The 106,405-nt window shown below is 45.5% G+C and overlaps 1 protein-coding gene across 5 annotated transcripts; it reads left to right on the forward strand.

The window, feature by feature from the left end:
• Positions 1–46,323: 46,323 nt before the first annotated feature.
• On the forward strand, positions 46,324–99,100 carry trpc6b (transient receptor potential cation channel, subfamily C, member 6b). Of its 5 annotated transcripts, XM_045704167.2 has the most exons (11): positions 46,345–47,085; positions 53,385–53,570; positions 53,793–53,957; positions 54,454–54,670; positions 77,889–78,116; positions 81,773–82,037; positions 82,930–83,125; positions 92,805–93,023; positions 93,450–93,506; positions 93,665–93,740; positions 98,123–99,100. In XM_045704167.2, exons 1-11 carry the CDS (start codon positions 46,345–46,347, stop codon positions 98,272–98,274), a joined length of 2,502 nt encoding a protein of 833 aa, XP_045560123.2. In that variant the 3' UTR covers positions 98,275–99,100. The 5 variants fall into 5 exon arrangements, with proteins under 5 accessions (XP_082822204.1, XP_045560123.2, XP_082822202.1 ...); XM_082966078.1 differs by lacking the exon at positions 93,450–93,506 and having other exon boundaries at positions 46,324–47,085; positions 92,805–93,133; positions 93,658–93,740; XM_082966076.1 differs by lacking the exon at positions 93,450–93,506 and having other exon boundaries at positions 92,805–93,123; positions 93,636–93,740.
• The last annotated feature ends 7,305 nt before the right edge of the window (positions 99,101–106,405 follow it).

Raw genomic sequence — 106,405 nt, forward strand, 5'->3', positions numbered from 1 at the left:
CGGTGTGTCACAGCATCATCGGACTGAGCTTGTTGTCATTGCAGGCAATCTCAACGCTGTGCGTTACAGGGAAGACATTCTCCTCCCTCATGTGGTATCCTTCCTGCAGGCTCATCCTGACATGACCCTCCAGCATGACAACGCCAACAGCCATACTGCTCGTTCTGTGCGTGATTTCCTGCAAGACAGGAATGTCAGTGTTCTGCCATGGCCAGCGAAGAGCCCGGATCTCAATCCCATTGAGCACATCTGGGACCTGTTGGATCAGAGGGTGAGGGCTAGGGCCATTCCCCCCAGAAATGTCTGGGAACTTGCAGGTGCCTTGGTGGAAGAGTGGGGTAACATCTCACAGCAAGAACTGGCAAATTTTGTGAAGTCCATGAGGAGGAGATGCACTACAGTACTTAATGCAGCTGGTGGCCACACCAGATACGGACTGTTACTTTTGATTTTGACCCTGCCTTTGTTCAGGGACACATTATTCCATTTCTGTTAGTCACGTCTGTGGAACTTGTTCACTTTATGTCTCAGTTGTTGAATCTTGTTACGTTCATACAAATATTTACACATGTTAAGTTTGCTGAAAATTAACACAGTTGACAGTGAGAGGACGTTTCTTTTTTGCTGAGTTTAGTAACCAAAAAAGTGTTAAACAACTCAAAATATATTTTAGATTTTTAAAACAGCCACCCTTTGCCTTGATGACAGCTTTGCACACTCTTGGTATTCTCTCACCTGGAATTCTTTTCCAACAGTCTTGAAGGAGTTCCCACATATGCTGAGCACTTGTTGTCTGCTTTTCCTTCACTCTGCAGTCCAACTCACCCGAAACCATGTCAATTGGCTTGAGGTCGGGTGATTGTGGAGGCCAGGTCATCTGATGCAGCACTCCATCACTCTCCATCTTGGTCAAATAGCTCTTAAACCTGGAGGTGTGTTGGGTCATTGTCCTGTTGAAAAACAAATGATAGTGCCACTAAGCTTAAACCAGATGGGATGGCGTATCGCTGCAGAATGCTGTGGTAGCCATGCTGGTTAAGTGTGCCTTGAATTCTAAATAAATCACTGACAGTGTCACCAGCAAAGCACCCCCAAACATCACACCTCCTCCTCCATGTTTCACGGTGGGAACCACACACCTACTCTGCGTCTCACAAAGACACAGCGGTTGAAACCAAAATCTCACATCTTAAACTTCCACCGCTATGATGTCCATTGCTCATGTTTCTTGGCCGAAGCAAGTCTCTTCTTATTATTGGTGTCCTTTAGTAGTGGTTTCTTCTCAACAATTCAACCATCAAGGCCTGATTTACGCAGTCTCCTCTGAACAGTTGATGTTGAGATGTGTCTGTTACTTGAACATTTATTTAGGCTGCAATTTCTGAGGCTGGTAACTCTAATGAACTTATCCTCTGCATCAGAGGTAACTCTGGGTCTTCCTTTCCTGTGGCAGTCCTCATGAGAGCCAGTTAAATCATAGTGTTTGATGGTTTTTGCAATTGCACTTGAAGAAACTTTCAAAGTTCTTGAAATTCTGCGGATTGACTGACCTTCATGTCTTAACTAATGATGGACGTTCATTTCTCTTTGCTTATTTGTGCTGTTTTTGCCATAAAATGGGCTATCTTCTGTATACCAACCCTACCTTGTCACAACTGATTGGCTCAAACGCATTAAGAAGGAAAGACATTTCCACAAATTCACTTTTAACAAGGCACATTCCAGGTGACTACCTCATGAATCTGGTTGAGAGAATGCCAAGATTGTGCAAAAATATATTTTAATTTGTTTAACACTAGAAGGCCAACAACCTGGAGTTGCCTCTTCACTGTTGACGTTGAGACTGGTGTTTTGCTTGTATTATTTAATAAAGCTGCCAGTTGAGGACTTGTGAGGCGTCTGTTTCTCAAACCAGACACTCTAATGTACTTGTCCTCTTGCTCAGTTGTGCACCGGGGCCTCCAACTCCTCTTTCTATTCTGGTTAGAGCCAGTTTGCGCTGTTCTGTGAAGGGAGTAGTACTTAGCGTTGTACGAGATCTTCAGTTTCTTGGCAATGTCTCGCATGGAAAAGCCTTCATTTCTCAGAACAAGAATAGACTGACGAGTTTCAGAAGAAAGTTCTTTGTTTCTGGCCATTTTGAGCCTGTAATCGAAACCACATATGCTGATGCTCCAGATACTCAACTAGTCTAAAGAAGGCCAGTTTTATTGCTTCTTTAAATCAGGACGACAGTTTTCAGCTGTGCTAACATAATTGCAAAAGGGTTTTCTAATGATCAATTAGCCTTTTTAAATGATAAACTTGGATTAGCAAACACAATTTCCCATTGGAACACAGGAGTGGCGGTTGCTGATAATTGGCCTCTCTACGCCTACGTAGATATTCCATAACAAATCAGTCATTTCCAGCTACAATAGTCAATTACAACATTAACAATGTCTTCACTGTATATCTGATCAGTTTGATGTTTGTCTAATGGACAAAAAAAAGAGCTTTTCTTTAAAAAATAAGGACATTCTAAGTGACCCCAAACTTTTAACAGTAGTATACATACATATTTTAGAACTATTTACAATACATACCGAGGTGAAGGAGTTGGAATGCTTACGGCTGTTAATCTGCTTCTGTTCTGTAGGTGGCGCTGTGTGCTCTTTTCAAAGGATGGGTTCCAATCTCTCAAAGACCTGAGGATCCATGTGTATGTACAGAGGTGGTCTTCCAGTGACTGGGATGAAACCCCAATTTGGGATGGGAGGAGGTTTTAGTAGGTGGAATATTGGAGAACAATTGAAGGTTTTCTCAGTCGCAGTGCAAATATCATGGTACAGCTATACAGACAATCATCATGGTATTTTAACCCATAACAATCCAAGATGGGGGGAGGTGGGGGATTCTACTAAGCTATATGGAATGGTTTTAAGAAGGTCATACCAAGGATCAATTTGCTATTTGATTTGGAATTTTAATACCCCTTGAAATATCCCCCCCCCCCAAAAAAAAATATGATACATTATTTAATTGAATTTGGCCTTACTGCTATTAGCCCATACCAACACATTAAATTATAGATTCACTACATGGAACAACAGATCGTCCCAAAAATAAAGTAAAAGGACGTTTTTTCTGTCGTATATCTGTCCTACATTTTTACGTGTAGTTAACTGCTTATTTTTGGAACTAATATAACTAATAATATTTATATATTAATTAATTAATTATTAATATATATATATATATATATATATATATATATATATATATATATATATATTAGTCTCCATACATATATCCATAATTTTTTTCATAGAGCGAAACTACTGGCATGTACACTACATGACCAAAAGTATGTGGACACGTGCTCGTCGGACATCTCTTTTCAAAATCCTGGGCATTAATATGGAGTTGGTTCCCCCCTTTGCTGTTATAACAGCCTCCACTCTTCTGGGAAGGCTTTCCACTAGATGTTGGAACATTGCTGCGGGGACTTGCTTCCATTCAGCCACAAGAGTATTAGTGAGGTCGGACACTGATGTTGGGCAATTAGGCCCTGGCTCACAGTCCGTTCCAATTCATCCCAAAGGTGTTCGATGGGGTTGTGTCAACATGTTGTGACCATGACAGTTTACAATCCAGGGTTAATCAAAGCAGTTTAGTCATCTCAACTTGATCAATTTCCACATTATTTATTACTAGATTTAGATGAGGTTTAGGATTTATTGAATGATTTTTTTCCCAAACACAATACTTTTTAGTTTGAGTTATTCCTCCTCCACCAAACTTTACAGTTGACACTATGCATTCGGTCAGGTAGCGTTCTCCTGGTATCCGTCAAACCCAGATTCTTCCGTCGGACTGCGAGATGGTGAAGCGTGATTCATCACTCCAGAGAACGCGTTTCTACTGCTCAAGAGTCCAATGGCAGCGAGCTTTACACCACTCCAGCCGACGTATGGCATTGATGACGGTGATCTGCTCGGTCGTGGAAACCCATTTCATGAAGCTCCCGAAGAATAGTTATTGTGCTGATGTTGCTTCCAGAGGTAGTTTTGAACTCAGAGACAGATGATTTTTACGCGCTTCAGCACTCGGCAGCCCCATTCTGTCAGTTTGTGTGGCCTACCACTTCGCAGCTGAGCCGTTGTTTCTCCTTGACGTGTCCACTTCAAAATATCAGAATTTACAGTTCTAGCAGGGCAGAAATTTGACGAACTGACTTGTTGGAAAGGTGAAAGGCACTGAGCTCTTCAGTAAGGCCATTCTTCTGCCAATGTTTGTCTATAGAGATCGCATGGCCGTGTGCTCGAATTTTATACACCTGTCAGCAATCGGTGTGGCTGAAATAGCCGAATCCATTCATTTAAAAGGTGTCCACATACTTTTGTATATATAGTGTATGTGTTCATGAGAGTCTCACCTACATCTTTCCATAGAGGGGTCATAATTGTTTTGTAGGCCAAACCGTTCTGACGCTACAGACGATTTTGTGAGAAGACCGATTTTTCTGGTGGGCTGACAAAGATCTCTCTAGCTTGTTCACCTTTCACCGCAGATGCGGAAGTGCATCCGTTGGCGGATGTGGTGGAATGAGATGCATCCAATGCAAAACATATATCTCTAGCTTAAATGGTCCGAGGTAAAGTAGGTTTTATATCAGACATTCAACAGACATTAGCTGTTAAATCTCTTGTTCACAATAACTTTTGCATTGATTGTCATAGAAACATAAAAACAAGCGATAATTATTCCAAAAAAGGTCTGGTCTACTTTTACAACCTTTGATTTGCATAAAAAGTAAAGTGTTGATTTGTTAGAAATAATCAAATCATATAACAATGCTTTTTAATCTCTAGTCAGAACCTAGCAGTTGTTAGGGAGCAGGTTGCCAGGTGCCTTATCACAATGTGGGGTCAGCCAATCAAAGGCAGTCATCTTGGGTTCCAGATCCCCAATTCCTGCCGCCCCCTCTCAGTCTTCTTCAAGCAGTTGCAGAGAGACAAGCTCCTACACCTCTTCCCTGCCCAACACAGCTGGACTCATATCGTGACAAATGGGATGTTGTATAAAGTATGTAGAGGGAGGGACTTTGTAGTTGTGTCTATGACTGCTGGTTGTCCAGTGCAATATTAACTTTAGTTCTATACAGTTCTTTGCCATTTGTTTCTGCTCTATCGTGTAAAGGTTACTGTATGTATCTGTGCCTTCTTGCCCTGGTTTATTCATTTGGTATGTGAATATTCATCACCTCTATTTTCTCCTGTCACAGAACCAATACTGTTCTACCTGCCTGTGAATGTCCATAAAGTATCCCTATGTGTAACTCTGAAGTTGAATCATTCCCCATCTTCTCTGACCTGGGAGGCAGGGCTAGAGGGTCACAGACCAACAAATGGTGTGGAATTACTGATGTACATAATGAGATGATCTAAAGGTCCCCTTGTCTGTCCAGAGCCCTGACTACAGTTTTGTTTTCATGTACTTATAGAGACAACACTCCTTGACCTGTTCTTGAGACACCCCAACTCCGAAGATCTGCTCCTGGCTGACACCCCAACCCTGAAGACCTGCTCCTGGCTGACACCCCAACCCTGAAGACCTGCTCCTGGCTGACACCCCAACCCTGAAGACCTTCTCCTGGCTGACACCTCAACCCTAAAGATCTGCTCCTGGCTGACACCACAACCCTGAAGACCTGCTCCTGGCTGACACCACAACCCTGAAGACCTGCTCCTGGCTGACACCACAACCCTGAAGACCTGCTCCTGGCTGACACCACAACCTGAAGACCTGCTCCTGGCTGACACCACAACCTGAAGACCTGCTCCTGGCTGACACCCCAACCCTGAAGACCTGCTCCTGGCTGACACCCCAACCCTGAAGACCTGCTCCTGGCTGACACCCCAACCTTGAAGACCTGCTCCTGGCTGACACCACAACCCTGAAGACCTGCTCCTGGCTGACACCAGAACCCTGAAGACCTGCACCTGGCTGACACCCCAACCCTGAAGACCTGCACCTGGCTGACACCCCAACCCTAAATACCTGCTCCTGGCTGACACCCCAACCCCCAAGACCTGCTCCTGGCTGACACCCCAACCCTGAAGACCTGCTCCTGGCTGACACCACAACCCTGAAGACCTGCTCCTGGCTGACACCCCAACCCTGAAGACCTGCTCCTGGCTGACACCACAACCCTGAAGACCTGCTCCTGGCTGACACCACAACCCTGAAGACCTGCTCCTGGCTGACACCCCAACCCTGAAGACCTGCTCCTGGCTGACACCCCAACCCTGAAGACCTGCTCCTGGCTGACACCTATAGACCACTATGCTCCTGGCTGGGTACCTATAGACCACAGTACCTATAGACCACGGTACCTATAGACCGGGGTACCTATAGACCGGGGTACCTATAGACCGGGGTACCTATAGACCGGGGTACCTATAGACCAGGGTATTGTCACGGCTCCTCCTCTGCAGTGCAGGGGCGGTTCCCCCTGCAGGTAGAGGAGGGTCGTTAGTGATTGGAGCCACCTGGGCTCAGGGTATTTAACAAACTGCTCCACTAACCTCTGTCTCCTCGCTTGGCTTGCTCTCTCTCTCTCCCTGCTCCTCCAGGTATGATCCGGTTTCGTTTGTTACTTTGTTGGTTTAGTTAGTTTCCATTCAGTCATGTTTACACACACATATTCACGCATCCATGCACCTTACCTACACCTTACATTATGACATTTCCACACCTCATTCCTTTTTCTTTGTTTATAGTTAATAGTTTTGTTTTATAATAAAGAACGTTTTGAATTGGCCTATAACAGTTGTTGATGTTCTATCATTTTTGCCACAGGCTATGAGCTGGCCTGTGACAGTATCTATAGACCGGGGTACCTATAGACCGCGGTATCTATAGACCGGGGTACCTATAGACCGCGGTACCTATAGACCGGGGTACCTATAGACCGCGGTACCTATAGACCGGGGTACCTATAGACCGCGGTACCTATAGACCGGGGTACCTATAGACCGGGGTACCTGTAGACCGCGGTATCTATAGACCGGGGTACCTATAGACCGCGGTATCTATAGACCGCGGTATCTATAGACCGGGGTATCTATAGACCGCGGTATCTATAGACCGGGGTATCTATAGACCGCGGTATCTATAGACCGGGGTATCTATAGACCGCGGTATCTATAGACCGGGGTATCTATAGACCGCGGTATCTATAGACCGGGGTATCTATAGACCGCGGTATCTATAGACCGGGGTATCTATAGACCGGGGTACCTAATGATGTTTTCTTTACTAATGATTCAGATGTGCCGCTTGAACCATGAAATCTGTTAAATCATGTCATGGTTTCATCCTCGCCGGTATGAAGTTTCCCCTTTCCCCTCTGTCTGCCATGGCCCGGTATGTTGCTACTCGCCTTGGGGCAGGGACCATTACAGAATGGAAGACTTGTGGGTCTTTTACAGTTTATGAATTGATGTGCTGATATGAATTACATGTTGATTCTTCTACATAGTGTATATGAATAGCTATTATTGGAAGATGTTTTAAACTGCTATTAGAATGTACACTTTGAGGTGTTGATGTTGTATAGCTAATTGTCCATTTCTCTTCGTGGACTATGGAAGAGGAGACATTTATCTTTTCAAATGGAAGCGTCGTATTCATGCCCTTTAACAACATAGAGTCTAACGGCCCGGGGCTGGGTTTCTACTAAGATAACATCTTAAAATAATTACATTTGGTCATGCCAAGGATCATTTATCCAATAAATATTGAATTTTAGGACCCCTGTAGTAAAGAAAATATTTTTTTAAATGTATTTGATGTAACTTACTGCTATTAATCCCTCATAGAAACACATTGAAAAACAGATAGTCCAAAAATAAGTCCAAAAATTAATCAAAGGGAAGTTTTTTTTAGTGTCTGTCCTCTCTATGTCGAAGTGTCTGTCCTCTCTATGTCCGAAGTGTCTGTCCTCTCTATGTCGAAGTGTCTGTCCTCTCTATGTCCGAAGTGTCTGTCCTCTCTATGTCCGAAGTGTCTGTCCTCTCTATGTCGTAGATCTACACTATACTATATATACAACAGTATGTGGACACTCCTTCAAATGAGTGGATTCGGCTATTTCAGCCACACCCATTGCTGACAGGTGTATAAAAATCGAGCACACAGATGTGGTTATTGTGAAGTGGAACCTTCTAGGAGCAACAACGGCTCAGCCGCAAAGTGGTAGGCCACACAAGCTCACAGAACAGGGCAGCCGAGCGCTGAAGCTCGTAAAAAATAGTCTTTCCTCTGTTGCAACACTCACTACAGAGTTCATGCTTCATGAAATGGGTTTCCATGGCTGAGCAGCCGCACACAAGCCTAAGATCACCATGCCCAATGCCAAGAGTCAGCTGAAGTGGTGTAAAGCGCGCCGCCATTGGACTCTGGAGCAATGGAAACGCGTTCTCTGGAGTGACGAATTCCTTTTCACCATCTTGAAGTCTGAATCTGGGTTTGGCGGATGCCAGGAGATCATTACCTGCCCCAATGCATAGTGACAACTGTAACGTTTGGTGGAGGAGGAATAATGGTATGGGGCAGTTTTTCATGGTTCGGGCTAGGCCCCTTAGTTCCAGTGAAGGGAAATCTTAATGCTACAGCATACAATGACATTCTAGACGATTTTTTGCTTTGAACTTTGTGGCAACAGTTTGTAGCAGTTTGTAGTTTGTAGCCAAAAACATTCGGCATACAGACGTTTTTGTGAAAAGACCGAATTTCCTAATGTCTCCTGGTCTGACAAACACCTCCGTAGCTCTGCCACCTTTCACCGCAGAAGGCCGACATCGGTGGATGCGGTGGATTGAGACAAAAAACCCTGATGTCTCTAGCTTAAACCGACAGATTTTTACAGGGATTTTATTGTCATGCTAATTTGATTCTCACAGGCGCATGCATCAACTATATATTTTCAAATGAAGGGTCGTATTCCGGCCCTATAACAAGGGTCGTATTCCGGCCCTATAACAAGGGTCGTATTCCGGCCCTATAACAAGGGTCGTATTCCGGCCCTATAACAAGGGTCGTATTCCGGCCCTATAACAAAGAGCAATGAAACAGTTTAATGCAATAGCAGGTGTAGACCAACAGTGAAATGCTTACTTAAGGACCCTTCCCAACAATGCAGAGAGAAACATTTAACATTTGTAGAAAAAAAAAGTAAAATGAGGAACAAATACACAATGACTTGGCCTTATACACAGGGTACCAGTACCGAGTCAATGACAACTTGGCTATATAGAATGGGTACCAGTACTGAGTCCATGATAACTTGGCTATATACACAGAGAACTGTCAGGACGTGCCCTGGGGGGAGAATCATAGCCTCTCTATCTCCCCAGTTTATGACAGTCGTAAATACTCTGCTTCTGGATCTGTAGAATTGAGATTGGAATGTGTGACACAGAGAGAGACTTGGCCGAACTCCTAATCCCCAAAATGGGGGAACTAAACAATATTTATACTTTTGAGAATGTGGGAATCGTCCATGGACACTTAAGGGACAGTCATGACGTGTGTGTTTCATTTGGTGATCTCACAAAGGACAGGAAACACAACATAACTGTATCTCTTAAAGTGTACATTTCCCAGCTGTCCGGTTTACATCTAAATATTGTGAAACGTATGTGATTAAACATGAAACTATTTGTGAAAAGATGTAATGTGATTATTAACCTTCTAAATGAGAGTCTGGATTTTTCATATAAAGATTAACTCGTCAGTGGCCACACCACCGTGAGCCCAGACATCACATTAGGCATCATAGAACCGCCCCTTTTTCCACAGAGTATAAAACCCACTTCATACAAAATATACATTAAGTTAGAGAACCCTGGGACAGAGTCCCCATGTTGGAATGGATACAATTTTATAGACCATACAGCTGTAGTTTTGGCTACACAGCTGGAAGTGGTTAAACTCTGAGACTATCGATCACTACAGAATAAGAGCAAATATAAGACGTATAATTACTAGTCTGCAGCTAGAAATTAGGTAAGTCTAATATGAGAATACCGACAACCCGCCGAAGCATCTATTCTATTAAAACATTTCCGAATGGTACTCTGAAGTATCCATTCTAACCACCTACAACCACAAAAGACATTGTGACTTCTGGGAAAGTTAACCAGAGACTGATGATCTCTACAGGACGATCGAGTGTTTTCAACGGAGAGACAACGACATACAGGCGTAAATATGTACATTGCAATATCTTTCAGAATGAGCGGCCGTTCATGTGCAAAGTACTAGCATGTCTGTTAGGTACGCCTCTCGGAAGAGGGAACGCAACACCCTGCTACAACTCAACTCTCCGTGGAGGGATAGAGGTATGGGACTGTAGGTGGAGGTATAGAGCTATGGGACTGTAGGTGGAGGTATAGAGCTATGGGACTGTAGGTGGAGGTATAGAGCTATGGGACTGTAGGTGGAGGTATAGAGGTATGGGACTGTAGGTGGAGGTATAGAGCTATGGGACTGTAGGTGGAGGTATAGAGCTATGGGACTGTAGGTGGAGGTATAGAGCTATGGGACTGTAGGTGGAGGTATAGAGGTATGGGACTGTAGGTGGAGGTATAGAGCTATGGGACTGTAGGTGGAGGTATAGAGCTATGGGACTGTAGGTGGAGGTATAGAGCTATGGGACTGTAGGTGGAGGTATAGAGCTATGGGACTGTAGGTGGAGGTATAGAGCTATGGGACTGTAGGTGGAGGTATAGAGGTATGGGACTGTAGGTGGAGGTATAGAGGTATGGGACTGTAGGTGGAGGTAAAGAGGTATGGGACTGTACGTGGAGGTAAAGGACTGTAGGTGGAGGTATAGAGGTATGGGACTGTAGGTGGAGGTATAGAGGTATGGGACTGTAGGTGGAGGTATAGAGGTATGGGACTGTAGGTGGAGGTAAAGGACTGTAGGTGGAGGTATAGAGGTACGGGACTGTAGGTGGAGGTAAAGAGGTATGGGACTGTAGGTGGAGGTAAAGGACTGTAGATGGAGGTATAGAGGTATGTGACTGTAGGTGGAGGTATAGAGGTATGGGACTGTAGGTGGAGGTATAGAGGTATGGGACTGTAGGTGGAGGTATGGGACTGTAGGTGGAGGTATAGAGGTATGGGACTGTAGGTGGAGGTATAGAGGTATGGGACTGTAGGTGGAGGTATAGAGGTACGGGACTAGGTGGAGGTATGGGACTGTAGGTGTGAGTAAGGATGACAAAAGGCAGAGAATTACTGTTTACGGTAATTTGGGGAAAAGGGGCTGGACGGAACCAAAGCAAAGAAAGTAAATATCAAAGCCCCCTCTCCTACCTTACCTGCCTACCCACTACTTATCTAACTTAGCACCACCTGGTGCACTAACCAAAATACAGGGGATGGTCCGCCCAGGTCTTACCTAGTGTGCATAGACAGTAAACTACTACGGGTATATGTATGCCCGTGGGCCTCTTGCCTAAACACTCCCTAGGTGCCTTCCCCTTCCCCCTGGGAAAAAATGAAACAGAATTACACAAATGTAATTAAACAATTTCAAGAATCAAAAACAGTTATTTTAGCACACACATACCTCAAATCAACAGCTACAAAAATCTCTCTCTGAGCCACAACCAAGACATCAAATTCTCTCTCTCTCTCTCTCTCTCTCTCTCTCTCTCTCTCCTCTCTCTCTCTCTCTCTCTCTCTCTCTCTCTCTCTCTCTCTCTCTCTCTCTCTCTCTCTCTCTCTCTCTCTCTCTCTCTCTCTCTCTCTCTCTCTCTCTCTCTCTCTCTCTCTCTCTCTCTCTCTCTCTCTCTCTCTCTCTCTCTCTCTCTCTCTCTCTCTCTCTCTCTCTCTCTCTCTCTCTCAGCAACAACCACAGAACATAACCATCTCTGTTAGCAACAACCAACATAACAGACCTCAGCCTCCTCTCTCTCAGCAATCATCTCTCTTCTGAGCAACAGAACACTGGCCTATACTGCTTCAGAAGGAGTCTGTAATTGAAGACAGCTGCGTCCTGGCGAGGGGGCGGGGTCAGCTCTCCAATCATCAATGGGGGCCGACCAATCAGCTGCTTGGGGAGAATTTCAGGAAGCCATTTCCTGAAACACACAGTCACAAATACACAAACTACAACACAGAAACTGGGGAACGTAGCAATGTCCATGATTATTAGGGTTCGTGCAGATATCCAAGGGTTTGCGACGTTCAGTAATGAAAACTGATGAGGTAATAATAATACATTCATGAGAATGACTAATCGATGAGATATTAAAATATCTGAAGAGTTATATTCGGAAAATTGTAGTTTAATTAATGTTTTAATGATTAGTTTAATCATGTAATAATTAAACCTAGAGAATTGATTTGATATAAGTCTTCACATTTAATAATGAGTCCAGACACAACAGTACCAGTACTGAGGCGATTATAACTAGGCTGTATATAAATATATACATATATATAAATGGGGTACCAGTACCGAGTCCATGTGCAGGGGTACGAGATCATTGAGGTAGATATGTACAGTCGTGGCCAAAAGTTTTGAGAATGACACAAATATTAATTTTCACAAAGTCTGCTGCCTCAGTTTGTATGATGGTAATTTGCATATACTCCAGAATGTTATGTTAGTGATCAGATGAATTGCAATTTATTGCAAAGTCCCTCTTTGCCATGCAAATTAATCCCCCCAAAAACATTTCCACTGCATTTCAGCCCTGCCACAAAAGGACCAATTGACATCATGTCAGTGATTCTCTCGTTAACACAGGTGTGAGTATTGACGAGGACAAGGCTGGAGATCACTCTGTCATGCTGATTGAGTTCGAATAACAGACTGGAAGCTTCAAAAGGAGGGTGGTGCTTGGAATCATTGTTCTTCCTCTGTCAACCATGGTTACCTGCAAGGAAACACGTGCCGTCATCATTGCTTTGCACAAAAAGGGCATTGGTAGAGTCCAGTGTGTGAGTGTATAGGTAGAGTCCAGTGTGTGAGTGTGTATAGGTAGAGTCCAGTGTGTGAGTGTATTGGTAGAGTCCAGTGTGTGAGTGTATTGGTAGAGTCCAGTGTGTGAGTGTATTGATAGAGTCCAGTGTGTGTGTGTATAGGTAGAGTCCAGTGTGTGAGTGTATTGGTAGAGTCCAGTGTGTGAGTGTATTGGTAGAGTCCAGTGTGTGAGTGTATTGGTAGAGTCCAGTGTGTGTGTATATAGGTAGAGTCCAGTGTGTGAGTGTATTGGTAGAGTCCAGTGTGTGAGTGTATTGGTAGAGTCCAGTGTGTGTGTGTATTGGTAGAGTCCAGTGTGTGAGTGTATTGGTAGAGTCCAGTGTGTGAGTGTATTGGTAGAGTCCAGTGTGTGAGTGTATTGGTAGAGTCCAGTGTGTGTGTGTATAGGTAGAGTCCAGTGTGTGAGTGTATTGGTAGAGTCCAGTGTGTGAGTGTATTGATAGAGTCCAGTGTGTGAGTGTATAGGTAGAGTCCAGTGTGTGAGTGTATAGGTAGAGTCCAGTGTGTGAGTGTATTGGTAGAGTCCAGTGTGTGAGTGTATTGATAGAGTCCAGTGTGTGAGTGTATTGGTAGAGTCCAGTGTGTGAGTGTATTGATAGAGTCCAGTGTGTGTGAGTGTATTGGTAGAGTCCAGTGTGTGAGTGTATTGATAGAGTCCAGTGTGTGAGTGTATTGGTAGAGTCCAGTGTGTGAGTGTATAGGTAGAGTCCAGTGTGTGTGTGTATTGATAGAGTCCAGTGTGTGAGTGTATTGGTAGAGTCCAGTGTGTGAGTGTATAGGTAGAGTCCAGTGTGTGAGTGTATTGATAGAGTCCAGTGTGTGAGTGTATTGGTAGAGTCCAGTGTGTGAGTGTATAGGTAGAGTCCAGAGTGTGTGTGTATAGGTAGAGTCCAGTGTGTGAGTGTATAGGTAGAGTCCAGTGTGTGAGTGTATTGATAGAGTCCAGTGTGTGAGTGTATAGGTAGAGTCCAGTGTGTGAGTGTATAGGTAGAGTCCAGTGTGTGAGTGGATAGGTAGAGTCCAGTGTGTGAGTGTATTGGTAGAGTCCAGTGTGTGAGTGTATTGATAGAGTCCAGTGTGTGAGTGTATTGGTAGAGTCCAGTGTGTGAGTGTATTGATAGAGTCCAGTGTGTGTGAGTGTATTGGTAGAGTCCAGTGTCTGTGTGTATTGGTAGAGTCCAGTGTGTGTGTGTATAGGTAGAGTCCAGTGTGTGTGTGTATTGATAGAGTCCAGTGTGTGAGTGTATTGGTAGAGTCCAGTGTGTGAGTGTATAGGTAGAGTCCAGTGTGTGAGTGTATTGATAGAGTCCAGTGTGTGAGTGTATTGGTAGAGTCCAGTGTGTGAGTGTATAGGTAGAGTCCAGAGTGTGTGTGTATAGGTAGAGTCCAGTGTGTGAGTGTATAGGTAGAGTCCAGTGTGTGAGTGTATTGATAGAGTCCAGTGTGTGAGTGTGTATAGGTAGAGTCCAGTGTGTGTGTGTATAGGTAGAGTCCAGTGTGAGTGTGTATTGGTAGAGTCCAGTGTGTGAGTGTGTTGGTAGAGTCCAGTGTGTGAGTGTATTGGTAGAGTCCAGTGTGTGTGTATATAGGTAGAGTCCAGTGTGTGAGTGTATTGGTAGAGTCCAGTGTGTGAGTGTATTGGTAGAGTCCAGTGTGTGTGTGTATTGGTAGAGTCCAGTGTGTGAGTGTATTGGTAGAGTCCAGTGTGTGAGTGTATTGGTAGAGTCCAGTGTGTGAGTGTATTGGTAGAGTCCAGTGTGTGTGTGTATAGGTAGAGTCCAGTGTGTGAGTGTATTGGTAGAGTCCAGTGTGTGAGTGTATTGATAGAGTCCAGTGTGTGAGTGTATAGGTAGAGTCCAGTGTGTGAGTGTATAGGTAGAGTCCAGTGTGTGAGTGTATTGGTAGAGTCCAGTGTGTGAGTGTATTGATAGAGTCCAGTGTGTGAGTGTATTGGTAGAGTCCAGTGTGTGAGTGTATTGATAGAGTCCAGTGTGTGTGAGTGTATTGGTAGAGTCCAGTGTGTGAGTGTATTGATAGAGTCCAGTGTGTGAGTGTATTGGTAGAGTCCAGTGTGTGAGTGTATAGGTAGAGTCCAGTGTGTGTGTGTATTGATAGAGTCCAGTGTGTGAGTGTATTGGTAGAGTCCAGTGTGTGAGTGTATAGGTAGAGTCCAGTGTGTGAGTGTATTGATAGAGTCCAGTGTGTGAGTGTATTGGTAGAGTCCAGTGTGTGAGTGTATAGGTAGAGTCCAGAGTGTGTGTGTATAGGTAGAGTCCAGTGTGTGAGTGTATAGGTAGAGTCCAGTGTGTGAGTGTATTGATAGAGTCCAGTGTGTGAGTGTATAGGTAGAGTCCAGTGTGTGAGTGTATAGGTAGAGTCCAGTGTGTGAGTGGATAGGTAGAGTCCAGTGTGTGAGTGTATTGGTAGAGTCCAGTGTGTGAGTGTATTGATAGAGTCCAGTGTGTGAGTGTATTGGTAGAGTCCAGTGTGTGAGTGTATTGATAGAGTCCAGTGTGTGTGAGTGTATTGGTAGAGTCCAGTGTCTGTGTGTATTGGTAGAGTCCAGTGTGTGTGTGTATAGGTAGAGTCCAGTGTGTGTGTGTATTGATAGAGTCCAGTGTGTGAGTGTATTGGTAGAGTCCAGTGTGTGAGTGTATAGGTAGAGTCCAGTGTGTGAGTGTATTGATAGAGTCCAGTGTGTGAGTGTATTGGTAGAGTCCAGTGTGTGAGTGTATAGGTAGAGTCCAGAGTGTGTGTGTATAGGTAGAGTCCAGTGTGTGAGTGTATAGGTAGAGTCCAGTGTGTGAGTGTATTGATAGAGTCCAGTGTGTGAGTGTGTATAGGTAGAGTCCAGTGTGTGTGTGTATAGGTAGAGTCCAGTGTGAGTGTGTATTGGTAGAGTCCAGTGTGTGAGTGTGTATAGGTAGAGTCCAGTGTGTGAGTGTATTGATAGAGTCCAGTGTGAGTGTGTATAGGTAGAGTCCAGTGTGTGTGTGTATAGGTAGAGTCCAGTGTGTGTGTGTATAGGTAGAGTCCAGTGTGTGAGTGTATTGATAGAGTCCAGTGTGAGTGTATTGATAGAGTCCAGTTTGTGAGTGTATTGGTAGAGTCCAGTGTGTGTGTGTATAGGTAGAGTCCAGTGTGAGTGTATAGGTAGAGTCCAGTGTGTGAGTGTATTGGTAGAGTCCAGTGTGTGTGTGTATAGGTAGAGTCCAGTGTGTGAGTGTATAGGTAGAGTCCAGTGTGTGAGTGTATTGGTAGAGTCCAGTGTGTGAGTGTATTGGTAGAGTCCAGTGTGTGAGTGTATAGGTAGAGTCCAGTGTGTGAGTGTATTGGTAGAGTCCAGTGTGTGAGTGTATTGGTAGAGTCCAGTGTGTGAGTGTATAGGTAGATTCCAGTGTGTGAGTGTATTGGTAGAGTCCAGTGTGTGAGTGTATAGGTAGAGTCCAGTGTGTGAGTGTATTGGTAGAGTCCAGTGTGTGAGTGTATAGGTAGAGTCCAGTGTGTGAGTGTATTGGTAGAGTCCAGTGTGTGAGTGTATTGGTAGAGTCCAGTGTGTGAGTGTATTGGTAGAGTCCAGTGTGTGAGTGTATAGGTAGAGTCCAGTGTGGGTGTGTATAGGTAGAGTCCAGTGTGTGAGTGTATTGGTAGAGTCCAGTGTGTGAGTGTATTGGTAGATTCCAGTGTGTGAGTGTATAGGTAGAGTCCAGTGTGTGAGTGTATTGGTAGAGTCCAGTGTGGAGTGTATTGGTAGAGTTCAGTGTGTGTGTGTATAGGTAGAGTCCAGTGTGAGTGTATAGGTAGAGTCCAGTGTGAGTGTGTATTGTTAGAGTGCAGTGTGAGTGTGTATTGGTAGAGTCCAGTGTGTGAGTGTATAGGTAGAGTCCAGTGTGGGTGTGTATAGGTAGAGTCCAGTGTGTGAGTGTATAGGTAGAGTCCAGTGTGTGAGTGTATTGATAGAGTCCAGTGTGTGTGTGTATAGGTAGAGTCCAGTGTGTGTGTGTATTGGTAGAGTCCAGTGTGTGAGTGTATTGGTAGAGTCCAGTGTGTGAGTGTATAGGTAGAGTCCAGTGTGTGAGTGTATTGATAGAGTCCAGTGTGTGTGTGTATAGGTAGAGTCCAGTGTGTGTGTGTATTGGTAGAGTCCAGTGTGTGAGTGTATTGGTAGAGTCCAGTGTGTGAGTGTATTGGTAGAGTCCAGTGTGGAGTGTATTGGTAGAGTCCAGTGTGTGTGTGTATTGGTAGAGTCCAGTGTGTGAGTGTATAGGTAGAGTCCAGTGTGAGTGTATAGGTAGAGTCCAGTGTGAGTGTGTATTGGTAGAGTCCAGTGTGAGTGTGTATTGGTAGAGTCCAGTGTGTGAGTGTATAGGTAGAGTCCAGTGTGGGTGGGTATAGGTAGAGTCCAGTGTGTGAGTGTATTGGTAGAGTCCAGTGTGTGAGTGTATAGGTAGAGTCCAGTGTGTGAGTGTATAGGTAGAGTCCAGTGTGTGAGTGTATTGATAGAGTCCAGTGTGTGAGTGTATTGGTAGAGTCCAGTGTGTGAGTGTATTGGTAGAGTCCAGTGTGTGAGTGTGTATTGGTAGAGTCCAGTGTGAGTGTATTGGTAGAGTCCAGTGTGTGAGTGTATTGGTAGAGTCCAGTGTGTGAGTGTATAGGTAGAGTCCAGTGTGAGTGTGTATAGGTAGAGTCCAGTGTGTGAGTGTATTGGTAGAGTCCAGTGTGGAGTCAGAAGGAGTAAAAGGGTGCAGATAGTCCAGGTAGCTGTTTAGCAGTCTTATGGATTGGGGGTAGACGCTGTCCAGGAGGCTTTTGGTGCCAGACTTGGCGCTCCGGTACTGTTTGCCATGCGGTAGCAGAGAGAACGGTCTCTGACTTGGGTGGCTGGAGAGTTAGACAATTTTTAGGGCTTTCCTCTGACACCGCCTGGTATATAGTTACTGGATGGCAGGAAGCTTGGCCCCAGTGAGGTACTGGGCCGTTCACACTACCCTCTGTAAAACCTTGTGGTCGGATGCCGGGCAGTTACCTTACCAAGCGGTGATGCAACCAGTCCAGATGCTCTCAATGGTGCTGCTGTTGAACTTTTTGAGGATATGAGGACCCATGCCAAATCTTTTCAGTCTCCTGAGGGGGAGGAAGCATTGTTGTGCCCTCTTCAAGACTGTCTTGGTGTGTTTGGACCATGAAAGGATCCTTAGTGATGTGGACACCAAGGAACTTGAAGCTCTCGACCCGCTCCAGTACAGCCCCGTCGATGTGAATGGGGGCGTGTTCGGCCAAGATCCTTCACTGGGATTCTAGAGACGGTTGTAGATGCAACATCGACCATTGCTGTGGCCACGTCTTCCAATTCTGCTTGAGTTGGTGGTCTATTGAAAATATTGAAAAATACATTTTGAAATGTTTGAGAAACAGCCCTGTCAGTGGATTATAAGATGAAGTGTTGACATTCAACATTCATCAATTGGAGAAGGGGGTTACATTTCCACAGTCTCATTCCTCAGCTGTATTAGAATGTTCTGGACTGTGATGCACATTATCAAAAGTCACACTGGTGTTCTTTTCCACAAAGCCTAGAAAATGAGCTATGTGACTGTATAGCCGAATGCAGATTTAAGTATTCAGACCCCTTGACTTTTTCCACATTTTGATAAGTTACAGCCTTATTCTAAAATGGAGGAAATTATACAAAATATCAATCTACACACAATACCCCATAATGACAAAGCGAAAACAGATTTTTGCAAAAAAAAACAGAAACACCTTATTTACATAAGTGTTCCGATCCTTTGCTATGAGACTTGAAATTGAGCTCAGGTGCATCCTGTTTCCATTGATCATCCTTGAGATGTTTCTACAGCTTGATTGGAGTCCACCTGTGGTAAATTCAATTGATTGGACATGATTTGGAAAGGCACACAGCTGTCTATATAAGGTCCCACAGTTGACAGTGCATGTCAGAACAAAAACCAAGCCATGAGGTCCAAGAAATTGTCCGTAGAGCTTCGAGACAGGATTGTGTCGAGGCACAGATCTGGAGAAGGGTACCAAACATTTCTGCAGCATTGAAGGCCCCCAAGAACACAGTGGCCTCCATCATTCTTAAATGGAAGAAGTTTGGAACCACCAAGACTCTTCCTAGAGCTGGCCACACGGCCAAACTGAGCAATCGGGGAGGAGGCCTTGGTCTGGGAGGTGACCAAGAAACCGATGGTCACTGACAGAGCTGCAGAGTTCCTCTGTGGAGATGGGAGAACCTTCCAGAGCGGCAACCATCTCTGCAGCACTCCACCAATCAGAGCTTTACGCTAGAGTGGCCAGAAGGAAGCCACTCCTCATTAAAAGGCACATGACAGCACGCTTGGAGTTTGCCAAAAGGCACCTAAAGGACTCTCAGACCATGAGAAACAAGGTTCTCTGGTCTGATGAAACCAAGATTCAACTCTTTGACCTGAATTCCAAGCGTCACGTCTGGAGGAAACCTGACACCATCCCTACAGTGAAGCAGGGTGGTGGCAGCATCATGCTGTGGGGATGTTTTTCAGAGGCAGGGACTGGAAGGCTAGTCAGGATCAAGGGAAAGATGAACGGAGCAAAGTACTGAGAGATCCTTGATGAAAATATGGACCTCAGACGAGGGCAAAGGTTCACCTTCCAACAGGACAATGACCCAAAGTACACAGCCAAGACAACGCAGGAGTGGCTTCGGGACAAGTCTCTGAATATCCTTGAGTGGCTCAGCCAGAGCCCGGAACCTGATCGAACCTGATCGAACATCTCTGGAGAGACCTGAAAATAGCTGTGCAGCGACGCTCCCCATCCAACCTGACAGAGTTTGAGAGGATCTGCAGAGAAGAATGTGAGAAACTCCCCAAATACAGGTGTGCCAAGCTTGTAGCGTCATACACCAAAAAGGTTGAGGCTGTAATCGCTGCCAAAGGTGCATAAACAAAGTACTAAGTAAATGGTCTGAATACTTATGTAAATATGATTTTTTTTGTTTTTAATATTTGCAAAAATGTCTAATAAAGCACCGGAGTGGCTCAACGATCTAAGGTACTGCATCTCAGTGCCCTAGGCGTCACTTCAGACCCTGGTTTGATCCCGGGCTGTATCACAACTGGCCATAATTGGGAGTCCCATAGGGCAGCGCACAATTGGCCCAGCGTCGTCCGGGTTCGGGTTTGGCCGTGGTAGGTCGTCATTGTAAAATAAGAATTTGTTCTTAACTGACTTGCCTAGTTAAATAAACGTTAAATAAAATTTAAAAATATATATAATTTATATATTCATTATGGTAGATACAAATAAAGTTATTCAATACAATGCATCGGAGCCAATGTTTTACGTTATTTGTGATACAATTTTGCACTTTATAGGCTACACCACGTCATTTGTCTGTGTGTATTTAATGCATGGTAATGCTATGCCAACAGTATATGTAGGTATATAGTTTATGCACAGAGTTTCTAAACCCAGAGGCGCAACATCGCAAGACTTCCGGGAACGCTTGCGAAGCAGACCAACCAAAACAGGCCGGGGTTTGGGGTTTGAGAAGTCAATGAGAGAAGTGAAACATTCTTCCTTAGTTCACAAACTAGAATCAGGGCGCACACTCCGACAAGGTCCCACACAGTCCCACACGGTGACATGATATCATAGACGTGACGTGCAAATAAGCCATAGAAAATGTCACCATTCAGATTTTTTTTTGTGCGGCCGCCCCGTGCCGCCCCCAGCAAGATGCCGCCTTGCGCGGCTGCCCATGTCGCCTATACCTGGCATCTTGCCACTCGAACCCAGAATCTCTACTTGCTGCCAGTAGAGATTCTGGGTTCGAGTCCAGGCTCTGTCGTAGCCAGCCGCGACCGGGAGGCACATGGGGCGGCGCACAATTGGCCCAGCGTTGTCCGGGTTAGGGGAGGGTTTGGCCGGCAGGGATGTCCTTCTCTCATTGCGCACTAGCGACTCCTGTGGCGGGCCGGGCGCAGTGCACGCTGACATGGTCGCCAGGTGTACGGTGTTTCCTCCAACACATTGGTGCGGCTGGCTTCCGGGTTGGATGGGCATTGTGTCAAGAAGCAGTGCGACTTGGTTGGGTTCTGTTTCAGAGGACGCATGGCTCTCGACCTTCACCTCTCCCGAGTCCGTATGGGAGTTGCAGCGATGAGACAAGACTGTAACTACTAGAAATTGGGGGGAGAAAAAATAATAATAAATAAATATAAATATATATATATATATATATATATATATATATATATATATATATATATATATACCTAAATCCGCAACTGGACCCCATTGTGGAAAGGGGAGATTCTCTCAAAAATCATGGTGTTCTCCCACAAGAATCATCTGAAGGTAAAAAAAATTAAAGGAAGTATTGAGGTAGTTTTGTTCCTACCAAAAAATGGGGTTAAATATGTGTAAAAAAAAAAAGTATATATTTCCTGAGCTTTCTTATATCTCCAAGATATAGGACAGACACCGATTCATTTTATTACTGTCTTTTTAGCCATTTATGAATGTTATTCAATGCATTTCTATGGGCTATAGTAGTAAAGGCCATATTCAATGTTTTATCAAATCGTTTATTTTTTTGAAATCATTTTTATACCTGAAGGGGTCCTACAATTCAAAATCAAATAGCTAAATGATCCTTGGTATGACCTTAAAACTATTCCATATTCTCCCCCCTCCCCCATTAGTATATTATATTAAAAAGCAGTATTGTCTGGAAATCCATATTGATTAAGATTTTAGGCACAGGTGGGGGGGCTATGCCTTTTACCCATGGGAGTGAAAGCTAAACTTGTTCCCTGAGCCCAATGATTTGTAGACCTATGTGAAGAAAAAAACTACACTTTTTGACAGAATTGGTAAAAAAAACAGGGGGCACTTCAAACTGGACCCCATTAATTCACAACGGTAATGAGTAGATTAACCTACTACTACTACAACACACACCATTATTATGGTCAAAGAACGTCAGCTAGACTGATGAATGGTCAGAGTACAGACGCGCTCATTCTGCGCTCAGCGTCAGTCCATTCCAGTAGTAGTGGATTTAGGAGGTTAGCGGCGTCTGTGTGATTCTGTTGACGATCAGAGGGTTCAGATTGACAAGAAATGACTCACAGAAGACTGTATTTCAATGAAAGTGATTCAACAAAACCATGTTCTACCGAAGGAGATTCTGATAGAAATCAGAAACTGTTGAAGCCAGACTCCTCCGCTAACAGTAGCGTAAACTGCCACGGACACTACAAAAGGTGAGGGTGATATTTTCAGAGTTGTAACAATGATTATTATAAAGACAAATCAACATCGTATTCTGACCGTTACGCGTTGTTGCATGAAGGCTATATCGATGGTTAAACTATGAAAAAGGAAAATACATTCATAATATTGCTATTAAAAAATATATGTTTAGTCTACAGTCCCCAAACGTATTTTTTAGTAGATGTTTGGACAGTATCTGTGACCTCGTGGATGAAGAAAATGAGCGGATGTTAAGTAGCTTTTCTCCGTGTCAAACGGGACCCAATGGAAAATGAAATACATTGGACTCTATAGCCCAAGATGGACTGTTTAGGAGTGCTTAACATTGCCAGTCCATGAAATTGTCTAATTGGACACTAGCTCTTGCTATTCATTTTATGTTATGTCAAGAGGACACTGTCTGTGTCCCCTTCATTTTGTGAAGGAAACCTACACTTAAAGAAAGTATAGCCTGCTGATCTATACTGAAAATAAAAATATAAATGCAACAATTTCAACAATTCTACAGATTTACAGTTCATATAATGAAATCAATCAATTTAAATGAATTCATTAGTTTCTAATCTATGGATTTCACATGACTGGCCAGGGGGCGCAGCCATGGGAGGGCATAGGCCCACCCACTTTGAAGACAGGCCCACCCACTGGGAAGCCAGGCCCAGCCAATCCGAATGAGTTTTTCCCCACAAAAGGGCTTTATTACAGACAGAAATACTCCTCCGTTTCATCAGCTGTCTGGGTGGCTGGTCTGATGAATCCGGATGTGGAGGTCCTGGGCTGTCATGGTTACACGTGATCTGCAGTTGTGAGGCCAATTGGACGTACTGACAAAATTCTCTAAAACAACATTGGAGGTGGTTTATGGTAGAAAAATGAACATTCAATTATCTGGCAACAGCTCTGGTGGACATTCCTGCAGTCAACATGCCAACTGCACGCTCCTTCAAAACTTTAGACATCTATGGCATTGTGCTGTGTGACAAAACTGCACATTTTAGAGTGGCCTTTTATTGTCCCCAGCACAAGGTTCACCTGTGTAAGGATCATGCAGTTTAATCAGCTTCTTGATATGCCACACCTGTCAGGTGGATGGATTATTTTGGCAAAGGAGAAATGCTCACTAACATTGATATAAACACATTTTTGAGAAATAAGCTTTTTTGTGCTAATTGAAAATATATAGGATCTTTTATTTCAATTCATAAAACAAATGGAACCAACACTTTTGCATATTGCGTTTTATATTTTTGTTCAGTGTGATACATTGTAATGGTACAGGCAGGGAGCAGGGTTTGAACCCTCAACCTTCTGGCCTGAAGCCCAGTGCGCCATTGACTGTACCACAAACATACGCTCAAGAGTCAGAGACTATATGTCCGTTATAAACCAGGGTCAATACAGGGCCTTCAGAAAGTATTCACACACCCCTTGACTTTTCCCACATTTTGTTATGTTACATGTTTTCAACGCCCGGCTGCCTTGCTCAGGGCCAGAATGACAGACCTTGTCAGCTCAGGGATTCGATCCAGCAACCATTCGGTTACTAGTCCAACGCTCTAACCACTAGGCTACCTGCCAAAGGGGCCCAAGTATATACAAAGTGGTCTAGTTAACCCAGAAACGAGTAGCAAACTCTCTCATAACTAGCCAGCCCAGCTTTGCCATGGTAGTGGCCCACTCAAAGGGAAGGGGATAGTCTTTCTTCAGAGTAAGAGCTTAACCTTGTTTAGGACGGTCTGATATTTGTTCCTGTAGCAGGTGATAGATTCTCAGAGTCACCCCCTTGCGTGTTAATGGCTTGGTTAGTAATTCTTCAATCGGTTTGGCTATGGGACAGGCCGGCTATGGTACAGGTTGGCTATGGGACAGGATGGCTATGGGACAGGCCGGCTATGGGACAGGTAAGGGAGCTTCCCAGCCATTTTTACAAAGAACTTTGCAATTGGAGATGCCTCCAATATTGATTCTGGGTAAAGCTTAAGAAAAGCTTTGTACGGTTAAATAGAGCCAACAGGCAAGTGATCCCTACATATCCCCACTGTTCCCAGAGGATGGTTTTACCTCCAATTAGGATAGGCTTATTGTGCCACAGAGGGGCCTGAGGTGATTTCTTCTGGTCCCAACGTCCACCTCTGCAATTTACCCCTTCCATCTGGTACCAGCCTGGTTTACCCCCTTCCATCTGGTACCAGCCTGGTTTACTCCCTTCCATCTGGTACCAGCCTGGTTTAGTCCCTCCCTTCCATCTGGTACCAGCCTGGTTTAGTCCCTCCCTTCCATCTGGTACCAGCCTGGTTTACTCCCTTCCATCTGGTACCAGCCTGGTTTACTCCCTTCCATCTGGTACCAGCCTGGTTTACCCCCTTCCATCTGGTACCAGCCTGGTTTACCCCCTTCCATCTGGTACCAGCCTGGTTTACCCCCTCCCATCTGGTACCAGCCTGGTTTAGTCCCTTCCATCTGGTACCAGCCTGATTTACTCCCTTCCATCTGGTACCAGCCTGGTTTACCCCCTTCCATCTGGTACCAGCCTGGTTTACCCCCTTCCATCTGGTACCAGCCTGGTTTACCCCCTTCCATCTGGTACCAGCCTGGTTTACCCCCTTCCATCTGGTACCAGCCTGGTTTACTCCCTTCCATCTGGTACCAGCCTGGTTTACCCCCTTCCATCTGGTACCAGCCTGGTTTACCCCCTTCCATCTGGTACCAGCCTGGTTTACTCCCTTCCATCTGGTACCAGCCTGGTTTACCCCCTTCCATCTGGTACCAGCCTGGTTTAGTCCCTCCCTTCCATCTGGTACCAGCCTGGTTTAGTCCCTCCCTTCCATCTGGTACCAGCCTGGTTTACCCCCTTCCATCTGGTACCAGCCTGGTTTACCCCCTTCCATCTGGTACCAGCCTGGTTTAGTCCCTCCCTTCCATCTGGTACCAGCCTGGTTTACCCCCTTCCATCTGGTACCAGCCTGGTTTACCCCCTTCCATCTGGTACCAGCCTGGTTTAGTCCCTTCCATCTGGTACCAGCCTGGTTTACTCCCTTCCATCTGGTACCAGCCTGGTTTAGTCCCTCCCTTCCATCTGGTACCAGCCTGGTTTACCCCCTTCCATCTGGTACCAGCCTGGTTTACCCCCTTCCATCTGGTACCAGCCTGGTTTAGTCCCTTCCATCTGGTTCCAGCCTGGTTTACTCCCTTCCATCTGGTACCAGCCTGGTTTACCCCCTTCCATCTGGTACCAGCCTGGTTTACTCCCTTCCATCTGGTACCAGCCTGGTTTACTCCCTTCCATCTGGTACCAGCCTGGTTTAGTCCCCTCCATCTGGTACCAGCATGGTTTACTCCCTTCCATCTGGTACCAGCCTGGTTTAGTCCCTCCCTTCCATCTGGTACCAGCCTGGTTTACCCCCTTCCATCTGGTACCAGCCTGGTTTACTCCCTTCCATCTGGTACCAGCCTGGTTTAGCCCCTTCCATCTGGTACCAGCCTGGTTTACCCCCTTCCATCTGGTACCAGCCTGGTTTAGTCCCTTCCATCTGGTACCAGCCTGGTTTAGTCCCTTCCATCTGGTACCAGCCTGGTTTACCCCCTTCCATCTGGTACCAGCCTGGTTTAGTCCCTCCCTTCCATCTGGTACCAGCCTGGTTTAGTCCCTTCCATCTGGTACCAGCCTGGTTTACCCCCTTCCATCTGGTACCAGCCTGGTTTACCCCCTTCCATCTGGTACCAGCCTGGTTTAGTCCCTTCCATCTGGTACCAGCCTGGTTTAGTCCCTTCCATCTGGTACCAGCCTGGTTTACTCCCTTCCATCTGGTACCAGCCTGGTTTAGTCCCTCCCTTCCATCTGGTACCAGCCTGGTTTAGTCCCTCCCTTCCATCTGGTACCAGCCTGGTTTACTCCCTTCCATCTGGTACCAGCCTGGTTTAGTCCCTCCCTTCCATCTGGTACCAGCCTGGTTTATCCCCTCCCTTCCATCTGGTACCAGCCTGGTTTATCCCCTCCCTTCCATCTGGTACCAGCCTGGTTTATCCCCTCCCTTCCATCTGGTACCAGCCTGGTTTAGCCCCTCCCTTCCATCTGGTACCAGCCTGGTTTAGCCCCTTCCATCTGGTACCAGCCTGGTTTACCCCCTTCCATCTGGTACCAGCCTGGTTTAGTCCCTCCCTTCCATCTGGTACCAGCCTGGTTTAGCCCCCTTCCATCTGGTACCAGCCTGGTTTACCCCCTTCCATCTGGTACCAGCCTGGTTTACCCCCTTCCATCTGGTACCAGCCTGGTTTACTCCCTCCCTTCCATCTGGTACCAGCCTGGTTTAGTCCCTCCTTTCCATCTGGTACCAGCCTGGTTTACTCCCTCCCTTCCATCTGGTACCAGCCTGGTTTACTCCCTTCCATCTGGTACCAGCCTGGTTTACTCCCTTCCATCTGGTACCAGCCTGGTTTAGTCCCTTCCATCTGGTACCAGCCTGGTTTACTCCCTCCCTTCCATCTGGTACCAGCCTGGTTTAGTCCCTCCTTTCCATCTGGTACCAGCCTGGTTTACTCCCTCCCTTCCATCTGGTACCAGCCTGGTTTACTCCCTTCCATCTGGTACCAGCCTGGTTTAGTCCCTTCCATCTGGTACCAGCCTGGTTTACTCCCTCCCTTCCATCTGGTACCAGCCTGGTTTAGTCCCTCCTTTCCATCTGGTACCAGCCTGGTTTAGTCCCTCCTTTCCATCTGGTACCAGCCTGGTTTACTCCCTCCCTTCCATCTGGTACCAGCCTGGTTTACTCCCTTCCATCTGGTACCAGCCTGGTTTACCCCGTTCCATCTGGTACCAGCCTGGTTTACTCCCTTCCATCTGGTACCAGCCTGGTTTACTCCCTTCCATCTGGTACCAGCCTGGTTTACTCCCTTCCATCTGGTACCAGCCTGGTTTACCCCCTCCCTTCCATCTGGTACCAGCCTGGTTTACTCCCTTCCATCTGGTACCAGCCTGGTTTAGCCCCTCCCTTCCATCTGGTACCAGCCTGGTTTACTCCCTTCCATCTGGTACCAGCCTGGTTTACCCCCTTCCATCTGGTACCAGCCTGGTTTACCCCCTTCCATCTGGTACCAGCCTGGTTTAGTCCCTTCCATCTGGTACCAGCCTGGTTTACCCCCTTCCATCTGGTACCAGCCTGGTTTACCCCCTTCCATCTGGTACCAGCCTGGTTTATCCCCTCCCTTCCATCTGGTACCAGCCTGGTTTATCCCCTTCCATCTGGTACCAGCCTGGTTTAGTCCTTTCCATCTGGTACCAGCCTGGTTTACCCCCTTCCATCTGGTACCAGCCTGGTTTAGTCCCTTCCATCTGGTACCAGCCTGATTTACCCCCTCCCTTCCATCTGGTACCAGCCTGGTTTACTCCCTCCCTTCCATCTGGTACCAGCCTGGTTTACTCTCTTCCATCTGGTACCAGCCTGGTTTAGTCCCTTCCATCTGGTACCAGCCTGGTTTAGTCCCTCCCTTCCATCTGGTACCAGCCTGGTTTACTCCCTCCCTTCCATCTGGTACCAGCCTGGTTTAGTCCCTCCCTTCCATCTGGTACCAGCCTGGTTTAGTCCCTCCCTTCCATCTGGTACCAGCCTGGTTTACTCCCTTCCATCTGGTACCAGCCTGGTTTACCCCCTTCCATCTGGTACCAGCCTGGTTTAGTCCCTTCCATCTGGTACCAGCCTGGTTTACCCCCTTCCATCTGGTACCAGCCTGGTTTAGTCCCTCCCTTCCATCTGGTACCAGCCTGGTTTACTCCCTTCCATCTGGTACCAGCCTGGTTTAGTCCCTCCCTTCCATCTGGTACCAGCCTGGTTTATCCCCTCCCTTCCATCTGGTACCAGCCTGGTTTAGCCCCTCCCTTCCATCTGGTACCAGCCTGGTTTAGCCCCTTCCATCTGGTACCAGCCTGGTTTAGTCCCTCCTTTCCATCTGGTACCAGCCTGGTTTAGTCCCTCCCTTCCATCTGGTACCAGCCTGGTTTAGTCCCTCCCTTCCATCTGGTACCAGCCTGGTTTACTCCCTTCCATCTGGTACCAGCCTGGTTTACCCCCTTCCATCTGGTACCAGCCTGGTTTAGTCCCTTCCATCTGGTACCAGCCTGGTTTACCCCCTTCCATCTGGTACCAGCCTGGTTTATCCCCTCCCTTCCATCTGGTACCAGCCTGGTTTAGTCCCTCCCTTCCATCTGGTACCAGCCTGGTTTAGTCCCTCCCTTCCATCTGGTACCAGCCTGGTTTAGTCCCTCCCTTCCATCTGGTACCAGCCTGGTTTAGCCCCTTCCATCTGGTACCAGCCTGGTTTACCCCCTTCCATCTGGTACCAGCCTGGTTTACCCCCTTCCATCTGGTACCAGCCTGGTTTAGTCCCTCCTTTCCATCTGGTACCAGCCTGGTTTATCCCCTCCCTTCCATCTGGTACCAGCCTGGTTTACTCCCTTCCATCTGGTACCAGCCTGGTTTACTCCCTTCCATCTGGTACCAGCCTGGTTTACTCCCTTCCATCTGGTACCAGCCTGGTTTACTCCCTTCCATCTGGTACCAGCCTGGTTTAGCCCCTCCCTTCCTTTAGCCCCTCCCTTCCTTTAGCCCCTCCCTTCCTTTAGCCCCTCCCTTCCATCTGTTACCAGCCTGGTTTAGCCCCTCCCTTCCTTTAGCCCCTCCCTTCCTTTAGCCCCTCCCTTCCATCTGTTACCAGCCTGGTTTAGCCCATTCTGTTTCTGGACAGAACGCACTATAGCAGGAAAACGCAGAATGAAGTGGATTTCAGATCAGTTTTGACCTGTTTGAATGCCATCCTCTGGTCTTTACCTCCTTTAAAATAGTCTGAGGAGAGCATCCCAGCCATGTCAACTTTCTTCTCTTTCGCTGCTCTGAGAATTTCCTCCTTCACCTGATAACGTAGCATGTTGACCATGATGGGCCGTGTCCGGCCTCGCTCTTTCTGCTATCTTCTGAGCGGGCCTGTGGGGACTCTGTGTGCCCTCTGGTATCTTAAGTGGCATTCCAGCATATTCAGGATTTCCTTCTGTAGAAACTGTATCATGTCTTTCTCTTCTGCCATCTTAGGAACCCCTAAGATTTGAATACTACAGCGACACCCCCTGTTATCCAAATTATCAACATGGTCCTGTAATTCTTGCAATTCCTTCTGGATTTCGTCTACCTGACCTTTTTGTTGTGAAAACGCCATTCTTTAATGTTGCTTCACTATCGCGGGTGGCTAGCGTATCAATTTTCCCTTCCATTTTCTCCATCCCGGTCTTTGTTTCTGACATGTCTTGTTCAATATTTTGCGTGGACAAACTCCATTTTACAGATTTTTGGAGGCAAGAAAGGTCAGAGTGTGCTTGCAAGTTGCAGTGTCTGGCTTTGCTGGCCCGAAAGGCAGCCTCCATTTTCTTGCTAAGCTTGGACAGTTGTGTCTGCAGTGAATCCTTTGTGCGCTGTGGTTTGCGGCTATCCCGGTTAGACATGTGTAGTGTTTGGTTGTAACAAAAATCTGCCTTTCACTTGTATGAGTATCACTATGCCCCAAAATGGGTAAATATTGTTGCCAAAATCCATTTTTGTGTCGAGTTCGATGAAGCTCCTCATCTACACCCATCCTCGTCGGGAGCAAACTTGGTCACCCTAGTAACAGTTTTGTCTTAAATCAGCTTGAAAATCTACGGCAAGAATTGAAAATGTCTGTCTTGTAATGATCAACAACCAACATAAAACAGAGTTTAAATATTTTTTTGTAAAGAATGTGAAAATATTGTACATTCCATGTGTGCAAATCTTTTAGAGACTTACCCAAAAAGACTCACAGATGTAATCATTGCCAAAAGTGAATCTAACGTGTATTGACTCATCGGGTGTGAATATTTATGTAAATTAGGTATTTATGTATTTAATTCTCAATACATTTGCAAACATTTCTAAAAGCATGTTTTTATTTGGTCATTACGGGGTATAGTGTGGAAATGGGTGAGAGCAAAAAGCAACAATTGAATCCATGTTGAATTCAGGCTGTAACACACAATAAAATGTGGAATAAATCAAGGGGTATGAATACTTTCTGAAGGCACAGTACTTCCAAATGTATTTTTTCATTACACATTAGACAGGCCGGGTGTGCATATGACCAAATATAGTTGGTCTACACTAGGTTTCTTATAGCAGGAATGCTTGTATTATCATGCCAACTCCTTGGCTTATATTGTCATTCCGAATGGAAAACATGTTGGCTTGACAAGGAGCAATGGAGTTAGCAAGAGCACAAAAAGATCCAGGAGCAGGCTAGGGTCTGGGACCAGGCTCAGATCAGGGAGCAGGCTACGGGTCTGGGACCAGGCTCAGATCAGGGAGCAGGCTAGGGTCTGGGACCAGGCTCAGATCAGGGTCCAGGCTAGGGTCTGGGACCAGGCTCAGAACGGGAGCAGGCTAGGGTCTGGGACCAGCCTCAGATCAGGGAGCAGGCTAGGGTCTGGGACCGGGTACAGATCAGGGTCCAGGCTAGGGTCTGGGACCATGCTCAGAACGGGAGCAGGCTAGGGTCTGGGACCAGCCTCAGATCAGGGAGCAGGCTAGGGTCTGGGACCGGGTACAGATCAGGGAGCAGCTAGGGTCTGGGACCAGGCTCAGATCAGGGACCAGGCTAGGGTCTGGGACCAGGCTCAGAACAGGAGCAGGCTAGGGTCTGGGACTAGGCTCAGAACAGGAGCAGGCTAGGGTCTGGGACCAGGCTAGGGTCTGGGACCAGGCTCAGAATGGGAGCAGGCTAGGGTCTGGGACCAGGCTCACATCAGGGAGCAGGCTAGGGTCTGGGACCAGGCTCAGATCAGGGAGCAGGCTAGGGTCTGGGACCAGGCTCAGAACGGGAGCAGACTAGGGTCTGGGACCAGGCTAGGGTCTGGGACCAGCCTCAGATCAGGGTCCAGGCTCAGATCAGGGAGCAGGCTCAGATCAGGGAGCAGGCTAGGGTCTGGGACCAGGCTAGGGTCTGGGACCAGGCTCAGAATGGGAGCAGGCTAGGGTCTGGGACCAGGCTCAGATCAGGGAGCAGGCTAGGGTCTGGGACCAGGCTCAGATCAGGGAGCAGGCTAGGGTCTGGGACCAGGCTCAGAACGGGAGCAGGCTAGGGTCTGGGACCAGGTTCAGAACGGGAGCAGGCTAGGGTCTGGGACCAGGCTCAGATCAGGGAGCAGGCTAGGGTCTGGGACCAGGCTCAGAACGGGAGCAGGCTAGGGTCTGGGACCAGGCTCAGAATGGGAGCAGGCTAGGGTCTGGGACCAGGCTCAGATCAGGGAGAAGGCTAGGGTCTGGGACCAGGCACAGATCAGGGAGCAGGCTAGGGTCTGGGACCAGGCTCAGAACGGGAGCAGGCTAGGGTCTGGGACGAGGCTCAGATCAGGGAGCAGGCTAGGGTCTGGGACCAGGCTCAGATTAGGGAGCAGGCTAGGGTCTGGGACCAGGCTCAGATCAGGGAGCAGGCTAGGGTCTGGGACCAGGCACAGATCAGGGTCCAGGCTAGGGTCTGGGACCAGGCTCAGATCAGGGAGCAGGCTAGGGTCTGGGACCAGGCACAGATCAGGGAGCAGGCTAGGGTCTGGGACCAGGCTCAGATCAGGGAGCAACTAGGGTCTGGGACCAGGCACAGATCAGGGACCAGGCTAGGGTCTGGGACCAGGCACAGATCAGGGACCAGGCTAGGGTCTGGGACCAGGCGAGGGTCTGGGAGCAGGCTAGGGTCTGGGACCAGGCACAGATCAGGGAGCAGGCTTGGGTCTGGGACCAGGCTCAGAACGGGAGCAGGCTAGGGTCTGGGACCAGGCTCAGAACCGGAGCAGGCTAGGGTCTGGGACCAGGCACAGATCAGGGAGCACGCACAGATCAGGGAGCAGGCTAGGTTCTGGGACCAGGCTCACAATGGGAGCAGGCTAGGGTCTGGGACCAGGCTCACATCAGGGAGCAGGCTAGGGTCTGGGACCAGGCTCAGAACGGGAGCAGGCTAGGGTCTGGGAGCAGGCACAGATCAGGGAGCAGACTAGGATCTGGGACCAGGCTCAGATCAGGGAGCAGGCTAGGGTCTGGGACCAGGTACAGATCAGGGAGCAGGCTAGGGTCTGGGACCAGGCTCAGAACGGGAGCAGGCTAGGGTCTGGGACCAGGCTCACATCAGGGAGCAGGCTAGGGTCTGGGACCAGGCTCACATCAGGGAGAAGGCTAGGGTCTGGGACCAGGCTCAGATCAGGGAGCAGGCTAGGGTCTGGGACCAGGCTCACATCAGGGAGCAGGCTAGGGTCTGGGACCAGGCTCAGATCAGGGAGCAGTCTAGGGTCTGGGACCAGGCTCAGATCAGGGAGCAGGCTAGGGTCTGGGACCAGGCTCAGATCAGGGAGCAGGCTAGGGTCTGGGACCAGGCTCAGATCAGGGAGCAGGCTAGGGTCTGGGACCAGGCTCAGATCAGGGAGCAGCCTAGGGTCTGGGACCAGGCTCAGAACGGGAGCAGGCTAGGGTCTGGGACGAGGCTCAGATCAGGGAGCAGCCTAGGGTCTGGGACCAGGCACAGATCAGGGAGCAGGCTAGGGTCTGGGTCCAGAACGGGAGCAGGCTAGGGTCTGGGACCAGGCTCAGATCAAGGAGCAGGCTAGGGTCTGGGACCAGGCTCAGATCAGGGAGCAGGCTAGGGTCTGGGATCAGGCACAGATCAGGGAGCAGGCTAGGGTCTGGGACCAGGCTAGGGTCTGGGACTAGGCACAGATCAGGGAGCAGGCTAGGGTCTGGGACCAGGCTAGGTTCTGGGACCAGGCTCAGAACAGGAGCAGGCTCAGAACGGGAGCAGTCTAGGGTCTGGGACCAGGCACAGATCAGGGAGCACGCACAGATCAGGGAGCAAGCTAGGGTCTGGGACCAGGCTCAGAACGGGAGCAGGCTAGGGTCTGGGACCAGGCTCAGATCAGAGAGCAGGCTAGGGTCTGGGAGCAGGCTAGGGTCTGGGAGCAGGCTAGGGTCTGGGAGCAGGCTCAGATCAGGGAGCAGGCTAGGGTCTGGGACCAGGCTCAGATCAGGGTCCAGGCTAGGGTCTGGGACCAGGCTCAGAACGGGAGCAGGCTAGGGTCTGGGACCAGCCTCAGATCAGGGAGCAGGCTAGGGTCTGGGACTAGGTACAGATCAGGGAGCAGGCACAGATCAGGGAGCAGGCTAGGGTCTGGGACTAGGTACAGATCAGGGAGCAGGCACAGATCAGGGAGCAGGCTAGGGTCTGGGACTAGGTACAGATCAGGGAGCAGGCACAGATCAGGGAGCAGGCTAGGGTCTGGGACTAGGTACAGATCAGGGAGCAGGCACAGATCAGGGAGCAGTCAGCTACCACAGGACTTGACCAATCCCCTATTAGAGTCCTAAACTAATTCCTGGTCAGGTCACTTGATCAGGAAAAACGTAAATCCATAATTATGACGCATGATGAACAAATTGTGTGTTACTGCCTGCTCAAATGGAGAAATCAGCTCAAAATATCCAATAAAAGAAAAGTTAAGCATTAAGTAATACAGGGACTAGACAGTACAGGGCCAGGCTATATCAGTAATACAGGGACTAGACAGTACAGGGCCAGGCTATATCGGTGATACAGGGACTAGACAGTACAGGGTCAGGCTATATCAGTAATACAGGGACTAGACAGTACAGGGACTAGACAGTACAGGGCCAGGCTATATCAGTGATACAGGGACTAGACAGTACAGGGCCAGGCTATATCAGTAATACAGGTACTAGACAGTACAGGGACTAGACAGTACAGGGCCAGGCTATATCAGTAATACAGGGACTAGACAGTACAGGGCCAGGCTATATCAGTAATACAGGGACTAGACAGTACAGGGCCAGGCTATATCAGTAATACAGGGACTAGACAGTACAGGGACTAGACAGTACAGGGCCAGGCTATATCAGTAATACAGGGACTAGACAGTACATGGACTAGACAGTACAGGGCCAGGCTATATCAGTAATACAGGGACTAGACAGTACAGGGCCAGGCTATATCAGTAATACATGGACTAGACAGTACAGGGACTAGACAGTACAGGGCCAGGCTATATCAGTAATACAGGTACTAGACAGTACAGGGACTAGACAGTACAGGGCCAGGCTATATCAGTAATACAGGGACTAGACAGTACAGGGCCAGGCTATATCAGTAATACAGGGACTAGACAGTACAGGGCCAGGCTATATCAGTAATACAGGGACTAGACAGTACAGGGACTAGACAGTACAGGGACTAGACAGTACAGGGCCAGGCTATATCAGTAATACAGGGACTAGACAGTACATGGACTAGACAGTACAGGGCCAGGCTATATCAGTAATACAGGGACTAGACAGTACAGGGCCAGGCTATATCAGTAATACATGGACTAGACAGTACAGGGACTAGACAGTACAGGGCCAGGCTATATCAGTAATACAGGGACTAGACAGTACAGGGCCAGGCTATATCAGTAATACATGGACTAGACAGTACAGGGACTAGACAGTACAAGTCCAGGCTATATCAGATATACAGGGACTAGACAGTACAGGGCCAGGCTATATCAGTGAGTTGCTTTAAATTGAGATAGGTACTTCCACCATCCGCTGCGCTTTGATCATTCTGATATAGGTATACACTATTGCACTTGTTTTGAACAGGTTTCATAGGGCTCTGGCAGTGCGCTATGTAGTTTCATAGGGCTCAGGTCAAACGTAGTATTTTAGCCTGGTCCTATACAACATTAGCAGTGTGGTATTGTTGTTGCCTACACATTTCAAGTCTTAGCCTGGCCCCATACCGCTGAATAGCCAACTTTAAAAAAATAATTTTATCAAATCATATCAAATTGTATTTGTCACATGATTGGTAAACAACAGGTGTAGACTAACGGTGAAATGCTTGCTTATGGGCCCTTCCCAACAACGCAGAGAGGAAACATGTAGAAATAACCACAATAATAACATAAGGAATACATTCACAATGCTATATACACAGGGTACCCGTCCCGAGTCGATGTGCATGGGTACGAGGTAGTTGAGGTAGATATATACAGTACATATAGGTAGGGATAAAGTGACTATGCAACAGGATAGATAATAAAAACTGTAGCAGCAGCGTATGTAATGAATCAAAAGAGTTGGTGCAAAAAGGGTTAATGCAGATAGTTAAATAGTTAACCAATAGCTACCTGGACTAACTATTTATCAGTCTTATGGCTTTGGGGGTAGATGCTGTTCAGGGTCCTGTTGGTTCTAGACTTGGTCCATCGGTACCGCTTGCCGTGCGGTAGCAGAGAGAACAGTCTATGACTGTTCATGGACCTGTTGGTTCTAGACTTGGTCCATCGGTACCGCTTGCCGTGCGGTAGCAGAGAGAACAGTCCATGACTTGGGTGGCTGGAATCTTTGAAAATGTTTAGGGCCTTCCTCTGACAACGCCTGGTATAAAGGTCCTGGATGGCAGGAAGCACGGCATCAGTGATGTACTGCGTTGTTCGCACTACCCTCTGTAGCCTCTTGCGGTCGGATGCCAAGCTGTTGCCGTACCAAGCGGTGATGCAGCCAGTCAAGATGCTTTTAATGGTGCAGCTTTAGAACTTTTTGAGGGTCTGAGGATCCATGCCAAATCTTTTCAGCCTCCCGAGGCGGAAAAGGTGTTGTCATGCCTTCTTCACGACTGTGTTAGTGTGTCGGGAACATGATAATTCCTTAGTGATGTGGAGGAACTTGGATCTCAAGACCCACTCCGCTACAGCCCTGTCGGTGTGGATGAGGGCATATTCGTCCCTCCGTTTCCCGTAGTCCATGATCAGCTCTTTTGTCTTGCTGATCTTAGGGGAGAGGTTGTTGTCCTCACACCACACTCCCAGGTCACTGATCTCCTCCCTATAGGCTGTCTCATTGTCGTCAGTGATCAGGCTAACCACTGCTGTGTCGTCAGCAAACTTAATAATGCTGTTGGAGTCATGTACGGTCACAGAAAGTACAGGAGGGGACTAAGCACACACCCCTGAGGGGCTCCTGTGTTGAAGATCAGCATGGCAGATGTGTTGTTACCTACCCTTACCACCTTGGGGCGACCCGTCAGGAAGTCCAGGATCCAGTTGCAGAGGGAGGTGTTTAGTCCCAGGGTCCTGAGCTTAGTGATGAGCTCGGAGGGCACTATGGTGTTGAATGCTGAGCTGTTGTCAAATCAACAGCATTCTCACATAGGTGTCCCTCTTGTCCATGTGGGAGAGAGCATTGTGGAGTGCAATATAGATTGCTTCATCTGTGGATCTGTTGGGGCACAATGCGAATTGGAGTGGGTCCAGAGTGTCTGGGATGATGGTGTTGATGTGAGCCATGACCAGACAGTCAAAGTATTTCATGGCTACAGATGTGAGTGCTACGAGGCGATAGTAATTTAGACAAGTCACTTTGGCATTCTTGGGCATAGGGACTATGGTCATCTGTTTGAAACATGTAGGTATTACAGACTGTGTCAGGGAGAGGTTGAAAATGTCAGAGAATACACTTGCCGTTTCACCCTGCGGCCTTGTGAATTTTAAGCTGTTTAAAGGTCTTACTCACATCGGCTACGGAGAGCGAGATCACACAGTTGTCCGGAACAACTGGTGCTCTCATGCATGGTTCAGTGTTGCTTGCCTCAAAGTGAGCATAGAAAGTATTTAGCTCGTCTGGTAGGCTCATATTACTGGGCAGCTCATGGCTGTGTTTCCCTATGTAATCCGTGATAGTTTGCAAGCCTTGCCACATCCGATGAGCATCAAAGCCGGCGTAGTCGGAGTCAATCTTAGTCCTGTATTGACATTTTGACTGTTTGATGGCTCGTTGTTGGTCGTAGCGAGATTTCTTGTAAGTGTCTGGATTAGTGTCCCGCTCCTTGAAAGCGGCAGCTCTACCCTTTAGCTCAGTCCGGATGTTGCCTGTAATCCATGGCTTCTGGTTGGGATATGTACGTACTGTCACTGTGGAGACAACGTCGGTGATGCACTTATTAATGAAGCCGGTGACTGACGTGGTAAACTCCACAATTCCATCGTATGAATCCTGGAACATATTCCAGTCTGTGCTAGCGATACAGTCCTGTAGCTTAGCATCCGCTTCATTGGACTACTTCCGTATTTGGGTGCGTCACCGGTACTTCCTGTTTGAGGTTTTGCTTGTGAGCAGGAATCAGGAGGATAGAGTTATGGTCAGATTTGTCAAATGGAGGGTGAGGGAGAGCTTTTCCTACTGGTAGAAATGAGATAAGACCCACATAAAAAAAACAAAAAAACAAACACAGGATATTAAAGTTCTCGAACGGAGCTCTCCGACCTGTTCCGCATGACAATGAACAAACGCAGAGAGCAGTTGCACAAACAGACTGGATCAGACCAGTGAAGTCCTGGGTGTTGAACTCCAATGTATTCTGAGTGGGCGGTAGAACCATCCATCCTGGCCTAACCACCATCCATCCGTCCAGCTGTCTTCCTCCATACGGAAGCAGTAGTCTTACCTCGCTACCTCAAAACACAATTATGTAAATTATGTTATTTCTAAATGCAATTATCTCAGAGAGATGGTACATCTAGTTGGTCTTTAAGTAAATAATTCAGCGTATGTTCCTACTGCTTTTGTGGTGACATACGTACCCTATATCATGGGGATTGAAGATTTGATATACTCATCTTGGAGTTCCTTGACCATTGCAGTAATTACATGTATTTGACCACAGCGTTCCAGGATCCTGGGTCCAGAACTCCTTGGTTTTGAACATTTTCTTTCGAGCATGTTTGGTGTGAGAACAAGAAGAGAAGAGTAAATAGGAGGAGAGGAGAGAGGATAAAAGAAAAAGGAGGAGAGGAGAGAATAGAGAGGAGAGGAGGAGGGGAGAGGAGAGAGACTAGAGGAGTAGAGGAGAGGAGAGAGACTAGAGGAGGGGAGGGGAGGGGAGGGGAGAGGAGAGGAGAGGAGAGGAGAGGAGAGGAGAGGAGAGGAGAGGAGAGGAGAGGAGAGGAGAGGAGAGGAGAGGAGAGGAGAGGAGAGGAGAGAGACTAGGGGAGGGGAGGGGAGAGACTAGAGGAGGGGAGGGGAGAGACTAGAGGAGAGAGACTAGAGGAGGGGAGGGGAGAGACTAGAGGAGAGAGACTAGAGGAGGGGAGGGGATGAGAGAGACTAGAGGAGGGGAGGGGAGAGACTAGAGGAGAGGAGGGGAGAGGAGAGGAGAGAGACTAGAGGAGAGGAGGGGAGGGGAGAGGAGAGGAGAGGAGAGAGACTAGAGGAGAGGAGGGGAGAGGAGAGAGACTAGAGGAGAGGAGGGGAGAGGAGTTAAGAGGAGTAGAGGAGAAAGGAAAAAGGAGAGGAGAGAATAGAGAGGAGTGGAGAAGAGGAAAGAGGAGAGGAGTTAATAGGAGATGAGGAGAAAGGAAAAAGGAGAGGAGAGAATAGAGAGGAGAGGAGAGGAGTTGAGAGGAGTAGTGGATAAAGTAAAAGGAGAGGAGAGAATAGAGAGGAGAGGAGAGGAGTTGAGAGGAGTAGAGGAGAAAGTAAAAAGGAGAGGAGAGAATAGAGAGGAGAGGAGAAGAGGAGAGAAGTTGAGAGGAGTAGAGGGGAGATGAGAAAGGAAAAAGGAGAGGAGATAATAGAGAGGAGAGGAGAGGAGAAAGGATGGGAGGGGAAAGGAGAGGAGGGCAGGTGGAGAGGACAAGAGACTATCGCTCATACACATATTGCTAGTAGTGAATGTGAATACATAACCTACCAATACTGTGGGTGGGGAGTCATGATTCAGTCTCTGATCACCAGCTCTGTCCATCTGCGGTACATAGTCCTCTGGTCTGGACTGGCAGACTTAGTCTGTGTCCCAAATGGCACCCTATTTGTCAAAAGTAGTTCACTATAGGGAATAGGGTGTCACGCCCTGATCTGTTTCACCTGTTCATGTGATTGTCTCCACCTCCTCCAGGTGTGGCTCATTTTCCCCAGTGTATTTATCCCTGTGTTTCCTGTCTCTCTGCCCCAGTGTATTTATCCCTGTGTTTCCTGTCTCTCTGCCCCAGTGTATTTATCCCTGTGTTTCCTGTCTCTCTGTGCCAGTGTATTTATCCCTGTGTTTCCTGTCTCTCTGTGCCAGTGTATTTATCCCTGTGTTTCCTGTCTCTCTGTGCCAGTGTATTTATCCCTGTGTTTCCTGTCTCTCTGTGCCAGTGTATTTATCCCTGTGTTTCCTGTCTCTCTGTGCCAGTGTATTTATCCCTGTGTTTCCTGTCTCTCTGTGCCAGTGTATTTATCCCTGTGTTTCCTGTCTCTCTGTGCCAGTGTATTTATCCCTGTGTTTCCTGTCTCTCTGCCCCAGTGTATTTATCCCTGTGTTTCCTGTCTCTCTGTGCCAGTGTATTTATCCCTGTGTTTCCTGTCTCTCTGTGCCAGTGTATTTATCCCTGTGTTTCCTATCTCTCTGTGCCAGTGTATTTATCCTGAGGTTTCCTGTCTCTCTGTGCCAGTGTATTTATCCCTGTGTTTCATGTCTCTTTGTACCAGTGTATTTATCCCTGTGTTTCCTGTCTCTCTGCCCCAGTGTATTTATCCCTGTGTTTCCTGTCTCTCTGCCCCAGTGTATTTATCCCTGTGTTTCCTGTCTCTCTGCCCCAGTGTATTTATCCCTGTGTTTCCTGTCTCTCTGTGCCAGTGTATTTATCCCTGTGTTTCCTGTCTCTCTGCCCCAGTGTATTTATCCCTGTGTTTCCTGTCTCTCTGTGCCAGTGTATTTATCCCTGTGTTTCCTGTCTCTCTGCCCCAGTGTATTTATCCCTGTGTTTCCTGTCTCTCTGTGCCAGTTAGTCAAGTCAACCAGCGTGTTCTTCCTGTATTCCTTTTACTATTCTCTTTTTGATAGTCTTCCTGGTTTTGACACCTGCCTGACTCTGGACTACTTTCCCACCTGCCTGATCATCCTGCCTGGCTTGACCTTGATTCTGCCTGCCCTTCGGTACCTTTTTGGACTCAGAACTGGTTTTGACCCTTCTGTCTGTCCACGACCATTCTCTTGCCTTACCCTATTGGATTAATACATATTGTAAGACTCCAACCATCTGCCTCCTGTGTCTGCATCTGGGTCTCGCCTTGTGTCATGATATAGGGTGCCATTTCAAATGCATCCTACTGTTGGCCCACCCCAATAAAACCATTAACATGACCGTTTGTTACACAGAGCCTGAGCAGAGAGGCTTGAACATACAGTTACAGTTAGAAGTATACGTTATAAAAATATAGTTACAGTTAGAAGGCTGCAGTATGAGCATACAGTTAGAAGGCTGCAGTATGAACATACAGTTAGAAGGCTGCAGTATGAACATACAGTTACAGTTAGAAGGCTGCAGTATGAACATACAGTTAGGAAGGCTGCAGTATGAACATACAGTTAGAAGGCTGCAGTATGAACATACAGTTACAGTTAGAAGGCTGCAGTATGAACATACAGTTAGAAGGCTGCAGTATGAACATACAGTTAGAAGGCTGCAGTATGAACATACAGTTAGAAGGCTGCAGTATGAACATACAGTTACAGTTAGAAGGCTGCAGTATGAACATACAGTTAGAAGGCTGCAGTATGAAACATACAGTTAGAAGGCTGCAGTATGAACATACAGTTAGAAGGCTGCAGTATGAACATACAGTTACTGTTAGAAGGCTGCAGTATGAACATACAGTTACAGTTAGAAGGCTGCAGTATGAACATACAGTTAGAAGGCTGCAGTATGAACATACAGTTAGAAGGCTGCAGTATGACATACAGTTACAGTTAGAAGGCTGCAGTATGAACATACAGTTAGAAGGCTGCAGTATGAACATACAGTTACAGTTAGAAGGCTGCAGTATGAACATACAGTTACAGTTAGAAGGCTGCAGTATGACAACAGTACAGTTAGAAGGCTGCAGTATGAACATACAGTTACTGTTAGAAGGCTGCAGTATGAACATACAGTTACAGTTAGAAGGCTGCAGTATGAACATACAGTTACAGTTAGAAGGCTGCAGTATGAACATACAGTTACAGTTAGAAGGCTGCAGTATGAACATACAGTTACAGTTAGAAGGCTGCAGTATGAACATACAGTTAAAGTTAGAAGGCTGCAGTATGAACATACAGTTACAGTTAGAAGGCTGCAGTATGAACATACAGTTACAGTTAGAAGGCTGCAGTATGAACATACAGTTAGAAGGCTGCAGTATGAACATACAGTTACAGTTAGAAGGCTGCAGTATGAACATACAGTTACAGTTAGAAGGCTGCAGTATGAACATACAGTTACAGTTAGAAGGCTGCAGTATGAACATACAGTTAGAAGGCTGCAGTATGAGCATACAGTTACAGTTAGAAGGCTGCAGTATGAACATACAGTTACAGTTAGAAGGCTGCAGTATGAACATACAGTTACAGTTAGAAGGCTGCAGTATGAACATACACAGTTAGAAGGCTGCAGTATGAACATACAGTTACAGTTAGAAGGCTGCAGTATGACAGCATACAGTTAGAAGGCTGCAGTATGAACATACAGTTACAGTTAGAAGGCTGCAGTATGAACATACAGTTAGAAGGCTGCAGTATGAACATACAGTTAGAAGGCTGCAGTATGAACATACAGTTACAGTTAGAAGGCTGCAGTATGAACATACAGTTAGAAGGCTGCAGTATGAACATACAGTTACAGTTAGAAGGCTGCAGTATGAACATACAGTTACAGTTAGAAGGCTGCAGTATGAACATACAGTTAGAAGGCTGCAGTATGAACATACAGTTACAGTTAGAAGGCTGCAGTATGAGCATACAGTTAGAAGGCTGCAGTATGAACATACAGTTAGAAGGCTGCAGTATGAACATACAGTTACAGTTAGAAGGCTGCAGTATGAACATACAGTTAGAAGGCTGCAGTATGAGCATACAGTTAGAAGGCTGCAGTATGAACATACAGTTACAGTTAGAAGGCTGCAGTATGAACATACAGTTAGAAGGCTGCAGTATGAACATACAGTTAGAAGGCTGCAGTATGAACATACAGTTACAGTTAGAAGGCTGCAGTATGAACATACAGTTAGAAGGCTGCAGTATGAACATACAGTTACAGTTAGAAGGCTGCAGTATGAACATACAGTTACAGTTAGAAGGCTGCAGTATGAACATACAGTTAGAAGGCTGCAGTATGAACATACAGTTACAGTTAGAAGGCTGCAGTATGATCATACAGTTACAGTTAGAAGGCTGCAGTATGAACATACAGTTAGAAGGCTGCAGTATGAACATACAGTTAGAAGGCTGCAGTATGAGCATACAGTTAGAAGGCTGCAGTATGAACATACAGTTACAGTTAGAAGGCTGCAGTATGAACATACAGTTAGAAGGCTGCAGTATGAACATACAGTTACAGTTAGAAGGCTGCAGTATGAACATACAGTTACAGTTAGAAGGCTGCAGTATGAACATACAGTTAGAAGTGCTGCAGTATGAACATACAGTAAGAAGGCTGCAGTATGAACATACAGTTACAGTTAGAAGGCTGCAGTATGAGCATACAGTTACAGTTAGAAGGCTGCAGTATGAACATACAGTTACAGTTAGAAGGCTGCAGTATGAACATACAGTTACTGTTAGAAGGCTGCAGTATGAACATACAGTTAGAGTTAGAAGGCTGCAGTATGAACATACAGTTAGAAGGCTGCAGTATGAACATACAGTTACAGTTAGAAGGCTGCAGTATGAACATACAGTTACAGTTAGAAGGCTGCAGTATGAACATACAGTTACAGTTAGAAGGCTGCAGTATGAACATACAGTTACAGTTAGAAGGCTGCAGTATGAACATACAGTTAGAAGGCTGCAGTATGAACATACAGTTACAGTTAGAAGGCTGCAGTATGAACATACAGTTACAGTTAGAAGGCTGCAGTATGAACATACAGTTAGAAGGCTGCAGTATGAGCATACAGTTAGAATGCTGCAGTATGAACATAAAGTTAGAAGGCTGCAGTATGAACATACAGTTACAGTTAGAAGGCTGCAGTATGAACATAAAGTTAGAAGGCTGCAGTATGAACATACAGTTAGAAGGCTGCAGTATGAGCATACAGTTACAGTTAGAAGGCTGCAGTATGAGCATACAGTTACAGTTAGAAGGCTGCAGTATGAACATACAGTTACAGTTAGAAGGCTGCAGTATGAGCATACAGTTACAGTTAGAAGGCTGCAGTATGAACATACAGTTACAGTTAGAAGGCTGCAGTATGAACATACAGTTAGAAGGCTGCAGTATGAACATACAGTTACAGTTAGAAGGCTGCAGTATGAACATACAGTTACAGTTAGAACGCTGCAGTATGAACATATAGTTACAGTTAGAAGGCTGCAGAATGAACTTACAGTTACAGTTAGAAGGCTGCAGTATGAACATACAGTTACAGTTAGAAGGCTGCAGTATGAACATACAGTTACAGTTAGAAGGCTGCAGTATGAACATACAGTTACAGTTAGAAGGCTGCAGTATGAACATACAGTTACAGTTAGAAGGCTGCAGTATGAACATACAGTTACAGTTAGAAGGCTGCAGTATGAACATACAGTTAGAAGTGCTGCAGTATGAACATACAGTAAGAAGGCTGCAGTATGAACATACAGTTACAGTTAGAAGGCTGCAGTATGAGCATACAGTTACTGTTAGAAGGCTGCAGTATGAACATACAGTTACAGTTAGAAGGCTGCAGTATGAACATACAGTTACTGTTAGAAGGCTGCAGTATGAACATACAGTTAGAGTTAGAAGGCTGCAGTATGAACATACAGTTACTGTTAGAAGGCTGCAGTATGAGCATACAGTTACTGTTAGAAGGCTGCAGTATGAACATACAGTTACAGTTAGAAGGCTGCAGTATGAACATACAGTTACAGTTAGAAGGCTGCAGTATGAACATACAGTTACAGTTAGAAGGCTGCAGTATGAGCATACAGTTAGAAGGCTGCAGTATGAACATACAGTTACAGTTAGAAGGCTGCAGTATGAACATACAGTTACAGTTAGAAGGCTGCAGTATGAACATACAGTTAGAAGGCTGCAGTATGAGCATACAGTTAGAATGCTGCAGTATGAACATAAAGTTAGAAGGCTGCAGTATGAACATACAGTTACAGTTAGAAGGCTGCAGTATGAACATAAAGTTAGAAGGCTGCAGTATGAACATACAGTTAGAAGGCTGCAGTATGAACATACAGTTACAGTTAGAAGGCTGCAGTATGAACATACAGTTACAGTTAGAAGGCTGCAGTATGAACATACAGTTACAGTTAGAAGGCTGCAGTATGAACATACAGTTACAGTTAGAAGGCTGCAGTATGAACATACAGTTACAGTTAGAAGGCTGCAGTATGAACATACAGTTACAGTTAGAAGGCTGCAGTATGAACATACAGTTAGAAGGCTGCAGTATGAGCATACAGTTACAGTTAGAAGGCTGCAGTATGAACATACAGTTACAGTTAGAAGGCTGCAGTATGAGCATACAGTTAGAAGGCTGCAGTATGAGCATACAGTTACAGTTAGAAGGCTGCAGTATGAACATACAGTTAGAAGGCTGCAGTATGAGCATACAGTTACAGTTAGAAGGCTGCAGTATGAACATACAGTTAGAAGGCTGCAGTATGAACATACAGTTACAGTTAGAAGGCTGCAGTATGAACATACAGTTAGAAGGCTGCAGTATGAACATACAGTTAGAGTTACAGTTAGTTAGGCCATCATTTTAAATAAGAATTTGTTTTACTTGCCTTGTTAAATAAAAATATCTGAGTCCAGATTACCATTAACCAGCCTCTCTAACTCTCTCTGACTTGAGAGTCCAGGCTACCATAAACCATTCTCTCTATCTCTCTGACCTGAGAGTCCAGGCTACCATAAACCAGCCTCTAACTGTCTGACCTGAGAGTCCAGGCTACCATAAACCAGCCTCTCTAACTCTCTGACCTGAGAGTCCAGGCTACTTTAAACCAGCCTCTCTAACTCTCTGACCTGAGAGTCCAGGCTACCATAAACCAGCCTCTAACTCTCTCTTACCTGAGAGTCCAGGCTACCATAAACCAGCCTCTCTAACTCTCTGACCTGAGAGTCCAGGCTACCATAAACCAGCCTCTAACTCTCTGACCTGAGAGTCCAGGCTACCATAAACCAGCCTCTCTAACTCTCTGACCTGACAGTCCAGGCTACTTTAAACCAGCCTCTCTAACTCTCTGACCTGAGAGTCCAGGCTACCATAAACCAGCCTCTCTAACTCTCTGACCTGAGAGTCCAGGCTACCATAAACCAGCCTCTCTATCCCTCTGACCTGAGAGTCCAGGCTACCATAAGCCAGTCTCTCTAACTCTCTCTGGCCTGAGAGTCCAGGCTACTATAAACCAGACTCTAACTGTCTGACCTGAGAGTCCAGGCTACTTTAAACCAGCCTCTAACTCTCTAACCTGAGAGTCCAGGCTACTTTAAACCAGCCTCTCTAACTCTCTGACCTGAGAGTCCAGGCTACCATAAACCAGCCTCTCTAACTCTCTGACCTGAGAGTCCAGGCTACTTTAAACCAGCCTCTAACTCTCTGACCTGAGAGTCCAGGCTACTTTAAACCAGCCTCTAACTCTCTAACCTGAGAGTCCAGGCTACCATAAACCAGTCTCTCTAACTGTCTGACATGAGAGTCCAGGCTACTATAAACCAGCCTCTCTAACTCTCTCTGACCTGAGAGTCCAGGCTACCATAAACCATTCTCTCTAACTCTCTCTGACCTGAGAGTCCAGGCTACCATAAGCCAGCCTCTCTAACTCTCTGGCCTGAGAGTCCAGGCTACTTTTAACCAGCCTCTCTAACTCTCTGACCTGAGAGTCCAGGCTACCATAAACCAGCCTCTAACTCTCTCTGTATGTTTTGTATGTTCAGACGGATCAGTGAGGACCGTCACACCGTCATGCTACGACAGACGCTGGCCAAGACACGGAGGCTGGGCATGCGGGGGCCGGCCTACATGTTCAGCGCACGCTCAGCCAGCCTATCCCTGACCGAGGAGCGCTTCCTGGACGCGGCGGAGTACGGCAACATCCCCGAGGTCCGCAAGATGCTGGAGGAACTTCCTGAACTCAACGTCAACTGTGTGGACTACATGGGCCAGAATGCATTACAGCTGGCGGTGGCCAATGAGCATCTAGAGGTTACGGAGCTGTTACTGAATAAGGATAATCTGGCCAGGATAGGAGATGCTCTACTGTTGGCTATCAGTAAAGGATACGTCAGGATAGTGGAGGCCATACTGAGTCACAGGGCCTTCGCAGACACACAGAGGCTCGTCAACAGTCCTGGCCAAGCAGACACACGAGACGACTTCTTCTCCTATGACGAGGATGGTACACGGTTCTCTCATGACATCACCCCCATCATCCTGGCCTCTCACTGCCATGAGTACGAGGTAGTACACATCCTCCTGAGGAAGGACGCCCGTATCGAGAGGCCACACGACTACCTCTGTAAGTGTGGCACCTGCAGCTACCACCAGAAGCATGACTCGTTCAGCCACTCTCGGTCCCGTATCAACGCCTATAAAGGGCTGGCCAGCCCGGCCTACATGTCTCTCTCGAGCAAAGACCCTGTGATGGCTGCCCTGGAGCTGAGCAACGAGCTGGCTGTCCTGGCTAACATCGAGAAGGAGTTTAAGGTACTGCAATGGGAGCATGACTCGCCCCGTCAAGTAATTCAGTTATACGGCAAAGTTGTGTCCTTGCTAATGTTTATTAACAGACCTTGATTAAAATGACTGCAGAGTCTGGTCATGAGAGGTGGGCAAATGATATACAGCTGGTTTTCCAGACCCAGGTTAAACCTGATCCTAAAACGACACTCTACTGGAAGTGTTTTTTTAATATCTAGGGCTCCACAATCTCTGTTGGGGAAAAACTGGCCCATAAGGTTGTTGTTCTTGTAATCTATTTGCTGTGGTTGCATCCCCTTTTAAACCACACTTTTTCCCCTGAGAGAGACAGAGGAGTGATCATCATGAATCATTTATTTTATTATATTATATTCTGAATAATTTCACAGCTATTTCATGCAACCTTCTATAGCTTTCCTGTATGTCTAGAGTAATATCTCCATGGGAACAGCTTTCCTGTATGTCTAGAGTAATATCTCCATGGGAACAGCTTTCCTGTATGTCTAGAGTAATATCTCCATGGGAACAGCTTTCCTGTATGTCTAGAGTAATATCTCCATGGGAACAGCTTTCCTGTATGTCTAGAGTAATATCTCCATGGGAACAGCTTTCCTGTATGTCTAGAGTAATATCTCCATGGGAACAGCTTTCCTGTATGTCTAGAGTAATATCTCCATGGGAACAGCTTTCCTGTATGTCTAGAGTAATATCTCCATGGGAACAGCTTTCCTGTATGTCTAGAGTAATATCTCCATGGGAACAGCTTTCCTGTATGTCTAGAGTAATATCTCCATGGGAACAGCTTTCCTGTATGTCTAGAGTAATATCTCCATGGGAACAGCTTTCCTGTATGTCTAGAGTAATATCTCAATGGGAACAGCTTTCCTGTATGTCTAGAGTAATATCTCCATGGGAACAGCTTTCCTGTATGTCTAGAGTAATATCTCCATGGGAACAGCTTTCCTGTATGTCTAGAGTAATATCTCCATGGGAACAGCTTTCCTGTATGTCTAGAGTAATATCTCCATGGGAACAGCTTTCCTGTATGTCTAGAGTAATATCTCCATGGGAACAGCTTTCCTGTATGTCTAGAGTAATATCTCCATGGGAACAGCTTTCCTGTATGTCTAGAGTAATATCTCCATGGGAACAGCTTTCCTGTATGTCTAGAGTAATATCTCCATGGGAACAGCTTTCCTGTATGTCTAGAGTAATATCTCCATGGGAACAGCTTTCCTGTATGTCTAGAGTAATATCTCAATGGGAACAGCTTTCCTGTATGTCTAGAGTAATATCTCCATGGGAACAGCTTTCCTGTATGTCTAGAGTAATATCTCCATGGGAACAGCTTTCCTGTATGTCTAGAGTAATATCTCCATGGGAACAGCTTTCCTGTATGTCTAGAGTAATATCTCCATGGGAACAGCTTTCCTGTATGTCTAGAGTAATATCTCCATGGGAACAGCTTTCCTGTATGTCTAGAGTAATATCTCCATGGGAACAACTTTCCTGTATGTCTAGAGTAATACACTACATGACCAAAAGTATATGGACACCTGCCTGTCAAACATCATGGGCATTAATATGGAGTTGGTCCCTCCATTGCTGCTATAACAGCCTCCACTGTTCTGGGATGGCTTTCCACTAGATGTTGGAACACTGCTGTGGGGATTTCTGGCTTGCAGTCGGCATTCCAATTCATCCCAAAGTAGTTTGATGGGGTTGAGGTCAGGGCTCTGTGCAGGCCAGTCAAGTTCTTCCACACCGATCTCGACCGTACATTTCTGTATGGACCTCACTTTGTGCATGATGACATCGTCATGCTGAAACAGGAAAGGGCCTTCCCCAAACTGTTGCCACAAAGTTGGAAGAACAGAATCTTCTACAATGTCATTGTATGCTGTAGCGTTAACATTTCCATTCACTGGAATTAAGGGGCCCAAACCATGAAAAACAGCCCCAGACCATCATTCCTTCTCCTCCAAACTTTACATTTGGCGCTATGACTTTGGGCTGGTAGCGTTCTCCTGGCATCCGACAAACCCAGATTTTTCCGTTGGACTGCCAGATGGTGAAGCGTGATTCATCACTCCAGAGAACACGTTTCCACTGCTCCAGAGTCCTATGGCAGCGAGCTTTACACCACTCCAGCTGACGCTTGGCATTGAGCATGGTGATCTTAGGCTTGTGTGCGGCTGCTCGGCCATGGAAACCCATTTCATGAAGCTCCCGACGAACAGTTCTTGTGCTGACGTTGCTTCCAGAGGCAGATTGGAAGTCGGTAGTGAGTGTTGCAACCGAGGTCCCGTTCTGTGAGCTTGTGTGCCCTACCACTTCGCGGATGAGCCGTTGTTTCTCCTAGACGTTTCTACTTCACAATAACAGCACTTACAGTTGACCGGAGCAGCTCTAGTAGGGCAGACATTTGACGAACTGAGTTGTTGTAAAGGTGGCATCCTATGACGGTGCCACGTTGAAAGTCACTGAGCTCTTCAGTAATGCCTTCCTGTACCTGGAGTGCTAACTGTCAGTATCCGGATAATGTGTGAAATACTTGATAATGTATGTGATATCAACAGAGAAGTATATTTTCTGGGTGATTTAAATATTGACTGGCTTTCATCAGGCTGCCCACTCAAGACAAAGCTTCAAACTGTAACTAGTGCCTGCAACCTGGTTCAGGTTATCAGTCAACCTACCAGCGTAGTTACAAACAGTACAGATAAAAATACATCTTATGGAACAGTGGGGACTGTGAAGCAACACAAACATAGGCACAGACACATGCAGACACACACACACACACACACACACACACACACACACACACACACACACACACACACACACACACACACACACACACACACACACATGATAACATACGCACTATACACACACGTACACATGGATTTTGTGTTGTAGATATGTGGTAGTGGGGTAGGGGCCTGAGGGCACACACTTAATGTGTTATGAAATCTGTTGTGAAATGTGTTGAAATGTTATTAAAACTGTATAACTGACTTAATTTTGCTGGACCCTAAGAAAAGTAGCTGCTGCCTTGGCAGGAACTAATGGGGATCCATAATAAACCCCAGGAAGAGTAGCTGCTGCCTTGACAGGAACTAATGGGGATCCATAATAAACCCCAGGAAGAGTAGCTGCTGCCTTGGCAGGAACTAATGGGGATCCATAATAAACCCCAGGAAGAGTAGCTGCTGTCTTGGCAGGAACTAATGGGGATCCATAATAAACCCCAGGAAGAGTAGCTGCTGTCTTGGCAGGAACTAATGGGGATCCATAATAAACCCCAGGAAGAGTAGCTGCTGCCTTGGCAGGAACTAATGGAGATCCATAATAAACCCCAGGAAGAGTAGCTGCTGCCTTGGCAGGAACTAATGGGGATCCATAATAAATACAAATGATCTGGTAATTCCTGTATATAGCTCCACATTGATCTGGTACTCCCTGTATATAGCTCCACATTGATCTGGTACTCCCTGTATATAGCTCCACATTGATCTGGTACTTCCTGTATATAGCTCCACATTGATCTGATCTATAATAAATACAAATACATTGAATAGAATGGATGGAGAAATCAATCACCCATTATCATTCATGATCCCTTTACTCAGTGTCTTTGCTGAAGGGTGTTGTTTATTTTGATGAGCATGATATTACACAGGGAAAATGCAATGGATGTGGCAGGTAGGCAGAATAAAGGTGACCGGATTGTTGAATGTGTGGTCAGGAAAATGTACTGTAATACGTTAAGCTGTTGCTATAGAAACCTGGAGAGCATCCCGAATGGCACCCTATTTCCTGTATAGTGCACTAATTTTGACCAGGAAGTAGTGTACTATATAGGGAATAAGGTGTCATTTGGGATACATGTCTGCAGTACTGTATGAATAATAATACTTGTATCTGAAACTAAGCTGTGTTTGTACATAATGAATATTTGTGAGGATGTGGGTGTACCTGGTGTGACCTGTGTTTACCATGTCTGTGGCCTCTGACTATACGTAGGTGTACAGTACTTGTTCCAGATACAGTGCATTCGAAAAGTTGTCAGACCCCTTGAGTTTTTCCACATTTTGTTACGTTTCAGCCTTATTCTAAAATTGATTAAAAAAAAATGTTTCCCCCCCTCATCAATCTACACACAATACCCCATGACAAAGAAAAAACGGTTTTAAGAAATGTTTGCAAATACATAAAAATGAAAATATCACATTAACATAAGTATTCCGACCCAAGACTTTCTTGAAGCACCTTTGGCAGCGATTACAGCTTCAAGTCTTCTTGGGTATGACGCTACAAGCTTGGCACACCTGAATTTGGGCTGTTCCTCACATTCTTCTCTACAGATCTTCTCAAGCTTTGTCAGGTTGGATGGGGAGCGTCACTGCATAGCTATTTTCAGGTCTCTCCTGAAATGTTAAATCGGGTTCAAGTCCGGGCTCTGGCTGGGCCACTCAAGCAAGGACATTCAGAGACTTGTCCCGAAGCCACTCCTGCATTGTCTTGCCTGTGTGCTTAGGGTCATAGTCCTGTGGGAAGTTGAACCTTCGCCCCAGTCTGAGGTCCTGAGCGTTCTGGAGCAGGTTTTCATCAAGGATCTCTCTGTACTTTGCTCTGTTCATCTTTGCCTCGATCCTGACTAGTCTCCCAGTCCCTCCCGCTGAAAAACATCCTCACAGCATGATGCTGCCACCACCGCGCTTCACCATAGGGATGGTGCCAGGTTTCCTCCAGATGTGACGCTTGGCATTCAGGCCAAAGAGTTCAATTTTGGTTTCATCAGACCAGAGAATCTTGTTTCTCATTGTCTGAGTCCTTTAGGTGCCTTTTGACAAACTCCAAGCGGGCTGTCATGTGCCTTTTACTGAGGAGTGGCTTCCATCTGGCCACTCTACCATAAAGGCCTGATTGGTGGAGTTCTGCAGAGATGGTTGTCCTTCTGGAAGGTTCTCTCATCTCTACAGAGGAACTCTGGAGCTCTGCCAGAGTGACCATCTGGTTCTTGGTCACTTCCCTGACCAAGGTCCTTCTCCCCTGATTACTCAGTTGGGCCGGGCGGCCAGCTCTTGGAAGAGTCTTGGTGGTTCCAAACTTCTTCCATTTAATGATGGAGGCCGCTGTGTTATTGGGGACCTTCAATGCTGCAGAAATGTGTTGGTACACTTCTCCAGATCTGTGCCTCGACACAATCCTGTCTTGGAGCTATTCTGACAATTCCTTCAACATCATGGCTTTGTTTTTCTCTGACCTGCGCTGTCAACTCTGGGACCTTATATAGACAGGTGTGCCTTTCCAAATCAGGTCATATCAATTGAATTTACCACAGGTGGACTCCAATCAATTTATAGAAACATCTCAAGGATGATCAATGGAAACAGGATGCACCTGAGCTCAATTCCGAGTCTCATAGCAAAGGGTCTGAATACTTATGTAAATAAGGTATTTCTGTTTTTTGTTTTTTTATAAATCTGAAACAATTTCTACAAACCTGTTTTCACTTTGTCATTATGGGGTATTGTGTGTAGATTGGTGAGGATTTGTATTTATTTAATCAATTTTAGAATAAGGCTGGACTCCTGAGTGGCGCAGCGGTCTAAGGCACTGCATCTCAGTTCAAGAAGCGTCACTACAGTCCCTGGTTCAAATCCAGGCTGTATCACATCCGGCCGTGATTGGTAGTCCCATAGGGTGGTGCACAATTGACCTCGGGTAGGGCCGTCATTGTAAATGAGAATTTGTTCTTAACTGACTTGCCTAGTTAAATAAAAGTTGTGGGGTGGTCAAGGGGTCTGAATATTTTCCGAATGCGCTGTACATTCATTACAAGCTGATTTCTCTCATACTGGCTGGCTGCCCAAATGCTGCAAAATCTCCCACTTCGAACAGATGGCGGTTGTTTCAAAAGGACAGTTCTGTTTGTCGTGTCACAACGCTTTAAGACAGCATTCTTAACCTCCGTGTTAGTTTTAGTTGTTTATGTGGAATTTTCTGCCAATCACTCCTGAAGAGGTTTTGATTTGAACCTTTTCTATTCTCATGTTTTGCTGATGATGATGGTTTTCTGATCGGAAGGGCCTATAGGGTGTGACTGGTGGCTAAGTGTGAGAAAGTACATTTCATGCAGGGTCATTGTTTTCCCCTCAGACCTTTGAGAACTAACAGTATGGATCCGTAAGTTCTGGTTTCACTTGGAGCTCAGTTTTAAGTAGACATTTGTTGAAAAGGTTCTCTCCTTTAACCACTTTCTTTCATTAAATGTTTCTTTCTTCCGTTAACAGAAAGATTACAAGGAACTGTCCGTGCAATGTGAAGACTTTGTGGTCGGACTGCTGGACCTGTGCCGTAACACGGAGGAGGTGGAGGCCATCTTGAATGGGGACGTTGATGCCAGTGAAAACTATGAGCCACATGGAAGACCAAGCTTTATAAGACTAAAGCTCGCAATAAAATATGACCTGAAGAAGGTAATTGTTATCGGCAGACATACTGTTGGTGTTGTTGTGGATCAACAAATTTCTGGATGAGCAATGATGCTTTTCACTGCCACTATAGGACACAGAAAAGCAATGGTTTCCATGTTAAGGGGGTCATATGATGTTTTACTTTTTAATATGTCATTGAGAGACACACACTTTCATCCCTTCGCAATCTCTACTTATCTTTCTTTTCTCATCCCTCCATCGTAGTTCATCGCCCATCCAAACTGTCAGCAGCAGCTCATGTCTATCTGGTACGAGAACCTGTCTGGACTGAGACAGCAGACCAACGTTGTCAAGTTTCTGGTAGTTCTGGGTGTAGCTGTTGGACTTCCAGTCCTGGCTGTGCTCTACTGGGTGGCACCGACTAGCAAGGTCAGCTTACGCTGCTTATACTTGTAGTTGTAGTGGAAGTGATTTGGAATCATGCTTTTGTGATGAGATGAAACCCTAGAGACTTATATGCCCGAATGTTGCCCTCGAAACCGTAAGGCTGTCATCCTGGTCTCTGGGATTCCATCGGGGTACTATTCATCTACTTTAAGGCTGTCATCCTGGTCTCTGGGGTTCCATCGGGGTACTATTCATCTACCTTAAGGCTGTCATCCTGCTCTCTGGGGTTCCATCGGGGTACTATTCATCTACCTTAAGGCTGTCATCCTGCTCTCTGGGGTTCCATCGGGGTACTATTCATCTACCTTAAGGCTGTCATCCTGCTCTCTGGGGTTCCATCGGGGTACTATTCATCTACCTTAGGGCTGTCATCCTGCTCTCTGGGGTTCCATCGGGGCACTATTCATCTACCTTAGGGCTGTCATCCTGGTCTCTGGGGTTCCATCGGGGTACTATTCATCTTCTTTCTTCTTCTCAGCTGGGGAAGATAATGCGTGGTCCCTTCCTGAAGTTCGTGGCCCATGCAGCTTCCTTCACCATCTTCCTGGGCCTGCTGGTGATGAATGCAGCGGATCGCTTCCAGGGTACCAAGCTGCTCCCTAACATGACCGTACAGGACCACCCCGCTCAGCTGTTCAGGATGAAGACCACCCCCTTCACCTGGATGGAGATACTCATCATATCCTGGGTCATAGGTCATATACAAACTGTATATACTATGTTCATAATATGTATTATAATCCCCCCCCCCCCCCACACACACACACACACACACACACACACACACACACACACACACACACACACACACACACACACATGGACACGTCCCACACACACACACACACACACACACACACACACACACACACACGGACACACACACGTCCCCCACACACACACACACAGATGCATGCTCTCACATACACTGAGTATACAAAACATTAAGAACACCCGCTCTTTCCATGACTGACCAGGTGAATCCAGGTTAAAGCTATGATCACCTTATTGATGTTAAATCCACTTCAATCAGTGTAGATGAAGGGGAGGAGACAGATTAATGAAGGATTTTAAGCCTTGAGACAATTGAGCCATGGATTGTGTATGTGTGCCATTCAGAGGGTGAATGGGCAAGACTAAATATTTAAGTGCCTTTGAACAGGGTATGGTAGTAGGTGCCAGGCGCACCGGTTTGTGTCAAAAACTGCAACGGTGCTGGGTTTTTCCACACTCAACAGTGTCCTGTGTGTATCAAGAATGGTCCACCACCCAAAGGACATCCAACCAGCTTGACACAACTGTGGGAAGCATTGGAGTCAACATGGGCCAACATCCCTGTGGAACGCTTTCCACACCTTGTAGAGTCCACGCCCTGATGAATTGAGGCTGTTCTGAGGGCAAAAATGTAACCAATCAGATAACAGGAAGCAAATGGTTCACCTCTATAACTGGAAGCAAATGGTTCACCTCTATAACAGGAAGCAAATGGTTCACCTCAATAACAGGAAGCAAATGGTTCACTTCAATAACAGGAAGCAAATGGTTCACCTCTATAACAGGAAGCAAATGGTTCACCTCTTCAACAGGAAGCAAATGGTTCACCTCTATAACAGGAAGCAAATGGTTCACCTCTATAACAGTAAGCAAATGGTTCACCTCTATAACAGGAAGCAAATGGTTCACCTCGATAACAGGAAGCAAATGGTTCACCTCGATAACAGGAAGCAAATGGTTCACCTCTATAACAGGAAGCAAATGGTTCACCTCGATAACAGGAAGCAAATGGTTCACCTCGATAACAGGAAGCAAATGGTTCACCTCTATAACAGGAAGCAAATGGTTCACCTCTATAACAGAAAGCAAATGGTTCACCTCGATAACAGGAAGCAAATGGTTCACCTCGATAACAGGAAGCAAATGGTTCACCTCGATAACAGGAAGCAAATGGTTCACCTCTATAACAGGAAGCAAATGGTTCACCTCTATAACAGGAAGCAAATGGTTCACCTCGATAACAGGAAGCAAATGGTTCACCTCTATAACAGAAAGCAAATGGTTCACCTCGATAACAGGAAGCAAATGGTTCACCTCGATAACAGGAAGCAAATGGTTCACCTCAATAACAGGAAGCAAATGCTTCACCTCTACAACAATTCCAGTAATCTGCATGTATCAAAGTAGATCAAAGGCACTTTTTAAAGCTGCACATAAATTTATAAAAAATCCTAGAGCCATTCTCAGATTTAAGCAATGATGCCTGAGACCCGGAGAATTATCGTGTGACAACTTGCTACAACGGCTGCCCGAGTCGAAGCCAAGGCCCGGGAAACAGCCTTTGGAGGGAGTCGTCACAAGATAATTCCTGGGTTCGAGGGCATTATTGCTTTTTATAAAACGGTTGCCAACATATTTCTAAAACATATGAATGACATGTTATAATTAAAAACATAATTGTAACCAGTGAATTCGTTTTTTGCATTCTGAAGTTCCCGGTCATTAAGTTATTTTCTCATGTTTTGACCCCAGTCGTTAATTTTAATCATTCTAGTCATTCGACGTTGCTACGCTAAACAAATGGCATGTACCTAGCTATTAGCTAGCAGAGATTCAATGATGATGAGAGACAACAACTTCAATAAATAATGATTTAATAAATATCCAAAAGGCATAGCTGCAGTAAGTAGGGGACCTGAGGGTGCTGTACTGGACATTTACTAGTATTAGCTGACCAATATAGACGTCTGTAACGCAGGCCCCCCCAAAAAAATTATCCCGAATCACTGCTTTGGCAAAAAAGGTTGTATTGTTGTACAATAAAGACTAGTATCTTGCAGGAATCAATAGTTGGAATTGTAAGAGTTGGTGCCCCGTCCCTTTCTTAGTGATTGTCATTCTAACACCAAAAAATTGTTAAACAAATCTAAATATATTTTAGCCACCCTTTGCCTTGATGACAGCTTTGCACACCCTTGGCATTCTCGAAATCAAATATATATTTTTTTGTCACATACACATGGTTAGCAGATGTTAATGCGAGTGTAGCGAAATGCTTGTGTTTCTGGTTTCCGACAGTGCAGCAATATCTAACAAGTAATCTAACAATTCCCCAACAATTCCCCAACAACTACCTAATACACACAAATCTAAAAGAGGTGAATTAAAATATGTACATATAAATATATGGATGAGCGATGGCCGAGCGGCATAGGCAAGATGCAATAGATGGTATGTAATACAGTATATACATGTGATATGAGTAATGTAAGATATGTAAACATTATTAAAGTGGCATTATTTATAGTGACTAGTGATCCATTTATTAAAGTGGCCAGTGATTTTAGTCTGTATGTTGACAGCAGCCTCTCTGTGTTAGGGATGGCTGTTTAGCAGTCTGATGGCCTTGAGATAGAAGCTGTTCTTCAGTCTCTCTGGTTTCTCAGCTTTGATGCACCTGTACTGACCTCGCCTTCTGGATGATAGAGGGGTGAACAGGCGGTGGCTCGGGTGGTTGTTGTCCTTGATGATCTTTTTTGACATCGGGTGGTGTAGGTGGTGCGTTGTGCAGACCGCACCGACCTCTAGAGAGCCTTGCGGTTGAAGGCGGAGCAGTTGCCGTGCCAGGCTGTGATACAGCCCGGCAGGATGCTCTCAATTGTTTTAGGTGACAAGCTACATTTTTTCAGCCTCCTGAGGATGAAAAGGCGCTGTTGCGCCTTCTTCACCACACTGTCTGTGTGGGTGGACCATTTCAGTTTGTTGTTGATAAGTACACCGAGGAATTTAAAACTTTCCACTTTCTCCACTGCTGTCCCTTCGATGTGGATAGGGGGGTGCTCCCTCTGCAATTTCCTGAAGTCCACGATCATCTCCTTTTGTTTTGTTGATGTTGAGTGAGAGGTTGACACCACATTCTGAGTGTCTCATCGTTGTTGGTAATCAAGCCCACTACTTTTGTGTCGTCTGCAAACTTGATGATTGAATTAGATTTAGATGCACTATTGTAAAGTGGTTGTTCCACTGGATATTATAAGGTGAATGCACCAATTTGTAAGTCGCTCTGGATAAGAGCGTCTGCTAAATGACTTAAATGTAAATGTAAATGAATTGGAGGCATGCACGGCCACGCAGTTGTGGATGAACAGAGAGTACAAGAGGGGGCTGAATACACACCCTTGTCGGTCCCCAGTGTTGAGGGTGAGCGAGGTGGAGGTGTTGTTTCCTACCTTCACCACCTGGGGCCCGGCCCATCAGAAAGTCCAGGACCCAATTGCACAGGGCGGGGTTGAGGCCCAGGGCCTCCAGCTTGATGGTGAGCTTGGAGAGTACTATGGTGTTGAATGCTGAGCTGTAGTCAAGGAACAGCATTCTTACATAGGTATTCCTCTTGTCCAGATGGGATAGGGCAGTGTGCAGTGTGATGGCGATTGCATCGTTTGTGGACCTGTTGGGGCAGTATGCAAACTGAAGTGGGTCTACGGTGGCCCGTAAGATGGAGGTGATATGATCCTTGACTAGTCTTTCAAAGCACTTCATGATGACTGAAGTGAGTGCTATGGGGCGATAGTCATTTAGTTCAGTTACCTTTGCCTTCTTGGGTACAGGAACAATGATGGCCCTCTTGAAGCATGTGGGAACAGCAGACTGGGATAGGGAGCGATTGAATATGTCCATACACACACTAGCCAGCTGGTCTGCACATTCTCTGAGGACGAGGCTAGGGATGCCGTCTGGGCCAGCCTGCTTGCGAGGGTTAACACATTTAAATGTTTTACTCACGTCGGCCACGGAGAAGGAGAGGGGGGTGGGCGCAGTCCTTGTTAGCGGGCCGCGACGGTGGCACTGTATTATCCTCAAAGCAGACAAAGAAGGTGTTTGTTTTGGAAGCGTGACGTCGGTGTCCATGATGTGGCTGGTTTTCTTTTTGTAATCCGTGATTTCCTGTAGACCCTGCCACATACGTCTTGTGTCTGAGCCGTTGAATTGCGACTCCACTTTGTCCCTGTTCTCTCAACCAGCTTCATGAGGTAGTCACCTAGATTGCATTTCAATTAACAGGTGTGTCTTGTTAAAAGTTCATTTGTGGAATTTCTTTCCTTCTCAATGCATTTGAGCCAAAGTTGTGTTGTGACAAGGTAGGGGTGGTATACAGAATATAGCCCTATTTGGTAAAAGACCAAGTCCATATTGTGGCAAGAACAGCTCAAATAAACAAAGAGAAATGGCAGTCCATCATTACTCCATAAGGAACATTTCAAGAACTTTGAAAGTTTCTTCAATTGCAGTTGCAAAAACTATCAAGCGCTAAGATCTGTCGTGTCTTTGGCTATGCCGGATTAAGTGATATGACATGCTATTCTATAAAATCCTTTCTCTGTAATTAATATTACCTGATTGAGCTAATCATGTAAATGTAATTAACTAGAAAGTCGGGGCACCACGAAAGAGTGTTTATAGAGCTGTTATCTTCCGAATAAACTCTGAAAGACCTAGTAATATTTTACATCAATAGCAGTCAATATTAATATTAATCGTCACCTTATTTCAGTCTCATCTGAAAGTTCTAAATTCTTGGTTATCTTCAACAAGTTGAATCAGCAATACAAAATTGGGTTTAATTATTTATTTACTAAATACCTAACTAATCACACAGAATTACATATACACAGAATGCAAATTATGTTATACAAAAAACATCCCTGGTGGACGGAACCTGTATGATGGCTTATTACACAAAGAGAGGGGGTTGGGCTAAGGAACAAAGGGAGAAGCTGTGCTATCGTAAATATAGTATCTTATACATTGTAAATTTCCGCCCATTTGTAAAAGGAAAATGCAATAAATATTTACTCTGAGCTGCGCTTCGGTAGGTTGGTCGTAGATGCTGGCCGTGTTGGCCAACAGAGATCTTCCTGTCCTTGGAAGAATGTCTCTGGTGGTAAATTAGATGCGTCGTAGTATCGTCGTTATGTGTTAGACTGGATACATCGTCCGTCCTTTCCTAGCCCAACGTTTACAGCTGCTGTTGCTAACTCAACGGCTAGGAAATCTCACTTCTTTAGTGAATAAGAGTTCAAAGTTCATACCATTCACAACCAAAGCTCACGCTGAGGTTGGCTTAGTTCTGTAGTTGACATGTTAGTCCTTTTTAACGTATGGACCTTCGTCCTATCGTCCTCGGAACAGGTTACATTTTCGTCAAGGGCTTATATAGTGGAGGGAGAGAAGGGTGTGTTTCATTGATTGAGCAGGGCTCTAACCTTATGAAAACCCAATTCTCTCATTTGGAAGCTAAAATTACATTTAATCTTATCACAAATAGTTTCATATTCAAACATTTAATTTGCACAACAATTCCATGTGAATCTGATAACTAGAATGTGTAGACTTTCCCAGGTACAGTTTATGTCGTCCTGTCATCAGTCATAATGTCTCAGATGACAACCGAAGAGACATCATATTCATTAAGTACCAACGCATATTTTCAACTGGTTCTATTTCCGAAATATGGTTCCTTTCCCCCCACTTGTTTGATGTTCCCAGACTCTCTATGTTTAACAAAGGCTTCAGTAGAGTCAGAGAGAGCGGGAAGGGAGAAAGGTATTTATGGGGGGGGTCATAAACATTACCCACAGGCCAACATCATGACAGATGAAACTGGCTCTCATGAGGACTGCCACAGGAAAGGAAGACCCAGAGTTACCTCTGCTGCAAAGGATAAGCTCATTAGAGTTACCAGCCTCAGAAATTGCAGCCCGAATAAATTCTTCACAGAGTTCAAGTAACAGACACATCTCAACATCAACTGTTCAGAGGAGACTGTGTGAATCAGGGCTTCATGGTAGAATTGCTGCAAAGAAACCACTACCAAAGGACACCAATAAGAAGAAGAGACTTGCTTGGGCCAAGAAACACGAGCAATGGACATTAGAATGGTGGAAATCTGACCTTTGGTCTGATGAGTCCAAATTTTAGATTTTGGGTTCCAACCGCCGTGTCTTTGTGAGACGCAGAGCAAGTGAACAGATGATCTCTGCATGTGTAGTTCCCACTGTAAAGCATGGAGGATTAGGTGTTATTTTGTGGGGGTTCTTTGCTGGTGACACTGTCAGTGATTTATTTAGAATTCAAGGCACACTTAACCAGCATGGCTCCCACAGCATTCTGCAGCGATACACCATCCAATCGGGTTTACACTTAGTGGGACTATAATTTATTTTTCAACAGGACAATGACCCAACACACCTCCAGGCTGTGTAAGGGCTATTTGACCAAGAAGGAGAGTGATGGAGTGCTGTATCAGTCAGATGACCTGCCCTCCACAATCACCCGACCTCAACCCAATTGAGATGGTTTGGGATGAGTCGGACCGCAGAGTGAAAGAAAAGCTGCCAACAAGTGCTCAGCATATGTGGGAACTCCTTCAAGACTGTTGGAAAAGCATTCCAGGTGAAGCTGGTTGATCTGGCAAATCTGTTCTTTGGTCTGATGAGTCCAAATTTGAGTTTTTTGGTTCCAACCTCTGTCTTTGTGAGACGCAGAGTAGGATAACCTCTATGGGCTAGGCGGGACGAATTCGTCCCACCTACGTAACAGCCAGTCTAATCCAGTGGCGCGATTTTTGAATCGTTTGAAATACTATTACTTCAATTTCTCAAACATATGACTATTTTACACCTATTTAAAGACAAGACTCTCGTTTATCTAACCATACTGTCCGATTTCAAAAAGGCTTTACAACGAAAGCAAAACATTAGATTATGTCAGGAGAGTGCCCAGCCAGAAATAATCAGACACCCATTTTTCAAGCTAGCATATAATGTCACCAAAAACCCAAACCACAGCTAAATGCAGCACTAACCTTTTATGATCTTCATCAGATGACACACCTAGGACATTATGTTATACAATACATGCATGTCTGTTCAATCAAGTTCATATTTATATCAAAAAACAGCTTTTTACATTAGCATGTGACGTTCAGAAAAAGCATACCCCCCGCAAACTTCCGGGGAATTTACTAACAGTTTGCTAAATTACTCACGATAAACGTTCACAAAAAGCATAGCAATTATTTTAAGAATTATAGATACATTACTCCTCTATGCACTCGATATGTCCGATTTTAAAATAGCTATTCGGATGAAGCACATTTTGCAATATTCTAAGTACATAGCCCAGCCATCACGGCTAGCTATTTAGACACCCGGCAAGATTAGCCTTCACCATAATCACATTTCCTATAAGAAAAATGTTCTTACCTTTCCTGTTCTTCGTCAGAATGCACTCCCAGGACTTCTACTTCAATAACAAATGTAGGTTTGGTCCCAAATAATCCATTGTTATATCCAAATAGCGTCGTTTTGTTCGTGCGTTCTAGACACTATCAGAATGGTAATCCACGGTCGTGCGCATGGCGCATGGCGTGACAAAAAATGTCTAAATATTCCATTACCGTACTTCGAAGCATGTCAACCGCTGTTTAAAACCAATTTTTATGCCATTTATCTCGTAGAAAAGCGATAATATTCCGACCGGGAATCTGCAATAAACTAAACAGCCGAATTAAAATACTCCACGGGGGCTAATCGCGCACGCGCCTCATTCCATTGTCACCTAATGGGACACTTGAATAAGGTGATAATCTGTTTCAGCCTGAGGCTGCCTCGTCAACCTTCATGATTTTCCCGGCTTCTGAGAGCCTATTGGAGCCCTGGGAATTGTCACGTTACAGCTAAGATCCTTACTCTTCAATAAACAGATGCAAGACGCACGACTCCTTGTCAGACAGGCCACTTCCTGCATGAAACCTTGTCAGGTTTTTGCCTGCCATAGGAGTTCTGTTATACTCACAGACACCATTCAAACAGTTTTAGAAACTTTAGGGTGTTTTCTATCCAAACCTGAACAATAATATGCATATTCTAGCTTCTGAGTTGGTGTAGGAGGCAGTTAAAAATGGGCACATATTTTTTCCAAAATTCTCAATACTGCCCCCTAGCCCAAACAGGATAACGGATGATCTATACGTGTGTGGTTCACTGTCAGTGATTTATTTAGAATTGAAGGCGCACTTAACCAGCTTGGCTACCACAACATTCCGCAGTGATCACATCTGGTTTGCGCTTAGTGGGACTATCATTTGTTTTTCAAGAGGACAATGACCCAACACACCTCCAGGCTGTGTAAGGGCTATTTGACCAAGAAGGAGGGTGATGGAGTGCTGCCAAGAAGGAGAGTGATGGAGTGCTGCCAAGAAGGAGAGTGATGGAGTGCTGCATCAGATGACTTGGCCTCCAGGCCCGCATGTTGTGACCCAGTTGTTAATTCTAATCATTCTATTCATTCGACGTTACTATATGCTAAACAAATCATTGGCATGTACCTAGGTCGTAGAGGCCGACAAGTAGGTCTGTACAACCCCCAACTGTTGCAAATTAAATAGTAGCATGGAAAAATAATGTGTAGACGCTTTTTTCTGAGGGAGTTCATGAATTTCCTGCCTTGGCTGCTGGACAGTGGAATTATGAGACACAACTCCTGCATATCAAATAAAATGTATTTATATAGCCCTTCTTACATCAGCTGATATATCAAAGTGCTGTACAGAAACCCAGCATAAAACCCCAAACAGCAAGCAATGCAGGTGTAGATGCACGGTGGCTAGGAAAAACTCCCTAGAAAGGCCAAAACCTAGGAAGAAACCTAGAAAGGAACCAGGCTATGAGGGGTGGCCAGTCCTCTTCTGGCTGTGCCGGGTGGAGATTATAACCGAACATGGCCAAGATGTTCAAATGTTCATAAATGACCAGCATGGTCAAATAATAGTCATCACAGTGAACGGGTCAGGGATCCATAGCCGCAGGCAGAACAGTTGAAACTGGAGCAGCAGCACGGGCAGGTGGACTGGGGATAACAAGGAGTCATCATGCCAGGTAGTCCTGAGGCATGGTCCTAGGGCTCAGGTCCTCCGAGAGAGAGAAAGAAAGAGAGAAAGCGAGAATTAGAGAGAGCATACTTAAATTCACACAGGACACCGGATAAGACAGGAGACCCGATCCTGTAGGTTCATGCTCTACAACATTCGCAGAGTACAACCCTGCCTCACACAGGAAGCGGCGCAGGTCCTAATCCAGGCACTTGTCATCTCCCGTCTGGATTACTGCAACTCGTTGTTGGCTGGGCTCCCTGCTTGTGCCATTAAACCCCTACAACTTATCCAGAACGCCGCAGCCCGTCTGGTGTTCAACCTTCCCAAGTTCTCTCACGTCACCCCGCTCCTCCGCTCTCTCCACTGGCTTCCAGTCGAAGCTCGCATCCGCTACAAGACCATGGTGCTCGCCTATGGAGCTGTGAGGGGAACGGCACCTCCGTACCTTCAGGCTCTGATCAGGCCCTACACCCAAACAAGGGCACTGCGTTCATCCACCTCTGGCCTGCTCGCCTCCCTACCTCTGAGGAAGCACAGTTCCCGCTCAGCCCAGTCAAAACTGTTCGCTGCTCTGGCACCCCAATGGTGGAACAAGCTCCCTCACGACGCCAGGACAGCGGAGTCAATCACCACCTTCCGGAGACACCTGAAACCCCACCTCTTTAAGGAATACCTGGGATAGGATAAAGTAATCCTTCTAACCCCCCCTTAAAAGATTTAGATGCACTATTGTAAAGTGGTTGTTCCACTGGATATTATAAGGTGAATGCACCAATTTGTAAGTCGCTCTGGATAAGAGCGTCTGCTAAATGACTTAAATGTAAAATGTAAATGAGAAATATCCCAGAAATAACAGACTGAACCTAGCCCCCCGACACATAAACTACTGCAGCATAAATACTGGAGGCTGAGACAGGAGGGGTCAGGAGACACTGTGGCCCCATCCGATAATACCCACGGACAGGGCCAAACAGGTAGGATATAACCCCACCCACTTTGCCAAAGCACAGCCCCCACACCACTAGAGGGATGTCTCCAACCACCAACTTACCATCTTGAGACAAGGCCAAGTATAGCCACAAAGATCTCCGCCACGGCGCCAACCCAGACAGGAAGACCACGTCAGTGACTCAACCCACTCAAGTGACGCACCCCTCCTAGGGACGGCATGGAAGAGCACCAGTAAGCCAGTGACTCAGCCCCTGTAATAGGGTTAGAGGCAGAGAATCCCAGTGGAGAGAGGGGAACCGGCCAGGCAGAGACAGCAAGGGCGGTTCATTGCTCCAGTGCCTTTCTGTTCACCATCACACTCCTGGGCCAGACTACACTCAATCATAGGACCTACTGAAGAGATGAGTCTTCAATAAAGACTTAAAGGTTGAGACCGAGTCTGCGTCTCTCACATGGGTAGGCAGACCATTCCATAAAAATTGAGCTCTATAGGAGAAAGCCCTGCCTCCAGCTGTTTGCTTAGAAATTCTAGGGAAAGTAAGGAGGCCTACGTCTTGTGACCGTAGCGTACGTGTAGGTATGTATGGCAGGACCAAATCGGAAAGATAGGTAGGAGCAAGCCCATGTAATGCTTTGTAGGTTAGCAGTAAAACCTTGAAATCAGCCCTTGCCTTAACAGAAAGCCAGTGTAGGGAGGCTAGCACTGGAGTAATATGATCACATTTTTTGGTTCTAGCCAGGATTCTAGCAGCTGTATTTAGCACTAACTGAAGTTTATTTAGTGCTTTATCCGGGTAGCCGGAAAGTAGAGCATTGCAGTAGTCTAACCTAGAAGTAACAAAACCATGGATTAATTTCTGCATAATTTTTGGACAGAAAGTTTCTGATTTTTGCAATGTTACGTAGATGGAAAAAGCTGTCCTTGAAACAGTCTTGAAATATTCGTCAAAAGAGAGATTAGGGTCCAGAGTAACGCCCAGGTCCTTCACAGTTTTATTTGAGACGATTGTACAACCATCAAGATTAATTGTCAGATTCAACAGAAGATCTCTTTGTTTCTTGGGACCTAGAACAAGCATCTCTGTTTTGTCCGAGTTTAAAAGTAGAAAGTTTGCAGCCATCCACTTCTTTATGTCTGAAACACAGGCTTCTAGCGAGGGCAATTTTGGGGCTTCACCATGTTTCATTGAAATGTACAGCTGTGTGTCGTCCGCATAGCAGTGAAATTTAACATTATGTTTTCGAATGACATCCCCAAGAGGTAAAATATATAGGGAAAACAATAGTGGCCCTAAAACGGAACCTTGAGGATCACCGAAATTTACAGTTGATTTGTCAGAGGACAAACCATTCACAGAGACAAATTGTTAACTTTCCGACAGATATGATCTAAACCAGGCCAGAACTTGTCCGTGTAGACCAATTTGGGTTTCCAATCTCTCCAAAAGAATGTGGTGATCGATGTTATCAAAGCAGCACTAAGGTCTAGGAGCACGAGGACAGATGCAAAGCCTCGGTCTGACGCCATTAAAAGGTAATTTACCACCTTCACAAGTGCAGTCTCAGTGCTATGATGGGGTCTAAAACCAGACTGAAGCATTTCGTATACATTGCTTGTCTTCAGGAAGGCAGTGAGTTGCTGCACAACAGCTTTTTCAAAAAAATTTGAGAGGAATGGAAGATTCGATATAGGCCACTAGTTTTTTTATATTATCTGGGTCAAGGTTTGGCTTTTTCAAGAGAGGCTTTATTACTGCCACTTTTAGTGAGTTTGGTACACATCCGGTGGATAGAGAGCCGTTTATTATATTCAACATAGGAGGGCCAAGCACCGGAAGCAGCTCTTTCAGTAGTTTAGTCGGAATAGGGTCCAGTATGCAGCTTGAAGGTTTAGAGGCCATGATCATTTTCATCATTGTGTCAAGAGATATAGTACTAAAACACTTGAGTGTCTCCCTTGATCCTAGGTCCTGGCAGAGTTGTGCAGACTCAGGACTACTGAGCTTTGGAGGAATACGCAGATTTAAAGAGGAGTCCGTAATTTGCTTTCTAATGATCATGATCTTAGAAAGCAAAGTTCATGAATTTATTACTGCTGAACTGAAAGCCATCCTCTCTTGGGAAATGCTGCTTTTTAGTTAGCTTTGTGACAGTATCAAAAATAAATTTCGGATTGTTCTTATTTTCCTCAATTAAGTTGGAAAAATAGGATGATCGAGCAGCAGTGAGGGCTCTTCGATACTGCACGGTACTGTCTTTCCAAGCTAGTCGGAAGACTTCCAGTTTGCTGTGGCGCCATTTCCGTTCCAATTTTCTGGAAGCTTGCTTCAGAGGTCGGGTATTTTCTGTATACCAGAGAGCTAGTTTCTTATGACAAATGTTTTTCGTTTTTAGGGGTGCAACTGCATCTAGGGTATTGCGCAAGGTTAAATTGAGTTCCTCAGTTAGGTGGTTAACTGATTTTTGTCCTCTGACGTCCTTGGGTAGGCAGAGGGAGCCTGGAAGGGCATCAAGGAATCTTTGGGTTGTCTGAGAATTTATAGCACAACTTTTGATGCTCCTTGGTTGGGGTCTGAGCAGATTATTTGTTGCGATTGCAAACATAATAAAATGGTGGTCCGATAGTCCAGGATTATGAGGAAAAACATTAAGATTCACAACATTTATTCTACGGGACAAAACTAGGTCCAGAGTATGACTGTGGCAGTGAGTAGGTCCTGAGACATGTTGGACAAAGCCCACTGAGTCGATGATGGCTCCGAAAGCCTTTTGGAGTGGGTCTGTGGACTTTTCCATGTGAATATTAAAGTCACCAAAAATATTATTATGCTAATATTATCTGCTATGACTACAAGGTCCGATAGGAATTCAGGGAACTCTGTGAGGAACGCTGTATATGGCCCAGGAGGCCTGTAAACAGTAGCTATAAAAAGTGATTGAGTAGGCTGCATAGATTTCATGACTAGAAGCTCAAAAGACGAAAATGTCTGGGGTTTTTTGTAAATTGAAATTTCCTATCGTAAATGTTAGCAACACCTCCGCCTTTGCGGGATGTTTTATTTATTTTATTATTTAACCTTTATTTAACCAGGTAGGCAAGTTGAGAACAAGTTCTCATTTACAATTGCGACCTGGCCAAGATAAAGCAAAGCAGTTCGACAACATACAAAAACACAGAGTTACACATGGAGTAAAACAACATACAATCAATGATACAGTAGACAAAAATAAGACTATATACAATGTGAGCAAATGATGTGAGATAAGGGAGGTAAAGGCAAAAAAGGCCATGGTGGCAAAGTAAATAAAGTATAGCAAGTAAAACACTGGAATGGTAGAATTATAATTTGAAGAAAGTTCAAAGTTAAAATATAAATAATATGGTGCAAAGGAGCAAAATAATAAATAAATAAAATAAATAAATACAGTAGGGGAAGAGGTAGTAGTTTGGGCTAAATTATAGATGGGCTATGTACAGGTGCAGTGATCTGGGAGCTGCTCTGATAGCTGGTGCTTAAAGCTAGTGAGGGAGATAAGTGTTTCCAGTTTCAGAGATTTTTGTAGTTCGTTCCAGTCATTGGCAGCAGAGAACTGGAAGGAGAGACGACCAAAGGAGGAGTTGGCTTTAGGGGTGACCAGAGAGATATACCTGCTGGAGCGCGTGCTACAGGTGGGTGCTGCTATGGTGACCAGTGAGCGGAGATAAGGGGGGACTTTACCTAGCAGGGTCTTGTAGATGACCTGGAGCCAATGTGTTTGGCGACGATTATGAAGCGAAGGCCAGCCAACGAGAGCGTACAGGTCGCAGTGGTGGGTAGTATATGGGGCTTTGGTGACAAAACGGATGGCACTGTGATAGACTGCATCCAGCTTGTTGAGTAGGGTATTGGAGGCTATTTTGTAGATGACATCGCCGAAGCCGAGGATTGGTAGGATGGTCAGTTTTACGAGGGTATGTTTGGCAGCATGAGTGAAGGATGCTTCGTTGCAAAATAGGAAGCCAATTCTAGATTTAACTTTGGATTGGAGATGATTGATGTGAGTCTGGAAGGAGAGTTTACAGTCTAACCAGACACCTAGGTATTTGTAGTTATCCACAAATTCTAAGTCAGAACTGTCCAGAGAAGTGATGCTGGACAGGCGGGCAGGTGCAGGCAGCGATCGGTTGAAGAGCATGCATTTAGTTTTACTTGTATTTAGGAGCAGTTGGAGACCACGGAAGGAGAGTTGTATGGCATTGAAGCTCGTCTGGACGGTTGTTAACACAGTGTCCAAAGAAGGGCCAGAAGTATACAGAATGGTGTCGTCTGCGTAGAGGTGGATCAGAGATTCACCAGCAGCAAGAGCGACATCATTGATGTATACAGAGAAAAGAGTTGGCCCAAGAATTGAACCCTGTGGTACCCCCATAGAGACTGCCAGAGGTCCGGACAGCAGGCCCTCCGATTTGACACACTGAACTCTATCAGAGAAGTAGTTGGTGAACCAGGCGACGCAATCGTTTGAGAAACCAAGGCTACTGAGTCTGCCGATGAGGATGTGGTGATTAACAGAGTCAAAAGCTTTGGCCAGGTCAATGAATACGGCAGCACAGTATTGTTTCTTATCGATGGCGGTTACGATGTCGTTTAGGACCTTGAGCGTGGCTGAGGTGCACCCATGACCAGCTCTGAAACCAGATTGCATAGCGGAGAGGGTGCGGTGGGATTCGAAATGGTCGGTAATCTGTTTGTTGACTTGGCTTTCGAAGACCTTAGAAAGGCAGGGTAGCATGGAAATAGGTCTGTAGCAATTTGGGTCAAGAGTGTCACCTCCTTTGAAGAGGGGGATGACAGCAGCTGCTTTCCAGTCTATGGGAATCTCAGACGACACGAAAGAGAGGTTGAACAGGCTAGTAATAGGGGTTGCAATAATTTCGGCAGATAATTTTAGAAAGAAAGGGTCCAGATTGTCAAGCCCAGCTGATTTGTAGGGGTCCAGATTTTGCAGCTCTTTCAGGACATCAGCTGAATGGATTTGGGAGAAGGAGAAATGGGGGAGGCTTGGGCGAGTAGCTGTGGGGGGTCAGTGCTGTTGAATGCAGTAGGGGTAGTTAGGTGGAAAGCATGGCCAGCCATAGAAAAATGCTTATTGAAATTCTCAATTATAGTGGGCTTATTGGTGGTGACAGAGTTTCCTATCCTCAGTGCAGTGGGCAGTTTGGAGAAGGTGTTCTTATTCTCCATGGACTTTACAGTGTCCCAGAACTTTTTAGAGTTGGAGTTGCACGAAGCGAATTTCTGTTTGAAAAAGCTAGCCTTGGCGTTTCTAACTGCCTGTGTGTATTGGTTTCTAACTTCTCTGAAAAGTTGCATATCGCGGGGGCAGTTCGATGCTAAAGCAGAACGCCACAGGATATTTTTGTGTTGGTTAAGGGCAGTCAGGTCTGGGGAGAACCAAGGGCTATATCTGTTCCTGGTTCTACATTTCTTGAAAGGGGCATGCTTATTTAAGATGGTGAGGAAGGCATTTTAAAAAAAATAACCAGGCATCCTCTACTGACGGGATGAGGTCAATATCTTTCCAGGATACCAGGGCCAGGTCGATTAGAAAGGCTTGCTCGTTGAAATGTTTCAGGGAGCGTTTGACAGTCACGAGTGGAGGTCGTTTGACCTCTGAACCATTACGGGTGCAGGCAATGAGGCAGTGATCGCTGAGGTCCTGGTTGAAAACAGCAGAGGTGTATTTAGAGGGCACGTTGGTTAGGATGATATCTATGAGGGTGCCAGTGTTTGCGGCTTTGGGGTTGTACCTGGTGGGTTCATTAATAATTTGTGTGAGATTGAGGGCATCAAGCTTAGATTGTAGGATGGCTGGGGTGTTAAGCATGTTCCAGTTTAGGTCACCTAGTGGCACGAGCTCTGAAGATAGATGGGGGGCAATCAGTTCACATATGGTGTCCAGAGCACAGCTAGGGGCCGAGGGGGGTCTATAGCAGGCGGCGACGGTGAGAGACTTGTTTTTGGAGAGGTGGATTTTTAAAAGTAGAAGTTCAAATTGTTTGGGTACAGACCTGGATAGCAGGACAGAGCTCTGCAGGCTATCTCTGCAGTAGATTGCAACACCGCCCCCTTTGGTCGTTCTATCTCGTCTGAAAACGTTGTAGTTAGGGATGAAGATTTCAGAGTTTTTGGTGGACTTCCTAAGCCAGGATTCAGACACGGCTAGGACATCCGGGTTGGCAGAGTGTGCTAAAGCGAATAAAACAAACTTAGGGAGGAGGCTTCTAATGTTAACATGCATGAAACCAAGGCTATTACGGTTACAGAAGTCATCAAAAGAGAGCGCCTGGGGAGTAGGAGTGGAGCCAGGCACTGCAGGGCCTGGATTCACCTCTACATCCCCAGAGGAGCAGAGAAGAATGAGTATGAGGGTACGGCTAAAAGCTATAAGAATTGGTCGTCTGTGACATCCAGAATAGAGAGAAAAAGGAGCAGGTTTCTGGGGGCGATAAAATAGCTTCAAGGTATAATATACAGACAAAGGTATGGTAGGATGTGAATACAGTGGAGGTAAACCTAGGCATTTAGTGATGATGAGAGAGATATTGTCTCTAGAAACATCATTGAAACCAGAAGATGTCATAGCATGTGTGGGTGGAGGAACTGAGAGGTTGGATAAGGTATAATGAGCAGGGCTAGAGGCTCTACAGTGAAATAAGCCAATAAACACTAACCAGAACAGCAATGGAAATTGCATATTGACATTGAGGAGAGGCATGCTTAGCCGAGTGATCAAAGGGACAAGTGAGATTCAGACATCTAGCCGGGCCATAGGTAGCAAGCTGGTGGAAGATGGAGGGAGGTCTGTTTTTAGCCACCTCGTGCGTTTCCATCTGTGGGTTAGTGGGGTTCCGTGTGGAAGGGGGGACCAGTCCAAGTTGGCAAAATAGTTAGTTATAGTGGCCCAAGAAAAGTGTCCGATAGACCTATTCAGATCGCAGCCGATAAGACAGCTAACGATTAACGATTAGTGGGCCGCAGATGGGCGATCAGGTTACGTCGCGACGGAGGGGCCAGTTGGATAACTCCCTCGGGCAGATAACGTCGGTGGTCCAGTCGTGAAGGCCCGATGGGGCTCCGCATCGGCAGTAAAGCGGGTCAGGATAGGTGAATTGTAGCCCAGGGGACACTTCAGCTGGCTAGCTCAGGAAAAGCCCGCGAGTGGCTGACGGAACTCTTCAGCTGGCTAGCTCCGGGATAATGTGTGTTAATTCCGGGACCGACGTTGCCAATAATCACTCAGGTAGCAGCTAGTTAGCTGCAAGATCCAGGTGTAAATGTCCAGAGCCTGCGGTAGAAATCGGGGAAAGGAGAGAGAATAGGTCCGGTGTGCTCTGGTCTGAGTCGCGCTGTACAAAAACTGGCGATAGCTTTTCGAGCTAATGGGTAGCTGAGGACAGCTAACCGTGGCTAGCTGAACTCCAACGTTAGCCAGTGAAAATGGCTAACCTCTGGCTAGCTTCTGTTGTGGATTTCGGATTTGAGGTAAATAATACTTTATTTTTTAAATTGGTGAGGCGGGTTGCAGGAGAGTGCTTTGAGGTTGAGTTTTAGAAGAAAAAATGTAAAAAGATAATGCGAAGAAAAATATGTAAATATATATATACACGGGACACGACAAGAGGAGGGTAAAGGGGGATATGGTCACTAGTGTAACCAGGAGGTGAGGCCTCATTTAACACAGTAAATTCATCAGGCTTAAGCCATGTTTCAGTCAGGCCAATCACATCAAGGTTATGATCAGTGATTAGTTCATTGACTATAACTGCCTTGGAAGTGAGGGATCTAACATTAAGTAACCCTATTTTGCGATGTGAGGTATCACAATCTCTTTCAATAATGACAGGAATGGAGGAGGTCTTTATTCTAGTGAGATTGCTAAAGCGAACACCGCCATGTTTAGTTTTGCCCAACCTAGGTCGAGGCACAGACACTGTCTCAATGGGGAAAGCTGAGCTGACTACGCTGACTGTGCTAGTGGCAGACTCCACTAAGCTGGCAGGCTGGCTAACAGCCTGCTGCCTGGCCTGCACCCTATTTCATTGTGGAGCTAGAGGAGTTAGAGCCCTGTCTATGTTCGTAGATAAGATGAGAGCACCCCTCCAGCTAGGATGGAGTCCGTCACTCCTCAACAGGCCAGGCTTGGTCCTGTTTGTGGGTGAGTCCCAGAAAGAGTGCCAATTATCTACAAATTCTATCTTTTGAGAGGGGCAGAAAACAGTTTTCAACCAGCGATTGAGTTGTGGGACTCTGCTGTAGAGCTCATCACTCCCCCTAACTGGGAGGGGCCCAGAGACAATTACTCGATGCCGACACATCTTTCTAGCTGATTTACATGCTGAAGCTATGTTGCGCTTGGTGACCTCTGACTGTTTCATCCTAACATCGTTGGTACCGACGTGGATAACAATATCTCTATACTCTCTACACTCGCCAGTTTTAGCTTTAGCCAGCACCATCTTCAGATTAGCCTTAACGTCGGTAGCCCTGCCCCCTGGTAAACAGTGTATGATCGCTGGATGATTCGTTTTAAGTCTAATACTGCAGGTAATGGAGTCGCCAATGACTAGGGTTTTCAATTTGTCAGGGCTAATGGTGGGAAGCTTCGGCGTCTCAGACCCCGTAACGGGAGGAGTAGAGACCAGAGAAGGCTCGGCCTCTGACTCTGACTCGCTGCTTAATGGGGACAACCGGTTGAAAGTTTCTGTTGGCTGAATGAGCGACACCAGTTGACCATTCCTACAGCACTTCCCTCCAGAAGCCATGAGAAAGTTGTCCGGCTGCGGGGACCATGCGAGGGGATTTGTACTACAATCTGTACTTACTGGTGGCACAGACACTGTTTCATCCTTTCCTACACTGAAATGACCCTTGCCTAACGATTGCGTCTGAAGCTGGGCTTGCAGCACAGCTATCCTCGCTGTAAGGCGATCGTTCTCCTGTATATTATGAGTACAGCGACTGCAATTAAAAGGCATCATGTTAATGTTACTACTTAGCTTCGGCTGTTTGAAGTCCTGATGAACCATGTCCAGATAAAACGTCCGGAGTGAAAAAGTTGAATGAAAAAAAAGTTGAGTGAGGGAAAAAATAAAAATATAAACAGTAATTAGAAAGTAAAAACCATAAAGTCTGCAAATTGTGACCGGAAATGACACCAGCAGTACTCCGGACCTGGTAGGGTAAGAGTTTAACAGAAAACCATCAGTACTCCGGACCTGGTAGGGTAAGAGTTTAACAGAAAACCATCAGTACTCCGGACCTGGTAGGGTAAGAGTTTAACAGAAAACCATCAGTACTCCGGACCTGGTAGGGTAAGAGTTTAACAGAAAACCATCAGTACTCCGGACCTGGTAGGGTAAGAGTTTAACAGGAAACCATCAGTACTCCGGACCTGGTAGGGTAAGAGTTTAACAGAAAACCATCAGCAGTGGGGACCTGGTAGGGTAAGAGTTTAACAGAAAACCATCAGTACTCCGGACCTGGTAGGGTAAGAGTTTAACAGAAAACCATCAGTACTCCGGACCTGGTAGGGTAAGAGTTTAACAGAAAACCATCAGTACTCCGGACCTGGTAGGGTAAGAGTTTAACAGAAAACCATCAGTACTCCGGACCTGGTAGGGTAAGAGTTTAACAGAAAACCATCATTACTCCGGACCTGGTAGGGTAAGAGCTTAACAGAAACCATCAGTACTCTGGACCTGGTAGGGTAAGAGTTTATTAACAGAAAAACATCAGTACTCCTGACCTGGTAGGGTAAGAGTTTAACAGAAAACCATCAGCAGTGGGGACCTGGTAGGGTAAGAGTTTAACAGGACCCTACCAGGTCCGGAGTACTGATGGTTTTCTGTTAAACTCTTACTGTACCAGGTTCAGAGTACTGCTGGTTTTCTGTTAAACTCTTACCCTACCAGGTCCGGAGTTCTGAGGATTTTCTGTTAAACTCTTACCCTACCCTGTCCCCACTGCTGATGGTTTTCTGTTAAACTCTTACTCTACCAGGTTCAGAGTACTAATTGTTTTCTGTTAAACTCTTACTGTACCAGGTTCAGAGTACTGCTGGTTTTCTCTTTTACCTGATCATTAATTGCACTCACCTTTTATCCCAGGTCTAAATCAGGCCATGATTAGAGGGGAATAATAAAAAAGAAACCAGGGGCTCTATAGAATTTCAGGGCTCTATATTGGCTGTTTCCTGTCATCAGTCTATACTAACCAGCCTGTTTCCTGTCATCAGTCTATACTAACCTGCCTGTTTCCTGTCATCAGTCTATACTAACCAGCCTGTTTCCTGTCATCAGTCTATACTAACCAGCCTGTTTCCTGTCATCAGTCTATACTAACCTTCCTGTTTCCTGTCATCAGTCTATACTAACCAGCCTGTTTCCTGTCATCAGTCTATACTAACCAGCCTGTTTCCTGTCATCAGTTTGATGTGTCTCGTCTACATCCCATTATGTGAAGGGATGGAGGTTCCCACGCTGTTGTACTGAAATAGCCCAGTAGCAGAGGAGGATCACAGAGGTCAAAGACAGAACACTGAGGGCCCAAAATACTGTAATCACTCTAACATATGTGACACCAGGAAATAGATATTTAACATATATACACTATGTCTACTTGGATGGGTTCTTGGCAAAGATTTGACTTTAAATTTGACAAAGCATTTAACTTAAAGCCATGTCTCTGTTACATTCTATGGCAGACAAGCAATGACATTACATTTGATGTGGGGGGGGGGGGGGGCAGAATTGAATGTGGAATGATACCAAATGGATGCTACACATATTGGAAGACATTAACTATGTCTGTCTGTGTCGATGGGTTCTGGGAAAGGGGACACGTTTAATTGGATGTAAAGCATTTATGTGATAGTCCAGTCTCTCTGATATATGATTGCTTAGTTACGCCCACCACACCTCAGGTAACTGTACTGTAGGCCAGTACTTCACAACCTGGGGTATATTTACCCCTGGGGAAACTTGGCCAATCCACAGGGCTACTTACTGTACACTGTTTACTGAAAAAATGCACATGAGAAAAGCTGCTGCTGCAGACCAGTTATGAGTCCTTTCCATCATAGTTATGGGGAGTCTTCTCTTCTTCTCTCCAGCTCATTCCAACCCATGTTGCTGTTCTCTCTTCTTCTCTCCAGCTCATTCCAATCCATGTTGCTGTTTTCTCTTCTTCTCTCCAGCTCATTCCAACCCATGTTCTCTCTTCTTCTCTCCAGCTCATTCCAACCCATGTTGCTGTTCTCTCTTCTTCTCTCCAGCTCATTCCAACCCATGTTGCTGTTCTCTCTTCTTCTCTCCAGCTCATTCCAACCCATGTTGCTGTTCTCTCTTCTTCTCTCCAGCTCATTCCAACCCATGTTGCTGTTCTCTCTTCTTCTCTCCAGCTCATTCCAATCCATGCTGCTGTTATCTCTTCTTCTCTCCAGCTCATTCCAATCCATGCTGCTGTCATCTCTTCTTCTCTCCAGCTCATTCAAATCAAATCAAATTTATTTATATAGCCCTTCTTACATCAGCTGATATCTCAAAGGGCTGTACAGAAACCCAGCCTAAAAACACCCAAACAGCAAGCAATGCAGGTGTAGAAGCACGGTGGCTAGGAAAAACTCCCTAGAAAGGCCAAAACCTAGGAAGAAACCTAGAGAGGAACCAGGCTCTGAGGGGTGGCCAGTCCTCTTCTGGCTGTGCCGGGTGGAGATTCCAATCCATGCTGCTGTTATCTCTTCTTCTCTCCAGCTCATTCCAATCCATGCTGCTGTTATCTCTTCTTCTCTCCAGCTCATTCCAATCCATGCTGCTGTTATCTCTTCTTCTCTCCAGCTCATTCCAATCCATGCTGCTGTTATCTCTTCTTCTCTCCAGCTCATTCCAATCCATGCTGCTGTTTTCTCTCTTCTTCTCTCCAGCTCATTCCAATCCATGCTGCTGTCATCTCGTCTTCTCTCCAGCTCATTCCAACCCACACTGCTAATCTTGAGTGTCTTACATTTTATGACAGCAATTACATTTAATTTGTGGGCAGAGTGAATATAATATGCCAAATGTGGGATACACATACTGGGACCACATTAGGCTGTTCGTATATACTGGGACCACATTAGGCTGATCTTATATACGGCCACCACATTAATCTGTTCTTATTTACTGGCACCACATTAATCTGTTCTTATTTACTGGCACCACATTAATCTGTTCTTATTTACTGGCACCACATTAATCTGTTCTTATTTACTGGCACCACATTAATCTGTTCTTATTTACTGGCACCACATTAATCTGTTCTTATTTACTGGCACCACATTAATCTGTTCTTATATACTGGCACCACATTAATCTGTTCTTATATACTGGCACCACATTAATCTGTTCTTATTTACTGGCACCACATTAATCTGTTCTTATTTACTGGCACCACATTAATCTGTTCGTATATACTGGCACCACATTAGGCTGTTCGTATATACTGGCACCACATTAATCTGTTCTTATATACTGGCACCACATTAGGCTGTTCGTATATACTGGCACCACATTAGGCTGTTCGTATATACTGGCACCACATTAGGCTGTTCGTATATACTGGCACCACATTAGGCTGTTCGTATATACTGGCACCACATTAGGCTGTTCGTATATACTGGCACCACATTAGGCTGTTCGTATATACTGGCACCACATTAGGCTGTTCGTATATACTGGCACCACATTAGGCTGTTCGTATATACTGGCACCACATTAGGCTGTTCGTATATACTGGCACCACATTAGGCTGTTCGTATTAGAGGAAAAATTAAAGTCAATATCTTCCTCCCACATGGTAGCCTATTCCATACATAATGCATTCATTTTGACCAGATTCCTTTGGGAGAGGAAGAGCTCTATGGGTCCTGGTCCAAAGTAGTGCACTATACATAGGGTGCCATTTGGGAGGCAGAATATGTCATCGTGACATGTTGTTGTTTTCTCTCTCTTCCAGGAATGGTCTGGGCTGAGTGTAAGGAGATTTGGTCCCAGGGGGCTCGGGAATATCTTTCGGAGACATGGAATCTTCTAGACTTTGGAATGCTGAGCCTATTCGTGACATCCTTCGTCACTAGATTTATGGCGTTCTGGCATGCGTATGCAGCACAGAGCTACGTCAACAAGCACTATACCGACCTGTCTAACATTACCCTGGTCCCAGAGATGGAGTACTACAGACTGGGTGAGTGCAGACAGAAACCTGTCCAACATTACACTGGTCCCAGAGATAGAGTACTCTGGGTGAGTGCAGACATTTTTTTTTAAATGTCTGCTAGGTAGGCTGGTCAAGGTTGCTTTATATTAGTAATATTTCATAGCCTGATCCCTGATCCGTTTGTTGCCAGCTAGCCTGGTCCCTGATCCGTTTGTTTCCAGCTAGCCTGGTCCTTGATGTATTTGTTGCCAGCTAGCCTGGTCCCTGATCCGTTTGTTGCCAGCTAGCCTGGTCCCTGATCCGTTTGTTTCCAGCTAGCCTGGTCCCTGATCTGTTTGTTTCCAGCTAGCCTGGTCCCTGATGCGTTTGTTGCCAGCTAGCCTGGTCCCTGATCCATTTGTTGCCAGCTAGTTTGATCCGTTTGTTGCCAGCTAGCCCGGTCCCTGATCCGTTTGTTGCCAGCTAGCCTGGTCCCTGATCTGTTTGTTGCCAGCTAGTTTGATCCGTTTGTTGCCAGCTAGCCTGCTCCCTGATCCGTTTGTTGCCAGCGAGCCTGATCCCTGATCTGTTTGTTGCCAGCTAGCCTGGTCCCTGATTTGTTTGTTGCCAGCTAGTTTGATCCGTTTGTTGCCAGCTAGCCTGCTCCCTGATCCGTTTGTTTCCAGCTAGCCTGGTCCCTGATCTGTTTGTTGCCAGCTAGCCTGGTAACTGATCCGTTTGTTGCCAGCTAGCCTGGTCCCTGATCTGTTTGTTGCCAGCAATCCTGGTCACTGATCCGTTTGTTGTCAGCTAGCCTGGTCCCTGATCTGTTTGTTGCCAGCTAGCCTGGTCACTGATGCATTTGTTCTCAGCTAGCCTGGTCCCTGATCTGTTTGTTGCCAGCTAGCCTGGTCCCTGATCCGTTTGTTGCCAGCTAGACTGATCCCTGATCCGTTTGTTGCCAGCTAGCCTGGTCCCTGATTCGTTTGTTGCCAGCTAGCCTGGTCCCTGATCCGTTTGTTGCCAGCTAGCCTGCTCCCTGATCCGTTTGTGGCCAGCTAGCCTGGTCCCTGATCCGTTTGTTGCCAGCTAGACTGATCCCTGATCCGTTTGTTGCCAGCTATCCTGGTCCCTGATCTGTTTGTTGCCAGCTAGCCTGGTCACTGATCCATTTGTTGTCAGCTAGCCTGGTCCCTGATGCATTTGTTCTCAGCTAGCCTGATCCCTGATCTGTTTGTTGCCAGCTAGCCTGGTCCCTGATGCATTTGTTGCCAGCTAGCCTGGTCCCTGATGCGTTTGTTGCCAGCTAGCCTGGTCCCTGATGCGTTTGTTGCCAGCTAGCCTGGTCCCTGATGTGTTTGTTGCCAGCTAGCCTGGTCCCTGATCCGTTTGTTGCCAGCTAGTCTGATCCGTTTGTTGCCAGCTAGCCTGCTCCCTGATCCGTTTGTTTCCAGCTATCCTGGTCCCTGATCCGTTTGTTGCCAGCTAGCCTGGTCCCTGATCCGTTTGTTGCCAGCTAGCCTGGTCCCTGATCAAATTGTGCTCTTGCCCAACTCCATTGCTCATTGTCAAGCCAAACGGAAACAAACCGGAACCTAAACTAAAAATATCACAGTGCATGTTATTCATGACAGTAGAATAAGTTAAAAAGGCACCTTTGGCCAGACAAAAGCTGCAGAACATATCAGGTGCTGGAGTTATCGGTCAATTCATGACCAATGAAAAGGAAAATGCTGCACACTGCTGCTCAAGCGCCATTTGCCTAGACCCCATCCAAGTAGACATAGTGTATACAGTTGAAGTCGGAAGTTTACATACACCTTAGCCAAATAAATTTAAACTCAGTTTTTCACAATTCCTGACATTTAATCCTAGTAAAAATTCCCTGTCTTAGGTCAGTTAGGATCACCACTTTATTTTAAGAATGTGAAATGTCAGAATAATAGTAGAGAGAATGATTTATTTCAGCTTTTATTTCTTTCATCACATTCCCAGTGGGTCAGAAGTTTACATACACTCTATTAGTATTTGGTAGCATTGCCTTTAAATTGTTTAACTTGGGTGAAACGTTTCGGGTAGCCTTCCACAAGATTCCCACAATAAGTTGGGTGAATTTTGGCCCATTCCTCCTGACAGAGCTGGTGTAACGGAGTCAGGTTTGTAGGCCTCCTCGCTCACACACGTTTTTTCAGTTCTGCCCACACATTTTCTATAGGATTGAGGTCAGGGCTTTGTGATGGCCACTCCAATACCTTGACTTTGTTGTCCTTAAGCCATTTTGCCACAACTTTGGAAGTATGCTTGGGGTCATTGTCCATTTGGAAGACCCATTTGCGACCAAGCTTTAACATCCTGACTGATGTCTTGAGATGTTGCTTCAATATATCCACATAATTTTCCTACCTCATGATGCCATCTATTTTGTGAAGTGCACCAGTCCCTCCTGCAGCAAAGCAAGATTATGCTGCCACCCCCGTGCTTCACGGTTGGGATGGTGTTCTTCGGCTTGCAAGCCTCCCCCTTTTTCTTCCAAACATAACGATGGTCATTAAGGCCAAACAGTTCTATTTTTGTTTCATCAGACCAGAGGACATTTCCCCAAAAAGTCCGATCTTTGTCCCCATTTGCAGTTGCAAACCGTAGTCTGGCTATTTTATGGCGGTTTTGGAGCCAGTGGCTTCTTCCTTGTGGGACTTGTTTTACTGTGGATATACAGTAGATACTTTTGTACCTGTTTCCTCCAGCATCTTCACAAGGTCCTTTGCCTTTGTTCAGGGATTGATTTGCACTTTTTGCACCAAAGTTCGTTCATCTCTAGGAGACAGAACGTGTCTCCTTCCTGAGCGGCATGACAGCTGCGTGGTCCCATGGTGTTTATACTTGCGTACTATTGTTTGTACAGATGAACGTGGTACCTTCAGGCGTTTGGGATTTGCTCCCAAGGATGAACCAGACTTGTGGAGGTCTACAATTTTTTTTCTGAGGTCTTGGCTGATTTCTTTTGATTTTCCCATGATGTCAAGCAAAGAGGCATTGAGTTTGAAGGTAGGCCTTGAAATACATCCTCAAGTACACCTCCAATTGACTCAAATTATGTCAATTAGCCTATCAGAAGCTTCTAAGGCCATGACATCATTTTCTGGAATTTTCCAAGCTGTTTAAAGGTACAGTCAACATAGTGTATGTAAACTTCTGACCCACTGGAATTGTGATACAGTGCATTATAAGTGAAATAATCTGTCTGTAAACAATTGTTGGAAAAATGACTTGTGTCATGCAGAAAGTAGATGTCCTAACCGACTTGCCAAAACTATAGTTTGTTAACAAGAAATTTGTGGAATGGTTGAAAAACGAGTTTTAATGACTCCAACCTAAGTGTATGTAAACTTCTGACTTCAACTGTATGTTAAATATCTATTTCCTGGTGTCACATATGTTAGAGTGATTACAGTATTTTGGCCCCTCAGTGTTCTGTCTTTGACCTCTGTGATCCTCCTCTGCTACTGGGCTATTTCAGTACAACAGTGTGGGAACCTCCATCCCTTCACTGTGATGGGATGTAGACAAGACACATCAAACTGATGGCAATGGGATCAGTCTACCTGAACCTTATGTGATTGAGCCACACTTCTCATCTCCATGGAAAAAGTGCTGAATGATACAACAATCTCTGTATCTCTTTCTCTCTCTTTCTCTCTCTCTAGCCCGTAATAACTGGGTTCCCTCGGACCCCCAGATCATCTCAGAGGGTCTGTATTCCATCGCTGTGGTACTGAGCTTCTCTCGCATCGCCTACATCCTCCCAGCTAATGAGAGTTTCGGGCCCCTGCAGATATCTCTGGGACGCACGGTGAAAGATATCTTCAAGTTCATGGTGATCTTCATCATGGTTTTTGTGGCCTTCATGTTTGGAATGTTCAATCTCTACTCATACTACCTGGGAGCCAAGCAGAACGACGCCTTCACCACGTGAGTTATGTAATTATGGAGGAATTGGGATACATACAGTGCCGCCGGAAAGTATTCAGAGCCCTTATAACACATTCTCATCCAGGTCTAATACATTCTGATCCATGTCTAATGCATTCTGATCCAGGTCTAATACATTCTCATCCAGGTCTAATACATTCTCATCCAGGTCTAATACATCCTGATCCAGGTCTAATACATCCTGATCTTGGTCTAATACATTCTGATCCAGGTCTAATACATTCTGATCCAGGTCTAATACATTCTGATCCAGGTCTAATACATTCTGATCCAGGTCTAATTCATTCTGATCCACGTCTAATTCATTCTGATCCAGGTCTAACACATTCTGATCCAGGTCTAACACATTCTGATCCAGGTCTAATTCATTCTGATCCATGTCTAATACAATCTGATCCAGGTCTAATACATTCTGATCCAGGTCTAATTCATTCTGATCCATGTCTAACACATTCTGATCCAGGTCTAATACATTCTGATCCAGGTCTAATACATTCTGATCCAGGTCTAATACATTCTGATCCAGGTATAACACATTCTCATCCAGGTCTAATACATTCTGATCTTGGTCTAATACATTCTGATCCAGGTCTAATACATTCTGATCCAGGTATAACACATTCTCATCCAGGTCTAATACATTCTGATCCATGTCTGATACATTCTGATCCACGTCTAATACATTCTTATCCAGGTTTAAATAACACATTCTGATCCAGGTCTAATACATTCTGATCCACGTCTAACACATTCTGATCCAGGTCTAATAAATTCTGATCCAGGTCTAATACATTCTGATCCATGTCTAATACATTCTGATCCATGTCTAATACACTGATCTCCGATCTCTTTCCCTTTTCGCCCCTTCCAGGATTGAGGAAAGCTTCAAGACGTTATTCTGGGCCATATTTGGCCTGTCCGAAGTCAAGTCAGTGAAGATCAACAATGGCCATAAGTTTATCGAGAATATAGGCTATATCCTTTATGGGGTTTATAACGTCATCATGGTGATCGTCCTGCTCAACATGCTCATTGCCATGATCAATAACTCCTTCCAGGAAATAGAGGTAACTAATGAATGAATTAATAATTGATTGTCCCTTAGGGAAAATAGAGGTAATAAGGCTCTGGTCATGATACTTCTTAACATGTTATACTGATCATGTATGAGGAATTTGCAGGGTATAGTTAGTATAACATTTACTATAAGGCCCTGCGATAGACTAACATCTGGTCCAGGGGGTGTACTGGTACATCAAGCTGTCTCACTACAGAAACAGGAGATAGACTAGTGTCCTGGTACATCAAGCTGTCTCACTACAGAAACAGGAGATAGACTAGTGTCCTGGTACATCAAGCTGCCTCACTACAGAAACAGGAGATAGACTAGTGTCCTGGTACATCAAGCTGTCTCACTACAGAAACAGGAGATAGACTAGTGTCCTGTCCAGGGGGTGTCCTGGTACATCAAGCTGTCTCTCTACAGAAACAGGAGATAGACTAGTGTCCTGTCCAGGGGGTGTCCTGGTACATCAAGCTGTCTCTCTACAGAAACAGGAGATAGACTAGTGTCCTGTCCAGGGGGTGTACTGGTACATCAAGCTGCCTCACTACAGAAACAGGAGATAGACTAGTGTCCTGTCCAGGGGGTGTCCTGGTACATCAAGCTGTCTCTCTACAGAAACAGGAGATAGACTAGTGTCCTGTCCAGGGGGTGTACTGGTACATCAAGCTGCCTCACTACAGAAACAGGAGATAGACTAGTGTCCTGTCCAGGGGGTGTCCTGGTACATCAAGCTGTCTCTCTACAGAAACAGGAGATAGACTAGTGTCCTGTCCAGGGGGTGTACTGGTACATCAAGCTGTATCCTGATAGGCTCCTGCTCCTATGAGCCACTGTGTTTCGGAGGACATTACTTTTACATTTTAGTCATTTAGCAAACGCTCTTATCCAGAGCGACTTACAGTAGTGAATGCATTAAAAAAAAATCCCCCGTACTGGCCCCCCATGGGAATAGAAGCCACAACCCTGGCGTTGCAAACACCATGCTCTACCAACTGAGCCACAGGGAGCTTGATATTATTTACTATTAGAACATGCAAATCTACATTCCACACAATAATGGTATACGAAATAGACACAGTTATTTAACATCTTCTGTATGCTGCTTTAATCAATATGGCTCCATTGTGAAGCCACCATTTTGTAGATGTATTGTTGTAGGCTACAATTGCATGCTTGGCTGTTGTTAATTCATCTCCCATCAGATAACATGTAAGCACCAGAATACAGCACTGCAGCTTCCATCTAATCTACTATATGGTGTCTGATTCTGTGGAGGCTGTGGGTTAATGAGAGGCGTTGCAAGGTCTCGTTCCAAATGAGGCTGTGGGTTAATGAGAGGCGTTGCAAGGCCTCGTTCCAAATGAGGCTGTGGGTTAATGAGAGGCGTTGCAAGGCCTCGTTCCAAATGAGGCTGTGGGTTAATGAGGGGCGTGGCAAGGCCTCGTTCCAAATGAGGCTGTGGGTTAATGAGGGGCGTGGCAAGGTCTCGTTCCAAATGAGGCTGTGGGTTAATGAGAGGCGTTGCAAGGCCTCGTTCCAAATGAGGCTGTGGGTTAATGAGAGGCGTTGCAAGGCCTCGTTCCAAATGAGGCTGTGGGTTAATGAGGGGCGTGGCAAGGTCTCGTTCCAAATGAGGCTGTGGGTTAATGAGAGGCGTTGCAAGGTCTCGTTCCAAATGAGGCTGTGGGTTAATGAGAGGCGTTGCAAGGCCTCGTTCCAAATGAGGCTGTGGGTTAATGAGAGGCGTTGCAAGGCCTCGTTCCAAATGAGGCTGTGGGTTAATGAGGGGCGTGGCAAGGCCTCGTTCCAAATGAGGCTGTGGGTTAATGAGAGGCGTGGCAAGGCCTCGTTCCAAATGAGGCTGTGGGTTAATGAGGGGCGTGGCAAGGTCTCGTTCCAAATGAGGCTGTGGGTTAATGAGAGGCGTTGCAAGGCCTCGTTCCAAATGAGGCTGTGGGTTAATGAGGGGCGTGGCAAGGCCTCGTTCCAAATGAGGCTGTGGGTTAATGAGGGGCGTGGCAAGGTCTCGTTCCAAATGAGGCTGTGGGTTAATGAGAGGCGTTGCAAGGCCTCGTTCCAAATGAGGCTGTGGGTTAATGAGGGGCGTGGCAAGGTCTCGTTCCAAATGAGGCTGTGGGTTAATGAGAGGCGTTGCAAGGCCTCGTTCCAAATGAGGCTGTGGGTTAATGAGGGGCGTGGCAAGGCCTCGTTCCAAATGAGGCTGTGGGTTAATGAGGGGCGTGGCAAGGTCTCGTTCCAAATGAGGCTGTGGGTTAATGAGAGGCGTTGCAAGGCCTCGTTCCAAATGAGGCTGTGGGTTAATGAGGGGCGTGGCAAGGCCTCGTTCCAAATGAGGCTGTGGGTTAATGAGGGGCGTGGCAAGGTCTCGTTCCAAATGAGGCTGTGGGTTAATGAGAGGCGTTGCAAGGCCTCGTTCCAAATGAGGCTGTGGGTTAATGAGGGGCGTGGCAAGGTCTCGTTCCAAATGAGGCTGTGGGTTAATGAGGGGCGTGGCAAGGTCTCGTTCCAAATGAGGCTGTGGGTTAATGAGAGGCGTTGCAAGGTCTCGTTCCAAATGAGGCTGTGGGTTAATGAGAGGCGTGGTAAGGCCTCGTTCCAAATGGTACCCTATTCTCCTTATGGTGCACTACATTTCAGGGTTCATAGGGCTCTGGTCTATAGGGTAGCATTTGTGATGCACACCAACTATTTCTGGGTAATTACAAATGCTTTGAGCCACATAGATAAGGTCATTTTAGAATGATTTAGTTTCATACTGTCTTCTGAGTAAAAATGAATTCAGTGAATTATTGTCTGTTGCGATGGTAATTGCAGCTACTTACAGGGTTGGAAGAGGAAATGAAATCCTCTCTCATCCAGTTTAGAGGCCGCAGCTTCTCCACCGTTGGGTCACATTAGGATGTTTGGATCTGGTATTGGGCGTGTACCAAATGGCACCCTGTTCTCTATAAAGTGTCCTTCTTTAGACCAGAGCCATATGGACCCGGCTCAAATGTAGTGTACTATATAGGGAAGAAGGTGTCATTTGGGATGCAAACATTGGCTATCATAACCATCCATTTCAATCAGGTTGTTATGGCTCTCCCACTCAATGCTTTTAGTATTTACCTCTGGACAATTATTATGGATGTAAAAGGGGAAATGGTTATTTCTGAAAGCCAGAAGCTTGGAATTATGTTATATAACTGATTATTGTTGTTTTAGAGTTGATGATTGTTTCTATATACTCAGTTCCCTTTCAGTTGGTCAACTCACTGCAACACAGCTGTGTGGCGTTTGTGCTAGCGCCCTCTACTGAAGAACATTAGAATCACGCTTGACAGGGCCAATGGACACGGTGCCTCACTGGAAGCACCGCCTTCCACTGGAAGCACCTCCTTCCACAGGGGATAAAAGTGAGGCACAAATTAATTTGCCGTGACAACAGTACCACCAAAGTGGCAGGGGTACATCAGAGTAGACTCAAACACATTGTTTCTACCCCACAGTGTTAAGATACATTTGTCGTGTCTTTCGCATCGTTAAAACTGAAGACTTATTTATCAAATAACTCTCTGTAATTATTATTACGCGATTAAACTGATTAATCATGTAACTGTAATTAACTAGGAAGTCGGGGCACCAAGGAAAATATTCAGATTACAAAGTTAGAATTTTCCTAATATAACTTTCAGATATTTTAATATCTGATCAATTAGTCTTCTAATTAATGAATTATTCTTTACCTCACGTTAGTCTCATTCCAAACGTCGTAAATGATTGGTTATCTGCACGAACCCAGTCTTCACTATGAGTCATCCATATGTGTCCTAGTGGGATAAACCGGCATGGCGGCTTGTTAGACAAAAAGGGAAGTGGGGGTCGACTGAGATAAGAAAACACACAGTTGATAATTATAAAAATTGAAATGCTAATCCTTTGCATATGAATGCTCACTCATTCGGGAATAATTGCAATCAATATATATATCTACGCTCAGTGTGTCGTCCTGATATCTGTTGGAAAGTTAGTTTCTGTTGGAGAGTTTGTCTGCCCTCGCTCTCTCTCTCTCTCTCTCGTGGTTAGAATGGATAGTTCACAGTGACATTCATTCATGTCTTTATAGAATAGCTGTTTCGGCGGTTGTCGGTCTTCGCGTTCAATGATACCGAATTCCTAGCTGCAGACTAGTAATTAGTATCAAAGATTTGTTCTTGTTCTGTCGGTATCGATAGTCTTAGTTTCAACAAGCATTACAACCTTAGCTTATACTCAGGTTTTATGGTCTGGTCCCAAACCTTAGCCATCTCGTGGAAATCGAGGTAAGCTGGTCTCGTCTCAACCCTTAGCCCTCTCGTAATTGAGGTAAGCTCGGTCTGGAGTGGGAAAACCCATGTGGGGTTTTTATACGGAACATAGAAAAGGGCTGTCCCATGATGCCGGGTCCTGTCTGTGCCCCTGGGGGGCGTGCCAATGACTTAGTGAAACTTTAAACAGAAATACAATTCTCTCACATTAACATCATTACATAGCATCACATCATTTCACAAATAGTTTCATCTTTACTCATTCATTTTGTACAACAATTAGATGTAAGCCTCATACTTGAGACTCTTGTATAAACAGGGTTATGGTAATGTGGCTGTATTGTCTCTCATGAGTTTCACAAAATTGTACCAAACGGACCAGTTCGTAGCTGGATTCTTTACTGATCATTTATACCTTCTCCAGAACATAAATACTGTTCGGACCTCCAGTTCTGTGAGGTGGAAGAAATTCCTTTGTTCTCTCTATGAAAACTCACTCTCTCTGTATACTGTGGCCATGAGGAGATAATCTCCTCCAGGAATTTACAACCTCTCTGACCACAGCAGCCTGGGTGTAGGTGACAGAGAGAGATGGTACAGAGGTAGGGGGATGGTGCTCGCTGTGTCCAAAGAGGGCAACGTCATGACACATTGTTTTTGTCGCCCTGGATTTTGCAAACAGTGACATTGGCGTACAGGCTACAATTGCTTGTGCGTCCCCCATGTTTTTATAGCGTCATTAGGTCGACTGTTCTCGTTATGAGGGAGATTTCTTTCCTTCTCTAGAAGCAGGTGATCAGAATGGTTCCTATGTGAGAGGCCCAGGACAGCTGGTTCAGCCGATATTTCTTAGTTCTCAAAAGGGGCAGGACTTTGATTCCAATTTTTGACCTGTGTGCCCTGAACACCTCAGGATCTACAAATTCAGAATGCTCACGAACAGCCGGTTGTTACAGTCAGTGCACCCAGGCGATTGGTTCACTTCCAACAACCTGAAGGATGCATACTTTAACCTCTATGGGCTAGGTGGGACGCAAGCGTCCCACCCGTGGTGCACTCCATCAACAGCAGGTGCATTTCAAGAGCGGCAAATTTGAATCCAAATAAATGTCAAAATTCAAATTTTTCAAACATACAACTATTTTACACCCTTTGAAAGATAAACATCTCCTTAATCTAACCACGTTTTACGATTTCAAAAAGGTTTTACGGCGAAAGCATAAATTTAGAGTATGTTAGGACAGTACATTTACAAGAGTTGTGTGTAATGTTTTGTCAATTCAAAGACAGGGTCACCAAAACCATAAAACCAGCTAAAATGATGCACTAACCTTTTACAATCTCCATCAGATGACACTCCTAGGACATTATGTTAGACAATGCATGCATTTTTAGTTCTATCAAGTTCATATTTATATCCAAAAACAGCGTTTTACTATGGCATTGATGTTGAGGAAATCGTTTCCCTCCAATAACCGTCAGTCAAGTCAGCAACACAAATTAAATAATTAAAATTAGAAAACATTGGTAAAATATTATATTGTCATTTAAAGAATTATAGATTTACATCTCTTGAACGCAATCAACTTGCCAGATTTAAAAATAACCTTACTGGGAAATCACACTTTGCAATAATCTGAGCACTGCGCCTAGGAAAAATACGCGTTGCGATACAGACAAGCCGTCATGTTGGGGAGATCTAAAATCGAAAATACTATGTAAATAATCCATTACCTTTGATTCTCTTCATCAGATGTCACTTCCAGGTATCACAGGTCCATAACGAATGTAGTTTTGTTCAAAAAAGCTCATCATTTATGTCCAAAAATCTCCGTCTTGTTAGCACATGATCTAAGCCCGCCGGACTTCACTTCATGAACGAGAAGAAAAAATATATTTCCGTTCGTTCAAACATGTCAAACGTTGTATAGCATAAATCATTAGGGCCTTTTTTAACCAGAACATGAATAATATTCAAGGTGGACGAATGCATTCTCTTTTATAACGTATTGGAACGAGGGTACCCAACATGAACTCGCACGCCAGGTGTCTAATGGGCCATCATCGTTCCATGGCTCTTGTTCGGTCAGATCTCCCTCCAGAAGACTCAAAACACTTTGTAAAGGCTGGTGACATCTAGTGGAAGCAATAGGAAGTGCCAAAATATTCCTCAGCCCCTGTGTTTTTCAATGGCATAGGTTTAAAGGTAATACAACACATCAGGTATCCACTTCCTGTCAGAAAATGTCTCAGGGTTTTGCCTGCCAAATGAGTTCTGTTATACTCACAGACACCATTCAAACAGTTTTAGAAACTTTAGAGTGTTTTCTATCCATATATAATAAGTATATGCATATTCTAGTTACTGGGTAGGATTAGTAACCAGATTAAATCGGGTACATTTTTTTATCCAGCCATGCAAATACTGCCCCCTAGCCCTAACAGGTTAATGTGAACAAATATGCCCCTCACAGGAAGTTGCTGAGGTTCCGTTTCAAGGCTCTCGCCTACGAGTTTTTGGTCCTCCCTTTCAAGCTTTCCCTCATACTTTCACCAAAGTTGTGGAGCCGGATTTGGCACCTATGCGGATATTGGACTACCTGGACGATAGGCAAGTGGTAGCGGAGTCGAGGGAGTTGGTGGCGTTGCACACCTCTCTGCTGGTTTCCCATGTTCAGTGTCTGCAGCTGTTTGACTCCATCTCAGCGCATTCTGCTTCTGGGTCTCAAGTTAGACTCAGTCGAGAATTCTTGTCCCCGCAGAGGGAGACCGGTTTCTCGGCTTTGCTTGGCCCAGTTTCATCTGGATTGCGTTTTTCGCCAGTGACTAGATCTATTGGGGTTGATGGCTTCTATATCAACAGACAGGGAGGGGTATGGTCTCACCTCCTTTTGTCCTTGGCTCGCTCCCTACTGCTGTGGAGCAGTACACCCTTTTCCTCGCTCCGGGTGACGTATCTCCCCGGGCGCCTCAACACGGTGCAGATATGTAATCCGGGGGGGGAGGAGGCGGCTGCACCCCTGGGTGGTTTCCCAGATATGGGAAATGTCCGACAAATTCTCCGTATGTGATCTCTGTTGGGAACGGATGCTCTCGTGAACCAGTGGCCTCAGACCTGATTAATTCCACGCTGGAGAGGGTGCGTCAGAGACGAGTTGTCATTGATCCTTGTGGCTCCCTGTTGGCCCCAAACGACCTTGGTTCGTGGAGATCATTCACCTTTTAGGAGCCGTGGCAACGCAACTCTCGCAACCTTGGCCGGAGATCAGTGGGCCCTGAAAGATCCAATCTGATGGCAAGGGGGTTTACCTCTGAACGTTATTGCTACTAAACAGTCTGCAAGGGCACCCTCAACTAGAGGGTTGTATGGATATAAGAGGCAGGTGTTGAAGCTTTGGTGCCAAAATAAAGGACTTGCTCCTTTTCTCTGGTGGACATTTTAATGTTCCTAAAGGTGCTTTTCAAGCGGGGTTCATTCTCTGAAGGTGTATATGGGAGCTATTTCAGCGTGTCATGTGGGAATTGATGGTGCCACATCCCCTGGAGGTGCGGTTATTAAAAGGAGTGTGCCGTATCAGGCCGGTTCCTAGCCCACTTGGGATTTGGCTTTGGATGTGCTGTGTGAGGCCCCTTTTGGACCAATGGAGTCTGTGGATCTTTGGCCTCGGCTCAACGATTTGGGGATCTCCACGCGTTATCCATTCACCCTTACTTGTTTGAAGTTCACCCTTGGCGACTCTAAGACGACATTGCCTCCTAATGCGGCCTTCGCCCCTTAAGGTCATAACTATGTCCTACAGTCTCTAGCTTTTCCGCTTTTTCCCTATTCACCTCCTCCGTTTGCTTCTGAGTAGCAGCGGAGGTTACATGCCCTGTGTCCGGTACGAGCTTTAGCATGTAAAATGAGCGGACCAGGGGTGTCCGTTTATGTGACCAAATTTTGGTCTGTTTTGCTAATCTAGCTTGTGGTGGAGTGTTTTGTAAGCAGCGTCTCTCCTACTGGATTGTGGAGGCTATTTATCTGACATATGACAGCAGAAGGCAGGAATTACCTAACGGTATTGTGCACACACCACTAGAGATTTGGCGGCTTCTTGGGCCTCGTTTAAAGAGAGGTAGGTGAGTTGGGCCTCGTTTAAAGAGAGGTAGGTGAGTTGGGCCTCGTTTAAAGAAAGGCAGGTGAGTTGGGCCTCGTTTAAAGAGAGGCAGGTGAGTTGGGCCTCGTTTAAAGAGAGGTAGGTGAGTTGGGCCTCGTTTAAAGAGAGGTAGGTGAGTTGGGCCTCGTTTAAAGAGAGGTAGGTGAGTTGGGCCTCGTTTAAAGAGACGTAGGTGAGTTGGGCCTCGTTTAAAGAGAGGTAGGTGAGTTGGGCCTCGTTTAAAGAGAGGTAGGTGAGTTGGGCCTCGTTTAAAGAGAGGTAGGTGAGTTGGGCCTCGTTTAAAGAGAGGTAGGTGAGTTGGGCCTCGTTTAAAGAGAGGTAGGTGAGTTGGACCTCGTTTAAAGAGAGGTAGGTGAGTTGGGCCTCGTTTAAAGAGAGGTAGGTGAGTTGGGCCTCGTTTAAAGAGACGTAGGTGAGTTGGGCCTCGTTTAAAGAGAGGTAGGTGAGTTGGGCCTCGTTTAAAGAGAGGTAGGTGAGTTGGGCCTCGTTTAAAGAGAGGTAGGTGAGTTGGGCCTCGTTTAAAGAGAGGTAGGTGAGTTGGGCCTCGTTTAAATAGAGGTAGGTGAGTTGGGCCTCGTTTAAAGAGACGTAGGTGAGTTGGGCCTCGTTTAAAGAGAGACAGGTGAGTTGGGCCTCGTTTAAAGAGAGGTAGGTGAGTTGGGCCTCGTTTAAAGAGACGTAGGTGAGTTGGGCCTCGTTTAAAGAGAGGTAGGTGAGTTGGGCCTCGTTTAAAGAGAGGTAGGTGAGTTGGGCATCCCCACACACTGTTGTGAGGTTTTATCTCTTGGATGTCATTGTTCCCAGTGTAAGCCGCAGGGTGCTTACGACTGGGGCAGGAGAGGGTAGTTAGGCAGCTAGCAAACACCGGGTACCGCAGGTTTTCCAGTCAGGTTGGAACTCTGGGTAGTCTGCCGTGGGCCATTTCATCTTGCGTCCCCCGGGGTTGTGGCTTGGTGTGTGATTTTTTTTTTGTCTCCCTCCTTCAGGGAACAGTAGCTATAATCATAACTGTAGGCTCTCTGCATTAACCCCTACCTTCCCTTCTCCTCCCCTCCTCTCCCCTCCCCTCGTCTCCTCTCCCCTCCCTTCTCCTCCCCACCCCCCCCACCCCTTCTCTCCTCCCCACCTCCCCCACCCCTTCTCTCCTCCCTACCTCCCCCCACCCCTTCTCCCCTCCCATTTCCTCCCCACCTCCCCTCTCCTCTCCTCTCCCCAGGATGACGCTGATGTAGAGTGGAAGTTTGCCCGGGCTAAGCTATGGTTCTCCTACTTTGAGGAAGGTGGGACATTACCTGTCCCCTTTAACCTGGTTCCCAGTCCCAAGTCCATCATTGCCCTGGTGCTGGGGCTAAGAGACCTCATTCTGAAGGCTCTCAACAGACACAAGCGCTGTCACAATGAAGATACAGAGCTCAATAAGGTGAACCTCACAATCGTGCTCACTCTCACACACCTCTCTCTCTCTCTCTCTCTCTCTCTCACACACCTCTCTCTCTCTCTCTCTCTCTCTCTCTCTCTCTCTCTCTCTCTCTCTCTCTCTCTCTCATAGCAATTGAGCCTGTGGATGACGTTATCTACATGGATACACTGTCAGAATCATCCAGAATCATCCAGCCTATAGACGATAGATGTATGTCCTAGCTCTATACTGTGGTTTCCTACACCCGTATTAGAAGTTGTACTGGACTAAATGTAATTATCAATATTGGAAACCCACCCCTTTTTTTTGTGTACTGTGCCCTCTAGTGTCCTGTTGGAAAAGTGCAGCTTTACTTTGTTATTTATTTTGTGATAAATTGTTGAATTTACACGTTATTAACATTATTAATGAAGTATTGTTTGATTGTGTCTGAAACTGCAGTTGGATCATCATAAGAATTCAACTGTTGGAGGTCTGGCTTGTCCAAGTCGGCACCAGGTAAGTAGACCTATAGAAGTAGTATTTTCACGTCACGCTGTTTAGTTCCATAGGTTTTTATCACCATAAGGCATAGCATACTTTACTCATTTTTATACTTTATACAAGCTTTTACAATAATCATGTTGTTTTCCTCTTTTTTTTCTTCTACTTCACAGAAGATAATGAAACGCCTCATCAAGAGATATGTGATAAAAGCACAGATCAATAAAGACAGTGACGAAGTGAATGAAGGTGTGAGGGAGACCCTTTCTATTGGACTGTTTTCTATCTGATAATGCAGCAGTGGACCTGGTGTTAGATGGGCCGTCATTCTGATAATGCAGCAGTGGACCTGGTGTTAGACGGGCCGTCATTCTGATAATGCAGCAGTGGACCTGGTGTTAGACGGGCCGTCATTCTGATAATGCAGCAGTGGACCTGGTGTTAGACGGGCCGTCATTCTGATAATGCAGCAGTGGACCTGGTGTTAGACGGGCCGTCATTCTGATAATACAGCAGTGGACCTGGTGTTAGACGGGCCGTCATTCTGATAATGCAGCAGTGGACCTGGTGTTAGACGGGCCGTCATTCTGATAATGCAGCAGTGGACCTGGTGTTAGACGGGCCGTCATTCTGATAATGCAGCAGTGGACCTGGTGTTAGACGGCCGTCATTCTGATAATGCAGCAGTGGACCTGGTGTTAGACGGGCCGTCATTCTGATAATGCAGCAGTGGACCTGGTGTTAGACGGGCCGTCATTCTGATAATGTAGCAGTGGACCTGGTGTTAGATGGGCCGTCATTCTGATAATGCAGCAGTGGACCTGGTGTTAGACGGGCCGTCATTCTGATAATGCAGCAGTGGACCTGGTGTTAGACGGGCCGTCATTCTGATAATGCAGCAGTGGACCTGGTGTTAGACTGAATACCTTTTCCTGGTCAGAGAGATTTAAGGCAAATCTCACAAATAGTTACAGTGAGGGGGGAAAAAAAGTATTTGATCCCCTGCTGATTTTGTACGTTTGCCCACTAACAAAGAAATGATCAGTCTATAATTTTAATGGTAGGTTTATTTGAACAGTGAGAGACAGAATAACAACAAAAAAATCCAGAAAAACGCATGTAAAAAATGTTATAAAATGATTTGCATTTAATGAGGGAAATACATATTTTAACCCTCTGCAAAACATGACTTAGTACTTGGTGGCAAAATCCTTGTTGGCAATCACAGAGGTCAGACGTTTCTTGTAGTTGGCCACCAGGTTTGCACACATCTCAGGAGGGATTTTGTCCCACTCCTCTTTGCAGATCTTCTCCAAGTCATTAAGGTTTGGAGGCTGACGTTTGGCAACTCGAACCTTCAGCTCCCTCCACAGATTTTCTATGGGATTAAGGTCTGGAGACTGGCTAGGCCACTCCAGGACCTTAATGTGCTTCTTCTTAAGCCACTCCTTTGTTGCCTTGGCTGTGTGTTTTGGGTCATTGTCATGCTGGAATATCCATCCACGACCCATTTTTTTTGCAAGGAGTCATGATCATGGAAATGGTCTGTAATACAGCAGAAAAAGGAGTCGTGAATACAATAAACGCAGCATAGGGAAATAAACATGTAATACTATGAATAAAGGCAACAGGAACAGAAATAGAGTAATTACAATAGCCAAAGTCGTGACAGTGATAAATAGACTGATCTCTGATCTGGCAGGAGACATTGCTTGCTGTTTGGGGGTTTTAAGCTGAGTTTCTGTCTAGCACTTTGTGACATCTGCAGATGTAAAAAGGGATTTATATATATATATATATATATATATATATTTCACCTTCGGAAAGTATTCAGACCCCTTGATGAGACCAGGTGAGTAACTAACAGGTGAAATCAATGAACACAAATGAAAGACGGGGCTACGTTCAAGAACACAATGAAACAGAACACAAGGTTGACTAAGAAAATAAATACAGAACCTTACAGTACGTTAAGTAATGTGGGCCAGGGCTGCAGTCAGCCAGTCAGCCAACCAGCCAACCAGCCAGTCAGCCAACCAGCCAGTCAGCCAGCCAGTCAGTCAGCCAGTCAGCCAGCCAGCTAGCCAGCCAGTCAGCCAGTCAGCCAGTCAGCCAACCAGCCAGTCAGCCAGTCAGCCAGTCAGCTAGCCAGCCAGTCAGCCAGCCAGCCAGCCAGCCAGTCAGCCAACCAGCCGGCCAGTCAGCCAGCCAGCCAGCCAGTCAGCCAGTCAGCCAGTCAGCTAGCCAGCCAGTCAGCCAGCCAGCCAGTCAGCCAGTCAGCCGACCAGCCGGCCAGTCAGCCAGTCAGCCAGCCAGCCAACCAGCCAGTCAGCTAGCCAGCCAGTCAGCCAGCCAGCCAGTCAGCCAGTCAGCCAGTCAGCCAGCCAGCCAGTCAGCCAGTCAGCCAGCCAGCCAGTCAGCCAGTCAGCCAGCCAGCCAGTCAGTCAGCCAGGTTGACTAAGAAAATAAATACAGAACCTTACAATCAATCTACATACAATAAAATGCCATACTGACAAAGCATAGAAATGTTTGGAGAAATGTTTGCTAATTTATTAAAAATAAAAAACAGAAATATAGCATTTACATAAGTATTCAGACCCTTTACTCAGTACTTTGTTGAAGCACCTTTGGCATCGACTACAGCCTCGACTCTAATTGGGTATGAAGCTACAAGCTTGGCACACCTGTATTTGGGGAGTTTCTCCCATTCTTCTCTGCAGATCCTCTCAAGCTCTGTCAGGTTGGATGGGGAGCGTCGCTGCACAGCTATTTTCAGGTCTCTCCAGAGATGTTCGATCGGGTTCAAGTCCAGGCTCTGGCTGGGCCACTCAAGGACATTCAGAGACTTGCCACTCCTGCATTGTCTTGGCTGTGTGCTTAGGGTCACTGTCCTGTTGGAAGGTGAACCTTCACCCCCAGTCTGAGGTCCTGAGCGCTCTGGAGCAAGTTTCCATCAAGGATCTCTCTGTACTTTTCTCCGTTCATCTTTCCCTTCGATCCTGACTAATCTCCCAGTCCCTGCCGCTGAAAAACATCCCCACAGCATGATGCTGCCATCACCATGCTTCACCGTAGAGATGGTGCCAGGTTTCCTCCAGACGTGACGCTTGGCATTCAGGCCAAAGAGTTCATTCTTGGTTTCATCAGACCAGAGAATCTTGTTTCTCATCGTCTGGGAGTCCTTCAGGTGCCTTTTGGCAAACTCCAAGCGGGCTGTCATGTGTCTTTTACTGAGGAGTGGCTTTCATCTGGCTACTTTACTTTACTGCAAAGGCCTGATTTGTGGAGTGCTGCAGGAATGACTGTCCTTCTGGAAGGCTCTCCCATCTCCACAGAGGAACTCTGGAGCTCTGTCAGAGTGACGATCTGGTTCTCAGTCACCTCCCTGGCGAAGGCCCTTCTCCCCTGATTGCTCAGTTTGGCCGGGCGGCCAGCTCTAGGAAGAGTCTTGGTGGTTCCAAACTTCTTCCATTTAAGAATGATGGAGGCCACTGTGTTCTTGGGGAGCTTCAATGCTGCAGAAATGTTTTACTACCCTTCCCCAGATTTGTGCCTCGACACAATCCTGTCTCGGAACTCCACGGACAATTCCTTCAACCTCAGATTGGTTTTTGCTCTGACATTCACTGTCAACTGTGGGACCTTATATAGACAGGTGTGTGCCTTTCCAAATCATGTCCAATCAATTGAATTTACCACAGGTGAACTCCAATCAAGTTGTAGAAACATCTCAAGGATGATAAATGGAAACAGGATGGACCTGAGCTCAATTTTGAGTCTCATAGCAAAGGGTCTGAATACTGTTTCAGTTGTTTTATATTTAATACATTTGCTAAAATTCTAAAAAATTAGCTGTCACTTCTTCATTATGGTGTATTGTGTGTAGATTGCTGAGGATTTATTTTTATTTAATCCATTTTAGAATAAGTCTGTAACGTAACAAAATGTGGAAAAAGTCAAGGGTTCTGAACACTTTCCCGAAGGCATGTACATATGAAATGGGTAAAGCAGTATGTAAACATTATTGACGTGACTAGTGTTCCATAGTGATGGAAGAGCATGCATTGGGCCTGGCTAGCCAGATGTTAGATGTTCTTAGCCAATCAGAGGTTGCATGATTAGCTCATGCACAGAGGGTGGGGCGAGTGGGCAGCTGCTGATTGGCTGAGGAGAGTAGGAGGGCCAAACATATAAACAAATCAGCAAAGAACACAGTGAATGAAATAGTCCTGTATCATACTCAGCAGGTGGAATTGGCTACATATGGATTGTTGTTTTACTGTAATCTGTATGTAACCGATGTGAAATGGCTAGCTAGTTAGCGGTGGTGCGCGCTAAATACCGTGGCCAATATAGGCAGAGGGCTGTTCTTAGGCACGATGCTGGATGTAGACAATCAACATCCAGGATCCAAATGACCTGTTTTATAAAGCAACAGAGGGCCTAGATCTTGGGCTGCAGGTTGAGTTCTCTCTTCAAGGGCACATCAGATAAAGCCATTCTATAAATTCATTGCAGATCATCTGTCAGCTGACTAAGGGACAAATTCAACATCCCCCAAAAATGTATGAATGCAGTCTGTACCCCTCATTTGAGACCTCTTTCCCCCCCCCCTCTCTGTCTCCCAGGAGAGCTGAAGGAGATTAAACATGACATCTGTAGTTTACGCTACGAACTCCTGGAGCAGAAGAACCACAATATGGAGGAGTTGGCTGAGCTGATCCGGAGACTGGGAGAGAAGATACCTGCAGAGCAGCAGAGGCATCAGGGTCAGATATAGGTGTATGTATCCTATATCATCTAGGATCTATGATGAGTGAGCTGATCCGGAGACTGGGAGAGAAGATACCTGCCAAACATTATACCTATTTCCATGACACATAGACTGAGTTCAGGTGAAAGCTATGATCCCTTATTGATGTCACTTGTTAAATCCACTTCAATCAGTGTAGATGAAGGGGAGGATGACGGGTTAAAGAAGGATTTTTAAGCCTCGAGACAATTGAGACATGGATTGTGTCTGTGTGCCATTCAGAGGATGAATGGGCAAGACAAATATATTTAAGTGCCTTTGAACGGGGTATGGTAGTAGGTACCAGGCGCACCAGTTTGTGTCAAGAACTACAACGCTGCAGGGTTTTTCACACTCAACAGTTTCCCGTGTGTATCAAGAATGGTCCACCACCCAAAGGACATCCAGCCAACTTGACACAACTGTGGGAAGCATTGGGGTCAACATGGGCCAGCATCCCTGTGGAACGCTTTCAACACCTTGTAGAGTCCGTGTCCTGATGAATTGAGACTGTTCTGAGGACAAAAGGGGGTGGTGCAACTCAATATTAGGAAGGTGTTCTTAATGTTTTGTCCCACTCAGTGTATAAGAGATATACCCAATGTCCCAGTAGACTCCAGAAACAATATTATCACCACTGTTAAATGGTCAAATGAATGAATTATTTTAGGTGAGTAATCCAGAAACTCATAATAGGATTTTGCGGGATTGGCTCTTGGTGACACGTCCAGACAGGATTCTAAATGCAGCTTTTCTTCCAGACTGTTTCAGTGATTATTCCATCATCTCCTGGGTTTGGGAAATGAACCTAAAGCACCACCCATATGGATTCATTTAAAACAATCTATAAATGTGTATATATATATATATATATATATATATGACTTGATATCCAGAAACTGGCAAAGATTCTAACTGAAATACATGGGATTACTTTCTCACTGAATTCACAAAGGTATGTAAATGAACAGACACCGTGGAGAACAGATAAAGGACCTGCCCTGGGTTAGAGCTGCCTTAATAACACATCTGTTCAGACAAAGGGATAAAGCCTAGGAGTCCTATAGAACATGAAGAAACACCAGTAAAATCAGCTATAATGACCATTAGGCTGGGGGGCGTCGGAGTGCGAACCTAGTACGTAAGGGACCGGTGGACTCAGAGGTTAGAAAGGTGATGAAGATGCAAGAGGTGTGATAGGGCCTTTCTCGGGTAGGGGCGGGACTTTTTAGGGGAGGGACAAAGGAAGACAGTTAGAAACATACATCATGGTACATTTTGGTAGTCATTTTGGTAGTCATTTTGGTAGTCATTTTGGTAGTCATTTTGGTAGTCATTTTGTAGTCATTTGGTAGTCATTTGGTAGTCATTTGGTAGTCATTTTGTAGTCATTTTGGTAGTCATTTTGGTAGTCATTTTGGTAGTCATTTGGGTAATCATTTTGTAGTCATTTGGTAGTCATTTTGGTAGTCATTTGGTAGTCATTTTGGTAGTCATTTTGGTGGTCATTTTGGTAGTCATTTGGGTAATCATTTTGTAGTCATTTGGTAGTCATTTTGGTAGTCATTTGGTAGTCATTTTGGTAGTCATTTTGGTAGTCATTTTGGTAGTCATTTGGGTAATCATTTTGTAGTCATTTGGTAGTCATTTTGGTAGTCATTTGGTAGTCATTTTGTAGTCCTTTTGGTAGTCATTTTGGTAGTCATTTTGATAGTCATTTGGTAGTCATTTGGTAGTCATTTTGGTAGTCATTTGGTAGTCATTTTGGTAGTCATTTGCTAGTCATTTTGATAGTCATTTGGTAGTCATTTGGTAGTCATTTTGGTAGTCATTTTGGTAGTCATTTGGGTAATCATTTTGTAGTCATTTGGTAGTCATTTTGGTAGTCATTTGGTAGTCATTTTGGTAGTCATTTTGGTAGTCATTTTGGTAGTCATTTGGGTAATCATTTTGTAGTCATTTGGTAGTCATTTTGGTAGTCATTTGGTAGTCATTTTGTAGTCCTTTTGGTAGTCATTTTGGTAGTCATTTTGGTAGTCATTTGGTAGTCATTTGGTAGTCATTTTGGTAGTCATTTTGGTAGTCATTTTGTAGTCATTTTGGTAGTCATTTTGGTAGTCATTTGGTAGTCATTTTGGTAGTCATTTTGGTAGTCATTTGGTAGTCATTTTGGTAGTCATTTGGGTAGTCATTTTGTAGTCATTTGGTAGTCATTTGGTAGTCATTTGGTAGTCATTTGGTAGTCATTTAGTAGTCATTTTGGTAGTAATTTTGGTAGTCATTTTGTAGTCATTTGGTAGTCATTTTGTAGTCCTTTTGGTAGTCATTTTGGTAGTCATTTGGTAGTCATTTCGTAGTCATTTTGGTAGTCATTTTGGTAGTCATTTTGTAGTCATTTGGTAGTCATTTGGTAGTCATTTGGTAGTCCTTTTGGTAGTCATTTTGGTAGTCATTTTGGTAGTCATTTGGTAGTCATTTTGGTAGTCATTTTGGTAGTCATTTGGTAGTCATTTTGGTAGTCATTTTGGGTAATCATTTTGTAGTCATTTGGTAGTCATTTTGGTAGTCATTTGGTAGTCATTTTGGTAGTCATTTTGGTAGTCATTTGGTAGTAATTTTGTAGTAATTTTGGTAGTAATTTTGGTAGTCATTTGGTAGTCATTTGGGTAATCATTTTGTAGTCATTTGGTAGTCATTCGGTAGTCTTTTGGTCGTCATTTTGTAGTCATTTTGGTAGTCATTTTGGTAGTCATTTCGTAGTCATTTCGTAGTCATTTGGTAGTCATTTTGTAGTCATTTTGGTAGTCATTTTGGTAGTCATTTGGTAGTCATTTTGGTAGTCATTTTGGTAGTCATTTTAGTAGTCATTTGGGTAGTCATTTTGCAGCCATAATATGGTAAGTATACTTGAAACTTGTATCTCATTATGGTAACTGTGCTATTTTTAACACAGAGTGTTTCTTGGTAGTCTTAAACAAATCTACCCTTGAATCAAAAGTATACGCTTCACGCATGAGCTTAAAAAAATAACACAACTGTACCATATTAATAATTAATATATGATATATTATAATGGCACCAGAGGGGATGTTTTACGGGCTCCAAACCAACTGTGCTATCTTCTATGTTATTTTGCATTGTTTGTAACTTATTTTGTACATAAAGTTGCTGCTACTGTCTCTAAAGAGCTTCTGGACATCAGAACAGCGATTACTCACCTCGAACTGGACAAAGATTTTTTTCTTTAATGAGTCCGACGTGAAGGATTTACTGCTTTGTCGAGACAAGGCCCAAATCCCTGTCATCCGAAGGGGAAGAAAAGACAGAGGGGGAGGAGGGCGGGGTGAATTCGCAGACGACTAGGTAAACCACCACTTCGTTCCACATTATTGGCCAACGTGCAATCATTGGAAAACAAACTGGAAGATCTACGATTAGGATTATCCTACCAATGGGACATTAAAAATTGTATTATCTTATGTTTCACCGAGACGTGGCTGAGCTATGACACAGATAATATAGAGCTGGCTGGCTTCTCAGTGCATTGGCAGGACAGCTCAGCTACGTCTAGTAAGACGAGGGACGGGGTGTGTGTCTATTTGTCTGCTAGTACGCAATGTCTAATATTAAAGAAGTCTTGAGTATTGCTCCCCTGAGGTAGAATACCTCATAATAAGCTGTAGACAACACTATCTACCAAGAGAGTTCACATCTATATTATTCGTAGCCATCTATTTACCACCAGAAACCAATAATGGCACTAAGACTCAATGAGCTGTTTAAGGCCATAAGCAAACAAGAAAATGCTCATCCAGAGGCGGCGCTCCTAGTGGCCGAGGCTTTAATACAGAGAAACTTAAATCTGTTTTACTTAATTTCTATCAGCATGTTAACCTCTATGGGACCGGCGGGACGAATTCGTCCCACCTACGTAACAGCCACTGCCAGCCTGTGGCGCGATTTTCAAAATCTTCAAAATCCTATTACTTCAATTTCTCAAACATATGACTATTTTACAGCCATTTAAAGATAAGACTCTCGTTAATCTAACCACACTGTCCGATTTCAAAAAGGCTTTACAACGAAAGCAAAACATTAGATTATGTCAGCAGAGTACCAAGCCAGAAATAATCAGACACCCATTTTTCAAGCCAGCATATAATGTCACCAAAACCCAGAAGACAGCTAAATGCAGCACTCACCTTTGATGATCTTCATCAGATGACAACCCTAGGACATTATGTTATACAATACATGCATGTTTTGTTCAATCAAGTTCATATTTATATCAAAAACCAGCTTTTTACATTAGCATGTGACGTTCAGAACTAGCATACCCCCCGCAAACTTACGGGGAATTCGCTAACATTTTACTAAATTACTCACGATAAACGTTCACAAAAAGCATAACAATTATTTTAAGAATTATAGATACAGACCTCCTCTATGCACTCGATATGTCCGATTTTAAAATAGCTTTTTGGTGAAAGCACATTTTGCAATATTCTAATTACATAGCCCAGGCATCACGGGCTCGCTATTTAGACACCCGGCAAGTTTAGCACTCACCATAATCATATTTACTATTATAAAAATGTCATTACCTTTTGTTGTCTTCGTCAGAATGCACACCCAGGACGTCTACTTCAATAACAAATGTTGGTTTGGTCCAAAATAATCCATCGTTATATCCGAATAGCGGCGTTTTGTTCGTGCGTTCCAGACACTATCCGAAATAGTAAAGAAGTGTCGCGCGCTTGGCGCAATTCCTGACAATAAAATTCAAAGTATTCCATTGCCGTACGTCGAAGCATGTCAACCGCTGTTTAAAATCAATTTTTACGTCATTTTTCTCGTAGAAAAGCGATAATATTCCGACAGGGAATCTCCTTTTCGGCAAACAGAGGAAAAAATCCCAAAGGCGGGGGCGGTCGGGGTCACGCGCATAAGCTAGTGTCTCTTGATGGGCCACTTGAGAAAGGCGATAATGTGTTTCAGCCTGGGGCTGGAATGACGACATTCTCTTTTTTCCCGGGCTCTGAGAGCCTATGGACGACGTGGGAAGTGTCACGTTAGAGCAGAGATCCTTAGTAAATGATAGAGATGGCAAAGAAGTTCCAGAAATGGTCAGACAGGCCACTTCCTGTAAAGGAATCTCTCAGGTTTTGACCTGCCATTTGAGTTCTGTTATACTCACAGACACCATTCAAACAGTTTTAGAAAATTTAGGGTGTTTTCTATCCATATGTAATAAGTATATGCATATTCTAGTTACTGAGTAGGAGTGGTAACCAGATTAAATCGGGTATGTTTTTTATCCAGCCGTGTCAATGCTGCCCCCTAGCCCTAACAGGTTAAATGTGCAACCAGAGGGGGAAAAAACTCTAGACCCCCTTTACTCCACACACAGAGACACATACAAAGCTCTCCCTCCATTTGGCATATCTGACCATAATTCTATCATCCTGATTCCTGCTTTCAAGCAAAAACTAAAGTGACTCGCTCAATACGGAAGTGGTCAGATGACGCGGATGCTACGCTACAGGACTGTTTTGCCAGCACAGACTGAAATATGTTCCGGGATTCATCCAATGGCATTGAGGAGTACACCACCTCAGTCATCGGCTTCATCAGTAAGTGCATCGACGACGTTGTCCCCACAGTGACCGTACGTACATTTCCCAACCAGAAGCCATGGATTACAGGCAACATCCTCACCGAGTTAAAGGCTAGAGCTGCTGCTTTCAAGGAGCGGGACACTAATCCGGTCGCTTATAAGATATCCTGCTATGCCCTCAGACGAACCATCAAACAAGCAAAGCATCAATACATGACTAAGATTGAATCCTTCTAAACCAGCTCTGACACTTGTCGGATGTGGCAAGGCTTAAAAAATATTACAGACTACAAAGGGAAACCCAGCCGTGAGCTGCCCAGTGACGCAAGCCTACTAGACGAGCTAAATGCATTTTATGCTCGCTTCGAGGCAAGCAACACTGAAGCATGCATGGGAGAACCAGCTGTTCCGGATGACTGTGTGATCACGCTCTCCGTAGCTGATGTGAGCAAGACCTTTAAACAGGTCAACATTCACAAAGCTGCGGGGCCAGACGGATTGCCAGGACGTGTACTCAAAGCATGCGTGGATCAACTTCACTGTTATTTTCAACCTCTTCCTGACTGACTCTGTAATACCTACATGTTTCAAGCAGACCCCCATAGTTCCTGTGCCCAAGAAAGCAAACGGAACCTGCCTAAATTATTTCCGCCCCATAGCACTCACATCGGTAGCCATGAAGTGCTTTGAAAGGCTGGTCATGGCTCACACCAATGTCATCATGCCGGAAACCCTAGACTCACTCCAATTCGCATACCCCCCCAACAGATCCACAGATGACGCAATCTCAATCACACTCCACACTGCCCTTTCCAACCCAGACAAAAGGAACACCTATGTGAGAATGCTGTTCATTGACTACAGCTCAGTGTTTAACACTTTAGTGCCCAAAAAGATAATCACTAAGCTAAGGACCCTGGGACTAAACACCTCCCTCTGCAGCTGGATCCTGGACTTCCTGACGGGCTGCCCCCAGGTGGTAAGGGTAGGCAACAACACATTTGCCACGCTGCTTAGTCCCCTCCTGTACTCCCTGTTCACCCACAATTCCGTGGCCAAGCATGACTCCAACACCATCATTATGTTTGCTGATGACACAACAGTGGTAGGCCTGATCACCGACACGATGAGACAGTCTATAGGGAGGAGGTCAGAGACCTGGGAGTGTGGTGCCAGGACAACAACCTCTCCCTCAATGTGAACAAAACAAAGGAGATGATCGTGGCCTATAGGAAAAGGAGGGCTGATCAGGCCCCCATTAACATTGACGGGACTGAATTGAAGCGGGTTGAGAGTTTCAAGTTCCTTGGTGTCCACATCACCAACAAACTATCATGGTCCAAACACACCAAAACAGTTGTGAAGAGGGCACGACAACACCTTTTCCCACTCAGGAGACTGAAAAGATTTGGCATGGGTCCCCAGATCCTCAAACAGTTCTACAGCTGCACCATCGAGAGCATCCTGACTGCTTGCACCACTGCCTGGTATGGCAACTGCTCGGCCTCCGACTGCAAGGCACTACAGAGGGTAGTGCTCACAGTCCAGTACATCACTGGGGCCAAGCTTCCTGCCAACCAGAACCTCTATACCAGGCGGTGTCAGAGGAAGGCCCTAAAAATAGTCAAAGACTCCAGCCACACTAGTCATAGACTGTTCTTTCTGCTACCGCACGGCAAGCGGTACCGGAGTGCCAAGTCTAGGTTCAAGAGACTTCTTAACAGCTTCTACCCCCAAGCCATTAGACTGCTGAACAATTAATCAAATGGCCACCTGGACCATTTACATTGACACTGCTGCTGCTCACTGTTTATTATCTATGAATAGTCACTTTACAAATTACCTCGACTAACCTGTACCCCCACACATTGACTCAGTACCGGTACCCCCTGTATATTGCCTCATTATTGTTATGTAATTTTTGAGTGTTTTTTTTTTAAACTTTCGTTTATGTAGTAAATATTTTCTTAACTCTATTTCTTGAACTGCATTGTTGGTTAAGGACTTGTAAGTAGGCATTGCACTGTAAGGTCTACACCTGTTGTGTTCGGCGCATGTGACAAATAAAGTTTGATTTGATTTGAAAAGTATAGCCAGTTTTATAATTGTAATGGCTTAGCAGATAAGAAAAGACGATCAGTATTTACCTGGCTAAAAGAGAAGGAATATAATATCTATTGTTCACAGGAAACACATTCAACTATAGATGTTTAGTACAACCACATAGGGAAATGTTCAGTACAACCACATAGTGAAATGTTCAGTACAATCATGGTCCAAATAAGGGTGATCCACACTTCTTCAAAAATATTTATAACAATCTATTGAGCTCACAAGAAATAAACTATCCTATTATTATGGTGGGAGATTATAACATAGTTTTAAATACCTCAACGGCTCAGACACAAGACGTATGTGGCAGGGTCTACAGACAATCACAGACTAAAAAAGGGAAAACCAGCCAGGTCGCGGACACCGATGTCTTGCTTCCGGACAAGCTAA

This window comes from Salmo salar, chromosome 20, assembly GCF_965601325.2.
Source record: "Salmo salar chromosome 20, fSalSal1, whole genome shotgun sequence".
Classification (NCBI taxonomy): domain Eukaryota; kingdom Metazoa; phylum Chordata; class Actinopteri; order Salmoniformes; family Salmonidae; genus Salmo; species Salmo salar.

Coding starts and splice junctions, on each gene's coding strand:
- trpc6b (XM_082966076.1), top strand. CDS start 46,345: ATGCTACGACAGACGCTGGCCAAGACACGGAGGCTGGGCATGCGGGGG. Junction 47,086..53,384: donor ACATCGAGAAGGAGTTTAAG/GTACTGCAATGG, acceptor TTCCGTTAACAG/AAAGATTACAAGGAACTGTC. Junction 93,124..93,635: donor TCTCTCTCTCTCTCTCTCTC/TCTCTCTCTCAT, acceptor TAATCATGTTGT/TTTCCTCTTTTTTTTCTTCT.